The following is a 143227-nucleotide window of genomic DNA, read 5'->3' as shown; positions in this document are numbered from 1 at the left end:
AGTGCTTTCTCAAAGATGGTGCAGAGTACTGGTGCCAGCAATGCTGAATATTTAAGGGTATTCCCCCTTTTGCTTCTAAAAACTTTTTATTACCTTTTTAAAAGACATTCACATAAAAGCAAATTAACCCTTAGTAAACAAAAAAAAAAAATCAGGGGCTAGTATTTGGCAGTGAAGAGGAGAGATCGAAAAGGGAGGAAACAAAGCGATAAGACGGGCAGAGGCGATGGCTGGCAACCACAAGGTGGGCCGCAGCAGCCTAGTACGCACTTGCCATGAGTCTCACTTCTTTGCAAAATGACCTTCAAAAGTTGGAAATCATTGATGATGCCAACATTCTCAACAAAAAAAAGGATGCTGTGATTACTCTTCAGAATGTTCTACAAGGAAAGCATGATAGCGAGATAGAGGATACTTTGAATCAGAATCAGGTCCCAGCTGAGAGGTGGTGGTCATCTCTCTATAAAGTTGTGGAAGGTATTTTTTCTCTTCGTTCTATCGTACTTTGAACAATATCAAATCTTAAAACATTTTTTTAGGATCATCTGTTGGATTCGGAATAAATTTATGCATGTCAGTCCTTCTGAACTTGTTATCATCACGGTTATTTAATGCAAAAGAGTAGCATTTCAATTGCCCCCTCTTTTCTTATTTTTGTGAGGATTGGCCACAAATACAATTCTCCCAATATTTGTGTGGGGTATCCTTGACATATTTTCATTTGCAGGATTTTGTGTAAAATTTTAGCCATTTAAAAACAGACATGAAATTTCCAAAATTTTTGAAAACCATTCAGGGGAATTCTTTTGTGGTAGATAAATTATTATTTGGTTTATGGGCGACAGTAAAGGTTGTTTCAGACATAGTACCTCCAAAAGTACAAATTATGTTTGAATCAAAAGTACAAAATTATGTTTGAATTGATTTGTCATGTATAGCTTGTAAGATATGCTTTAGAGTAATCTTTTATGTGTGGATACTTTTGTTAATTGATGGTTTGCAGGAATTTTGCTTATTTTAGTTCTGTCTTTCCTTTTTCTTTCTGGTCTCGCAATGATGCGTAGACTGTTAGGTAACAGGATTCCGTCACAATCTAGTATTGCCTTTGAGGAAAAAACAATCGATTGGGACTCAAGTGGAGATGTAGACTATTCATTACTTGTAGGAATCTAATTAAACATTTTAATTTACTGCGTTACCAGCTTTGACTGATAATTTGTATTAGGGGATTTTACTTTTGAATATGGTGTGCCTAAATTTGATATATATATGTTCCTCAATCAATATAGTTGAGAATAGGGCAAAAAATTGCTGGCCTCCTACAAGGCTTTTATTCGAGTAAGAAATTTTGCTAGTACTTCACGTTGTTACAAAGATAATGATGAAAAGTTTGAACATTTTGCATGTCGAGCTGTGGGATCCTTTTGCTTCTTTCCATTCTGAATTCTATTTTTAGTAAATACTAACAGACGAGAAAATTCACAACTTCAAAGACAACAATTGGGTTGCTTTTCATAATAATGTCATGTTAGGAGGTGAATCATTGGAAGGATGGCTAAAACCTATTATTTGAATGAGGGGTTTCATTGCCTCTTGTCTTTCATATCTCATTGCACCGCATATTTTACTAGTATCATATCTGTGCGTTGCAACGGAGACATGCTATAAAATTGAATAGAATATGAAGAGACTTTTTTATTTGATATTCACACAATATTTAAAAAAATATTTAAATGAAAACAAAAAACAAATTGAAAAAACAGAAATTCAAATAATAAATAACAATAAAAGAAACAACAACCAATGAAAAAATGATCAAATATAACATTATTTTTTTTTTGAAATATCATTGCGATTTAATATCTAATTTTCTCCACAAGCGGTCATTAAACAATTTAGAGGAGATGATATGTAAAGAAACAAATTTGAAAAAAATATAATTAAATGATTCGAATAAGTATTTTCTCTACATATATATTGTTGATAAAAATTATTTTAACAATAATTTTCTCAGCATATCATTTCTCTACACCAAAGTTCTAGATATTCTTCATTTTCTCTTCAGGTCAGAAATAATTATTCCTTTTGTTAGCACAAGATTTGTTATTCATCTATTCACAAAAATACAATAGCCCTAAACAAAATACGGAAATATATGATTGTTTCTATTTTCATTGTCGAAACTACAGAGGAAGAGGAGAAATGAATGAATCAAATCCTCTGCCCACTGACTGGCAGAATTTTTCTGCCATCTATGAAAACTAACCAATCCTTATCTGCAACGTTTTGGACATCTCAATAGTGGTTTTTCACAATAATTAAATACTTGGTCCGTCATTAATATTTCTAAGCATAGAAAAATTGACTCACGTGGTCAACAAAAATAGAAAAAAAAATTCAGTTTGTCTTTATGAATTTCTAAGTAAAATAAATTTATAACAAATTGCCACAAGATATTTTTTATGAAAAAAAAAGTAAGTCAAATATAAGAGAGTTCCAATACAATAAATTATATGTGCAATTTGAATTACAAATTTTCAAATATAAATGAAGAAGTAAAATTTGAACATTTTATAGCACAAAAATTTTGCCAAAGAATTTTGGGTTTTAAATATTATTATTAAATAATATAGGAAAATAGATTGAGTACGTTAGATTTTCAATGGTCTAGAAGGCTATGAGTTAGTAGTTTGAATTAAAACTTTTGAACCAAGTTAGTAGTTCAGATTCAAACTTTGAAGCCAAATTAGTGGTTCGAACTTAAACTTTGGACCCAGACTACTAACTCAATTCCAAAATTTAAATCCGAGTTACCCACTCAGTCCCTTCTAAGCCATAAAAAAATTCACGTACTGAATCTATATTCTTATATTATTTAATAATAATTTCTAAAAATAAAAAATTCTCTATAATGCTACGACATTTTGTAGAAAATCTTATTTTTTGTTTATATTTGAAAATTTATAACCCAAATTGCATATTATATTTGTTATATTAAAACTCTCATCTGGATTACTTCATATAAAGAATACCTTGTGATATTTTTATTATTAATTTTTTTATGTTCATTTATATTCATTATAATGATTATTCTCTAGATAAATTATAGTATTATTAATTATTTCATAAAAGACATTGGATTGTATTTTTCTATCTTTGTTCATTATGTGAGTTAATTTTTCGGTATTTAAAAAACTTTCTATATAAGTTAGTCTACCCATATTAATGACAATTGATTATTGTAAAAAACCTAAAACTTTCTATATAAGTTAGTCTACATATATTAATGACAATTGATTATTGTAAAAACCTTCATTGAGAGTTAACAAAAAGTGGCATCGCAGATTAATTAGTTTTTATAGATGGCAGGGAAATAAAGAAATAATTTAATTTGAATAATAGAAGATAGCTGTAAGGAAAAATAAGGAAACAAATTGCTAATGATTTATTCAATTTTAATGTGATAAATCATGTAACAGTCTGTATGGCAAGCATGTTTTTAACTAAACATAAACTTCTACACATAAAATAGATGTATATAATCAAAAGAAGATGGATTATGTGATTGGAGAGTTGATATTCAATTCGAAAATTTATTTTTCAATCTCAACCGTTGGCTGATCAGGACAACTACATGCATAATATAAGAATGGAGATATCTTCATTTTCAAAGTCTAAATTGTTGATCCGAACCATTCAACATGATATATATACTAAAATATGGTTAAGGATGAAATTTTATAATTTTTGAAATTTTTTTACTATTTTTTAAGATGGGTAGAAAATCACTATTTTTTTAATGGTTAAAAAAATAATTTTGTACCTGTTCGCTTCTCAGAGTGTGCTTACAAAGTTCCAAATACAACTAATTGTACTTGTTTTAAACCTTGAATCCACTCACGTCTAGGATTGCAAGTGTACAATCCTATCCGTGTAGTAAAATAAGGTATCGATCCTCAGGGACGGTTAAACTCAATTCTAGACTTTCACAAATCCAAGTTAGGTACTAGAAGTTTGAAGAATTGGGTTTGATTTGTTTCAATTTCTAAATTTCAAAAGACAATTCAATTAAAGGTAAATGAAAGCGATTAAAAGATTTGGTTTTGAATCAATTATAAAATGTGTTCTTAGGGTTTCAGACTTCATCTCCAAACTTTTCCTTCTCTGGACCTATCATACAACTCGCATCATCTCTGATGCGACCTGTGTGATGCGACTCGCATCATCTCTGATGCGGGTCGCATGGCCCTCGAGCAGAGCTGACATGAGTTCGTATCTAAGTTGATTTCTTGTGCGAGGCTTCGACCTGTGGCTCTCGCCTACTGGTATCTAACCTAGATTGATTGTCTGGTTAACTAGAAGTATCTATAACCTCTCGATAATAGAAATTTCACCTCTCGGTTACTATTGATCTTAGATCTACTTCAAGTGCTCAATTACAATTGCAAGATACATCAAGGCCTAATTACTAGAAGAGATGCTATAGACATCTAACAGTAGACAATCAAGAATCAATCAAGAAATCACAATCAAGCAAACAATGAATACTCAAACAACAATCACACAAGTTCAACATTAGATCAAAACATCATTCAACTCAAAGAAAAGGTTTGGAGATTACATCTTAACCCTAAGAAACAGGGATCTACTCAAGCATAACAAAAGTAAACATGAAAGAGAGAGAGAATAGGCAGATCATAATGGAGCTCGAAGATCCAAGGTGGATTGGAGAGGATCTTGCAATCTTCTCTTCTTCTCCTCTTCTTCAAGCAAGCTCCAATCTCCTTCTTCTCTCTTGATCTTCGCTCTTTTTGTGTTCTGGAATGTAGAGGGGGAAAAAACCTTCTCAATTCTGGCATAGGACCTCCTTATATAGGCAACAGAGTTGACTTTGGGCTTGTCAGATTTAATTTGAACTGGGCGGCAACAGTTGATGCGACTCGCATCAAGTGGATGCGACTCGCATCAGATGGTCTTCAAGAGAGAGCAGTGAGGGTCGCATCGCAGGTCGCTTTGGGCTTGGATGCGACTCGCACCAGGTGAATGCGAGTCGCATCAGAGCTTCCTGAAGTCTACCAATTGCCTGATTTTGCCCAATTTCGCCTGATTCCTGCAAAGTAAGAACCAAAACTTAGCAGTACCACATTCTATGGATATTCAATGTAAAAGGTACCCTTTGTTGGTTCAAAATATAGATTTTTCGTATGGAAACAAGTCGAAATGATAGGTCTAATAATGTGATAACAAATTCCCCCAAGCTTAACCTTTGCTTGTCCTCAAGCAGAAATCTAAAAATTGGTACCGGTTTGGACTCTAAATGCAAATTTCCTAAATGCAAGAATTTATATGAGTTGTTTCAATTGGGAACTTTAAAAAAATCATGTTGGTATAACTTGGACTTTCCTAATTAACCTTGATTCTCCACACAAATCGACCAACCAAACTTCAAATTCTGAAATATTTGAATACTTGTAAAGTTGAGCACTTGAATCAATCAAGTTATCATTTATCTATTTAACTATTGTCCTCATTTGTGGAGATTTTCCCTTTTTAACCCCCCCAAGCTTGGAACAAGCTTAGGTCAGAAAGTTGCAGACTTCGCGTGTTGATATGTGCAAAATTTTCTTCTCTTTTTTTTTTTTTTAAGTGGGAGACGAGCTCAAAGGCGCCCTAAAAGGACTTATTGCCAGTACTCTTATGTTCTCCGTCTTTTCGTTTCTTCTCTCTTTTTTTTTTTTTATATATTTTTTTTTTTTTTTTTTGTTTTATTTAGGAGATGAGCTCAAAGGCGCCCTAAAAAGGACTTATTGCCAGTACTCTTGGTTTCTCCATCTATTATTATATTTTTATTCTTTTGCACATATCATGAATACACACATCCTTTGATATTCATTCATACCAAATGATATCCCAAACTTTCTTTATCAATAACCCCCATTTCCCTATTTGAGAAGGCACAAGTCAATTTCTAAATGAGTTTCTCAATACATTTCAAGTTTTCATCATTACAAATGGTCAAAACATTCGTCCTCATCAGTTTGTTGGTCAATTATGGGATAGTTCGAATCTCCTAGGGTCATCCTGATCAACACCAACAATTATTCAAAAAGTTTCCAATTTACACAATCACACAAATTCCTACCTAAAAATGCAATAAACAAGTAAACATGATCTAAGTAAGAACGAATAAATCCTAAAAATCCTAAAGTCACCCCCCCAAGCTTAGTCTGAGCATTGTCCTCAATGCTTCAAGACTCTAGGATAAAGCAAAAGGAAGGGGAGAAGAAAAACAAACCTGCTCAGTCATCGGAGGGGTCGAACCTCCAATCGCGCAAAACATCCTCAATGTCACCCACTCTGCGTTGTAAGTCGTAGAGAATGGCACCCTGCTCAGACCTCATGTCATAGACGAGGCTGTAGATATCCTGGATAGTGGGTGAGGGAACTGGTGGTGGATAGGAAGGACCAGCATATGAAGTGGAGGGGCCAGCATGATAGGTAGATGTGCCTGCCTGGAAGGGAGATGTGGCTGCCTGGAATGTGGAATCATGGAAGTGCATAGGAGAAGTGTAAGGGTGGGCAGGAGAGAGAGGGACATCTGGCATGGCGACGTCATCATGGACTGGAGAAGTGGGCTGGATAGGAGGAGAAGGTGGCGCCGGCTCGTCTGGCAGGGGCTCGGTGAAAAACCAGGTGCTCTCATCATCGAAAGACAAGGGTGCAAGGCGGAGAGGCATCAGATGCAAGCCATGACCCTTCAGAGCCCAGAAGTACCGAGAACTGTGGCCAGCAGGACCGCGCTCAATCTTTAGAAAAGTCGCCCGCTCGTATGCCCTGGCATCCAGGGTGAGATGGCCAGTAGAGAGAGTGAGGCCTGCGGTCGAGACGCCAAGCCTGTCAGCGATCAGGGTGACATAGGCGCCAATGCGAACAGCGCCACCCACCTTCGTGTTGCGCTGGAGATCCACCCAGTGACGGACCATGAACAACATCAGGTCCGGTCGCACCAACTCAGCCTCAGGACGGAGCATGTGGTCCATAAGGCAAAGGTCCTCCTCATTGACTCGGGCTGCAGTCTCCCCGCGTGCGAAGATAGAGCAGCCGATGGTGCGCTGGATGCACCGCAGTACCGGGTGAGAGATGGCAATGCTGCGGTACTGGGCACTGGTGGCACTCATCATCCCAGAGATCAGACGCCAGAAATGAGCCTTGTCGAACCCCACGCGATGGTCAAGGAAATCGGTATCGGGGTCGCTGTCAAATCCGAACCACTCACGGAGTCGGACCAGAGTGAGCCGGTGCGTCTGGTTGAGCATCTGGAACTTGATGTAGTAGTAGCCATGCACATCCTGACGCAGCTTGAGAGAGGAGAGGAACTCGAGGGTAAGCTCGGTGTAGCAGTTACGCTCGATTGCCCAGAAGGCGGGAGTGAACCCGATCCTTCCAGTGAGACGAAGGAATTCCTCGCGAACCCCAAAGGCATCCAAAGTGTCGAAATCGACTCGGCGCGTGTTCTCATAAGTGCGCTGCCTGAGGTAGAGAAAGCGTTCCAGCATACCATGGCTTGAGAGAGTGAAGTGAGGGGCTGGGTAGTCTGCTGCTCGGGGGGTTTCCCTACCCGAGATGGGGTCAGAGTCATCAGAGTTGTACTCTATAGTGCCCAACCCAGCCCCTGCTTGTGCGGGAGAAGGGTGATAGGAAGACTGAGAAGAATGAGAAGAAGAAGAGTGAGAGGAGTTACCACTGGTGCGAGCTGAACTGGCGCCTAGCTGAGACCAGTCGTGGTCCTCAGACTCTGAAGGAGAGGGAGTAGGGTCCGGTATCCCCTGTTGGATACGGAGATCCCTCTGTCGGCGGAGCTCGGCTTGACGTCGCTCAAAGTTATGCTTGGTGCGACGCTCGTTGAATGTGGGAAAATCTGGTGCATCTGACATGGCTGTGATGCGAGTCGCACTGTTGTTGATGCGAGTCGCCTTGAGATGATGCGAGTCGCACTGGGAGTGATGCGAGTCGCACTGACTGGTATCTGGCGGCAGAGGCGATCTAGCAGAGGCGGAAGAAGAGAGAATGAGAGGGTTGTGATCGTGGCAATGGAGAAAAGGGAAGTGAGAAGGAGGTTTCGGCAGGGAGAGATGGAGATGGGTGTGATCGATGGAGAGGAGGTGAAGGCCGGCGGATGGAGAAGGGAGAGGCTAGGGTTTTGGGTTGAGGGGTCGGTTGAGGCTCGCACGGAGTTGATTCGAGTCGCAACGAAGAAGAACGAGGAACAGGAGAGGTGGGGTTCGCTGGGCAGAGGAAGAAGAAAGGAACAGGAAAGGTGCGGGTGAGGGTTATATGGTGAGACTCGCGTCGTTTGGGCGCACCCCTTCTGATGCTGCGTCTGTTCGCATTGATGCGAGTCGCATCATGTGGGATGCGAGTCGCATCGAGTGATGCAAGTCGCATCGGAGATGATGTGAGTCGCATCAAGTGGAAGTTGGTAATTCTTTTCGGTAGAAAGGAAAAATAGCTAACTAATCTAACTAAAAGTAAACTGAAAAGGCTTGGGTTGCCTCCCAAGAAGCGCTTGTTTCAGGTCTCAAGCTCGACCTTCTTTGTGCTAATCCTCCGGTGAGACGGGATCAGAGAGGTCTTGAACAACCCGCTCCTGATAATCATGATCTGCCACATAGTGCTTGAGACGCTGACCGTTCACTTTGAAATCCCCACATGTGTCATTCCCAATTTCAATTGCGCCGAAATGGTGCACCCTTCGTACCACAAACGGACCTGACCATCTGGTTTTCAATTTCCCAGGAAAGAGTCGTAACCTGGAATTGAACAAGAGGACCAGATCGCCTTCCTTGAAGTCGCGAGACATGATGCGCTTGTCATGAATTCGTTTGGTTTTGTCTTTGTAGATCCTCGCATTCTCGTATGAGTGCTGACGCATCTCTTCCAATTCGTGCAAATCGAGGATACGCTTCTCTCCAGCTGCTAACAAGTCCATGTTGATAGCACGAGTGGCCCAGAACGCTTTGTGCTCAATCTCAACTGGCAGATGACACGGCTTTCCATACACCAGCTTGAAAGGGCTCATCCCAATCGGTGTTTTGAATGCTGTACGGTAGGCCCAGAGCGCGTCACTCAATTTCAAAGACCAATCCTTCCTTGTTCTTGCCACGGTCTTCTCCAAGATAGATTTGATTTCCCTGTTGGAGATTTCAGCTTGGCCGTTCGACTGAGGATGGTAAGAGGTGGAGACCTTGTGCGTCACTCCATGTCGCTGCAGGAGATTGTTGAATTGACGGTTTATGAAATGCTTCCCTCCATCGCTGATGACAGCTCTTGGCACTCCAAAACGAGGAAAGATGACATCATTGAATAATCGCTTCACCGCGCTTGAGTCAGCTCTTCGACAGGCCACTGCCTCGACCCATTTTGAAACGTAGTCAACCGCAACTAGAATGTACTCATTTCCACATGAAGCTGGAAATGGTCCCATGAAATCTATGCCCCACACGTCGAAGACTTCGACCTCAAGAATGGAGTTGAGAGGCATCTCATTGCGATTAGTGATGTTCCCAGTGCGTTGACACTTGTCACATGACATCACCAAGGTTTTCGCGTCCTTAAAGATAGATGGCCAGAAGAAACCACATTGTAAAACCTTGGCGGCCGTTTTGGAGAACGAGGCATGTCCGCCATAGGCGGATGAATGGCAGTGCTCGAGAATGGAACGTGTCTCTTCATGTGGTACACAGCGTCGGAGGAGGCTGTCGATCCCTAACTTGAAAAGAAAGGGATCGTCCCAGAAATAGAATTTTGCGTCAGATTTTAGCTTTTTCCTCTGCTGGTAAGTCATGGCGTTTGGGAGGATCCCAGAGGCAAGGTAATTGGCCATGTCTGCATACCAAGGGTCTGGATACCTGCTCAAGCGGGTCGCATTGACTCCCATGCGAGTCTCATCATGAAGGATGCGAGTCGCAAGACACTCCATGCGAGTCGCATCAAGGTGAGCCAGAGTTGAAGCGGAGAAAAGCTGCTCGTCGGGAAAGGAATCATCGATTGGCAAGTCGGCAGAACTCTCGTCATCCAAACGGAGTCTGGAGAGATGGTCGGCTACGGTGTTTTCGACCCCTTTCTTGTCTCTGATTTCAAGATCGAATTCTTGCAGGAGAAGAATCCATCTTATCAGTCGAGGCTTTGCGTCCTGCTTTTTCAACAAGTACCTGAGCGCGGCATGGTCGGTGTAGATGATGATCTTCGAACCAACCAGATACGACCGGAACTTGTCAAGAGCAAACACAACAGCAAGAAGTTCTTTCTCGGTAGTCGTGTAATTCATCTGGGCAGGGTCTAGCACCTTGCTAGCGTAGTAGATGGCACATGGCATCGATCCCTTCCTCTGCCCAAGAACAGCTCCTACTGCGTAGTCGCTCGCATCGCACATGATCTCAAAGGGAAGAGACCAGTCAGGTGGTTGCAGGATAGGTGCTGAGATGAGAGACTCCTTCAAGCTGTGAAAAGATTTGACGCATTCTTCAGTGAAGACAAAGTCAGACTCCTTGATGAGCAGATTGGTCAATGGCTTAGCAATCTTGGAAAAATCCTTGATGAACCGACGGTAGAATCCAGCATGTCCAAGAAAGCTTCGAACTCCTTTGACGCTCGTCGGAATCTCTAGTTTCTCGATCACTTCGATCTTGGCCTTGTCGACTTCGATGCCTTTTGAGGTCACGACATGTCCAAGGACGACTCCTGACTGGACCATGAAGTGGCATTTCTCCCAGTTCAGAATGAGATGGACTTCCTCACATCTCTGCAAGATCTTGCACAGGTTGGTCAGACAAGTGTCGAAGCATGTTCCATACACCGAGAAGTCATCCATAAAAATTTCAACCTTTTTCTCAATGAAGTCTGAAAAGATGGCCATCATGGCTCTTTGAAAGGTTGCTGGTGCATTGCACAGACCAAATGGCATCCTACGGTACGCGTACGTACCGTAGGGACAGGTAAAAGTGGTCATTTCTTGGTCTTGTGGGTGAATCGGTATCTGGAAGAAACCAGAGTAACCATCCAGATAGCAGAAATAGGAGTGATCTGCAAGTCGTTCGAGGAGTTGGTCAACGAATGGCAGAGGGAAATGGTCCTTGCGTGTGGCTGCGTTCAGCTTCCTGTAGTCGATGCACATGCGATGTCCCGTCACCACACGGGTTTGGACCAGTTCATTCTTCGCATTTCTCACCACCGTTGCCCCTCCTTTCTTTGGCACCACGTGGACTGGGCTCACCCATCTACTGTCAGAGATAGGGTATATAATACCGGCGTCTAGAAGCTTGAGAATTTCTTTCTTGACTACCTCTTTCAGGTTCGGATTGAGCCGTCTTTGGTGCTCAACAGATGGCTTGTGATCATCCTCCAAGAAGATTCGGTGTGAGCAGATGGACGGGCTGATCCCCTTCAAGTCGTTGATCGAATACCCAATCGCCCCTCGATGAAGTGTCAATTTCTCCAAAAGCTTGGCGGTTTGTTCGGGATTCAATTCGGCGTTTACTATAACGGGGAGAGATTGATCTGGTCCAAGGTACTCGTACCTGAGGTTGGCTGGTAGAGGCTTGAGCTCAAGAGTGGGTTTCTCTGTCTGGGCTTTGATGCAAGTCGTATCATGCTCCTTGCGAGTCGCATCACACTCCTTGCGAGTCGCATCAGGTGTACTTGAGTCGCCTCCATTAGCTCCAAATTCTCCAGACCTTGGGATGCGACTCGCATGGGGTTGATGCGGGTCGCATCCAGTCTCCCCAAAGTCAGCTGCTTTCACATCCGCTCCACATACTTCCGAATTCGTTATTTCAACTTGCATTTCAGACAGAAATTCGAAATGCTCGTTCATACTCTCATTGGTCCGCTCAAGAAGGTAGTCTTCTACCAAATCCGTTAAACATTCTTCGATCACATCTACTCGGAAACAAGATTCGGTTGAAGGATACTTCATGGCGCGGTCGATTTGAAAACACACTTTCTCTCCTCCAAAGTTCATGGTCAGCGTTCCCTGAGAGACGTCGATGATTGCACCTGCCGTTCTGAGGAAAGGTCGTCCCAAGATGATGGGGACTTCCTTATCCTCTTCCATCTCCATGACAACAAAATCGACAGGTACGAAATACTTACCGACTTGAACTGGTACGTCTTCCACAATGCCAAGTGGTAGTCGTACCGAGGAGTCTGCTAGTTGTAATGACATTCGCGTTGGTCTGAGCTCACCTACCCCCATTCGCTCGTAGATCGTGCGTGGCATGAGACTCACGCTTGCTCCTAGATCGCAGAGAGCTTTCCTGATTGTCGCCTTTCCTATGATGCAAGGAATGGAGAACTTACCTGGATCGTCCAATTTGGGAGGTAGGTCATTCTTCAGAATGGCACTGCATTGTTCTGTCAACTTCACCGTTTCATTTCCCCCCAAGCTTCGCTTATTGGATAGAATATCTTTCAGGAACTTGGCATAGGAGGGCATTTGAGTCAAGGCATCGGTGAACGGGATCGTGATTTGCAGGCCTTTGATCACCTCAGTGAATTTCGCGAATTGTGCGTTCAACTTGTTCTCAGCTAATCGTCGGGGAAAGGGTACAGGTGGTCTGTAAGGTTTTTCAACTCCTTTCCCTTTCTCTTTGTCAGACTTGTCAGATTCCTTTGATGCGGGTCGCACTGTAACAATGCGAGTCGCATCTAGAGGTTCTTCTGGAGTCGATGCGAGTCGCACTGTGGTGGTGCAGGTCGCATCAGAGTTGATGCCAGGCGCATCAGGGGTGGTGCCAGTTGCATCAATGGTGGTGCCAGTCGCATCGGTTAGAATCTGATCAGTTGGGAAAGCTGGTTCATCGTACTGAGTCCCACTCCTCAGTGTGATCGCCTTAGCTTCTCCTCTGGGGTTTGGTTCTGGCTGCGCTGGCAGTTTGCCAGGTTGAGGTTGGCTGGAAGTGACGATATGACTCAGTTGCTCCAACAATTTGCTTTGGGTGGCCATTTGAGTTGCCATTGATTGCATTTGCTCCCACATCATCTGGTTCATCTTCCCTTGCTCGTGTGTGAAGTTCGTCGCATAGGGAGGCACATATGGTTTGGAAGGGCCAGCTTGAGGTGCTCGGTTGTTCTGATTGGGGAAGGAGGCGTTCTGGTAGAAGTTTCTGTTGTTGCCTCCCCCAGAAGAATTGTTCCAGTTGCTGCCGGATGATGGATTGATGAAGGAGTTATTGTTGTTGGTGAAAGGGGGCCTGGGAGCATTGTTGAAAGGCGCAGGGTTGTTTTGATTCCTATTCCAATTCTGTTGTTCCATTGGATCCTTGGAGTAGGATCGGTTGAAGGGAGGTTTTGGAAAAAAGGAAGGTTCATTGTTGATGGAATTGACCTGCTCGCTCTCCTCATCAGCTTGCACCAATGGACATTGCTCGTAAGCATGTCTCTCATCACCACACATGACGCATGCTTGGGGTTGCTGTTCAACTGCTTTGACGCTGAGCTTGTCCATCGCTCTCTGCATGGCGTCCATCTTAGCGGTGAGAGCCGTGATGTGATCCACCTCGTACTTGCCACCTCCTTGGCTACCTCCTTGGCCTCCTCGTCGTCGTGAGTTGTCACGGCCGGACCATTGCTGGTTCTGCGCCATGCTGTCTATCAAGTTCATAGCCTCTAAAGGCTCCCTTGACATCAGCGCACCTCCAGCAACAGCGTCGACGTAAGCACGAGTGCTTTCGTTCAAGCCGTCATAAAACGTTTGGATCAAGAGCCAGTCCGGTATACCGTGGTGTGGACAAGAGTATTGCAATTCTCTAAACCTTTCCCATGCCTCATTCAGGGGTTCATCAAAAATTTGACTAAAGCTGGTCAGGTCATGTCTTACCTTGGCAGTTCGTTTATGAGGGAAAAATCTGGTCAGAAACAATTTGGACAATTCCCTCCAAGTCAAAACTGAGTCCCTAGGTAAAGATCCTAACCATTTCTTTGCTTTGTCCCTAAGAGTGAAAGGAAATAGAGCAAGCTTGGTGTAATCAGCATTCTCACCGTTGGTTTTGATGGTCGTGATGCACTCGAGGAATGTTTGGAGATGAGAGTGCGGGTCTTCGTGGTCGAGTCCATGAAAGGTGTTCTGCTGCACCATGTTGACAACTCCCGGATTGAAGTTGGGTTGTTGTCCTGGAATGCGCGGCAGCCGGATTGCACCTCTCACATCTCCAGCCCTTGGTACATTGAACTCTCGCAAGGTCCTTGGCATGAAGACATCCATGTCGTCGTCAGACTGGTCAGTCAAGTCTTCTCGCTCTCTATTTCTTTCTGCATCCCTGTCCTCCCTGCTCGGATGTTCTGACATTGTCTCTGTGATGCGAGTCGCTTCGGTTGTGATGCGAGTCGCTTCGGTTGTGATGCGAGTCGCGTCAACCTCTGTGCGGGTCGCTTCAGTCGATGTCTGAGCAGGGACTGTGTCTTCTGGAGGTGTTTCGTCGAAGAGTGGTCCTCTGCTCCTCAGTTGGTAAGTCAGCTTGTATTTACCTGCAGTAGGGGGGATGAGAGCCAGTTTTTTTTTTTTTTTTTTTTTTTTTTTTTTTTTTTTTTTTTTTTTTTTAGTGATAAAGAAGTAAAGCAAAAGAAAAGATACAAACTAAAATCTAGATTAACTAAGAAAAGTGTAAATCTAGAAAGGAATTGATAGCCGTCCCCGGCAACGGCGCCAAAACTTGTTCGCTTCTCAGAGTGTGCTTACAAAGTTCCAAATACAACTAATTGTACTTGTTTTAAACCTTGAATCCACTCACGTCTAGGATTGCAAGTGTACAATCCTATCCGTGTAGTAAAATAAGGTATCGATCCTCAGGGACGGTTAAACTCAATTCTAGACTTTCACAAATCCAAGTTAGGTACTAGAAGTTTGAAGAATTGGGTTTGATTTGTTTCAATTTCTAAATTTCAAAAGACAATTCAATTAAAGGTAAATGAAAGCGATTAAAAGATTTGGTTTTGAATCAATTATAAAATGTGTTCTTAGGGTTTCAGACTTCATCTCCAAACTTTTCCTTCTCTGGACCTATCATACAACTCGCATCATCTCTGATGCGACCTGTGTGATGCGACTCGCATCATCTCTGATGCGGGTCGCATGGCCCTCGAGCAGAGCTGACATGAGTTCGTATCTAAGTTGATTTCTTGTGCGAGGCTTCGACCTGTGGCTCTCGCCTACTGGTATCTAACCTAGATTGATTGTCTGGTTAACTAGAAGTATCTATAACCTCTCGATAATAGAAATTTCACCTCTCGGTTACTATTGATCTTAGATCTACTTCAAGTGCTCAATTACAATTGCAAGATACATCAAGGCCTAATTACTAGAAGAGATGCTATAGACATCTAACAGTAGACAATCAAGAATCAATCAAGAAATCACAATCAAGCAAACAATGAATACTCAAACAACAATCACACAAGTTCAACATTAGATCAAAACATCATTCAACTCAAAGAAAAGGTTTGGAGATTACATCTTAACCCTAAGAAACAGGGATCTACTCAAGCATAACAAAAGTAAACATGAAAGAGAGAGAGAATAGGCAGATCATAATGGAGCTCGAAGATCCAAGGTGGATTGGAGAGGATCTTGCAATCTTCTCTTCTTCTCCTCTTCTTCAAGCAAGCTCCAATCTCCTTCTTCTCTCTTGATCTTCGCTCTTTTTGTGTTCTGGAATGTAGAGGGGGAAAAAACCTTCTCAATTCTGGCATAGGACCTCCTTATATAGGCAACAGAGTTGACTTTGGGCTTGTCAGATTTAATTTGAACTGGGCGGCAACAGTTGATGCGACTCGCATCAAGTGGATGCGACTCGCATCAGATGGTCTTCAAGAGAGAGCAGTGAGGGTCGCATCGCAGGTCGCTTTGGGCTTGGATGCGACTCGCACCAGGTGAATGCGAGTCGCATCAGAGCTTCCTGAAGTCTACCAATTGCCTGATTTTGCCCAATTTCGCCTGATTCCTGCAAAGTAAGAACCAAAACTTAGCAGTACCACATTCTATGGATATTCAATGTAAAAGGTACCCTTTGTTGGTTCAAAATATAGATTTTTCGTATGGAAACAAGTCGAAATGATAGGTCTAATAATGTGATAACAGTACCTATCTTTAAAAATAATAAAAAAATTCAAAAAATATAAAATTTCATCTCCATGCATATTTTAGTATAAATATTATGTTGAACGGTTCGGATCAATAATTTAGATTTTGAAAATGAAGATATAAAATATGAGATATGATGAGATATGAAAAAGACGAGGCATGGAACCCTCCTCTATTTGAATTAGATATGGCGTGGATCCACGAACAAAGGGTGTTGTTGACATGGTGTAATCGGGTAAACTTAACCAACACAGTATATTCAGTATAAGCGGAAAAGTAATAGTATATAACTTGTTAAAGATAAATAATCAAGAGAAAATGTTTCTGTCCACTGGGTTTTGTCCACCATTTGTCCACAACCTTATCCACTTCCGTCTAACTGTCTTTTAACGGAAATCTATTTCTCTTATCCAATTCGACAAATTATAAAATCACAACAAAATGTTTTTCTCCAAAATTAGCTTTCCCTGGTTTGCTGCCTCTCGCCTCTCATCTCTCATCTCTCATCTCTCTCACCTCTCTACCGAATCTCTCCCTTCTTCTCCAATTTTATCGTAATTGTTCATTTGGCTGCCTCTCGCCTCTCATCTCTCCTCTCTCTCACCTCTCTACCGACGGCCGCAATGGCAACGAGAGTGGATAAGAAAGAGATGATCGGATCGGATCGGATCAGAAGAATAATCTGGATCGGCCGCAACGGCAACAAAATCGTAATTGTTGTTTTTTTGTATTTACCTTCTCTGATTCATTTTTCCTTTGCAATGTCGATTTTAATTGAGATTACTGATTCGATCTTGTTTTTTATACATGATCACAATGAAACCTTCAATCGTGGAGCGCGATCGAATAGAAGTTGTTTTTGTTGAAGAGCATGACAAAATTCAAATCTAGTAAGTTATTTCTGTTGAATTTGTTGTTTTCGTTGTATGCAATAATAGATCTAGCATTTCAAATGAATTCTAGAGGAAAGAGATGATAGAGAGGCGATATGGAGTATTGATCTGTTAATTTTACTGTATTGCCCTGTTAATTTTACAGTATTCATATGTTAATTTTACAGTATTCATCTTGTGGAAATCTGGAGGAAATAGATGATAGAGAGGTGATATGGAGTATTAATCTATTAATTTTACAGTATTGCCTTGTTAATTTTACAGTATTCATCTTGTCATTTTACAGTATTCATCTTGTGGAAATCTGGAGGAAAGAGATTTTACAGTATTTATCTTGTAATTTACAGTATTTATCTTATCAAAATCTGGAGGAAAGAGATGATAGAGAGGCTTCTTACTCATCCGAACAAGATTCAATTGAAAATTCTACTGTATACAAGATTCAATTTTACAGTTCTACTGATTCAATTTTACAGTATACAAGATTCAATTGTAAATTTTACTGGAGTATTGATTTGTTAATTTTATAGTTTTTATCTTGTAATTTTACAGTATTCATCTTGTAATTTTACAGTATTCATTTTGTGAAAATCTGGAGGAAAGAGATGATAGAGAGGCTTCTTACTCATCCGAACAAGATTCAATTTTACAGTTCTGCTGATTCAATTTTACATTATACAAGATTCAATTGTAAATTTTACTGTGTAGAAGATTCAATTTTATAGTATACAAGATTCAATTAAAATTTTTATTGTATACAAGATTCAAATTTACAGTATACAAGATTCAACCCAGTGCGGACGCTAATAATTAACTCTAACTGCCAATAACCGCTAATAACTAACTCTAACTGCCAATAACTTTCTATAACTGTAATTTCCGAAAGTACAGTTTGAAAGTACATTTATTTTGTCCTGTTGTGCAAGTTGAAATCTTTTTCTAACTATCATGGGACCACTTCAAATAGTTGCTGGATGTTTTGTGATTAACTGATATATTTTATGTGATATATTGTATAATTATACAGCATGTAGAAGTAATTTTACAGTATTCGCGCAAGTCAAAGCTGTGGACAAATGGTGGACAATTAGACGCTTCCAATAATCAATTAGAAACTAATTACATTCATAATATATCATTTAGAGATCAATTAGCATTAATTAGCAGATATATTTATATCAATTAGCATTAATTAGCAGATATAAATAAATATGTAATTAGAAAATATTTTAATGGCTTTTTATATTATGCAGTCCATAAATAGAGACCGTATAAGAAGAGATTGAAATAATATCATAAATCATAAAATTAATTATTTTCCTCTCAAAATTCAATATGATATTAGAGTAGGATTCAATCGAACTAAAAATAAAAAATAATAGAAAGAAAAAGAAAGAAAAGAAAAAGAAGTTCAAATTACACAAACCAACTTTAGAGATAGTAGGATACATGCACTACTACATAATAAGAGATTACACACGGACATAAATGGAGAAGCTACATGGATTTTCTGTCGTGTACGATGTGAGGGTGTAGAAATCCTTGAATAAATACACACGGATATTTTGCCCGTGTGCGATTATAAGAGAGCTACACGGATTATTACATAAACAGCCATGTACGATTACTATTTCTACACGGATTTTTATCTAAATATCTGTGTACGATTACTATTTCTACACGGACTTCTTATATAAACAGCCGTGTACAATTCCTTACCGAGCTACACAGATATTTAGCTAAAAGTCTGTGTACGATTACTATTTCTACATGAACATTTAGCTAAAGTCCGTGTACGATTACTATTTCTACACGGACTTTTAGCTAAATATCCGTGTAACTCTCTTATATTATTTTTTTATGTTTAAATACTTTTCTACATAGACTTTAGTTAAATGTCCGTGTAGAATTGTCTTTTTTTTGTGCCTAGCCTCCAGTTTTGCTAGCCATTTAAAATCAGAATTCCAAAATAGAGAAACATTAAACAGAGGAAGCCATTTAAACACAAAATTTCAAAACTATACAACTGTATAAATAATTCATGTACACTAAATTATACAAAATTAGACAAATCCACAGTTAGCATTACAAAATTCAAATTGAAACCACCTTGCCCACATACATCTGACATCATCGATCTGCTCCTTGGTGTAACACTTTTGCTTTGGTCCTTACTACAAATATAATTTGGTATTAGTTAGTAACAAGAAAAGGTAGATGCAAGACACTCGCAAATATCAATTGCTATTAATAAAATAAAAAGTATAAGTAAGCACAATATGAAGATATCTGATATCACTTTATTAGACCTATTATTTCGACTTGTTTCCATACAAAAATCTATGTTTTGAACCAACAAATGGTGTCTTTTACATTGAATATCCATAGAATGTGGTACTGCTATGTTTTGGTTCTTACTTTGCAGGAATCAGGCGAAAACGGGCAAAATCAGGGAAGTTACTGAATTCTGAGACATCTGATGCGACCCTCATCACATCTGACGCGACCCTCATCACATCTGACGCGACCCTCATCACATCTGACGCGACCCTCATCAGAGTCGATGCGACCCTCATCAGAGCCGATACGACCCTCATCAGACCTGATGCAGGTCGCATCGCGAGCTTCCAGAGCAGACAGCAAAGGCCCAATTAAGGCCCAGAATTGAAGCACTCGTTTTGAAATGTCTATAAATAGACCACCCCTGCTACCAGGGAGGGAGTTCCGAATTTGAAGATTCAAAAGCTCAAGAATTGGAGTGTTGATCAAGAAAGAAGAGAGAGATTGGAGGTCGCTTGGAGAAGAAGGGAAGATTGCAAGATCCTCTCCAATCTACCTTGGATCTTCGAGCTTCATCATGATCTCTTCTCTTCTCCTCTCTTTTATGCTTTCTTTTACCATGCTTGAGTAGATCTTTAGTTCCTAGGGTTAGGATGTAGTCTCTAAGCTTTGTCTTTGAGTTGCATGTTGTTTTGATCTAAGTTTGAACTTGTGTGATTCTTTGTTTGAGTATTCATTGATTGCTTGATTGATTCTTGATTGTCTACTGTTAGATGTCTATAGCATCTCTTCTAGTAATTTGACCTTGATGTTTCTTGCAATTGTGATTGAGTATTTGAAGTAGATTTATGATCAATAGTAGCCGAGAGGTGAACTTTCCATTATCGAAAGGTTGTGGATACTTCTAGCAAACCAGACAATCAATTTAGGTTAGATACCAGTAGGTGAGAGCTACAGGTTGAAGCCTCGCACAAGAAATCAACTTAGATACGAACACATGTCAACTCTGCTCGAGGGCCATGCGACCCGCATCAGAGATGATGCGAGTCGCATCATACGGGTCGCATCAGAGATGATGCGAGTCGCATGATAGGTCCAGAGAAGGCAAAGTTTGGGATGAAACCTGAAACCCTGGGAGCTTCTTTTATCATTGTTCAAAACCAAAATCTTTAATTGCTTTCATTTACTGTTAATTGAATTGTCACTTGAAATTAGGAAATATAAACAAACCAAACCCAACTTTTCACACTTCTAGTACCTAGCTCGGATTTGTAGGAATTTAGAATAGAAAAGAACCGTCCCTGTGGATCGATACCTGATTTTACTATACGAGCAGGACTGTGCACTTGCAGTCTTAATCGAGAGTAACTCAAGGTTTTAAAAGGTACAATTAATCATTGTACTGAAACTTTGTAGCATACTTTTGTAAGCGAACAATATCAATTGCTATGGTTTGCTGTGGGAGGAGAAGAATTATAGTTATTTAGCATATAATAGTGATACAAGTGTTTGCTATGGTTCATGGTGTGATTTCATTTTTTTATACAATAAACTTTCGTTGAGCCGATTATTATATATGAATTCATATAAAACCATAGAGAATACTAACAAATTTCAATTCGTGCAACATATATATATATATTTCCCTTTGTACACATGCAATCCCATGTGATCCACATAATATATACTCCTCAAGATCCAATACAATGTTTGTATAGAAGTTATATCCTTACCACTTAACAGTCATGTGATCAAGCTCATGTTGCCAAAACGCTTGGTTATGATCTAGTTTGGACCGAAATTTCATACAAACCAAGACGTATTAGATTCAACATATCAAAAAATGAGTTCCCATGTGATGCATGACATGATGCTTCTTGGTTAAAGGTCTCCAACATATTGCATCTCCAATAAGAATCCATTGATCAACATATATGTGCATACATAATAGGGAATAAAAATTCTCCTTTAAAATTTTCATCCAAAATTATAAGAAAATATTTATATATAAAATTGAGTGAGTCTATGGTACTATGCATATTATGATTTGTTACTGTGCTACGGCTCTATATTTGAGTTTTCAAATCCTAACGGTCGATCCGTTCATCTTATTCTCCATATTAATATGTGTTTGGAAACCAAATTTTACATTTTTTGAAATTTTTTTACTATTTTTTTAGATTTATTGAAAATCACTGTTTTTGGATGGTCCAGAATTTTCAGATCAAGTGATTTTCTAAATATCTAAAAAAATAGTAAATTTTTTTCAAAAAATGAAAAATTTGGTCTCCAAATACATATTAATATGGAGAACAAGATGAACGGTTCGGATCGACCGTTAGGATTTGAAAACTTGAATATAGAGCCGTAGCATGGTAACAACCCGTGATATGCATAGTACCATAGACTCACTCTATAAAATTAGTTGAATCTGTATATCTTTTATACAAACCATTGAAAATTAATTTCGTAAAAAAAATGCATCTTATATGAATTTACGATGGCTCTAATACCAAATGAAAGTCTTAATAATTCATGACGTGTTTTGCAATTAAAAAACACAAGCAATCCAAAATTCATAAATCCAAAATAAAATAGCAAAGTAATTTAAATCTTACAGTTCTGAAGTGCAGACATCTTTAGGCGGAAGCGTTAGCACTGATCTTCAACGATTTTCCTCAGATCTGATGATGGAGACCTTAGACGTTTTCTTTTACTTCTCACTTTCAAAAAATGGTCCACAATACACTAATTATTTACATTATCTTAACAAATCAAGCATGCATGCATTAATTAATAATTGACCTAAATAAGCAATAATGAGTAACAGAAAATTAGAGGAAGAAAAGAGAAATATATATATATATATATATATATATATATATATATATACACACACACACATGACTAACCTTAGCAAGATAGAGAGGAGAAATACAAATTAACTTCAAATATCTTAGATCTGGCCTCCTTGTGCGCAGAAATCAGACCAACATTCAATACAAAGAGAGAGATTATTAATTGATCAAAACGACGGCGTTGGAAGGAGAAGACATTTTATATAACCAAAACTCTACAATAACCTTTCTACAAGGATTTTTAAGTATAAATCCGTGTAGCTCTCTCAAGGCTTTCTACACTGTTATTTAAACAATGTGCAGTGTACAATTTCTACCTTTCTACACGGTTTTTTAATAAATATCCGTGTAGCTCTCTTAGGCTTTCTACACTGTTATTTAAACAACAATCCGTGTACAATTCCTATCTTTCTACACGGTTCTTTAATAAATATACGTGTAGCTCTCTCAAGGCTTTCTACACTATTATTTAAACAACAATCCGTGTACAATTCCTAATAAACGTCCGTGTAGCTCTCTCAAGACTTTCTACACTGATTCTTTAATAAATACCCGTGTAGAAATTCCACAGATATTTCGGGCTTCCAAAAATACCTATTTGGTACACGGTTTTTATATAAAATTGTCAAATCCGTGTACAATGTGCAGTATACAATGACCATTTATGTAGTAGTATGTCACATGTTAGTTTGAAAAGAAGTTGAAGATCTAAGCGGTATGCAAAAATGCTAGCGAACTTGAGAAAAGAGTTGGCCAAAAAAAAATTAAACACAAGTTGGATTTTATGATTCCAACTCGAGAGACAGCGTTTGTTTTACCCTAAAAATGTGACGCTTAAATAACCTAACATCATACAACTCTAGTGTTACATGACATGTATGAAATGACATCCATCGTAAAAATGGGGGGGAGAACCGGTACAATGCATCAAAAAAAAATATCGAAGATAAAAATAAATTAATAAAAAAAAAGAAATATGTGAGACCAATGATTACATATAAAAAATAAGCCACTTCTTGATCAACCTTGACAGCGATTATCATTCTAGAAGAAAATATAAAGAGCACTAAGTCGCTGTTGGATCAAAGTTTACAAATCCAATTTCTTTACTCAGTCAGAATTTACTTATGTTGTGATAATACAGTTTCTTAAAGGGCCTCGGATAACATTATTTTGAGTATAGATCACATATAAGCCTTTCATGCATTATGTGCCACCTCATAATTTGATTTGAGCCGCTTTCTTAGCCCATCACTGAAAATTATAAAATCATTAAAACAATAACAAGATTATTTACGTTATGGAACTACTTAATAACAAACCATTAGCATGGATCTTTCATCAGCTGACATTGCTTCTCTAGCGAATCCCAAGCAAATTGCTTTTATAACATAAAGCGACAATTTACACTTATCACCATTGTGATGACTTTAAAATATTCTAAATTAAGCCACCGTTAACACATAATAGTCATGAATATGATTCAAATGAAAATGAAAATATACATGTGCCATTGTGATTAAAAAAAAATCAAAATTGTTTTTTTTTAAAACTTGGTAGTAGCTACCAAGGTTCGTGAGGGGGAATCGAACTCTCGATCTTTGGGTATAACAACTCTAGGACATTTTCCTAGCCAATTGTGCTACCTCCCCTTTCAAAAAAAAAATTGTTAACGGTGAAAATTAGCAAACCAAATATGATGCAATATAAATTGAGACTCTCATGTAGGGGTGTCAATGGGTACGATACGGGGAGGGTGGACCCATTTTCATACCCATACCCACTAAGAATTGACTTTACCCATATCCTATCCATACCCGTTAAGAATTTGCCTTACCCTACCCTACCCATACCCGTTAAGATTAGCGGGTAACAAAACAGTAGTGAGCGAATAATGGATAATACAATTATAATATTTTTATTATTTTCACAAATAAACCACCAAAACTTATCATGTCATACATATGCAATCATAATTACTAATATAAAATTAAAAAATAAATATGCAATTAATTCTAAGTAATAGTTTTTTATTAAGCAAAAAAAATCAAAATCACAAATATCTCTTCTAACAAATTCAATTCCTTAACTAAATAATAAAACATTCAAATAAAAAAGTAAAATGTTTAGCATAATATTTTTCTTATGATATAATTTATTTTATATAATTACCCGTTACTCAACGGGTACGAAATAACATTTACCCGTACCCATACCCGTTTATCTAACGAAATAAAATCCTTATCCATACCCATACCTAATAAGTTAACGAAAAAAAATCTTAGCCATACCCGTCTTATCGAATACGATACGGGTAAATGGGTGTCATTGACACCCCTACTCTCATGATCAATAAAATGAAAGGAATTATAACAACGCTCCAGAAATAATACATATGTTAAATGCTCCAAAAATAATATATATGTCATAATGGGTGTAAATTCCCCAATTGCTGAAACCGCTCTGATATTAAATCTAATTAATGACCTTAATGGTGCTTATCATCGTCAATAAAATAATTTGATGACCTTTAGCAATATATCCTGCTAGAATCACTCGTAAAATTTGATAACCGGATTCACACTTTAACAATATATTGTACAAAACTACAAATTGATACCGTCAACCACACAACAAAAACGGGGTGCACATAGGTGTAAATACATATCTAAATCATAAAATATAAATCTATGTCATAAAAGCATGATGCTCGTTAAATTAAACATTAACAAGGTCGACTGTACACGTGGTCTAACGACAGACAGTCCCCAGCTATGGCAAGGTTAGACCGATTTCTCATCTCAAATGAATGGAATATAAAGTTTCCAAACTCAAAACAGGTGTCTCTACCGAACACCTCATCGGATCATTGTCCCATCATGTATACAGCTAACACGGGCTTTAGAAAATCAAACTTTTTTAGGTTTGAGAATTGTTGGCTGCGCTTTCCAGAGTTAGAGGAAATAGTCACTACGGCATGGCAATCACAACAGAGAGCAGAAAACCCCGCAGAATTACACCAAAAACTTCAGCATTTGAGGAAATCAATAAAGGTCTGGGCAAATGAAAGAGTTGGCACGATAAAGTCACAGATTGCCATCTGTAGACAATATCTAGGATGGATAGACAAGGTCAAGGAAACCCGAACCACTACAGACCTAGAGCAACTGGTGCAATGTCTCGTCAAGAAAAGGTTCACGGATTTATCAATCTTGGAAGAGGATATATGGAGGCAACGAGCAAAAACCAAATGGGAAATGCAAGGAGACCGCAACACCAGTTACTTTCATGCAATTGCTTCGGGGCACAAGAGAAGGAACAACATCTCACAAATAGAATATCAAGGCCAGATGTACTCGGATCAGAAAACAAAGCACCAGGCTTTCTTTGACTTCTACAAAGGCCTAATGGGTGAGGATTCTAATCAGATGCCGCACATCCATTGGGATAATCTATACCCAAAAAATAGAGACCTATCTCAATTAGACAATCCCATCTCCCTTGCCGAAATAAAAGAAGTTATAGAAGCATGGCCAAACAACAAGAGCCCGGGAACCGACGGGTTTACGGGAGAGTTCTACAAGAAATTTGTAGACACAGTAGCGCCTGATATACACTCCGTATTAACAACAGTGACCTTACAAAACATACCGCTCGAACCACTTAACACCTTGCTCATAATCCTAATTCCCAAAAAAGAAAACCCGCAGACGCCATCCGACTACAGACCCATCAGCTTAGTGCATGTAATTCAGAGAATCTTCTCCAAAATCTTGTCGAATAGGCTACAAGACCAGATCCAACACTTGGTGGATAGTGCACAGACGGGCTTCGTCAAAAATAGACAAATAACTGAGGGTTATGTCTATGCACAACACATCCTGCACCATGCGAAACAAACAAATTTACAGCTTGCAATCTTTAAAGCGGATATAAGAAAAGCTTTCGACACGGTAAGTTGGGAATTCATACTCGCGGTGCTTCACCACTTAAACTTCTCAAACAGATGGTGCAATTGGATTAAGAATTCGGTCTTAAAAGGGTCTTCACAACTTGTCATAAATGGCCTAGCCGGAAAGAAACTCATCCTTAAGCGAGGGGTCAGACAGGGGGACCCACTCTCACCATTCCTCTTCATCATAGCCATGGATTTCATCAACAGATGGCTAATCAAACTCACGGCAATCGGGGCAATACGCCTACCTTTTGAGGGCATGAGACCGTGCTTGCTATATGCGGATGACGCGCTATTCTTTCTAAAACCCGACATACAACAGATCCAAATGCTAAAGATTGTCTTCGTGGCATTTCAGAACATTTCTGGACTCGAGGTTTGTTTTCACAAGTTAGAATTAGTTTTATCAATACCACAACAGGAGCTAGGCCAACAACTGACCTTAGCCATGGGATGCAAATTGGGCACGCTTCCATTCACATACCTAGGCCTGCCTCTCTCAAACAAAAAGCTACCAAAATCAGCCTACATACCCCTCCTAAAAAAATTCAGCAACCACTTGGCAGGCTGGGCAGCCACAAACCTGTCCATAGCAGGTAGGCTTGTTCTCATAAATGCAGTACTCTCCTCTCTGCCAACATACTACATGTCATGCCTTAGAATTTCGGAAGGAATTATAAACAAAATTGATAAAATAAGAAGGCATTTCCTTTGGCATGGAGTCACTCCACAGCGGAAAAAATTAAACTTAGCCAATTGGGAACTGGTTTGCACTCCGAAGAAACTAGGGGGATGGGAGTCATAGACCTTCGAACATTCAACACTGCCATGCTTATCAAATGGTATTGGCAATGGATTTCACCACAACAGAGCCTATGGAAGACAATCTTCATAGCCACAAACCTGACAATACAGCCGATCCCGAGATCACAACTCTTCACCAACACACTCAAAGGTACGTATCATTTTGCTAACATGTCAGTTCACAGGTTAATCGGAAATGGAGCAACCATCCAGCTTTGGGAGCACAATTGGGGCCAAGGCATCCTCAAGAACAACCTACAAACACTATACACCTTCACTCTCAAGGAGAACATCACATTGGCTGAGGCGTTACAAGCCCCAACAGTTAGCGATTTGTTCAGATCAGAGCTGTCAGAGGACGCGACAGAAGAACTTCAGGTATTGCAACACAACCTGTCACAGGTACACATAACACAGAACACGGATGGGGCACAATGGAAATGGCATGGCTCAGTTCAGTTCTCGGTCAAAACTGCATACCTTGCGCTTAAACATGGACCTATGATAAAAAGCAAAATGGGGCAGATTTGGAGGTTACCGGTACCACCAAGAATGAAAACATTTGCATGGCTCATGAATCTCAATAAAATCCTCACGATTGATAATCTGGTGAAAAGGGGTTGGAACATGGTGAGCTGGTGTGTCATGTGTAGATGAAATACCGAATCAGTGAGACACCTCTTTGATGAATGCCCTGTTACAAGCCGAATACATGTACAAGTGGCAATCAAAATGCAAATGGCAGGAAGGTCGAGGCATAGAAGGGATATATTCAAAGGAAGAGGATCAACAAAAGAAAGGGCCATAACACTGATAACTCAATTTGTAGTGTGGCGTGAACGGTGCAACCGTATTTTCAGAGATTCAGATAAATCGGACGAAATACTGGTAGATGAGATAGCGGAACAGTGGCAATACAGTGCAAGAACAGAGGCGCGATGAGAATCAGTTTTAGAACTATAGTTAACTCTTAGTTTCCATCTCTTAATATCTTCACTTCTCTTATTTTCTTTGGCTCAGATGTTTGAGCTTGTATCTCTTTTCCTTATTTAGTTACAAACCACTTGTAACTTTACCGATCAATCAAATTGGGGCTTGACCCCTGTTTCTTGCTCAAAAAAAAAAAAAAAAGTCCATATCGAAGCCTCAAACCAAAAGATTGCTCCAATTCAAACCAAACCTATATTAAATATGAAGCTCAAACCAAACCCAAAGATCTACATAAATCCGAAGTCAAATCCAAGACCCGAAACCTACACTAAACTCAAAAAACGCGAAACCCAAACCAAATAAACCAAACATACTAAAAAAACCAAATAAATTAAATAAGCCAAACAAACTCCAAGTGAGCCGAAACTAACCAAATAAACCCAAACCACAAATAAACTCAAATCATAATCAAGACCAAGCAAACCAAACATAAATCTAAAGGCTTCCACGCCAACCAAACTCAAAGACTTCCATACCACTCTAAACCAAAGGCTTCCACGCCAACCAAATCCAATGGCTTCCACGCCAATCCAAGTCAAAGGCTTCCACGCCAATCCAAATAAAGGCTTCCACGCCACTCAAATACAAAGGCTTCAACGCCAATCCAAATACAAAGGCTTCACGCCAACTGATAAGCCGAAATTGTATCTATTGAAACCTAGGGTTTGTTATGTAAATTAAGCCAAGTTTTGTTGAAATTAGGTTTAATTAGGTTAGAAATGTCCAAAAGTTCAAGTTACTGCCCTAGTTATGTTTGTTCTACAGGTAATCAAGTGTTTGGAGCTTAACGAAGCAAAACGGGTGAGTTAGCATGAAGATTGGAGCTTCTGCCACCATGCATTGCGGCCCGGAATGGATCCTTTGCGGTCCGCAACCAAGCAAGTCAGAGCATTTCAGCACATCCATTATGGCCCGTAATGGGTATGATTTCGGTCCGCAATAACCTCCAGAATTCTTCTGCGCAGTCTGATTAACTGTCTCCATGCATTGCGGCCCGCAATAAGGCGGTTCAGAGCCCGAATTTGCTATTTTTGGTTGGTTATTTCTAGGTTTTGGAGGGGTTATAAAAGGGGGACCTATAGAACAGATGGATGACGTTTTTTAGGCAGAATTTCTGATTTTAAACAAGGAAAAGAAAAGGGAAAGCAAGAAGAGAGAAGAAGGAAGAAGAGATCATTGATCAATCGGTTTTATTATTTTCTTTCCTTTGGAACTCTTTTATTCTTTTGATTTGATTTGTATCTTAGCCATGGCTGGCTAAGGGATTTTTTAGGGTTGATTAGGGTTGTACTTGAAACTTTTGTTATGATTTAGTTGGTTTTATTTTATATATTCTTGTTCTTTGTTATGATCTATTCTTTATTTTAATTGATTGTGAGGACTTAATCGAAATCACATGAAACCCTAGGATTTGGTATTTGCAATTGAGAAATTGAATATTAGGTCCAGACCATAAGGAATAGAGTATTTGATAGGCTAAGTACTGAGAGGTGACGCTTGTCTTATACGGGCTTCACCTAATAGTTTAGAAAATTGTGCCAAGTACCGAGAGGTGAAAGATAGTTTTCTAGATCAATTGGGACAGTAAGAACTTAATGACTTTAGATTAGAGTAGCCAAGTACCGAGAGGTGACGTTTATTCTAATTGAAAGATGGTATTAATATAGAGATATCACTTTGTACCTACAACACCCAACTGTTCCTTCATAAATATAAGAACAAAATTTACAAACCAATTAGTCGTAACACTAGTGGATAGGAACCCTAAGAAACCCTAATTTCTCATACTTGTTAAAAATCAGATTTTGCTTTAAGACTTTAGTTTAATTCATTTTAATTGAAACCAAACCAACCTTTGAACAAACAAAAACATTTTTATTTCACTTTTACTAAATTAAATTGTTAGGTTAGAGTTAATATTCCAACATGTCCCTGTGGAGACTATCCCTAAGTACTACTCGACAAGGTTGTACACTTGCAACTGAATTGAGCGTAAATTAGGATTTATTACTTGTATTGTAATAATCACATCACCAACCCAAAACCAAAGGCTCTCACGCCAACCCAAAATAACGGCTTCCACGCCACCCAAACCAAAGGCTTCCACGCCAATTCAAATAAAGGCTTCCACGTCATTCAAATACAAAGGCTTTCACGCCAACCCAAACCAAAGGCTTCCATGCCAACCCAAACCAAAGGCTTCCACGCCATCCAAACCAAAGACTTCCACGCCACCTAAATTCAAAAGCTTCCACGCCACCTTAACAATACATAAATTCAGCTAAAGCCATTGCATGTAACAGACACCTAAGGGAAGGAAAACCCTATAGATGCCACTGGCATATGATACGCCCTGGTCTAAACCCTCTGCGCCAGTCTCACCCGTAGGCTGTCGAAGTGTTCAAGATACCCACTCAAGTAGTCCGATGTCGTCTATGACATATATGTCCAGCTAAAGCCCTTGCATGAAACATGTACCCCAAACAAAAGCCCTAAAAAATCCTAAGCACCCTCAAATTAGCTAAAGTCCTTGCATGAAACAGGCACCCCAAACAAAAGCCCTAGAAAATCCTAGGCACCCTCAAATCAGCTAAAGTCCCTGCATGAAACAGGCACCTCAAACAAAAGCCCTAGAAAATCCTAGGCATCCTCAAATCAGCTAAAGCCCTTGTATGAAATAGTCACTTCCAAACAAAAGCCCTAGAAAATCCTAGGCAAACCCAAATCAAATAAAAGTTCCAGAAATCCTAGGCATACACCATTAGTATGCTCCTCGAGGGTTGAATCAGTACTACCCCTCTGATTCAGTATCATCCTCTCTTCTTAATTGTACTTTCGATACCCTACCCTAATCATGTCATTTCGTCTAGCCCCTTAATTGGAGGTTCCTTAGTACTTTCCAGGGTAATTAACGGCAAGGGCTTGCGCCTGCTGGAAGGAAAAGAATCCCTACAATCAAATAATAAGCTTTCTCCCCTTTACCCACTCAAGGGAGGGAGTGTATCTGCAGAGACGTTCATGCCGGTCTACACCAAAATAATAGGTCGACAAAAATGCCTCAACATCGTTGAAGATAAATAATTAAGAATAATTATATGAATCTCCTATTTCAGTCCCTCTCTCTATTCTCACAACAATGTTCGCACAGAATATATGCTACAAAGTTTCAGTATAGCAAGCTATACCTTTTAAACCTTTGTTATACTCTGTCAAATCAGATAGTAAGTGCACTATCCTATCGATGAGTATGCTCAGGTATCGATCCACGGGGACGGAAGAAAATAACCGGACTCGTCTTAAAATTACTTGAGATTCTAGAAGTGAGAGAAATTGGTTTGATTTAATCCTAACAATTCTACTGATTTATGACAAGTTTAAAAGACAATAAAAAGAATTAAAGTTGTTTTCAAATGATAAAAAGGCGTTTCCAGGGTTCAGATTTCATTTCTGTTCAGCCCCGAGGCATACGGCCCGTATGGGAATCCATACGGCCTGTAGGGGACCCCGAGTTAATGCTGCAGCTACTGTTTTCTGCGTTGATGCTAATGTTTAGGGTTTCTATCGACCAGATCTAGATACCTAACCTCAACTTTCGCATTTTGGCCTAGTACCCGATTACCGGACTCAAATACTTCCCTCTTAGATGCGTTAAACCTCAACTTTCGCATTTTGGCCTAATTTATCTAAGTTACTTGTTGATTTACTAAAAGTATCCAAGGACTTTCGCCTCAAGGAAAGTTTCACCTTTCGGGTACTCCTTGGTTTCACCCTACTTCATATACTTTATTCGGTTGGATTAAATGTCATAGACTTGGCTCCTAACACTTAGATGTGCGCATTCATCTAACGGGATGACTAATCAATTCAAGCAAGCACAAATAAAGCAATCAAAATACTACTCAACAAGGTAAAAACCAAGCATTCAACACAAAATCCAAGTAGCATGCAAACAAAACCAAACTAGAAACTACATCTGAACCCTAGAAACAAAGTAAATTAGCTACTCATGTTCACAAGATAACACAAATGACAGAAAATAAAAGAGTTCATGACAAAACAGTGGAGAAATCCGAAGATCCGTTGCAAACTCGCGTTTTTCACTTCTCTTCCTCTTCTCCTCCTCTTGTCTTTTTCTCCAAGAAAGCTTGTCCAAGTTCCAGTTGTGAATCTCTCTTTTTTTGGTGAGGAAATATCTCATTTAATGCCCTGGATCGCGTGTGCAGAGGCTTCCTTTCCGGCCTCCTTGATTTCAGCTGATTTCAGATCCTGCGGGATTTTTCCGATTTAGCACCCTACGGCCCGTAGGGGACCCCATACGGCCCGTAGGGCTGTGTTTTGTCTTGGAGACTATGTGCCTCTGTTGTGGAACCTTCTGTGTGGTTGGGCAGATCCTGTACGGCCCGTAGGGTATGTCATACAGGCCGTATGAAAAATTGTCAGATCCAGTTTTTTCACCCTTTTTCCTGCAAAATACCAAACAAAACATAGCAGTACCACATTTCTTCGAAATATAAGTAAAAAGTCCACATTTATAGGCTTTAAAACACAGGTTTAAGTACAAATTAGGGCTGTAAATTAGACATAATATGGAGATATCAAACAACAATAGAGAAAGGTTGCACTATGGTCTCAACTAATTTTATGGTTCTTCTTTTTCGATTCCTCACTTGTCCCCGTGTCAACCTTCATAGGTTACAAATATTTGGAAGATAAGATATTAATACTTAGATGTGTAACTTGTTGTGATCATCCCTTTTCTAGTCTCCCAATGGTTCATGCGTCAATCTTCCTCTAATGAAGTAGTGGGGACCCTGTATCCACACATCAACCTTTCTCAATCATCTCCTCATCAACATTTCTCTAACAAAAACAGTTACCCTCATAAGAATAAATGCTTCAGGGCGTATACATAAATATTTGCAAAATAAGATATTAATATTTGAAAAATAAGATATTGATACTTGATGTGTAACTTTATATGATCGAATACCTAAAGATTAAAATTTGTACAGTATTTATACATATATATACTTCAATGCATAGGTATAAATATTTTTAATAATTTATATCAATATTTTCATACGTATTTGTAATAATTTATATCAATATTTTCATACGTCATCCCGTGTTATATGTAAAAACCATCATGTTTTATGGTCCCCACAAATAGTTATGACAATATTAATATTTTTAGAAACATATATGGTCCCTTCTATTTAGTTTGAGTGGCCTCCCACTGATAAGCCAAAATTATATCTATTGAAACCTAGGGTTGGGTATGAAAATTAAGCCGAGTTTTGATTAGATTAGGTTTAATTAGGTTAGAAATGTCCAAAAGTTCAAGTTACTGCCCTAGTTATGTTTGTTCTACAGGTAATCAAGTGTTTGGAGCTAAACGAAGCAAAACGGGTGAGTTAGCACGAAGAATGGAGCTTCTGCCACATGCATTGCGGCCCGGAAGAGAACCTTTTGCGGTCCGCAACCAAGCAAGCCAGAAGATTTCAGCACATGCATTGTGGCCCGTAATGGGGTGGTTGCGGCACGCAATGACCTTCAGAATTCTTCACTGCAATCTATTAACTTCCTCCATGCACTGCGGTCCGCAATTAAGTCGGTTCAGAGCCCGAATTTGCTAATTTTGGTTGGTTATTTCTAGGTTTTTGAGTTGGGTATAAATAGGGACCTGTAGAACAGATTGAGTACGTTTTTAGAGAGTTAATTTCTGATTTTGAACAAGGAAGAGCAAGGAAAAGCTAGAAGAGAGAAGAAGGAAGAAGAGATCATCATTGATCAACCGGTTTTATTAATTTCTTTCCTTTGGAACTCTTTTATTCTTTTGAATTGATTTGTATCTTAGCCATGGCTGGCTAAGGACTTTTCTAGGGTTGATTAGGGTTGTACTTGAAACTTTTGTTACGATTTAGTTGGTTTTATTTTATATGTTCTTGTTCTTTGTTGTGATCTATTCTTTATTTTAATTGATTGTGAAGACTTAATCGAAATTGCATGAAACCCTAGGATTTGGTATTTGCAATTGAGAAATTGGATATTAGGTCCAGACCATAAGGAATAGGGTATTTGATAGGCTAAGTACTGAGAGGTGATGCTTGTCTTATACGGGCTTTACCTAATAGTTTAGAAAATTGTGCCAAGTACCGAGAGGTGAAAGATAGTTTTCTAGATCAATTGGGACAGTAAAAACTTAATGACTTTAGATTAGAGTAGCCAAGTACTGAGAGGTGACGTTTATTCTAATTTAAATATGGTATTAATATAGAAATATCACCTTATACCTACAACACCAAACTGTGCCTTCATAAACATAAGAACAGAAATTTATAAACCAATTAGTCGTGACATTAGTGGATAAGAACCCTAAGAAACCCTAATTTCTCGTACTTGATAAAAATTAGATTTTGCTTTAAAGACTTAGTTTAATTCAACTTAATCACAATCAAACCAACCTTTGAACAAACAAATTCCTTTTTACTTTCTTTTACTAAATTAAATTGTTAAGTTAGATTTTGATATTCCAACTTGTCCCTGTGGAGACGATCCCTAAGTACTACTTGACAAGGTTGTACACTTGCAACCGAATTGAGTATCAACTAGGATTTATTACTTGTATTGTAATAATTCACATCAAGAAAATCTACATCACCCACATATATTTATGGTGCGGAGACGGAGGTGTTTGAGAGATGTAGTTGGGGAGATAATTATTTACGTAAAAGTTGTTCACCTTATAGGTATAAATATTTCCGTGCAGAAATATAAATACTTTCGTTCATATGTATTAATACTTTAGAAAAAAAAAATAGCGTTGGAGTTTTTGTGGTCGCCCCATATAGTTATGGTAGTTATAATGCAAGAACAATGCTGAGACTGTTATCGGGGTCCAATAATTAATTATAATAAATTATATTAATAGCATATCAATTATTATTACTTAGCAAATATAATAAATTATATAATAAGAAAATATTTTATTGGATCTTATATTTTGTAGTCTATAAATAGATACCGTATAGTAAATTAAAATAATAATAATTAATAAAATTGGTTCTTTTTGTCGCATATGCCAACAAAATTCGAATTCAACTCATCATGTTTTCTTTTCTTTTTTTTTGTTTTACTAATTTTTGTTGATTATATTTTCATACCGGTTTTTGTCAGTGGAACTCGTAAAACTCTTCCAACCTGACTTTATGAAAACAGCGGGTGTTGGCTGGTTTCAAGTATTGATTACTAATCTTTACTTCACATTTTTTTTTTATTTGATTAACTCAGAGTGGGTTAAGGTTTCATTTCTCCTTCACTTGTTAATCTTAGCATTCGGATATCTTTGTATCGTTAAAAAAACAGCTTTTATTGTTATTAGTTTACTTTTTGTTCAGTTAAAAAGGATTAAGTTCCTCATTTTTATTAATTTTTAATAAATTCCAAGCGGTACTAATTTAGTAATTTTTAAACCTAAGTTCTACGTGTTCTCTATATACAATTACTATTACTAACTTCATTATTATTATTACTTTGCAAAGCTCTTGAACCGAACCGATTACAATTCGGTCATTTTTTTAAAACGACTTAGCACAGCTTAGGTTGCAATGTAATGTCATGTCATGGATCACTATGTACAGTAGTACATTGCAGGCTTATATATATCAAATATAAGTTCAGCATATATCAAATATACCGAAAACTCAAACTAATTATATTTAATCTTTTCAAAACATAATTGATTAAAGATTATATATTAATTTAGCATCCTCTTTCTCGAGAACTGTTCTCCTTGTACATTCTCTTGGTTTGATGGAAAGAGTAAGTTTTGTTAATGGTAGGGGCAAATAAAGAACTGATAGTGGGATCCATATATCTCTCCCCATTCATTGCTTAATTAGACAAGGTGTCACTGATTTGCAAGGGTCTGTCAATGTGTTTGAATTTACATTTTTTTCACTTTAGTGGTTTATTCTATTTTTTTGAATAAATGGTGGTTTATTCTATTATACTAATCTTTTTGCCGAATCACATGGTTGCTCCAAATCCTTGAAAAAAATATTATTCTCATTGAATTATTATCCATGGCGCTGATTGCCACTGATTAGTGATTACATTCCAGTGAATTATCGTAAAAAATCAAAATTGAGAGACTTACTCGATCGAGGATGATTATATTCCGAACTTCCATCTAAAGTTTCTCTTTCTTCTATGATGCGAGCTCCCATCTTTTATCTCAAGACTCCTTTCTTCTCAGATAGCATCTCCAACAAGCACTAAGAGCATCTACATCCCTGAAACTATTAGAGTTTATAATCTGATGTGGCAGTTTCTAATCCAGTTTTAGGAATGTGGGAGAGTTTCTTATTTAGAAACTATGCTAGAAAGTTTCTTATTAAGAAACTGTTTATAAACTCTATGTTGGCTAAATGATTGGCTCAAATTGTTTCTCCTTTTTAATTTGTTGCTGACGTGGCTTAATAGAAACTCTAAAATGAGTTTCAGGGATGTGAGAGTTAGAAACTTTAGAGATCATAATTTCTAAAAAATAATTAACAGTTATTTAGAAACCCTGTTGAGTTTTAGGGATGTATTCCCCCATATATTGTTCAATAAAGTCCATTAGTACAAAGTTTCATTGTACTTATATAATTACTTCAAGTTCTTTCACATTTATGTTAAAAAGTGCGCACGGGTTTGAAATTCAGTTAAGATATTTTTTCTTAATATTTAAAATTAGAAAACTTTGATCTCATTCTTATTCTAATTTTTTTTTATATAAATAGTTTAAACTAACGTACTAATGTTAGCATATTGGCTGATATGCGCTAACATGTTAAACCTTGTATTTTTATGTTCGAATCAGTTGTTCAATATAAAAATTAAATTATATCTTTTTAGAAATTTACTCTCTTTGCAAAATATTTTTTTATAATAACTTGAACATTTTAACACGGTATGATATACAAATCCGAATTTGCCTTTTAAAATAATTTTATAGTAAGAATATTATAAGGACCGATTTTTTTATTTATATCCAAAAAATAAATTAAATTTTAAAAATTAACCGAACCGGCTCCTAAATTTGAAATCTACCCAAACCGGTTAACCGTTAACCGGACCAAATTTCCGGTTAACGGTTAACCGGACCCTTTAAAAGAGTCCGGTTAACCGTTAACCGGAAATTTGGTCCGGTTAACGGTTAACCGGTTTGGGTAGATTTCAAATTTAGGAGCCGGTTCGGTTAATTTTTAAAATTTAATTTATTTTTTGAATATAAATAAAAAAATCGGTTATAAGGATAATCTACTCATGCATGCATAATAAATTTTTCAATTAAACTAAATTTAACTCTTTTCTCAATCAAGCATTTATTTTAGCTAAAATACGGCAGACACGTTCGTTAAGGTAGCTTTTCGCGTTCAACAATATCTTCGGTCTGTTAATGAATTTCATTTTTTTTTTTTTTTTTTTTTGCAGAGTATCTTAATTAGACGTATTAATTTACAATCCGTAGTGATTGTTTAATTGATATTTTGTTTGGTTCAACTATCAATTATTTTTTGAGTAAAAGTTAAGTCCATCTAACTATTTAATATCTAATTTTATTTGAGTTTCAAACTTGCAACTTTTACACTAAGATATTATTTTTATCACTAAATCAACAGCTGATTCTCAACTATCAATCATTTTAGAAGGTATTGTTGGATATATAGAATATATAGAATATAGTTATGTATTGTATATTTATTAATATTATTAATTTAATGTCTATTATTGATCAATATGGTTAAGGTAAGGGTTTTTTATTTGTAAAATTTAATGGATAATAAATATTATTAATGGGTTGAAATAAATAATCACCAAATAAGACAATCAAGAATTTATTTTGGCTTATTTAAGGATTTAATCTTCGTGAGACAAGATGGACTGAACTCTCGAATATACTTCCATTAGATTAAAGAATGAGAGATCAAGAAAAGAAAAAAAAAAATCAAAAGAATATTTGAACCCTACTCATTCAATATACTGTTTTGCTTCGAATTCGAAAACAGTCTTAATCAGTTAGTAAATTTTGAAAGGTATATAAACGTGAAACTATGAGGTTAGTCAAATTAGAGATCAAATTTAACGGGAGGGAGGGGAGAAGAAGACTTGTATAATTAAGCGCCTTGGCAGGATAATTAATTCGGCATTTGTGCAAATTTGTCCTTATAATTTTGTATTTCAAATTTCAGGCCACTTGTATAGTTGTATTTCCTATATATGTTTCCCTTTTCAACTAACAGAATAAATTGTTATAGAATTTTTTTTTAGAAATAATAAGCGATGAATCTCACTGGAAAGATATAACAGAACTATCATATTAAAACATGTATTGTAAATAAACAGTATGTGCTTGTTTGATGAATAAGGTACCGCCAAACGATTAATCGAGAATAATTGAATATAATCAGCCATAATAAGAAATAATCAGTCGATTAATCAGAAAAATCTATGACGGTTTGATCACCGTCAACAACTAATTGGTTGATTAATCAGTCTAAACGACCGTTTTTCACAACACTAGTTAAAAGTCAAAAGTATTAAATCAATTGACTCATTTTTTGGATTAAACTCACAAGTAAACAAAAATGGAGAATACCTTTTATTTTACTAACATTATTCAACAGATAATAAATGTCATCTATATCTTATATATATTTTGGTTTGAGAAATATCTATATCTTATATCTTGTATCATGTTCACGGTTCACCCATTCACCAAAATAAGATCTTAAAGTCACAACTAACAAAAATCCAGTCATATAGGATTGACTTTTTGACATCTTATTTAGACATAAAATTATGAGTGAGTCTATGGTACTATGCATATCACGGATTGTTACCGTGCTACGGCTCTATATTTGAGTTTTCAAATCCTAACGGTCGATCCGAGCCGTTCATCTTGTTCTCCATATTAATATGTGTTTGGAGACCAAATTTTACATTTTTTGAAATTTTTTTACTATTTTTTTAGATATTTAGAAAATCACTTGATTTGAAAATTCTGGACCATCCAAAAACAGTGATTTTCAATAAATCTAAAAAATAGTAAAAAAATTTCAAAAAATGTAAAATTTGGTCTCCAAACACATATTAATATGGAGAACAAGATGAACGGTTCGGATGGACCGTTAGAATTTAAAAACTCGAAAATAGAGTCGTAGCACGATAACAAATCGTAATATACATAATACCATAGACTCACTCTAAAATTATTTTAACAAATCCAGTCAAGACAAACAATGATTACTGAAAATAATTCCGTACTTCTAAAAGTGTGTGCGTATACAATTATACATATGAGGAGTGTTCAAATGCACTCAAATTTGTGCACCCAAATGCACTCTATCATTTTTCTCCGTTTTCAAAGTCCGAATAGTCAATCCGAACAGTTAGATGCGATCTATATATTAAGATGTGCTTGGAGACCAAATTTTACATTTTTTAAAATTTTTTTACTATTTATTAAGCCACTTTGAAAATCGCTAATCCAATAGTTCAGAAAATGTAAAATCAGCGACTTTCAAAGTGACTTAATAAATAGTAAAAAAATTTCAAAAAATGTAAAATTTGGTCTCCAAGCACATCTTAATATATAGATCGCAACTAACGGTTCGGATTGATTATTTGAACTTTGAAAACAGAGAAAAAAAATTTGAAAGATAAGGTGCATTTGGGTGCACAAAAATTTGAGTGCATTTGACCCCTCCTCTATACATATATATCTACTTGTATATATATTTGACGAGTTCGTAAAAACTATATAATACTTAATGGAATTTTAACAGTGCACGTTTTGTACAAGAGCCATTGTATTTTTGTATTATTGTACTTCTTTACAGCTGCGACAGCGCCTCATGTTGCATTAGCAACAATTGATTATTCCACCATCCGGAAAAGTCCCTTTTCACATCTCTCCCTTTCGCGATTCTCTCCATTTCACGATTTCCCCAAATCTCTTATTATCCTCGAGCCCTACTCAATTTCAATCTCTCCGTTCGATTACAGTCTTTGATTTTCGCCTTCAATATCTATCTATCCATCTATCTCTGTAGTAATCTTCGTTTTTGGCGTCTGAATTCTAGGGTTTTTCATTTGGATGTTTTGGGAATTATCTTAGGATATTTGTTTAAGTGTAGAAAGCCTAGATCTGGGTTGCAAGGGCTCTTCCTGGACCACTTGTCAAGATGTTCTGGCGCATGACCGGGCTCTCGGCCTCCTCTCCGGTTAGTGCTCTAATTTCGTCATTTTTGTAAAAAAACATACTTTATGTTTGTTTCAATTATTGAAACCTCAAGTGTTGAGCTTGAAGCTGACAGCGAGAGATATTCAAAATATTATACCAGTCATTTAGAAGAGTTGTTGATTGTTATACAATTTGAGCTTCAATTCTTAGTGCTACAGTGGTATCTCACTAATCTAATTTCATGAATTTGTATTGGCGTGGTGTCTGTAAATTTTACTTTTACACAATGAACATATTTCATTAGTAGTACAGTGCAATTGTGCAAATGTTATATGTGGTTTGGCCTACTCATATGATTACATCATCAGGGGGGGGGGGGGGGGGGGGGGGGGGGGATAATGTTGAAGTTCATGGCATTTGGGCATATATTAATAAATAATAACATTAGGTTCGTTTCTGCCAATGAAACAGCTGGTAAGGAATTTACTAGACTATTTTCCAAAATAAAAATATATTAATAAGATAATAGTTAGATAATTATTTTGTTTGCCGTGTAGAAAACAGTGACATAATCAGGGGCGGAGCCAGACTTTCAAACTATGGGGGTCAATCATATAAAATTTTCATATTGAGTATGGGGTTCAATTTTACAGTATTTAAAGCTTTTTACTCTAAACTATGTAGAAAATCACATATGAACCTATAAGTTTTGAAAATTAATGGGGGTCAATTGACCCCCATTCAACTGGAGTGGATCCACCCCTGGACATAACATTTGTTATATAGCACCTTTTATTCACTTGTCTTCAGTTGCTGAGGAACATTTGTTGAATATATTTTCCATCTAGTCTGGTATTATTTACTTCCTATTATTCAAATTTGATTTTGCTTTTATTAATTTGACTCTACAAACAAGGAGGATACTGCCAGCTAATTTATCTTTAGGGTTAGTGAGAAAATACACATTAAGTGTCATTTACTTTCACTGACTACACAAATAGTGAGAAACTACCCAACTTCCATTAAAATTTAAAAGAAACCTCTTTTTGTTGAGAGAAGCATTTTGTAGGATTTAATTGGCTTTTAATTAGGTTTGACATTTGACTCAAAATTGTAATTTCAATTTGCTTGATGAAGTTCACGTGATTTTAATGTGCTTGAAGAAGGTCAGTTGATGCATATATTAATATATGAATACAATTAGGCCTGGCGTAACATAAAATCAAGCCAGGCCAGAGAGAGAATATAAAGGTGCCTCATGTGAGGCACCTTTTGGGTTTAAGATGAAAGTTTACTCCCTCTCCCTCTCACTTCGAAGATGTTGTTTCACTATTAGCATGCATAAACTAGTTACTATTATTGAATTTTTTTTTTAAAAAAGATTCTGCTTTTTGAGTTCCTGAAATTTAGCCTTTCTATTTTTAATTGTACACATGCTTTTAACTTCTAAAAGAGAACGCAAGAAACTAACATATACAGTATTAGGTAATTTATTAGATCTTTTTGTCTCTTTTAAAAATTGATTTGGTTTCTTTTGTTCATATGGTCTAGAAACTTTTGGTTATGTTTGACTGATTTTGAAATTATAATCGAATAACAAATAGATAGTCTAAACTGTTTAGTATTTTTAGATATTATATTGATTGGCTCTGCTACCATTTAGGTTGATGCTATTTTGGACAAGGACAATTATACCCTTGATGACTTACTTGATGAGGATGACATAATTCAAGAGTGCAAAGCACTGAATACTCGCCTAATCAACTTGTAATCTCTCTCTCACACACATTCTCCCTCCCTCCCTCCCTCCTTCCTTCCCTCTCGATCTGTCTGTCATTGTTTTGTTTAAATTTCCCATGAAATACTATGCTTGATCGAACTATTTACATTGGTATCTTTTTCAACATATTAAATACTAGCTTGCGGGATAAGACCCAGGTAGAACAGCTGCTTCGATTAGTTGTTGAAGAAGTTCCCGAAGAAGCTGAGAAGAAACGAATTTTCAAGTAGGTTTTCTTTCATTTTTTGGTATTTGAAATTGAACATAATCAGGTATTAGGGATTTCAAATTTATCACTTTAATGTGAAATATATTTGACATAATCCCTGATTTCAGGGATATGTTTTCTTTTTGAAGGGGTAAATATGACATCTACCACCTTTGTTTATTGTACTTTTTATTTACAGTTTTTTCCCCTCTTGATTTGATTTGATTTTTGATGTAGGTTTCCATTTATTGCATGTGAGATATTCACATGTGAAGTTGACATTATATTGAGGACCTTGGTCGAAGATGAAGAGGCAAGTGCTATATGCCATATATTCACATGTGAAGTTGACATTATATACTGCAAAAAACTATTAGCTCATTTGCTTTATGCATATATTTTTTTTTACCATTTTTAAGTTGTAATTTTCCTATGCAGCTCATGAATTTGCTCTTCTCCTTTCTGAAACCGGATAGACCACACAGCCCATTACTGGCAGGCTACTTTAGCAAGGTGACACACTTTACATTTCACTTGTCAATATACTTTCTTAAAATGAAGAACTGTATAATTTGGGATCTGATAATCAAGAATGAACTTTGTTGAATATTAGGTTGTCTTATGCTTGATGATCCGAAAGACCCTTCCTCTCATTAATTATGTTCAAGTATCTCTTCTTCCCTGCGTTACTGCTCTATGAATTTCAAATTTTGATTTTTATATAATTTTAAATGTAAATTCAATTAATAACTTAAGTTTTTTTTTGTTTTTATGCAGAAACGTCCTGAACTTGTTAACCAACTTGTTGATCTCATTGGCATTACTTCTATCATGGAGGTGAGCAGCTTACTAACTACTGTATAGAAATGTGCGTATGTTCTTTAAATGAATAAACCTAACTAGTATCAAAACACTTGAATTTATACCAGGTACTGATCCGACTGATAGGTGCTGACGAAACAATGTATGCTAACTATGCTGATGCGATGCAATGGCTAGATGATACAAATGTTCTAGAGATGATTGTGGAGAAGTTCAGCTCTTCAGTATGTATCTTTTTTTTCCCTCTGACAGCAATGTAACAGCTACAAAATTAATACCGGTCATTGTTAGTATTATTATATATTTTTCTGGTATAGCATCATACGAGTTATATTGAGTAGTTCATATAACTGCAGCAATGCAAAAATGGGTGGAGCTTCTTGTAAGAATTGAGTATTCATAGAATTTCGTTGTTGGTAATTTTTCCGTCTACTTATTTTGTTATATATTTGTCAGGATTCACCTGAAGTACATGCCAATGCAGCTGAGGTTTTGTGTGCCATTACTCGATATGCACCTCCTGCTCTTGCTTCAAAGATTTGTAGTCCCAGGTATACTATTTTTGAATACATTGTTTTACCTTTCTTGTATAGCTGTTAGTGAAGAACTTTAATTGCAGATAATGCCAGCTTGAGGCGTTGAATTGTCTCTTATGGTTGTTTTTTCTTCCGTATACCATAGGATGGCATTAGCTTCTGTTTCATGTTTCTTTTTCCTAATATCATTTTATGTCATAGGCTGTGGCTGTTTAATTTGCTACAGGTTTATGTATGGGCTATGATAAAGTACCAATGCTAGTAGGTGTCATACTAAATATTTTAATGAAAATGTGCTTTGAAAATCTTGCAGTTTTGTGGGGAGGTTGTTCCACATTGCCTTTGAACCCTCGAGGCCAAGATCAGTACTGGTGCACTCATTATCCGTTTGCATATCTCTGTTGGATCCAAAGAGGTTGGTATCATCTTCATACCAGGTTTTCAGAAGCCAGCTCAGTCATGGTACGCTTGTCACAGCCAGTCCTGAGACAGTCAATGGCATGCTAGAAAGCCTCGGTCAGTTCTTCTAATTTTGTAATTTAATACTTCTCTATTTTAGATACTCGGGCACTGATCTCAAGGAATGTAGATGTTTTGAGTGGTGGTATATTTACACGCTTGTGAAAAATGTATATATGCGCTTCTTATGTTGTGACATGACATGACAGGTGATTTGCTGAAGCTGTTGGATATTTCTTCAGCTGAGACTTCTTTAGCAACCACCTACGGTACCTTACAACCACCTCTTGGTAAACACCGTTTGAAGGTAGTACTTGCATGTGGTTATATGTTACTTCTTCAGAAAATAAAATAGTTTTTCATTGTTTTAGAATACTTGAATTTATTAATATTCACTAGATGTCTTTTGCAGATTGTAGAGTTCATCTCTGTTTTGTTATCGATTGGTAGTGAGACAGCCGAAGCAAAATTAGTCAATCTGGGGGCAATAAAACGTGTCATTGATTTATTCTTTGAGTAGGTTTCTGTATCTCATTTAGCCATTTTCCTTTTTAATGTCAGTACTATCTCAATTTCCTTTGTATGGTGACAGGAACCCGTATCCTGTGTAAACCTATAAATTATTTGGAAATAGGGATTAGAAGGTGAGAATATTAGCTTTCCTTCTCTTATAAGCCCAAACCACCCCCTCCATGACTCATCACTTTTACGCTGAGATTGATGGGCTTTTTGGGTATTTTAAAACATACCACATGTAACTCTTGTTAAGTATAAGTATCTTTTTTCGGCACTTACCCTTGAGATTCATCCTGTATACCTTTCTTTTCCCCATCATTTTAGTTAAATATCTCTATAATGTTACTAAAAGTGAAGATGCCAAATTACCTCTCACATGCTTGTCAGTGAGTGACACAGGAGAGTGCGTTGGAAGTTTGTAGACTACGGAATGCTTTACCTCTTCTGGTGGATGTATACTGGAAATTTTTCCTTGTTTAGAAACTTACAATGAACTAATTATAATGTATTCTTCTGTAGGTATCCTTACAATAACTTCTTGCACCATTTTGTTGAAAACATCATCACCTCTTGCTTAGAGAGCAAGCAAGCCTTGCTTATAGAACACTTGCTAAATGAATGCGACCTTGTTGGAAGAATTCTGGAAATAGAAAATAACCCTACTTTATTGGCTGACTCATCTAAGGTATAATCATCTCAATTGGGTGAGAAAATCTTGGGGTTTATGTATGTATGTATGTGAATATTTAAGTTTGCTTATTTGATCCTAGCCGACAAGGCCGACAGAGGGGCGAGCACCACCAAAAGTAGGAAATGGTGGTCACATCACACGCATAGCAAACAAGCTTATCCAGCTAGCTAATAACAACCCTACCATCCAGTCCCACTTACAGGTGGCTTTATTTAACTTCTTGTTTATTATTATGTTCTCTCTTTTTGTTTGTTAAACTGGACCATGATTTGTTTTCTTTCAGGATAATAACAATTGGGTGGAGTGGCAAAAAGATGTCCTGGGGAAACGAAATGCTTTGGAAAATGTCTACCAGTGGGCTTGCGGGTATGTTTTGTCAACATTGCAGTTGCTGGCTAGTATGTCGTTTAGACAATTATTATGATGCAATGTATACCTGTTCTCTGTTGCTATAGGTTTACTTTGCAAAATCTCACATCTATTATGCAATGTATACCTATTCTTTGGTCCAATGGGTGCTGTTCAGCAACCCATCTTTAAGACTCCTTAAGCCTCCTTTAGACTCCTTAGAAACTTAATCCGTCCGAACAACATCTCCTTAGTGAGGATTAAGTTTTGCATCTTTTTCCCGGATTCCTAAGCTTAAGCCCCTCTTGCACGAATTCTGAAGGCACCATTTCTATTGGATTAAGCCTCCTTAAGACTTTCTTGCCTCCGGTCTCATGCATTGTGCCATTTGGAGACTAATCTATTCTTTTGGTCTCATGCATGGTGCCGTTCAGCATCCTCTCCTTAAGACTCCTTTACGCTCCTTAGAAGCTTAATCTGTCCGAACAACATCTTAGTGAGGATTAAGTTTTGCATCTTTTTACCAGATTCCTAAGCTTAAGCCCCTCTTGCCCGAATTCTTAAGGCACCATTTCTATGGGATTAAGCCTCCTTAAGACTTTCCTGCCTTCTTTAGTCTTCAAAGGAGCTTCCTTTCTTAATCTGTTCTACCGAACACGAGCTCCTTAGTACGGATTAAAATTTAATCTTGTATTGGTTGCTGAACACCGCCATGTAGATCTGAGATAGGGAATTAATTTGAGTATTCTTTGAATTGATGGGGAATGAATGCGTCACCTAAATTTGTAGGTTCATACAAGATGTTCCATATTTTTTGAAGTTTCATCTCGTTTTGCATGAACTTGTGCAATATATGATATTACCCCTCATCATTTTTGTTTTGACAGTTGCCATTGTTATTTTTAGTAAGAATCATCATTATTTGAGATAAATTACAGTGGAATCACTTGAACACAGGAGGCCAACTTCACTACAGGATAGGGGAAGAGACAGTGATGAAGAGGATTTCCGTGACAGAGATTATGATGTAGCAGCTCTTGCTAGTAACCTCAGCCAGGCATTTCGCTATGGCATCTATTCTGACAATGACATTGATGAGGTCTCTGTCTTTTCTTTTATCCTTCAGAAAGTGTGTTGTACCTCTTTAAATACCCCCAAAATCATTGACACAAAAGATTACTTTAAACTAATGGGTATATTGTTTTTGCAAAACTCAAAATCTGAAGGAGCCTGGTCCATCAATACTATCAAAATGTCAAAATGATATTTTAAGCATTTTTTTTTTCAAATGTTTAGTATTTATGATAATTTGCTGACGTCAAACAATGCTTTTGAGGGTGTTTTAGGAGCTACAATAATTTTTTTTCTCCTTTCTTTGTTTTTGTTGCTTTACTTATTGAAGAATGTGCATGGAACTACTAAAATAATTTAAAAGGCTAATTGACTTTTTTCTTACTAGGAAGCTCAAGCATCTGCTGAAAGAGACGATGAGGTTAGTGCTTTCTTAACGTTTCTTTTTTGAAAAGTTAATTTCTTTTAAATGTTACCAGTCCTTTGAGAAGGGTCCAAATTTTATGCCTCCACTTTTTAAATCTTTAATAAAAATTTAGAACTCAAATAATAAAATAAAACTGTTAGATATGTTCTATATTACTTTATCTACATGCACATAATAAATCACGGTATTTTTTGAAATTGTTTCGATGGAAAACAATAACTTGAAAAATCAATGTTAAAAAACTGGCCACATATTGTTAGATTTTTACAAGCTCAAGATACTAGTCTTGATGAAACTGAAATGCTGTAATATTTTATGTGCGAGTAGAAAAATTGCACAGATCATGTCTAATGGTTGTAATTTGAAATTTTAGTTTTAGATTTGTTGTTATTAAAGTTTAAAAGATTAAGGCCTAGTGGAGGCACAAAAAAAATGGAGGCCCTAGTGGAGGCACAAAAAAATCGAGGCATTTAAATACTCTTCCCTTTGAAATTTTACGATCTGCCCTTTTACATTAAATATCAATTTAATAATATAAGAGGATCTACAAAGATATATGAAGATACTGTTTAGTACATTTTAAGGTGTTGGAACTTGATTATCTATTTATAGGATGTATATTTTGATGATGAGTCTGCTGAAGTTGTAATCTCTTCTCTCCGTTTAGGGGGCGAAAACCAAGACAGGTATCCTCTCTCGACTTTAAACGGAACTTGTACAAATCACCATGAGACAATACCCTACTTGCTAAAATTAACTGCTTTTTTTTACTGTAATATATCAGTGGTTCTCTCTTCACAAATTCAAACTGGTTTGCATTTGAAGACAGCGCAGCTGTTACTGACAGTTCCATTAGTTCCACCCCTTCTCCGTCCCCAAACTCTGATGACTTGACCGAAGAAAAGGCCATGATCGGTGAAACTTCTGAAAGAACTAATGAAACTAACCCTAACAGTAATTTAGAAACGTCCCTTGAAGGAGATGAGGAAGAAGATGACGATGACGGCCCCACCATCGTCTTAGGAAATGGGTCTGTTGAGCCACCAAGTGTCGGTGCAGGTGATAAGCTGGAATTGGGTGACTCACCAGTGAACAAAACCTCTCCAGTTGAAACAGATGCCGGAAAAGCTGGAGAGGATGTGTTGCCTGTAAAAGATGAGAAAGATGATGTGGAAATTGTGGAGAAAGAAGTAATTATGGAGACTCCAGTTACTGAAACTGGAATTGCTGAACCTAAAATGGAGATGGAGATGCTAGTTGCTGAAACCAAAATTTCTGAACCTAGAAAAGAGGTGGAGATTCCAGTTGCTGAAACTGTAGTCCCTGAGGTGAAAACAGAGGTGGATATTCCAGTTGCTGAAACCGGTGTTGCCGAGTTGAAAACAGAGGAAAGTGAGAATGTGCAAAATTGAAAAGGTATTGGGGCAGGGGTGATTTCTGGGCATCTAGTTGTGTGACTGGATGGCATATTGAATAGAATGGAAGTTTTGTTAAATTGGGGCTAATAAGGATATTGGTTCTCCATCCTGAATAAGGTGCCAAAATGAGTGCTCAAGCAGGTGTCCTGAAAAGGGAAGTTCTATGTCATCATCCTTTACGTATTTGTATGGCTATTTTTGTTTTTCTTTTCATTCTTTTCTTCTGGGTTTTATATGTTTACCTTTTTATTTTTGGAATGGGTTGGTGTCAGTGTTGGGCATGTTCATTATTAGTGTTATTTTCTCATTCCATCTCTGTAATTTCTGTATGTAACTGTTGTTACAAAGGTGTAAACTAGGGGTAAAATCTGTATCAGTGCAGGTAGGCTAATGCATAATATACTCTTGAACCTTACAGGGGCTGGTGGTATTGGTAGAATTATTTTATCTTTTCAAATTTTGATTAAAAAATGTCTATTGTTCAGAATTTAATAGTTGTTACATTACGTATAAGACGTTTTTGTAAAATGTTTTTTTTTTTTAGATGTTTAATCCTTTATATGGTGGTTTGATTCGGCCAAAAGGAAACAAAATTATAGAACTGAAGACTGTTAATCACCTGGTACTGTTTTGTTAATGTAGTACAGCGTTTTGCTAGGTCCTGTATGCTACGTATTTGCAAACTCTTTTTCAAAATTTGAATGTGTGATTTGTGTTATCTGGTCCAAATACAGAAATCTGTCAGTGAAGCTCGAAAAAATGTTCAATTTAGTTTTCATTATGATTGGATTTGTTCTACAGGTCCAACAGAAATATTGTTCTTTGGAAAACATTTTGAAGGGTAGTAACGATTTTTATGGTTAGATGTTGATCAACAGCTTTGGTAGGCCATTTAGAGATTAAGTTTCGATCTAGAGCATTCATTTTCTTTGGAGTAAATAATCTTAGAGCGTTACTAATGGTCGTATTAGTTACTCTTGGACCTTCTACAATTTCATGACTATCCATTTAAATTCGCATAGAAATGTGCCAAATACCATATACGATAAAAAATAGATAGAATTTAATTAACAAAAAAAGAACAAATATCACGAGTCCATGACTAATGAGGAAGTGTTCAGAAAATATTATATACGAGAAGTATCTCAAATATCGTATCTCAAATATCAAATCTATGTTCCAAAATATGAGGGCATAGCAGTTAAAGTCTCTCTAATTACCAGCAGTTAATCCGACCAGGATACAAACGAGTACGCATGAGAGTAGATGCTATATTTTATTGACAAACCCTTGACAGCCTCTGCCAAGTTTCTTTTTAAAAAAAGTTAGCATCCTCTTCATCCATCCATGCCTCGTTAGATTCACTATCTTCAATATGTTCCGTTTCACTTGAAATCCCTAGCCAAAAATACAGTAGGCCTAGCATAGTATTATATAGTCCTTTGCAGAAAGTTGGTCACGTCCTAATTTTTTTGTCAATTTAGTTCATCCCACCTCCAACAGAAGGCAGCCAAAATTGTTTAAAACAATACGTCAATTTGGATGACTTAATCAAGAAAAAAAATCCCAAAAACTTTGATACCAGAATGTATCATCCTTGAGCATTTAAATTAAATTTCTCTTTGGTATTCTGAAAGTAAAAAAATATCTTCAAATTCAACAACATTTCTTCCTTGGTCACGTTTGAAGCGGTATATTTCTTTTCTTGAGTAAAGGAGGGATCGAAGTCTTCCGTCTTTCATAAATCTAAGTTTTTTGACAAAGAAAATAGGGTCTAGCCCTTTTTCATTAATCATTTTGTAGTTACAATAGTGTAACCAAAGTAGGAAAAACAATTATGCTCAAAACATTTGAGCATAAATAAAATACTGAAATAAAGAAAAAAGAAAAGGAAAGGAAATAGCAATAAAATAAAACAACTAAAAATAACAACAAATTAAAAAGTAATTATGTATAATGTAGACTATCTTTTCAAACGCTTGTTGTTGAGCTATATTTCCATTGCATCTCCACCTGTTCCGCCAGTTGCATCAAGTTACAATTTCTTCTCTGAAAGTTCTGACACATCTCTCTTTCCAAATGATAAATTATGTGATTAGCAAAACTGATCTTTCCTTTTTGCTAAACCTGAGTTCCTTCAAATTTGTTATAGTGTCTTCATCTTCGTTTGATAAACCCCCCGGTAATTTTATCTTCATCCTGATTTCTATCAATCTATATAGAAGCCTGGACTGTATGCACTCATTGAATAAGTGAAATATGGATTCTGATTGCGTCTTTCATAAATCTAAGTTGATCTTCCACATTGAGAGCATTGACTTAGCCATTTGTGCTCGGCGTGATTACGTAAGTTGTATTAATGATTGAATTTAAAACAAACCAATTATTAATAACTTCTTTAGATGGAAATTACATCGTTAATGTCCTACTCTTATTAAACCCGTTTGATTCCACGATGTCATCTTTTCAAGGGTAGAACTAACTTTATCTATATAAAAAATATATCTCTAAACTCCGAGTAATGTTAATTTTTAATATTTTCCAAGATCAAAATTCAATTACTTCTGCTATGCCTCCTTAATTATTTTGTTTTATAAAAGCAGGGGGTTACGGTGATAATAAATGTTGTTCTACAGGGGATATACATTAATTATCATGTAAATGGATAACTTGTGATATACTTGTTCAGAGAATTAAATATTTTCATTTAATCATAATTTGACGTCCGTTCAAATTAAGTTACCAAAGATACACTGGGCATATTTCCACTACTTTATACATCACTCCACGCATATACATAATTTAAATTTGTGGTGGGTTTATACGTACGTAATAGAACATTTCGAGTCCTTTCTAATTGCCATATTCCTGTCAAAATTTTGCTTGTTTAAATTAGTAGAACTAGTCTATTTGATGTTTTTCTAGGTCATCCTTCATGCTGCAGAGAAAACGTTACAATGCACATACTTTAGATTTTTTTTCACCTGATCCTCTCAAGTCTCACGAGTACTGGAGGAAGACTAGAGTTTCACTTCTTTTTCTTCATGTACTTCCGTGGTTACCATCCACCAACAAATGAACATACACCATTGCAATACAAGTAATTATATTTTAGCCAATACGCAAGCAACATTATGGACATACTTAACAGACATCAGGTTGAATTGATAACAATTGATATATATGATGTTAAGTTAAATTACGCAAAATGAATTCGAAAAGCTAGTTTATTGCATGATTATATTGTATGCAGACAGAACGGTCATCTAAATGAATTTCAGATGTTCTGTACAGATACAGAACGGCCGATACAAATCTACTAGTTCCGCAAAATTAGTTCCCTAGAGGCTTTGTACTCGAGAAAGGAGAAAAAAAATATATTGTACAACTAGTGGTCAGTTGTCTCTCCATTTCGCTGAAACTGGAGAAGAGAAAACATGAAGAGTGAGGAGTTAATTATCATTAGCAAGAAATGATGGAAAAGCTTTGCTTCCTTGTTTTTACTCTCTCTCTCTCTCTCTCTCTCTCTGATCCCCCCTCCAATCCACACCCTTCCACCACCCCCTCCCCAATTGACCTCTTTACCAAATCTCTCTCTCACACACACAAATTTCAAATTTTCACCAATTTTAACAATGGAGGAGGCACAACAGCTTCTAAGTGATGTTTTAGATACACAAAAGAGAGAAGAAGCACTGCTCCATCTCTCCAGGGCTTGCACTCTCTCTTACAACCATTAATTAATTTTTATTTTTGATCTTTTTTCCCTTCCTCCTGTAATAAATAGAGATATTTAGGGAGTTGTAGAGTTTTTGCAATTTTCTGTGCTTATATAAATATTTAGACTTGTGGGATTATCAGACAATCTTAGGAAAGAAAAGAGATCAAGGTGTCTTTTTTCATAAAATTTCCTTTTGAAGACAACATCCAACTAGAAGGAAATTTTAGTATCGGAATTCACAAACTACAAAAAAAAGGCTCAGTAGTTCATGATCAAGAGCTTAGCTTCAAGCACTGAGTGAAGTATGATAATCCAGACTGATCATCTCAGTTCCAACGGTAAAAGTACCAACGGTCGAAAAAAAAGGTGAAGAATAGATCTCGACTGTTAAGAGATATGAATAGATGTCGACCGTTGAGAGATATGAATAGATGTCAACCGTTAAGAGATATTAGAATATTGTAAACTTCAAAACAAATCCCTTTATTTTCAAGATAGAAAATTATATACTTCAAAACAGAAAGCGATATCTATGCACAACAATTTTTATTTATCAAAAAATGATCCCTTTATTGAACTATTTCTGTTGCAGAAGAAGGAGACCGTCCCTAATTTGGCAATATTGTTGTGGCAAACACCATGCATTGTAACTTTGCTCATTCAGGTAAACAACAAAACCTATTTTTATTATTGTTTTCATCTTTTATTATCAGTATTGTCGGCACGTGCACATAAAAAATATTAATGGGACATGCAAAGCATTCACTAGCTCCTTTTCTCAGTATTTCCAGAATCCTGATTTCATCTTTTCTTAATATTTTAAGTACGTGCGCACTATTTAATATCATGGGTATCGGTATGCATCTTTTAAACGTATAATATTTGCCCTCTATATAACCTATGGATGGTAGATGAGCACAAGTCAACTGCATAAGGTTCTTCTGAAGTACTATATATATATATAACCACATCGAAAGAGATTGATGTGATGAGAAAAAGAGAAGTTACTTCTATTTTTCTCTCTTTTTCAGGAAATAATTAGAGTTTATCCTTACCTATCACCTCCAACACTATCATCAGGGGATTCAACTCGAGTATGCAATGCGCTTTCCCTCTTCCAGGTTCTTTCCCATGTTAATTTCCCCTATTTGTCATTATTTTGCCTCTTTCTTATTGGTGTTTAAGTTTGACATAGTAGTACATAGGTTTTACAAGGGGTAACATATAGTAAGATACTATACTACATCTGAGCACTGAGCACCAATAATGAACTCGGCTGAGTCAATTTGGTGCAAGAAACGATTGGAATCAATCGAAATTTGATATGTTTCCTTGGCAATTCTTTGTTTGCTTAATTGTATGGCATCTAACTACTACGAAATGGACTACTGGTGAGGACAACTATTGCAACCTCTGATTTTTGTAGTGATCAATAATCAATAGCACTCGTCATATAAAATAAATTGAAGCCTTAGTTTTTTTTTTTTTTTGTTATACAAGATCTTCAACGCTAACACTTTTTTTTATAATATATACAGTGCATAGCTTCTGAGACTTCTCTAAGATCCAAGCTTCTTGATGGTATAGGAGAGTGCTTGCCTTTTTCTTTTTCTTTTTTTTTTCTGTTTCTTTTCTAAGTAACTGGAGGAGTTTCCTTCCATTTTCAATTTCTTAAATTTATATGTCAATGGATCACCTAATTTTCGGATTTTTTTTTTTCAGCACAAATTCTCTACTATATTTACCCCCTTTTAAGCACCGATCGAAGCTTAGCCTTTGAGCATTTGAGGGTAACCAGCTTGGGTGTTATTGGAGCTGTATTGAAGGTGATATCTTAAGTAACAAGTAACATTTTTTTTTTTTTATCATTTCTTATTTCTGTTCGCCAGTAAAGTTAAAATTCTATAAACTGAACAAAATGATTCTGTGTTCTCATTTCTCATTTTCTTGTTTGTTTTCATCACAGGGAGGTTCAGACTTGGAAGTTATTGTGTATCTTCTACAAACTGAATTCGTGCCTCTCTGCCTCTGCTCCATTGAGAAAGGAAGCCCAACTTCAAAAACGGTACGTAATCTGGTCTTTATTGTTTGATATTTTGCTACTTTATTTTGGTGACCATGGAGTTCTTAGCATTCTGCCATGTCTATACAATCAAATTAAAACAACCAAATGAATATTTCTAAGTTTTGTCCTAAAATAATTCTTTGTTCTGTATCCTAAATTTGCTATCTAGAACTCTTAAATATTTCTCTTCTCTTCCATTATTTATCTAGTTGGCGACATTCATACTTGAGAAAATCTTGGTTACTGATATTGGGCTCAGATATGCTTGTGCCACTGCGGAGCGCTTTTTTTGCCTCCATATGATATTGTCTTCGATGGTTGCTTCTTCTACTGAACAACCTTCAGCACGGTTATTGAGGCACATAATTCGCTGTTATCTGCGTCTGTCCCTTCATCCTAGGTATCTTCAAGTAGAGTACTCTTCTAATGAAATTCATATTTATACAAGAGGAACTTATATTTGGAAATTTTTATAGGAATTATTTTCTCAAATAACTAACTTATATAATAATTGCTGTAACTTGACAACATGAGGAATAGGACCCTTGTGCTGATCTTTATCATGAATGCATTCTATAAACTTGCCTTTGTTTTTTTTACTTTTTATTTATTTGGTACTATTAATTAATTATTTGAAGGGCAAGAGAATGTCTGCGCCGCGAGTTGCCTAGTGCATTGAGAGATGGCACATTTAATCAATTGATTCAGGCAAGTATTTTTCTCAAACTTATGTTTTAGCATTGTTATGAAGTGTTCATGGAGATACTGATAATATAACTAAGCATGAAAAGTTAGAGATAAATGACTTAGGTACCTGGAAAACCATAGTCTTTGGAAATGAAATGAGATAGGAAAATATTCTTGTGTAAAACAGCAACCTTCAAACTTACAAAAATTATAGTTTAATTAAACTTTTAAGAACTTTGATTTAAAATGTGTTCAGTTCAGCTGCATTTCTTTCTCAAAGAACTGGCAAAGTAGTTTGGCAGGAGCAGCTGACAAAATATTTGCTTTTACAATACAAAAATTTTACTATTTCATTTTTGTATCCTTCAACATGCACCAAGTTGAAATTGGCTTCATGCTTAAGGACCTGTTTCCTTAAACTTCATATCTGCATACGCAAATCTAGTGTATATTTGCTTAAATTAATGAATTTGGGACCTGTGAACCTTCTCTGCAACCACAACAGCAACCACCACCAAGCCTTTAATCCCAAACAAGTTGGGGTAGACATGTGAACCTTCTCTGTTTAGTAAAAAATAATAACAAAAAATAAATAAATAATACAAACCCTCCTAATTAAGGTTTCCAGAAAGTGAATAATTTTAACATTTGATTCTCCAACAATTTGCAGGATGAAGATGTAACCAGGGTGGCCCTTACACAACTTCTCGATAATACAACAAATAATCAGTGTTTGTGCTGCGAGCTAGCCAGTGACAAGAAGTAGATTGGCGCAAAATATCATGTACTTGTAGGGGACACATATATTAATTAATTATGTAATTGATAAATGTGCCCCCGGTTAAAATAAAATGAAGACTTTAATTAAGCTCTTTATCTCATGAAAACTTTTTTCTTAGAAGTTTATGGGGGCAATACTTCAATTAATACTTTGATTGATGCCCTTCTATCATGTCATTAAAGCTTTCCGTTTATTTGGAGCCAGGAACTTTCAGTAAGTCTTAAGAATATTTGAAAAGATTCAGTAATTAATTAAATTGTTATTTATGTAAGTTTGGGTCTCAATTTTATCGCTTCCATTTAATTCTTCTCTAGGTTCTCCATTTTGAGAAAATGGAGGCTATCGAACTTCAGATAATACAAGGGTTCATTGTAAATAGCCTATCTTTTCCGCCCGTCTAAACATAACCGAAAAATTAATAGTAGTAACGGCTCCTGCTTCTTGAAGTGAAAATGTCACCCACAGAGATTACGACTTACTACGCTCAAACCTTCTAACCAATAGAATCCTCCCACTTCATCCGTAAGCAACCAAGTAGCGCTGGCAACTTGTGTCGTGATGTTTACGAAAGAAGGCATAAATTACTTCACACACGCAAATATTCTGAAGAGGAGTTGAATGGATAAGTTGCTCCGTGCACCCGGAATATATATGTTTATACAACGAATTCACAAATTTACTAAATCACTTTATTCACTTGATTCACTTCCCATTATTTTTAGCGAGTTTTGTTTGGACCATGATCTAGACCGAGTGCGCCAAAAAAATCCAAGAACAAATTAAGCGAGGCTCCATTTTTTTTTCTCTCGTTCATACAATTCTTTACGGAAATCCACCTAACCTACGTGTTACAACATCAACCAATAAACCAGGCATTCGTGCTGCATTAACAAGAATTTGTAAATCATTTAGGTGAACTAAAACGAATGATCAACAGTTGTATATATACAGGCAGATTTGACGAATGCCACGACAGAAACAGCACTAGTGTCAAGCCACTCATCTTCTCTTCTCTGTAGCTCTCTGTGAAATCCAAATGTTGCCTGGAGTGGGGAGGTTTGTTCCACCGGAGAGTAGAGAGGGCCGAGCCAGCAACTTACGTGTGACAGCGCCGCTATATCGCCGAATTTCGCAGCCCAGAGAAGTGCCTCTGAATCAGCTCCTAGAGGACGTGCTAGATCAACAAAAAAGGGGACCAGCGCTGATTCACCTTGCCACGGTACTTTCTCCGGTGATATCGCTATAACCTATTCTTTTATTTCTCCTCTTCTTTCTAATTAGAAAATGTAGAGTAACTGAGAGATCAGGTTCTAAAATTTACATGATTTTTATGTATGAGAGTTGTAATTATATTAGACATGCGTCAGTGCTTGTGAGTGCGTGCGCTTTTCTACTGTATTAATTTGCTGAAATTTAGTAAGGCTGTGCTCTAGTTGAAAGGAAATATGACTCATTAAAGGGAAGGAACGGGAGAAGAGGAAAAAGGCCAGCAGACTGAATCTGCCCGAGCTCGTTACCTTGCTCCAGAAGAACAAAATAGGAAAGGGAAAGGAGTGAAAACGCTACTGTAGCGAGGGTAATGTTCTATACAAATCTTCCAAATTTGTACCTCCCAAATTGGGGTGTAGAAATCACTGTAGTGAGGGGAACCACGGCTGCCTCCTTCCTTCCTCTTCCTTCACATTCCTCTCCGTGTCGATTTTGTGGAGCACAGCCTAAAGTTCGCATGCCAACAAACAGGGAGAGCGTAAGGTTATTTTTCATGCTTGTGTACAGAATAAGGTTTTGTTGGATCTCGTGTTCTTGTTTTGGTTACTTACATTAAGGATTTATGGTATTAATTGGGTTAGCAAATGGATCGGTAATGTGTCTATCTAAAATATAGATATGCAAATAAGCCAGTAAAAATATTTTCTTAATTTAGCATAGTCAAAAGCACACTAATTGATGCAGGTGCCCACTTTTGTACTGGAACACCCACCCACACACACACACACACACACAAATCTGTTTGTCTTGGCTTCATCTTGGTTCTTGCATTGTGTTAATGAAAAATATGGCAAACTTAATTAGTATGTGCAAATTTTAAAACCAGGTTGGTGCTCTATACTCTATATATAGTTCTCAAAGAGTAAAAGTTTATAGTGTGAAACAGAAGTACTTACGCATGTTTTAATTTAGACCATGCACCCAAATGCACTCTATATTTCAAATCCTTTTTCTCCGTTTTCAAAGTCTGAATAGTCAATCCGAACCGTTAGATGCGATCTATATATTAAGATGTACTTGGAGATCAAGTTTTACATTTTTTGGAATTTTTTTACTATTTATTAAGCCACTTTGAAAATCGCTGATCCAATGGTCCAGAAAATGTAAAATCAGCGATTTTCAAAGTGGCTTAATAAATAGTAAAAAAAGTTCCAAAAAATGTAAAATTTGGTCTCCAAGTACTTCTTAATATATAGATCGCATCTAACGATTCGGATTGACTATTCGGACTTTGAAAACAGAGAAAAAGAATTTGAAAGATAGGGTGCATTTGGGTGCACAAAAATTTGGGTGTATTTGAACCCTCCTCTATATATATATATATATTTTAAGAGTGTAAATAAGTAGGATTAGATGATGAAAGTAGTTTAGATGAATTAATGAAAATAATTGAGTTTAAATCTAGTAATTATAGAGTCATTTGACTCGTTGTAAATACATTTTTTTATCAATTAAATTGTTAGTTGGCATTTAAAGTTATTAACCTTAAAAAAAAAAATTATTAAAGGGTCCGGTACATCCCGCATTATTTTTAGATACTATTTTTGAGAATTGAACTTGCGTCTCTTTGTAGATAGATGGGACTCGCGCCACTGCGCTAAGCCCGTGGTTCACTAGAACATGCATATTGAAGAACTTAATTATATTTCTCTTCATGTTTGTGATTCTAGAAGACAGTGCTTGATTTGTATTGTTGACTTGACGTTCTTAATTTTTTGACCTTCTCATACCTTTATAATATTTGGTTTTAAACTCTGAAATTCGACTATATGCTCTGTTTATGAATTTTCCTAACATTAAAGACAACATTTTTCTTTGTTCTTTTCTGCGGGCAGAGGAGGAAAACTGTGCCAGATTTTTCTCTGATAGTATGGCGCACTCCTGTTATCGTCACTTTGATTCTACAGGTACCATACATATATTAAAACCTTATCTTACTAAGTTGAATTCATATTTTAAAGCCTTGTCTTACTAAGTTGAATTACCAAGTTAGGTTGACATGTCTCATCACACTTTGCAATGTAAACTAAAGGGAGGGAGTTATTAAATAGTGCTCATCTGTGTTACCTCCAAGTATCATACCAGTACCAAAGAACCCTATTAACCTGGGACTGCAATAGGAGCTTACTAGCCTAATTGGTACCGGCTGTGGTTTATGATACTAAGGAAGGACTTGGTATTTGTGGAGGCTCGACTAGGCACTGTTATAATATATTAAAAGAAAGCACAAACTTAACCAAAACATAAAATATTAAATGTATTATTTTCAGGAGATACTGAGAATATATCCATACATTCATCATCAAGAACAGATGACAGAGGATGTTTGTCATCGAGTTTCCTGTGCTCTCTCTCTATTTCAGGTAATTAATCTTCTTTTCTTGATTTCTTCTTTACTTTTACAGTTTAATCTTAGCTTATTTGAACCTTTTTTTACTTGCCCCTGTACCACTGCGATTTTTTCTGTTTGTACACTGTAACACATTTTCATTATAATCACAATTTATTTATATAATTTAAATTTGTTTTTAATTATTTTGGTTGCTTGTTGTTTACAGCCAATAGCCTTAGATGGTCGTGTAAGAGATGATTTCCTTAGAGGTACACTTTTTTGCATTATAAATTTAATTTATTTTCAACCTTTTTTTTTTTACTTTGTGCTTGTTCTTTACCCAATCAGCATGATACTAAATATTTGTAATTTTCTTATTAGAAGGAACGACCTTCATTTTATCTACTGTCTAGTCCAAGCCAGCTGGTTTATTAATTCAATCTCATAGCATTTCTATTAGTAACCTAACTTGAACTACATTTGCACAGCTGAGATACCTCAATATTTATATCCCCTGGTGACTAATCCAAGACAATCAGCAAGCTTTGAAAAATTGAGAATTACTTCTTTGGGGATTATTGGTTTTCTCGTTAAGGAGGTGTGTCCCTTTAATTCAAAATTTTACTTCCTTGCTCCTTGATTTGCCAATTGCCATCAAATGAATAAAAATGAAAAAAAAAGACTTACTGCATTTAATTCAAGTACATAATTCGAGATGGTTGAAATGATGTTTTGATCTTTTATCTATTATTTCATTCTTTTCTTCATTTTCCTAAGTACACATACAATGTCCTGAGTTAGGGAGTGCCATACAATCAATCAGTGACATCTAGGTATAGTTGCCTTCTCATAATTTAGAACAATATAAGTCCTTACATCTTTGCCTTGATTAAGGATTTACTCTGGAGTGTCCTTTTGATGAATTTGTTAAAATTTCAAGATACCCAACAATGTGACCTTCTTATACCAATACTGGTATGGGAACAGATCATTTAAAAATTATAAAGAAGCTACCATATTCAAAAGACACAGGTAATTATCTAAAGGTTTCGGTATTTAGAAACTGCGGTATTTTTCATTGAACAATAGTCTGTCTACATATACAAACTGCATCTTACACTTTAGTCCCTACAAATATTATATTCACACTTTTACCTAACTACCCTTATATTCACACTACAATATTCAACACTCCCCCTCAAGATGATGCATAGATATTGATCATGCTCATCTTGCCTATTACATTGGAGAAGTCCGTGACACTCAACCCTTTTGTGAAAATATCAGCGATTTGCTCCTTGGTCCGAACAAAAGGCATACATATAATGCTCTCGTCAAGTTTATCTTTGATAAAGTGTCGATCAATCTCCACATGTTTAGTTCTATCATGTTGTACTGGGTTGTTTGCTATGTTTATAGCCGCCTTGTTGTCACAATACAACATTATGGGTTTGTTCTCCAACAGCCCCAATTCCGATAGCAATCTTCGTAACCACAACCCTTCACTCACACCTTGGGCCATGGCTCTATACTCAGCCTCTGCAGTGGACCTTGCTACTACATTTTGTTTCTTGCTTCGCCAGGAAACCAGATTACCCCCAACAAATGAACAGTAGCCTGACGTTGACTTTCTATCGTCAAGACACCCTGCCCAATCGGCATCTGTATATACTTCGATCCTAGTGTGCCCATTCTTACTGAATAGCACACCTTTTCCTGGACAGCTCTTGAGATACCTCAGGATCTGATACACGGCCTCATGGTGTGGAACTCTAGGGTCATGCATATATCTGCTCACTACGCTCACAGCGTATGCAATGTCAGGTCGAGTATGTGCCAAGTAGATTAGTCTGCCTACTAGGCGCTGATATTGTCCTCTATCCACTTGATCACCTATTCCTCCCTTCAGCTTATTATTAGGGTCTATGGGTGTATTGACAGGTCGACACCCAAGCATCCCCGTGTCTCTCAACAGATCTAAAACATACTTTTGTTGTGAGAGAACTACCCCTTTTGTTGACCGAGCAACCTCAATGCCTAGAAAGTAGCGCAATTCACCCAGGTCTTTCATCTCAAACTCTGTGGCTAAGCTGGCCTTAAGCCTCTTCATCTCAACAGGATCATCACCTGTTAACACTATATCATCCACATACACAACCAGAATACAAATCTTCCCTCCTTTTCTTTGGATGAACATAGTGTGATCGGCACTACTTTGCTGATAGCCTAGTTTTTTCATTGCCATAGAAAACCTGTCAAACCAGGCTCGGGGTGACTGTTTCAACCCGTACAGGGAGCGCTTCAAACGACACACTTTACCCTTCAGTTGTTCATTTTCAAACCCAGGTGGGATCTCCATATATACCTATTCCTTTAGGTCACCATGAAGAAAGGCATTTTTAACATCCAGCTGGCACAAATCCCACCCAAAGTTTACCGCACATGAGATGAGGGTTCTAACAGTATTCATTTTAGCCACCGGAGCAAAGGTCTCCTCATAATCCACACCATATGTCTGTGTGTAGCCCTTCGCCACCAATCTGGCCTTGAATCTGTCCACCTTTCCCTCTGGAGTATATTTTGTCGAGTATACCCACTTGCATCCTACAGTGTTCTTGTTGGACGGTCTAGGGACCATATCCCAGGTGTCATTCTTGACTAATGCTCTCATCTCCTCGAACATTGCCTTCTTCCACTTTGGGTCCTGCATTGCTTTCCTCCAATCACATGGAACAGAGTTAGAGTGTAAGGAGGTTACAAATGCTTTGTAAGTCGGGGAAAGTGTCTCAAATGAGACATAGTGAGAGATAGGATGTGATGTTGAGGCATCTTCCCCTTTCTTTAGGACAGTTGACCGAGCTCCTTTGCGCAATGCAATAGGAAGATCGAGATCAGAGAAAAGAGGAGTACCTGAGGGTAACTCTGAGTTACCTGAAGGTTGTGGTGTGGGCGAGCCGTCGACAGGAGCAAGTAATTGGTATTGACCTTGGACAGGAGGTTGCTCAACGTTCTCATGACGAGGTTTTCGAGTGTAAACCTTGTTGATCTGCCTATTAGGAGGTGGTAGGCTTTGGTTCATGCTTGAGTCCAGATCTGTCTCTGTTGGACTCAGGCCGATCGTAGTATCATCGGCTATACTGTTGTCAGATTCCTTACTCTCCCCCTCTCGACCAACTCGGTCTGAGGAATGGGTGACGACCACCTCAAGAAGATCATGAAATGGGACTGAAGATGTATTGGATTGTGCATTGGAGAGAGTAAAATAGGGTTCTGTTTCTCGGAATGTCACATCCATGCTTTCCAGCATCCTCCTTTTCACAGGGTCATAACATTTATACCCTTTTTTCCACTGGAATACCCAACAAACACACATTTATGAGCCTTCACATCCAGTTTACTAATGCCTGGAGTTGTGTTATGAACAAAACACACACAACCAAACTTTTTGGGAGGTACCTTAAATGAGGTGGTCCCTGTGAGCATTTCAAGTGGTGTACTGAAGTCCACCGCTCTCAAAGGCATTCTGTTGATCAAATATGTAGCAGTCTGCGCTGCTTCTCCCCAAAGGTACCTCGGAACATTCATGGCAAAGAGAAGGCACCTTGTCACTTCCAAGATGTGCCTGTTCTTCCTTTCTGCAACACCATTTTGTTCAGGTGTATTCACACATGTAGTTTGATGTATAATACCATTACCTCGCAAGAAGTCTTGCATTGCCCTGTTGGTGTATTCTGTGCCATTATCTGAGCGTAACACCTTTACTTTCTTCTCAAATTGGGTTTCCACCATCTTGTGAAAAGTCTTGAAACACTCCAAAACTCCCTCTTTACTCTTCAACAGGTACAACCAAGTCATTCGGCTATAACAATCAATAAAGGTGACAAACCACCTTGAACCAGATAAAGTAGTAACTCTCGAGGGCCCCCAAACATCATAATGAACAATATCAAAGCAAGAAAAACTTCTATTACCAAAAGAGGGATACATTGTTCTGGTGTGCTTAGCAAACTCGCACGCATCACATACTAGTTTAGTCTTACTACACTTAGAGTACAACTTGGGATACAGCCTTCCAAGCACAGTAAAAGATATATGCCCTAAACGGCTATGTAACAAAACCATCTCCAACTCTGGAGTCTCTGCCAAACAGGCTCGTGGATCCAAAAACTCCCCTCCTTGCTTGAGTCGGTACAAGCCTTCACTCCTCTTGCCAATACCAATCACTTTTCCTGTCTTCAGGTCCTGCAACACAACATGGGTAGGAGACAGAGAAACAACACAGTTAAGATCATCCACCAGTTGACTAACTGATAGGAGGTTATTGGTGAAGTTAGGAACATGAAGGACCGACGATAGCTGGAGGTCTGGAGTACATGTTACATCCCCAACTCCTGCTATCGAACAAAGTGAGCCATCGGCTGTTTGTACCTTTTCTCTCCCAGACATGGGCTTATAGGTTTTGAACATTGTAGGGTCAGGGGTCATATGCTTAGATGCCCCAGAGTCTACGATCCAGGATCGATCAGGACCAGACTCGGCTATTAGGGCTTTTATAACAGTGCCAACAGGTCTAATTACAGTGGTAAGAAGAGAGGAAAGAGTGTAACCGTCAGCCCCAGATAGAGCAGCAGTAGATGGGGCATTGCTAGCTGGGGTAGTGGACAAGAATCAAGCTGCAAGCTGAGTCACCAGTTGAGTCACCATATCATCAGTGCCTGAACCTGGTGTACTAGTGCTGTCAGCCATATGCGCCTTTTGGTATCCTCCACCACGTCCTGGTCCACGACTTCTACCTTGTCCTCTGCCACGGCCACCATCACGACCTCGACCTCTAGCTGGTCTTCCGTGTAAATCCCAGCAAGTCTCCCGAGTGTGATTCTTCCTATGACAGTGATCACAGACTTTATCACCCTGAGAGGATACTGTGTGTGGTAGGCTGAACATAGCCGAACCCTCCTGCACTGGCAAAGATACCATTGCCTTCCTCCTGCTTTCCTCTTGAACTGCTACTGCAAAGGCATCACGAAGAGCAGGTAGAGGATTCCTCTGCCAAAGACTCTGTCGGATCTGCTCGAACTCAATGTTGAGGCCAGCAAGGAAGCGAAAGGTCCTTCTTTTCTCCAACCAATTTGTGAAGGCTAGTGCATCTGCTGAGCATTTCATTGCCAAGGGATCAAAGAAATCCATTTGTTCCCACATGTTGTTCAACTCTGAGAAATACTCAGTCACACTCATTTCTCCCTGTATCAGACTGTCTGACTTAGACTGGAGGTGATAGATCTGCCCATGGTTACCCTTCTGAGAATACATCTCTGCTGCCCGATCCCATACTTGTCGAGCAGTGTTCAACATCATAAACTGATTTTGCAGTCTCACCTCCATCGAATTCACCAGCCACGACATAACTTGCCCATCATCTGCCTCCCACTTCTGAAACTCAGGTTTTTCCTCTATTTTTTCCCCTCCCACAGCTACGGGTTTCTTTGCTGTACCGGTAACATACCCTGTTAGTCTCTGACCCTTCAAATGCATAAGCATTTGTCTTGACCACAACAGATAATTCTCAGCCCCATTCAATCTCACTGAGATGACTTGAGACGACTTAGAGAAGCTTCTCTCTTCTGCCATTTTTTTTAATTTAATTTTTTTTTTTTTTTTTTTTTTTTTTTTTTAAAACACAGCAACGATCAGTTACGAATCCAGATAGAGAGAGAGGGTCCGATAACACCAAGTGAGAAAGTGAGAAGAGAAAGACGGAGACACAGGGATTTAGGGTTTAGACACACGGCGCGTGACCTGGTGCGAGATCTGGCGCGAGAGAGAGGGTCCGATAACACGTCTCTGGCGCGTGATCTGGCGGAGGCGGCGCGTGACCTGGTGGCAGCGGCGCGAGATCTGGCGACAGCGTGCTCGACTCACTGGCGACGGTGCTGCGACTACACGCTGGCGACTACGGTGGATGGGGCGCCGGACTTGCTCTGGGCGAACGCACGCAGAGGCGGACGGCAGCGGCGAGCTCAGGCGATACTCTCCCGCTCTGATACCATAAAGGTTTCGGTATTTAGAAACTGCGGTTTTTTTCATTGAACAATAGTCTGTCTACATATACAAACTGCATCTTACACTTTAGTCCCTACAAATATTATATTCACACTTTTACCTAACTACCCTTATATTCACACTACAATATTCAACATTATCCAAAATGAAATAACACCTTTCTTGCTTGCTAAAACTGAGATGTTTATTTTCTTTTATTCTTTTTTCCTTTTCTCAAAATATTTTTAATTTGTTCAGTTAGATCTTGAAGCTGTACAGTTCCTTTTAAGGTCGGAAGTAGTTCCACTATGTCTTCGCTGCATGGAAGTTGGCACTGTATTATCCAAAACTGTAAGATATAAGATTTATACCTCTCCTTGTGGAATTTGACATTCTCAGTTCTGACTGCTTCAACCAAGGGTCACCTTGTGCGTACCAGTCAGGTAAAAAGAGCTAATCTTGTTACAGCGTGTCTCAACATTTCAAACTTTGTACCAACTGGTTCATACGCACATATCTGACTTGTATGAAATACAAATTAATGTGCATATGCAAAAAAATGAAAATGGAAAAGAAAGGGAGTTGCAGAGTGCCCAGAATTATGAAGTTGGAAGAACAAGGTGGGCAGTGTTATACCAGTTTTATGGCAACTGGACCAAAACTGATAACATTTTTCACCACTAAAATTTTTGGACTGTGATATCGACAGACTATGATTTATTTTTGGTATTCTTATATAATTTACATGGCTTTTTGATAGGTTGCAGTTTTTATATTGGAAAAGCTTCTAAGCACTGAAATTGGGCTGGAGTACATATGTGAAAACCAAGAGCGATTTCTTGCGACCAATCAAATGTTGGCTTCTATGTTCACGACACTTCCCCATGTGAGATCATCTTTAAGACTCTTAAGGCGCGTAATCATTTGTTTCTATTTGTTCTCCAGCAATCCAAGGTTTTTTTTTTCCTCATTCTATTTGTCTTTCTTTTTTTTCTCATATATTCCTTTGAATCAGCAGCCTATTAGAGAATCCTGATGGGTCTCATGAAGTTATTTTCTCTTTGAATCAGTTGTTTTTTGTAGGTCAATTTGAGTTTGAATTATTTGGGTAGGGTTAGATTCAAAATAGGACGTCATTTGGGTTCAATTTTGGTTGGATTCAGATTTTGGGTGATCCAGATTTGGTACTTAATTAGGTCATGCCGGGTTATAATTTGTTCAAACTATTTGGATCTTACATTGAAATTCTTCCAGCCAGTTGAGTTATTATAATCTAGTTGGTTTCAAGTGATGAGCTAGCTGAGTTTCGGGTCCATCGTAATATAGATTGCTTAACGTGAGATAGACCTATTTGCGTTTTGTTTGGTAACTGGTTCTTAATTCAAATTCATATTATATTATGTTTGATATATCATCGGGTTGAGTTCGGTTCTCATGGGTTAGGTGTTTCAGTTTTGGTTGTATGCTCATATTTCCAGCTCGTCTCTAGCGATCGACTAGCAAAAGCTCCTTTTACTTTTTTTTCTATTTAATCTACAGGTAATGTATGAGTTCTTTGGGTGAAAACGGAGCGGATATGGAACGGATAGTGGTAAAACCACATCCATATCCTTTTTTTTCATTTTCCGGATACGGATACAAAGTGGATATCAGACATATCAGATGGATATGGATACAAATCCGGATCAGATCAGATATATGTTACAATAATATTAAAAAATATTAAAAATCATAATATTTATATAATTATAATGGTGAATAACATAATTTTTTCATCATATATATCAAAATATATGGTATAAATCTACTATTTGGATACGGATAATTGAAACATAAAACCATATCAGTATCCTTATCCACACGGATATTCAGATATCGGATATCCACATCTAAGTTTTCGAATACTGATCGGATATTATCCATACCGTTTTCACCCCTATGTATGACACTACCTGTTTAGATGTTTAGATGTAAGCTCCAACTTCTTCCTACTATTTCTCATCTTCTAAAGGAAAGAAGATTCTCTTACTTTCTACAACTCAACTTACAAAAACCCATTTGTTTTCTGACAGCGTGTCTGAGATCACCCTATATAATTTATTGCCTGATGGAATTAGAGATGGAAGTTGCATTTACATGTTTCAGGTAAGCATAAGTTCATTATATTAGTCTAAGAGAGCTCGTCTAATCTTTCCTTATCTTTCTTACAAGTTTGCATTTTTTCAGGATGATACAGAAATAAAAAATTGCGTTTATCAACTACTATGGAACTTAGGATGCATCTATAACAACAACAACAACAACAACAATGGTATTAACAGCTACTATGGAACACAAGAGGAAACAGCAGGATACTACTAAGAAGCAATGAGAACAAGTGAAAAAGAGAGGAAGTAAATGAATATTTAGTTTTAATGCAGTTAACCTTATATCTGCTCTTTCTAAGCAGGTGAGGCAATGAGATGTAGGCCTCGAAGTTTTGCTTTTATAGGTTTGCATGTACTTGTAGAATTGTGTAGACTTACATGTAGTTTTCCTTGCTTTATTATATGTAATTCTGATTCTCACATTCATAAATGAAAAAAGACTTAACAATAACAACAAGAGAGCTCACACACTTATGAAACATAGTTAAAAACTTAAAATGGGTATGCTTGATCTATATTTTGATCAAGGATAACACATATATATTCAAGTCCTTAGACAAAGGGGATTTAGTCCTTTGTGGATACCTTCAGGGACGAAGCTAGACTTCTGAACTAAGGGGGTTAAATTTGAATGGGGTCAATCATATAGAATTTTCATGCTAAAAATGGGTGTCAATTGTACAAAAATTTGACATTTTACTCTAGATTGTATAAAAAATAATATATAAATACAAAAAAAATTAAAAAAAAATGGGGGTCAATTGACTCCCATTCAATTAACATCCCTCCGCCTCTGGATACCTTAGATGGAAGGGGCCGGCCTTGAAGGATGGAACGGTATGCATCAATATAAATGGCACATGTACTGAGCATTTTGAAAGTTTTAGTGAGTTAAGGTAAGGGGACTGTCATCATTGCTCTTTGTATGGGCTGTTGAGGGTTTAGATAAAATTTTGATTCAAGGGGTAAAGGCAGGGTTGATACAGGGATAACTGGATAAGGTCTAGTTTTAGAGAATGAGCATAGAGTGATCAATCTACAATATGCGGAATGATACTCTGTTGTTCATTAATCCTAATAACTTTGATTTGGAAGTTATCAAGTCGGCTCTCAAGGGTTTTGAAGGGGTTTCAGGGCTCAATGCTGTTCTTTTCCCCATTTCTACAATATTGTTATCAATGTTTCATTTTACATTTTTGGTGCCTAAGGAAATTGATCGCATCAGAGCTCGTTTTGTTTTGTCATGGGGTTGATAGTTCTCAGAAAAAGCTAACATTGGTTAGCTGGGAAACAAATATGCTTGAGAAAAGAGCATGGGGAACGGGCATTCTTAACATATTATATATGATCGATTAAGGCACTCATAAGGAAATGTTGGTGAAAATATCAAAATCCTAATATGTAAAAGTCTTTAGAAATCTATCACCGTAGTAAAATATGACTTCAACAGATGTCCTACCAGAGTATATATATCTCTTTTTTGGAGTATGGAAAGAGGCTGGCTTGATCAATCTAAGCATTTGTAAATAGATTGGTGATGGTCAGCACATTTTCTTTTGGAAGGACTTGTCTGTTGGAGAATGACTCTAGCTCATCTTTATCCTGCTTTGTTTGCTCTCTGTTGTGCTCCAGACACTAGTGTTCAGAGAGCTTGGATAACTGGTACATGCTTTGTACCATTTACTCAGACTCCATCTGGACCTTACAGATTGGCAGGAGGTCAGTAGTCTAGGTGGGGGCTTGTACTTCTATACAAGGAGATATTGATATCTTCAAATTTTGAGTTCGACCGAACTGTCCGTTATAAATTAATATGAATTTTAGAACTGTCTGCTCCTTATTAACTTGCTCCGTAAATTTTGATCATGTCTAAATTCTTCAATTGGTCCTATTTTGAACAAACAAAACGAGTTACTACATAGGATATGCACTCAAAATCTGATAGCAGTTTGGCCATAAATTTTGGCTGGAAAAAGAGCAAGAGCAAGAACATACCAGGACTTAACCATTTATGCAAATGTTGGTTCGATCTTGCATGTCTAGATGATGGGTACCATGGATATGGGGAACATAAATTATGTGTTCATCTGAACTTAAATTTAAGATTTGAAAAACTCTTTCCATCATTTAATTAGTCCAATGTTTTCGTGTTTGCGAGGCCGAATCTTTCGCAAACAGTATAGTTTGCTATGTCGAAGCTAATTATAGGTCGCACAAAAATCTTATTAACCAGCTACAGATAGTAATCGCATCTGAATACATATTCTTCCAGACACGGCAAGGAACATAATAACGACTTCAAATACTGCCTTAAAAGAATCTTTATGATAGAAGCTCTTACAATATTTTTTAAAAATTTAATACTGATTGATGGTTTGTTGTGAAAATTACTGGTACGTAATTTTATTTTCTGAAGTTTTCTAGCAGTGTGTATACGAATAATTGTGTATTTTGTAGATTTTTTTTTTTTTCTAAAAAAGAAGAATCAGTTGTTTCTTCAAAAAGAAGGAAAAAAGAAAGGTTCTGGGTTGCTTTTTCTTTTTTGAATCTGATAAGCCTGGCCCAAATAATATGGGCCTAGTAAATGGTGGCTGAGTTTGGTCGCTTAATTAGTTGAGCCCGAGCATCCCATAGAATTCTAGTTGTGTCCCACTTGCAGTGACAATACTCTACCTTGAGTAGTGGACCATGTCCATATAGACATACTGGTCAAAACATGTTTCTATATAAACCCTAACACAGTCTATTAGGGTTTCACTCTCGCGCCGCACAACCTCATCCCTCTTCTCCATTCGAATCCAGTGATTCTCCATCAAATCAGCCATGGCGAGGGCTAAAAAGGGAATGTCCAAACAAGAGAAGAAGGTTGTTTATGATCATAAGCTCGTAGCGTTGCTCGAGGGTTACTCCAAGGTGCTGATCGCCATAGCCGACAATGTCGGGTCGCAACAGATGCAAAACATCAGGAAGGGATTGAGAGGCGATTCAGTGCTGCTCATGGGGAAGAATACGCTCATTCGTCGATGTATCAAGCAGTATTCCCAGCAATCTGGCAATACCGATTATCTCAACATCCTTCCCTTGCTTGTTGTATGTTATTTCTTCCGTCATTTTTTTTGTATTTTTTGTTCTTTTTGTAGCAGGAATTCAAATGACCAGTGTTTGTTATGGTGGTCTGGTTAGTATAGATGGGAAAATTACCCGTATTTTTGTTTTATATATTACACTAAATTTAGTTTGAAGTATGTTATGTTATAGAGGCATGGTTCATTGGTAATTTTAGGAGATTTGAGATTGCACTGTTTTGAATGATGACTGATGGAACACAATACTTTTATAGGTCATTACTTTTATTATAGATTAATGATTTAAAGCCTTTTGCTGCAGGGAAATGTTGGGTTGATCTTCACCAAGGGTGATTTGAAGGAGGTCAGCGAAGAAGTTGGAAAATACAAGGTCAAGTTCATTTAATTTCATTCTGTAGGTCTTTCAATATTTGGTATAACCATGGCATTGATGATCTGATATCCATTTGATGGTTTTCTACTGTTGTCAATGGTGAAAAATAAAAACAGGTAGGAGCTCCTGCTCGTGTTGGTCTCGTTGCTCCAATTGATGTGGTTGTTCCACCTGGAAACACTGGTCTCGATCCATCACAGACTTCCTTCTTCCAGGTTGGTTGTCCTTGCTGATTAAATTTACAGACTCTTTAGTGTACATGTAAACTTTTCAGCACAAGTAACTAGGGTAGATTATTATGCGACTTTTTGTATTGGTGCTGTTGTAGGTACTTAACATTCCAACCAAGATTAACAAGGGAACTGTCGAAATTATAACCCCAGTGGAACTGATTAAGAAGGGAGACAAGGTTGGATCCTCTGAGGCTGCACTCCTTGCAAAGCTTGGCATCAGACCCTTCTCGTATGGTCTTGTGATCTGCAATGTGTATGACAGTGGGTCTGTGTTCAGCCCAGAGGTGCTTGACCTAACAGACGATGACCTCATGGCGAAGTTTGCTGCTGGTATCTCCATGGTTACCTCCCTCTCACTGGCAATATCATATCCTACTCTCGCAGCTGCGCCCCACATGTTTGTTAATGCGTACAAGAACGTTCTTGCAATTGCTCTCGAGACTGAGTACTCTTATCCTCAGGCCGAGGAAGTCAAAGAGTACCTCAAGGTACTTTTATTTATTATGTAACATGTTGAAGGGAAATCTTTTGGAGCCATATTTTTGGTGTACTATCATTTAGTGAGGGCTCTGAAGAAAAGGAAAATGGTTGCTCTTGAACCTATGAAACCTTAAAAAAACTGGCAAATACCCCTAAAGAGTTTTATCAAAGTCACCTGTATTCTCCTGTTTTCGTGTATAACAAAATTTATTCATCACCCCATTTTATAATCTATATAATTTTCTAGATATTAATCTGTACTTGGAACTATTAAACAGGATCCCAGCAAGTTTGCTGTTTTGGCACCAGTTGCAGCTGCTGCAGATACAGGAAGTGCAGCACCAGCAGCTGCTGAGGAAGAGAAGAAAGAGGAGCCAGCAGAGGAGTCTGATGACGATATGGGCTTCAGTTTGTTTGATTAGACAGCTCCTAGGTTTTAGTTTCTTCTTACCTCTCTGCCACTGGTAAAAACTTAGTCGTAAGTTCAAATATTTTGTTTCATGTTGTTTTTTGGTCTTGTGCGGAGATATATTTATGGATTTGTTAGCTGTTGTAAAATTTTGACAATTGCTGAGTTTGCTATTCTGTTTTGTTTTTATGATAATATTGTTTGAATTGCTCGTCAGATTGTTTTTACTGTTGAACAAAGTTATCACAATCTTGAGATACTGAAAAGGGTGAATATCTTTGTATGCTTTAAAAGCTATAGAAATGATTTATTGACGCAGAATATCTTGCCAAATAATGGGTGAAGTTCGATTCGTTTTATTTATTTCCAGGGAAAGTTATTGCCAAATAATGTGCACTTTATTAACAGGGAAGTTCACCAAATTTCATCTCCGATTCTCCGAGCCATAATATCTGTTTTTAGGTGTACTAAAACCGCAGGTACCTATTACAAAACAAATCTACAATGCTATTAAAGTTTTGGCGTTGTAATACTAAAGAAACATGAGCTTTTGCAAGCAGTTAATATAGCTAAACAACTAATCTTCCAGCTCAGAGTCATCATCGGTTCATGGCATCCATGTCTAGTTCATGCTCAAAGGACTAGTTTCAATAACGGATCCATCTCTGATGAATTTGTTTGGACTTTTGCTGGACCATTTAAAAGAAGAATCATCTGCTTTAGGTGGAGTAAAAATATTTTAGCTAATGCTTTCAAGGATTTGACTGGACCTCTCTGAAAATAGATCAAATTTCGTTTAGTTCAAATCACAATTCTCTTGTTAATGCAATCAAAAAATGTTTTTAAGAATAATCCAAGCATCTAAACACCGTATGCCTTAATATATTGACAATCAAACACTAAATCATTATGAGCAGCTAATCACCCTATTTTGAGAGATTGAATTTTGTTTATATTCCGTCTTCATACCAAACCTATGGAATATTTTGATTTTCAATGAATTTTTTTTATTTCCCCGTAATTGAATACTCGTCACTGGATATCCCGCAGAAAACATGATCAAGAATATATGGACATTAATGTAAAATAATCATGAGAAGTCCATTTGATAATATCATCTTTATCAATGTTCAAAGAAAAAGAGGGAAATTGGTCTGACAGGTTATTCCATTCGAGAAAATATATACCAATTAAATATAATATATCTACAAAATATGAATATTAGTAAGCTGAAAAACCTTGGTATATTGGGGCTTATAAACTATCAGAAATATGTGGATAAACACATCTCAGTGCACAATTCCCCACCCATATATTATACATCTAACCAAAAATGTGTTGTTGTCGTATCTATTCAATTTATCTCTATATTGACTAATTATTTATCCTTTAAGGTCCTATTTGGCGTAAATCAAGATGTTATTGTTCACGTGGAAAAAAAAAATTCACTCAGACTGAATTTTTTTTTTCCCACGTGAACAGTAAAAATCAATTCAAATTTTCACCAATTCTATTTCTACACCCCATTTCCTTTAGTGGACAGAACAGGGCCTAAAAAAGTTCTCAGAAGGAAGAGAAATTGACCTTAAACTATTTGTCATATTCATAAATCTGTCTTTCTATATTCCTTTCATAGTGAAATCTCAGAATCCGACCCACCATTTGGTTAGTAAAGATTTGTTCATTAACTCTTTGTACGTGTTCAGCATCTCAGCTTTAGCTTCCTTAGCTCATTAAGTCAACCGAACAATGCTTTCTTTGGCAGGCTTAAGGCCTCTCCTTAGCATAGTAACAAGGTTCAGGTTTAATTCGCAAATTATTCGCAAATTAAACGTTTTGGAGCTACCAACAAATCAATTCGCGTTTAATACGACGATTCGCATATTAAATGGTCAATTCGCGAATTAATCGCGTATTTGACGAATTTTACGTTTTATTCGCGTTAAATTCGCAAAAACTCATCTGCGCCTTCATCTTGAAATTTGGAGAAATTTTGAATTCCTTTGCTTTTTCACGTTTTTCTAAGAGTTTAGGCCTTTAGGGCTGCTGGACCACGTGAAGGTGTACACGTATCCTTGAGATATCTCAACTTTTGCGTGACTTGATCTTCTGTGATCGTTTTTGTATATAAGAGTTTGTATTTAAGTTGTTATTTAATGTCAAAATTAAAAAATTCTCAGATTTAGAGTTTAGTTCGTTCCGAATCATTTCCAAATTATACTCAAATCACGAATTTTTGACCTCGCTGAACTGAACCCGAATAATTCATTTGTCACTGTGCTCCTTAGATCAAAATCTTAAGGCGGGTATCTGGGCTCCTTAGACAATTGGCTTCCTTAAGCTCAAAAAGGTCCTTTTATTTACCGATCTATCCTCAGCCGAGGAGTTCCTTAAGCTTTTTTTATTATTCTATTATATTTAATCATTCATTCTCTCTCCTGCTGGAACGTTTTCCTAGACATAAAAAGAGAAATATTCATCTTCTTCCCAATCTCTTTAGCAATTTCGTCAGCAATTGCAGTTATAAATTCGTTCATCCAATGCCATAGGGGAGTTCGTGACGAGACACTCTATCTATCAAGATCTCATTAACGGATTTTCGTTGCCACAACGACAAACTCCTTCCTCTCTCCCACCTCCGCAGCTCCATCACCAGATTCGAGCGCCACCACCAACTACTACCACTGAGCCCGACAATGATGTGGACCTAAGAAGTTGAATCATTTTCCATTTTTTTTTCTTTTTGATTTCTTTGTTTTTTTACTGGTTTTCTTTTGGTGAATAATTTCACTGGTTTTCCTTTAGTTACCAGTAAGTTTTCTTTTTAAGATATCAAATTTGAAGCTTATGCCTCTTTCTATTAATTTCCTTTTTTAATTTCTCTTAATTTGTTTTTGTAAACCAGGCCTTATCAACTAGTGGTACACTGTACCAGTTCCAATTTATGAAAGTCATTAGTACCACCAGTCAGTCACTGGTAAAACCATTGCAAATCAGCCATTCATTGATAAATATAAATTTGCTGATATTGTCTCTTGAACTGTACTGATCATTTTTTTTTAAACAAAGACTGAATATGAATAGCCAATACAGGTACTCCTCATGGGGAGAGGGGGGTTTCCGATGGGCATCGGACCAAATCCGGTTCGATGGGGGGTTTAAACCGTCAGATCTGCTTTAGGATTCGTGTGTACGGATTTTAAAGCAGACGCGAAATTGCGAGTGCGAATCCTAAAGCAGATCTGACGGTTTAAACCCCCATCGAACCGGATTTGGTCCGATGCCCATCGGACACCCCCCTCTCCCCTCCTCATGTACCACTAAAATACCTGAATTTTTTATTAATAGAAATAAAATAAAATAAATATCGAAAAACAGGGTTACTTTTGAATATTTGCGAAAAGTAGGTAGATTGGGTTGTCACAACCCGTCCCACCGGACGGGTCTAATTAACCCGTCCGTTAATCTGTGATTACACCAACCTAATCAACATTCACGGAAATTAAAAAAAAAAAACAAAAAGCCGGACGGGTTAAGGCATCCCGTCCCGACCAAAAAAAAAAAAAATCCTGGACGGGTTAAGAGGTCCCGTCCCGGATCAAAAAAAAAAAAAAAAAAAGAATAACCGGACGGGTTAAGTAACCCCGTCCAGGATATGATATTATATTAGGATTAAATATTATAATATAATATAATATTATGTTGTATATTATAATATAATTAGGATTAAATCTTATAATATAATATAATATTATGTTGTAAATCCGGATGGGTTAAATATTATATTATATTATATTATATTAGGATTTTATATATATTATATTATTTTTTGTTTTTTATATTATATTATATTATGATTTTATATATATTATATTTTTTGTTTTTATACTATATTATTATATTAATATACTTATATATATTATATTATGAATAGAACTAGTTTTGTTGTGCTTAAGCTCACCAAAGTGTTTGGTGAGCTTAACTCCAAAACTTATTAAATCGGTTTCAAATGACGAATTCAAACCGTTAGAACCTGCCTATCTTGCGAGTGATGCGTCTACCTGTGAAAATTGTAAACATTGGAATTAATTTAGTATAAAGTCAATCGGTCAAAATTAAAAGGTTAATAAATTAATTTTAGTGCATTTATTTTTTGAACGTTTTTTTACCGCTTGACTTTATACTAAATTAATTCAAACGTTTAAAATTTTCACATGTAGATGCATCACTCATAAGATAGGCGGATTTCAACGGTTCGAATTCGTCATTTGAAACCGATTTGATGGATTTTGAAGTTAAGCCCACCAAACACTTTGGTAAGCTTAAGCACAACTAAACTAGTTCTATTCATAATATAATATATATATAAGTATATTAATATAATAATATAGTATAAAAAACAAAAAATATAATATATATATAAAATCATAATATAATATAATATAAAAAACAAAAAATAATATAATATATATAAAATCCTAATATAATATAATATAATATTTAACCCGTCGGATTTACAACATAATATTATATTATATTATAAGATTTAATCCTAATTATATTATATTATATTATAATATACAACATAATATACAACATAATATTATATTATATTATAATATTTAATCCTAATATAATATCATATTCTGGACGGGGTTACTTAACCCGTCCGGTTATTCTTTTTTTTTTTTTTTTTTTGATCCGGGACGGGACCTCTTAACCTGTCCAGGATTTATTTATTTATTTTATTTTTTTCGGTCAGGACGGGACGCCTTAACCCGTCCGGCTTTTTATTTTTTTTTTAATTTCCGTGAAGGTTGATTAGGTTGGTGTAATCACAGATTAACGGACGGGTTAATTAGACCCGTCCGGTGGGACGGGTTGTGACAACCCGATCTACCTACTTTTCGCAAATATTCAAAAGTAACCCCGTTTTTCGATATTTATTTTATTTTATTTCTATTAATAAAAAATTCGGACTAAAATACCATATCACATTATTAGTATAGAAGTCAGACATTCTCAAAATGAATAGAGCAATGCATTAACAAGTTTATATTTGATAATTTGAATGAATTGAAAATGAATGAAAAGAAGTTTTCTTTATAAATAATATTTTCTGATTTTTGTCAAAACCTTATTGTTTTTTTGAGTGAAAAAACCTTATTGTTTTAGTTCCGGATGTGAGAAGGATTGTCAATGTACAACTTTATTAAAGAAGAAAAATATGCATGGGTATTTAGGTCTTTACACACTACAATCTATATTTTATTTATATTAATTGTTTGTTCTTAATCTCACAGTCAAATGAACTAGTTCCTTAGTAGAGATTAACTTTTTAATCCTAATAAGAGAATAGAATTATTAAATGTATGGAAAGAAAAGGTAAAGGAGAGGGAACATAAGGTTACTGTTTTAAAATTAAAAAATGTTGTTTACAAGACATTGTTCTAAGAAGAAGGCTTATTTGCAAAGGAACACTTTTTTTTTATTCGTAAGATTGATCTATTGGTACTATGCACAATATCGTTGATTTAGAAAAATTATGGGTGAAAATCAATTGACAACAGATTAATTTGATAAAATATGAAACAATATTTAGATTGCATGAAAATCGATACACCATCAATTTATGAGGACAGCATCATGGCTATAATTTTATTTTAAACTTCTTTAAGCCCGGTTTGAGAAATTTTTGTCAAGATAAGCTATTGTCAAGGAATCCTAACCCAATTACTATTAAGATGTAATCATTTTCTTTATTAACAACAACGCAATATAGCTGATTGAAGAGATTAAATTTAAATATATATATTTCAAGTTACGTTTGATAATTAGTGCTGCTGATAACATTGTTCTAAGAATTTTTATTTATTGTAACCATTCAAATATTATAATATCATATTTCTTTCACTAGTTATAATCTAATAAAATAAAATGAATATGAAAGGAACAACATTCTCCGCCGCATCAGGCCAGCCCATAATTAGTATATTAAGAAAGTTCTTTGTAAGCTTTCAAAAAGAAAAAAAGTTCTTTGTAGTCTAGGCTTGTCATATTGTATTATTGTAATAAGAAACTAAAGCACCAATATTTTATGGTTTATTGGGCTTTTAATGGGCTTTAACAGAAGAAGGGTGTATCGCTTTGTATAATCTTTACATTGTGCAAGTAAACAATAATTTTGGAATATAATAAGAAATCATCAAAGTGAAATATAATGGTCAGATATGCCTTCTTTGTGATAAAGGAATATAAACGTGTCACAAACTATATTCTTTTAAAAAGGCTCAAAATGTCTTCTCTCAAGCAAACGAGACACACACAAAAAAGGCTGGGAGTAAATTATTTGAGAGCTGAAGCACAATTCTACATTAATTAACAACCTGTATTTTCTGTGTAAGCTAAGACTGTGCTCTAGATGAGGAGAATAAAGAGAAAGAGTTATAGATAGAGGACGGAGGGGAACGAGGGTGAACCATATATAGAAAAATGATGAATTTGTTCACCTCAAAATCAGTGTGTAAAAGAAGTGAACTATTTCCTTCCCTTGCTTTCCCTTTTTCATTACACAAGTCGTTTATGGGGCACACCCTAAAAATGCTAATGAAGGTTAAGATCTTTTTGTGGCTTATGTTGGACAACAAGATCTTGACGCAGGAGATCCTCATAGTTCATTTATTAGGATCGGTTGTTTATAAAAATCGATCTGAATAGTTTTTAGGATCGGTTTTTTTAAGAAAACCGATCTAGATAGTTATTAGGATCAGTTGTTTCATACAGCCGATCCTGATTCTAGTTTTTCCACTAGTGAGATCCTCATAGTTAGATGTTGTCCAATAAAAACTGGCTGCAAATTGTGCACTAATCCAGAAGTTAAACTCGCGATTAATTACATTATGTGATCTTGCTCTTTATGAGCATTTTTTGAATAGGGCTATACATACAATTTAATGTGACTAGGCGTATTGAGAGTAACGTTGCAGACGCCTAGTGAAAGGAAGGAAAGAAATCTCATCAACAATCAGTGCTAGATATATAAGATATAGTATGGACAGCTGGCGCATGAACACTAGCTCTGAAAAAAAAAAAAAAAAAAAAAAAAGACTTTCTCAAGAAGAAAGAAAACAGTGAACAAACTTACAGATGAAATCACAACGATATTCATAACTGACAATTATTTGCTTAGAAATAGTACGGGACAAGGAACGTTAGATCATGCGAGCACATATTGTGTCTGGTATGTATCCTTCTTGCGAATTTATTTAACAAATAATTTAATTGTAAGCTAAGGATATTTAATTTTTTTTTTATTAATATACTCATTGCCGACAATTGCCTCAACTATTACAAAATAAAAATACAAAAAAACATATAGGCACTGTCCTTTCCTGAATTTTCTCAGAATAAATAGAGAATATAAAAATAAATTAAGACGAAAATACTAATTATATATGTTTGTATCAGGAAGTAGATCTTTGGTGATTGTTATCATATCTCGAGAATTTAGAATTCATTAAGCTATATTTAGCAGAAAAATATAAAGAATAATGAGATGATTGTTATCTAATTGTGCATTTGTGCTTTGATGTTTTTTTACAAGAAAAGTGTGTTTGTATTTTGAATTTATTTTTAAATTTAAATAATTGATCTAAACCACCCTATATATTTTATTAGAGATGGGCTAAGTTGTTTTACAAAACATATATTCTCTTATACTTTATAAATCATAAGCTTTTCTCTCTGCCTTCAAATTTCAAGCAGTCAAATTCGAACTATTTAACATGATCTTCATATTATGATTGGCGACCAAATTTTACATTTTATTTTTGAAAAATTTACTATTTTTTTTTACATGTACAAGAATATTATTTTTTAGAAATTAATGGATCATTGAAAAATAACAATTTTGTATCTATCTAAAAAAATATAAAATTTGATCAACAAACACATTTTAATATAGATATCATGTTGATCAGTTCAGATTAACTTTTGAACTTTATAAATAGTACAAAATGGCTTGAAAGCACAAGAGTGTCTATACCTTATATAGCATATTAGCCCTACTTAATTTTTTTTTTTTTTCTAATTTCATGGTAGAAGCTATCAAGAGTATTTGTATTGAGAAGTGCAACACAGGCACACAGCAAATCAATTAGTATTTATAATTAGAGTAGAACTAGAGTGTTCTTAAGCTAACCAAAGTGTTTGGTGAACTTAACTTCAAAACTCATCAAATCGGTTTCAAATGACGAATTTGAACCGTTGGAACCTGCCTATTTTACGTGTGATGCGTCTACATGTGAAATTTTTAAACATTCGAATTAATTTAGTATAAAGTCAATCGGTCAAAATTAGAATGTTAATAAATTAATTTTAGTGCATTCATTTTTTGAATGTTTTTTGACTACTTGACTTTATACTAAATTAATTCGAATGTTTAAAATTTTCACATGTAGACTTGTCACTCATAAGGTAGACGGGTTTTTCAACGGTTCGGATTCGTCATTTGAAACAGATTTGATGAGTTTTAGAGTTAAACTCACCAAACACTTCGGTGAGCTTAGGAACACCCTAGTTCTACTCTTATAATTACATCAAACATAGGACTAAAAAACAGCCAAACTCAAATTATTGTTGAAACCTTTTCGTGTCTTGAAATAATCAGGGAGGAATGAGATGGAATTTAAGGTACTTTAAGATGAAAATTCTCGTTTTTAAGGTCTTGTTCGGTGGCTTGTTAAGGAATAGAAATCAAAAATTTTGAATTAATTTTTACTGTTCATCGTGGAAAAAAAAAATTCAGTCTGAGTGAATTTTTTTTTTCTCACGTGAACCGAACAGGGTCTAAATCTTTTTATTCTATTGACTTCAACCTCTTATCATGGATAGATTTTTATTTGTTAGGTAGAAGGAGATGCCTCGCTGGAGATACGCAAGAAATCAACTAATAAAATTGTGCAGAAACATGATCCCGTCGAACATGTGGACGTCTAAATTTCTTATGTCCAACTCGAAATAATATGCGTTCTTTTGAAGAATTCTTAGTAGAAAACAAAAACCGAGTCAGAAAATAAAATAGAATTAAAATTTTAAAATAGAGTATAATTATTTTAAACACAAATATTTTATATAACTTTTTTTAATAAAGAATGACAGAAAGAAGTATATTTTGAAAATAATTTTGAGTCTGAGGTTCTCAATACATGACATGATCACGTGATGTGCTGTGATCGAATTTAAAAGGTTGGTCATGGCACGTTAGTCACGTCGTGACTACACGTAATGTGTTCAAACATAACTGGTCATGTTTAATTATTTTTTCGTAATTTAAGTTAGTTTATTCAATATTCATCATTTGATAAGATTTAATTGTTTTAATTACATGTAACTCGCGCAACCACATACGTGCCGGTCATGATTGGATCTTTTGTATACCGTGTCATGCTAACACTAGTGAAAAAATTGGAATTAGGATTGGTTATTTACGCACATTAGGATCGGAATTTAACCGATCCTGATCCGGGCGATACCAATACGAAACTAATCTAGATCGGTTAAACAACCGATCCTAAAAGTTTGAATTAGGATCAGTTGTTTCAAATAACCGATCCTAATTAGTAGTATTAGGATCGGTTATTTTAAACAACCGATCCTAATGGGTGTTAAAAAAAAGGAATTAGGATCGGTTGTTTCAAATAACTGATCCTAATACTACTAATTATGATCGGTTATTTGAAACAACTGATCCTAATTTTTTTTTTTTTTGCAGAACCAATATTTTATAAATCCTGATATAATGCATTACATATTATAACAAGAAATTTAAATCCAAAAAATTTAATATTACATATTAGGATAAAAAGATATTACTCAGGATCATTATCAAAGAAACCACCAATATTTCATAGCACAACCATAAAAAATCGCTTAGCAACGAAATTTATATTAGGCAATAAAAGATCTATTGTTGACCTCAATTTATCACCAATATTTCTAATGGAACAAAGACTCAAGTTTGTTCAAACAAAACCGGGAAAAAAAAAATCCTAACCAGCCTCACAATCTATTGTTGACCTCACTTTATCGCCTCCCTCCTCTCTTGTTCAGTGCTGTCTCTGGATCTCAAATCAGTAACTACAGGAGCTATAACATTACCTTCCTAAACAAATGAAAAAATAAGGTGAAATTGCAAAGAAGCACTGATTTCCTATATACTTTGATTAGTGCTATGAAAAGAATAACAAGAAGAAAAATAACCTGAACTAGCAAAATCAATGAATCCTTCTCGGATCGTGACAACAGAAGCATCATGTATCCATATGCCTCAGTCATTGGGAGCATCATGTATGCACAAGTGTGTATGCGTCCGGATATTGCGTTCATCACTGGCATGTTAGGCAGATACTTATCAAATCCAGGTCTAGATCATTGGAAAGCAACCAAACAGGTCTTGAGGTACCTGAAGCGAACAAAAGACCACATGCTCACGTATCGGAGATCGGACAGGTTAGAGGTCATTGGGTATATTGATTCTGATTTTGGAGGATGTCAAGATAGCATGAAATCTACATCCGGCTACATTTATATGTTAGCTGGAGGGGCTGTTTCATGGAAGAGTGCTAAACAGTCACTTATAGCATCTTCCACAATGGCCGCAAAATTTGTAGCATGTCATGAGGCATCGAATCATGGTGTATGGCTACGCAATTTTGTCACTAGGCTGCGTATAGTGGAGTCTATTGAGAGACCACTAAAATTGTATTGTGACAATAATTCGGCTGTGCTATACGCAAACAACAACCGAAGTTCGTCAAAGTCAAAGTACATTGACATTAAGTTCTTGGTTGTAAAAGAAAGAGTACATAATGGTCAGTTGACAATAGAACATACAGGGACGGACTCCATGTTAGCGGATCCACTTACGAAAGGATTACCACCCAATAAGTTTGAAGAGCATGTTGCTCATATGGGAGTAATTGCTATTGAGAAAATTCAATTTTAGTGGGAGTCCAATTTTTTGGTTATTTTGATGTTCTATTTTATAATTTTGGATAATGAAACGAGTTATTTTTGTTATATGCATGGCATTACAAAAGAATTGTTATATACATTATGTCTCTAATTTAGTTTTTTGGACCTTACATTTGAGTATGTGATTTGCGAATTGTTTATTTGAATTTTGCATTTTACAACAAGTTTATGAAATTTGGTTTCAAGATTTTAGTGAGAGACCTAGTTAGAAATTGGCACATAAGATCACAATTGCGTGTAATTTCTATGCTACACATCCACATCATGATTCATGTCATTTGGTTATGTTAGTACTGTGATTATTGATGGTTTAGTCATGACTAAAATAAATGTGACGAAAGCTGCTTTAGTCCTTTGCTAATATAATTGATGGACGGAATTGGTTTGGGAATACATAAGAATGACAGAAAAGTATCTGCACACATAAGGTTGACAATACATAATTAAAAGAGTATAACATATTGCTCAAGTGGGAGATTGTTGGATCTTAATCCAACGTTGAGCATATATGTGATATAATTATGAATTGTTTACTGTCATATATGATTGTCACAATTAAAGTGATATAATATGGAATTAAGATATTAGACAATCTATGTATTCAATAGGATGTGGTCCATAAGTGTGTAGAACAATTTGGGCAAAGACCAAATCATTGATGGACTAATTTTGAAATTTGCAATCAAGAAAATTGCCTTTTTTGAACCCAGTGCGGGTGGCCCACCCGCACTCAGAACTTAGCCAATTTTTGGGAGCCTTTTGGGATCCCAGTGCGGGTGGCTCACCTGCACTGGATCTGAGTGCGGACGTACTCAGTACTTAGCCAATTTTTTGGAACTTCAGAACAACACAGTAAAAAGTCCGAGCGCAGTGCGGACGCACTGAGCTCCAGTGCGGGTGAACCACCCGCACTAAGGACTTGGTCGATTTTCTGGAAGTTCAATGCAGAAAAAAGTCCGAGCGCAGTGCGGACGCACTGAGCTCCAGTGCGGGTGAATCACCCACACTAAGGACTTGGTCAATTTCAGAAGTTATGTTTTGAGCCCAGTGCAGGTGGCTCACCTGCACTGAACCTGAGTGCGGACGAACTCATGATACAGACTATTTTTGGGCTGAATTTTAAGGCGGTTACTTAGACACGTTTTGACCCAGTGCGGACGCACTGAATCCAGTGCGGGTGAACCACCTGCACTCGTGTCGCCAGAAGTGTATAATTATATATAGATAGGTCCCCAAGGCACAAGATGAACCAACTCTTTTCCATAAGTTATTTTTGGAATAGAGAGCCTTCTTTCTTCTTCTTCCATCTAAGAGAGAGAGGAGAATTTCATTTTAGAAAATTGGAGAGGAATTCTCAAGAGGCGATCTTGTTGTTTTGAAAGACCTAATCTAAGATTTAACCAAAAGGGCGTGAAAGGAAAAGCTTGCAAGAGTCTTGTTTCGCACTCACGGAGACGGTTACTTCTCCAACCTAGGGTTTGATATTCCATGGCAAACGACATGGAATCAGGTATTGTATTCCGCACTAAAGATTATGTTTTGTGTCTCTTTGGCATAGGACGATCTTAGGTTAAGGTGGAGATTGTTTCTTCTTTCCCGGGGTGTACTAGATAAGGTGTAATTGTTTGATCTCTAGATAAGATGTAATTGTTTGGTTTTATGATTCCCAACAGATGCCATTTCCTATATATTAAGATATGGTGATGCCGAGAAACTCAAATTCATTCATGCAATTTGTTTACATGTCCATAATCTATCACTTTTCTGTCAACTTTACCTTTAAAACTATTTTGTACCGTAATTTGAAAGGTAGGATGATTTGTCACTTTCCGTAAATAAAATATTGATTTGAGACATTTCCGGTATCTTATTTCTATTGTGGACCATAAATTTACAATTCTGTAATTTTTTAAGAGATGTTCGTTTATTTGATTGTTCTTTTAAGAGATTCTAAAGAGTATTTAAAAGAAATAATAGAATTTCAAACTTTCAATTTCATATACGAAAAATATTATCTTCATTTCTAGACAATTTAATTTCCGATCAGGTCAGATAATCAAATTGTCCAATTTCAAATCGTCCCAAGTAAGATCGAATTGAATCAGATTACGGTGAATTTAAATTTTAAATTATCGAATCAAATTAAATTCAGATCTGAACCAACTAAACAACAGAACCTTTGAATCGAATCAGGAATTTGCCACTCTACTAATGTAGCACAAGGAACGGCACAATAGGGATTTGAAATAGCAAATTCAAGTGGTTCTACAAGATGTCTCTTCTGAACATAGTAACCAGATACGCGTTTTATTCGCGTTTAATTCGCGAATAAAACGTTTTTATGAGGTTACCGCACCGAATAAATAACTATTCGGTTGACCGAACGTTTAACCGAATAAAACGCGAATTTTACGAATAAAACGCGGATTTTACGAATAAAACGCGGATTTCACGAATCATTCGGGATTTACATAATACTTTAAAAAAATTATTTTTTGGGCCACTGCCAGGCTGCCAGCAGGCCACGAGTCTCCTTGAAAAGATGACTCTTTGACCAAGTTCAAGTGGTATCTATTCCTCATGCACTCAACCTTGTTTTATAGGAACCTTAGCGCCCTCTTTACTTTATTTCTTGCATGTGGGATTAAGGGGGCGGCAGGAAGTAGAAACCGGACAAGGTTTTTGCTCCCAGTTTTTATGGGCTTGTTTATTTGATGGGCCTAATTCTATATAAACGGAAATTCAAAAGTCCAAAATTTTAATATCATATATTAATAGGTCTAATTTCTGATATAAACTCAATTTATAATTCCGAATTATTCTCGAATTATACCCGAATTATACCCGAATTATACTGATTTGGTGTTTACAAAAACGAATTATTTCCGAATTATTTCCGAATTATACCCGAATTATATCCGAATCACAAATTTTTGACTCTGCCGAACCTTTCCCGAACTATTAAATTGTCACTATGCTTCTGAAAGCCAACATAGTACCCAGCGAACTTCCTGCACAGTGAGATTGATCAGAAAATCTCGTCATAAAAAATTGCAGAGATTCCATCGTCTCAACGCCAAACACAGTAAAACAATTGTAGGGCTTTCACATGCTTACTTAACCCCACTTCCTCAACGATTGCATACAGCAATTTAAACTTTACAACCCTGTAACGAGTAACTTCCCCATAATGTTATGCCTCCTTGCCTAGTTACCTACTCGCCTACAAGTCTACAACTACAAAAGTATCCAGATTGACAGTAACATAGGATCTTAAATTCTCGTAAATTGTGCAGAGAGTTGGTAGACGCGCGAATAAAGGGCAATTCTTTAGAAAAAGAAAGGTTAAAGTGCAATTCCTAAACCTTACCCACTGGCCCTAGTCCTTTGGCCCATTGCAAAGGAGACAAAGATCCAACCAAGAATAGTTGCACAAAAATTTGTAGACTTGTGCAACGAGAATTTCGGACCATTTATTAGCGCGACAAGAGCAATAATAAGAATAACCACTATTGATGCATGTGAACCATCTTGATAAGGGACGAACATCCTAATTTCACCATGGCGCTTCAAATGTAACACTTCGTGTGGCATGTTGTCGTGCTGTAATATTACGTAGCAATTTTTATATGTATAGAATTAGTGGCATTTAATTTGATTGAGCTAGTCATTCTTAAAAAATAATATTTAATTTACTATGATTGATAGATTAATAAACTGTGTTTCACCACGTTGTGTTCATATATAGTAAATGCAATATTTCAATTTTAAAAACAAGAAATTACAAATACAAGTAATAAATATAAAAAAAAAATTGATAACGCAATTGTAATTACGTTTCACATTCATTGTACAATGATTTTTCTAGTGAATATTCATATAGAAGCTCGTTTGGTTCCATCATACTTATTTTAACATGATAACAAAAGAAGCATAACCTTTTTTTAATTGAATCAAAGACCGGACATATTGCTCCAATTAAAAACTAAGAGAATATTAAAGAGAACAATTGAATTGCTAAAGTAGTCAAGCCAGTGATGAGATTGATTTGAGATTTACAACTAATGAAAGACTATAGTGGAAAAAACGTGCTGTGTTGTGACTAACATACTGTGATTTGAGTAAAGCTAGCGTGTGACATGCTCACCAAGAAAGTTTGGTGAGCATAACTCCAAAAGTATATTGAATCGACGTCAAATGCCAAATCCAAACCGTTGAAATCCATGTACTTCATGAGTGATGTATATACATGCAAAATTTTGAAAGTTTCAAGTTTATTTGCTACACGGTCAAGTGGTCAAAGAAATAATAAAAATTGAATATAGAAAATAACTTATAATAAAATGTTCATTTCTTTGACCACTTGACCGTGTAGCAAATAAACTCGAAACTTTCAAAATTTTGCATATATATGCATCACTCATGAAGTACATGGATTTCAACGGTTTGGATTTGACATTTGACGTCGATCCGATATACTTTTGGAGTTATGCTCACCAAACTTTCTTGGTGAGCATGTCACACGCTAGCTTTACTCCTGTGATTTTGATCTCGTGTTGTGTTGTGATAAAAATGTCAAGATAGAGTCACGGCACGCGAATGGAGAATTTTCCGTGACTATTGACTTAAATAATGAATTTTGCATGACATTTGACTATAATTTAAGTTAATTTATTCAAAATTCACTATTTAATTAATATTTAATAGTCTTAATTACACGTGACTCGCGAGACCACGTACCGTGTCATGTCGTAACTAGATCTTTCACGTGATGTGACGTGCCATTCTGTGACGGAGCTAGCTCTGTCGTGCTATTTTTCCCACTCTAATTGAAGACCATAGAAAAAAAAAAATTATCCGTGCCGTAGGAATTGAGGTAGATGCTTAGTAGATATAAGATAATTTTCACCGCTAGGTACATTGATTATAATACCAAAAACGCCACAGATAATTAAGCCAAACTTATCACATGCAAGAAGTGCACACCTCCCTCCTGTACTAAATATATAATGCTTCCAGTCCCACTTCTCTTCACCATCCATCTCATTTCATACCTAATCTCCTCCGACAACCAAGAGGAAAAAAAGTTGAAGAACATTGTCGGTAGAAGCAGAAAAACAGGAAGAAGAGAAGAGATTATGGCTCTTGAAGTACTGTAAGATTTTCTCGAGCCAACCAACAGTAAACAAAGGTACACATTATTAAGTGAATTATTTACCGTGTTTTGTGAATATTGTTAACAATAATTACTTTTGGTTAATTGGTACTTGTACAAATAATTAGGAGTCAAGTTCTAATTATTATTATTATTATTGTACGAAAGTTAGGGACAATGAAAATGTATTACGCATTTGTCTGTCAAAATTGGTAATTTGTGCTTTTGTAGTGTTCAAAATTAAGATGGACATATAGATACTGAATTCAACCACTCTGTAAGAGATAGTTAAAAAAAATCAATTATTACTAGTTATTTTTCAAATTTACATATTGAGATCAATGAATCATAATGTAATGTAGTGAATGCTATAATGCTAACATTTTTTTTTCCCAAAACCCAGCAAAGGAACCGACAGTAACAGAGAACTACCAATGGCAGACTACAACGTGGCAATGGTTTCAATCTCCCTTCTCCTCCTAATCTCCAGCGTCAGTTCAGTACCCGTCGAGCTCATAGAGCCATCGGATCACGGTTTGGCTAACCAGCGGGCCCCAGTGGCAGTGTCTCCAGCGATGCTAACCTTTTTCAAGGGCACGCAGACCAACGTAGAATTACCAGAGGCGATCGACTCGGCAGCGATTGCTCGTGCCTCACACGTGACGCCCGAAACACGTGAGGAGAGCGTGAGCGGAGGTGGGAGAGGAAAGGGAAATAGTGCGGTGGTCGCTGGTGTTGTCGCTGGTGTGGTTTCGTTGGTTGTGGTGGTTGGAGCAATTGTAGGGTTCATGGTGTATAAAAGACGAAATGAACCGGGAGTAGAAGAGACTGATACGAAGGCACTGAGCTTGGTTCGGTGGAACCGGGGTTCGGAGGTTAGACTGGGTTCTTCCGGCCCATGAATGTTGTTATATATGCTCTCAATTTATTTAAAAAGGGAGATATCCCATTTGTGTAGGATTTCTTATTCGAGTGATGCAACTTATTTGCCGTCGTTTTTCTGTGACACCTTGAAACCTTGTTATTGTGGATATCTGTTATTTTTCAGGGACAAAAAGTAAGACATCGTATAGAGAGCAAGCATTTTGTATGTTGTACGTAGAATGTAGTATTTGTTTGTGTTTTGATGACAATTTTTTGTGGTCGCTCTAGTTTATCATATTTAAACAAGCTACTCCGCTACTCCTTGAGCATTGAAGCTTAATTAGGACACTTTTTTTAATCGGAGTTAATGTTTAGGGTTTGGATCTTTCGCTTTTAATGCCTGATCGAAACCATTCAGCCGGTTCGAATCTATGTTTTCTCCATAGAGAGAGCATTGGTGCCATGTGTGATTTGTTAATGATTACTGTTGTTTTGCTCATAACTTTGTATGCTTCTAAAAGCATGTATGAGTTATCGGCATTTCCCTGCATTTTGTTTATATGTTTTTAACAGCAGCTACATTTTATTTTATGAAAATACCAAATTATTTCTCTATTTAATGGATCGATGGAAAATTTTAGATTCTAAAAATCTCAGTCCTGCAAAAAAGTATATTTTGAGAACCATGGAAAATAAAAATAAAAATCTATGAGATAATGGTTTAAATTTTATGGATATGATTGACAGCCAGCTAGCTATCAATCTTGATTGTTAATTTAATACGTTGATCGAATAATTGTGACGTTCACCGGATCAATTTTTGGATATGATATTTCTACGGACTAAACATTCCGAAGCCATTTCTACCGTGTTGATGTTGAGGATAAAATCAAGCATGTAATCCAAAATTAAAATGGAATTGCTTTTATAAAGGTGAAACTTATGATAGCCAATCAAAACAGATTGAAACAAACCGAAATGGATATCCAAAATATGGTTGGTTTCTTCCCGCTCTATATCGGGTTTTGTAGGCATACAGTCATACATACGGGTAACCAGATGAACAGCAGCATCGGAGGGTGCGCTAGCCTGTTAAGCCCAATTAAGCCCATATACCTTGGGTTTATTTCAACAGGAGATCTCCGTTGCGTTAAACCTCCCCTCCAACTTCCCTGAGCTTCACTTTCCCAAAAGAGATACTTTTTCTTCATTACAGTTCGTATTCAAGCCCCAGGCCTCGATCGCCAGCCATTACAGTTGACCATAGTCCATATAAGGTGGGTAATTAAATTAACCTCTCCCCCTCTCCCTCTCCCTCTCCCTCTCCCTCTGATTGATAGGCTGCTCTAGCGAGTTATTTTTTTAGTGTCAAATTTATTTTCTTGAGGAGTGAGAGTTCAATTAGATTGCTCAGTTATTGTTGCACTGTTCTTCCTATCACCTCCTGCATGTCATTCACTTTTTGACAAATCCCTTGTGAGGTTTTCCCTTTTTGCACTTAGATATCGATCATTCTTTTGATCTAGGTCAATCTGTGTCTGTTATTTATTTTTCACTGTTTATTCTTTTATCAGATAGTAAGAATGAAAGGAAATCAATCTACGAGAACCTTGGTTAACAAATAGAATGCATACCTTAAATTTTAATTGCCATTTTACCAGGATCATAATGTAACTTTGAGAAACAAGGGCCCTTACATAAATCCTAGGAAATGTCCCTTGTACTCTACAAACTTGTGACATATCCTCATTTTCTGAAGTAATTGTGATTCTTTGAAGGTGTACAAAGGAAAAGTTACTTGTAATAAATTAATGGCATTTCATGACTGACTTGGCTCACTGTTCTGAGTCAATTTCAAAACTTTTGTAGGCTCTCAAAAGATGGATTCCCTAATGGATGAGCCATTATCTCAGTCCAATTTTGATTCAGAGAGCTCAGTTTTGGAAAACTCTTCTGATACTCGCTTCCAATTCCTGATTGATGATTTGGACTCCACTTTTGACGAGTTCAATTCTGGCCTTATCATCTCCCGAATGGTTGCTGATTCGATATTTAAAGGTGCTATGACTGCAATTTCTGATGAATATGATGAGAAGTTAGCATCCAAAGAGAAAGAGATAAAGGATCTGTCCGAAGAATTGCAGAACAATAAAATGGAGGTTAATAATCTGACCCAGAAAATGCAGAATGACAAGAAGGTGCAGTTGAGTTTTGCAGGTTTAGAGTTTCAGGAAGTAGAATTACAGAAGAAATGGTGTGATGAGTTAACAGTGATTAAAGATCAGTTGGGGGTTATATTGGAGCTTTTCCCTTCTTCGGAGCTGGGTGCTCACATTGCGAATACAGGGACAAATTTGAAGGTAACTGTGCCAAATTCGGAGGATCGCATAGAAGAGATTTTTAGTCACTTGTTGAATTTGGATGAAATGAAAAGGGAGGATCTGATGAATTATTTTAAAGAGGAGATAAAAAAAATGAAACGAGAACATGATTCGTTGTTGCAACAGAAAACTGAGGAGGTTTTTGTTTTAAAAAGAGAGCTCTTGAAGGAAAAGGGTTCCTCAAATCCTTTACAATCTGAAATTTTGAGAAAAAAAATATCTAAACTCGTCACAAAGTTGGAGGGGATTTTGTCAGAAAAAGAGTCAAGTGCAGCTCGTCTCAGTGAAAACCATAATAATTTGAGCTTAATCAATGAGCAAGAAGTGAAAATCTTAGCTTTAGAAGAAGAAAATCAACAGTTGAGAAATATGGTTGCTGAGAAGGAGAAGCAATGGAACGCAAATACTTTGTTTCATTTGAATATTGAAGAGGATATTTTAATTGAATCTGAAATTAGAGAAGAGGTTAAAAAAACTGTTTTCAAAAAGATGCTTGACGAGTTTGGAAGCAAAATGCAGGGAGATATATCTCGTTTTGAATCTAAAAAAGACAAGGAATTGTGCATAGAAAAAGAGGAAAAAGAAAAACTGAAGCAAATGGTAGATTCCCTCTGTAAACATGCTGAAGGAAAGGATAAATTTACATCAGAAGTTCAACAGAAGTTTATGCTTCTGAGCTCAAAATTCAACTTTTTTAAAGAACAATTCAACAATATGGAAGAGAAAATTAAGGAGCAAGATTTGCACTTCTCAAATAGCAACAGGAACCTCGATGCTCTATCATCGAAAGTGGAGCAGATTTTGGTGACAGTGCACGAAAATGAAGAAGATTTTAAGAGACTAAAGCATGATTTGAAGAATATATCAGGTAATTTTGAAAAGGAGAAACAGAAAGAGGTTATGGAAACAGTTATGGTTTCTGTTGAAAAAATGTTAGAGATGGTAGAGTGGAGGCTTATTAACAATGTCGACTGTTGTGCATCAAGGTAATTTTTCTTTTTGAATTTTCTGATTTTCTTGGGTTTATTTATGTTTCTGCAAACTAAATGTACAACCTTGCAACATGTCCAATATGTGGTACAACCTTGCAAAAAGGGTTACATTACATTACAAACTTATGGTTGCATAATAAAAGAAATGTCACTATGCACCTTCAAGTATGGAAATTATCCCATATTCCTCTTAATTTTTACACCACAAGATGCCCAAACTGCCCCTCCATCCTTATTAATTGCCTCAACAGGTGAGCGAGAAGGGAAGGATTGCTTCCATACCTAAGATAATTTATTTTTTATCTGTCTTCTTTAACTTTATTGTTTGAGGGGGGCATATCTATTTGTGTCCATAATATAAGTCAAGCTACCAGAACTAGCACCAGTACATGGGGTTTGGTACTTAAATTTATATTTATGTTATAATTTGATCTGTGCCAACAGGATATTATTTATGAAGAGCCAATTTGACCAGCTAGTGAGAGGAGCAAAAATTTTGAAACAAGAAAAAGAGTGGTACAAGAAGGCTTCTGAAACAAAAAGTGATAACCTTCGCATGGCTGAGAAAGAGGTAGCATGCATCCCAAATTCAAAATGCAAATTAATTTGTTCCTACCTCCGATGTGACCATGAGAACAAGTACTGTGAGCATTTCAGAAAAAGTTGGAAAAAAACCATGAGAACAAGTATAGTGAGAATTTCAGTAAAGTTGGAAAAAAAAAGGGGGGGTCCTTGGGGTATTTTCAGTTTTGTCAGGGCAAATTTTTCCATTCCTTTAAAGGCATAACTTTTTTACTTGTTCTTGTGTTTGTTTTAATAGGTTGATTTGCTGGGTGATGAGGTGGATGCGTTGACATATCTTTTGGAGAAAGTATTTGGAGTTTTGAATCATTACTCCTATGTGTTTCAGCACTACCCTGGGGTAACTTCTTTTATTTTTTATGGCAATTCAGATAATATTCTTTTATACAAGTCTGCAAAATATATAAATTTCACATGATATTTTGAATACTCTGGAATATTTTATAATGTTTCAATTGCAATATATATTCAAATGAATCCTGTTATCATTTCTCAGTTATGCCAACTGCCATATTGCAAACACCAAAATTTTTGTTGGAGGCGGAGAGGAGAGCAAGGTACGGCAGGGGTGGGGGATTGTGATATTTTGTGGTGCTTTGTAATGGTGCTCATGAGCCTATTGTTTCTTAAGCTAATTGAATTCATCAAATAATGTTACTAAATTCTTCTTTCTTTCGTTTGGTGCAATAGGTTATAGAAGTGTTGAAGCTGATCGATAACTACATGAAAGGAGAGCCTATTAAAATAGTAAGACCCCAAGCCCAATCAAATGGTCTTTTAACCCTCAAGTAATTTTATTTTTATAGTTATACCTGGTTTTATACCTATCCGTCATGTCAGCAACTGGGACTGAAATTAGAACAGGAAAGCCCTTTCTTTTCAGTTTGCATTTTTTTTTAGTTTTTGTGTTAGTTTAAGGCTAGTGGAGAGGTTTTTATGTAACACCTATCATTTTGGTAAATGATAATGATTGGATTTATTACTCCATGTAAATTTTGGTGTTGCTTGCTGACAAGCATATGAATTTCAGAGTGCAGGAGGGAAATATATTTGCGTGCTTTTTTCTGAAACCACTGGGGAGATTACAATTGTTGGAAATGTAACATAAATAAGACATTTTATTCTTAGTTATATCAAAATTTGATACTTCTGTAATCTGTTGCATTCGCCCCCAACCTCTTTGCCGTGTCAGATTATCAGGTTTTGTTTGGCTTCTATGTACAAGGCAAGGCTGGCACGTTTGCGGCCGAAATTTTTATTAATAGCATAAAAAAATAAAAATAAATAAACCAAACCACTCCCAAAAGCCAAAATGGAGGAATTTTACATTTATCTAGGCTGCTATGTCAATATACGGTTCATTTATGGGGGGTCATAGATTGGCTTGACGGTCTTCCAAAAGTTCAAAAAATGCACTGTAATATTGAATATATTTATGTTTTGAGGGACTTTCAAGTCAATTGCAGTCTTCATAAATTGATTGTAGATTAGTTTAGCAGTCTGGATAAATGTGAAATTTTCAAAATATTTTTTCATTTTGGAGGTATTTTGGTTTATTTTTATTTTATTATAAGGGCATCGATAAAATTTCGGCGTTTACGGTGAGCAGTCATTTACCTCTCAATTGCGTACTTTATAATTTGAACTGCATTGCTATCTGCCCTTATTAAATTTACAATGGCAACTTTTATGCATTGATAGTTGAAAGATTCGAATTGTACGCTACAAATAAAAACAGCTATATTTGAACTGTTCTATGAGCGATGCATCAAATTTGTAAAATTTATAATTCACAAATTGTTTGGTAGAAAAGCAGGAGATGATATAAATTATTACAGTGAAGTTGATAGTTTGGCAGACATACGACTTTCTAATGAAATAAAATTATTAGTTGAAATTTTTAATCTCAAAATTTGAATATAAAACAACAACAACAACATTAATAATAAATTGAATACATATACACAACTTTTTTTATTTGATGATTCCGCACCTATAAAATTTTTATGTCCTTCATTTTTAAGTCACAGCTAGTTTGGATGTTCTGAGCAAATAATAAGAATTAGTCTCAGCCGTTAATATTTTATTCCAGAAAGCGGCGGGGCAGTCTAATAGCTCGGTTTTGTGGCCGAAAATTCCACCCAATATGCGAACCGATTAAACGCTAGAATTGAAAAGAAAGCGAATATAAAAATATGCCCTTCTGAGAACTAAAAATTATAAATTTTCCTCTGTAAAATTTTAAATATCATATTGTGTTAATTTAATCAAAAAAAAATATTAACACATCGAACATACCTAATTATTGGAAAATGTTAGAATTAATCAAGTAAATCATGAATAAAATTCCATAATTTCATGTTATAATTTTTTAATAATAATGGAATAATGTATCATTCTCCTAGTATCTTAATGAAGATTTTTGCCAGAAAATTGGCATAGTCAAATAATTTCAACTCAAAACATTTGACTTCCGTTCTTTCTCTCACATTAGTTTTTCCCGTATTCTCCTTCTTCAGAAATATAGATAGTATAATTAAAGAGGAGGACATCTTATAGAAATCGGTTTATATCAGTAAAAAGTAAGGAATGCAATTTAAAGAATAAGCTAGGCAGATAAATCATTTGACAACAAATTATATTAATGATTGTCATCACAATAAAAAAGTTAATTTTTTTATATTCAATATGGTGCATGTATGATGCTAAAAAATGATACATATTTTACAATTTCGTAATTGATTTAAAATTTTCAACATTTAAAATTAATGACATTGATGCATTACTAAATAATGAACGAGTCGTGTGAAAGTTGATCCTAAGATATTTTCATATCCAACAACATATCTATTGACTTAATTTTTATTTTCAAATTATAAAAACAAGTTATTGACTTATTGTCAAGTGATCCTTCAATATTCCTTGAGGACAAATGTGATAATTGGAACTCCAAATATATAATTATAAGATTCTTAAGGGGCGGCATACTAAATTTCCAAAAATAAAAAACCAAATTGATCAAAGAGTTTGATAATATTGCAAATATCCGGTCATTCCCCAACTGACTGAATCTGAATCAGTAATTTCTAATTTCTTACTCTCCGCTTCCCCTTCTCGCGTCAGGTGCGAAGTATTAGGGTTAGGTTTTCGATTTATCGATTAGAATCTCCGTTGCTGAGGTACTTATCCAAATAATTCTTTCTTAGGTCAGTTGTTCTTATTCGTGCAATTTGCCTTTTCTTTTTCTATTAGAAGCTGGTTTTAATTGATCCTTGTAGTCGATTTTCTTCCTGAACAAGGTCGAACCTTTCCTGTTCAAAGCTAACTTCTATAAAAAAAAAATTTCCCTTTCTTTTAGTCTTATTTATTTCCCTAGTAGTAACATTTTTCCCCATTAAAGATTAATTCTTTGTAGGTAATTTTTTGGAGTTGCCCCTTTGAGTGAATTCTCTTGTGGGTAGACTTTTTCCGTCTATTTTAAATTTTTTATGGCCTTTGAATCCCACAAAGAAATTGGAGACTTGCCAAAAAATCACAATTCCTGTGACTTCAATTCTCAAAGTCAGCTTGACATTTACCGAACAAATATTAACTCATTTCCTATATTAAAGTCCAGTTCTCATTGGAAAAACCATTTTAAACAACCCTCGAATCAAAGCCAAAAATTACCCCCATCCAAATCCATTCTGAAGAGTGAAGAGCCAGGATTAAGTTCACAAAACACAAATAATACCAGTCCAAATTCAACTGAACAATCCTTTACTGACCTCCCAAGTTCAGTAATTTGTGAAATTTTAAAATGCCTTGACCCAAAAGAGCTCGGCATTGTTTCATGCGTGTCTAACCAGTTAAACAATCTCGTATCAGACCACCATGGATGGAAGAAATTTTACTTTGATAGGTGGGGCCCGCCTCCATCTCCAGTCGACCCTCAAATGGAGAAGGCTAGTTGGAAGGAGATGTTTGTGGAGAGAGAGTTTCGTGCCAAATGCTTCATGGGCCGTTTTACAATGGATACCTTACACGGACACACAGAAGCGGTACGATCCGTTTTCGTTCTAGTACCAGCAAATCTTATATTTACTGGTGGGTACGATTATGCGGTACGCGTGTGGGATTTAGAAGAGGGGTTCGCAATAGGAGCTTCTACAAGTCTTGGTTGCACAATTAGGGCTATTTCTGCTGATTCTGACCTCTTAGTAGCTGGTGGTACTGATGCCTTTATTCAATGTTGGAAGGCCATTGACGGAAATCCTCATTTGTTTGATCTGACTGGTTCAAATTCAAACTCAAATTTCGAATTTCGTTTGTGGGGCCATGAGGGACCCATCACCTGTCTTGATTTAGACTCAACGAGGATTTATAGTGGATCATGGGACATGACTGTTAGGGTTTGGGATAGGAGTTCAATGAAGTGTGTCATGAAATTGAGGCACAGGGACTGGGTGTGGGCCCTGTCGCCACGTGGCACAACTGTTGCTGTGACTGCCGGCAAGAATCTGTACATTTGGGAGATCTCTACCGGGGAACCTATAGGATTAGTGCTAAATCCACACAAAGGCAATGCCTATGCACTGGCACGGTCTCACACTGGTGATTTGGTATTTTCTGGTGGTGAAGATGGGACAATCCACATGTATGACCTTAACACAAGAAGTGATTTGGTAATATCCTCCATGTGGGCCCCACACACGGGGGTGGTGAACTCCCTCTCCTTTGAGTACCCATGGCTTGTTTCATGCTCTACTGATGGTAGAATTGCATTAATTGATGTGAGAAGGCTTGTAGTGAATAGGAAGAACAATTGTGCATCTAGAGCAAGGACAGTGGTGGTGGGGACAGGTGAGGTTGAACCACCACAGAGAATGCTACACGGGTTTGGGTGCAACCTTTTCTCAGTGGATGTCAGGTGGGACCGGATTGTTTGTGCTGGGGAGGAGGGGGTGGTTAGGGTGTGGAATTTCTCACAGGCAATTGAGATGGAAAGGAGGGCTCGTGCTTTGAGGCGTGTACGGCTGGAGAACAGGATGAGGAGGAAGAAGGCACAAATGGAGATGATGGGTGGTGGGGCTGGAGGTGGGTCCCACTGTTCAGCAGCAGCGAAAAAGAATGCTTTGAATGGAGAAAGGAATGGTGTATGGCATAGTAAGAGAGGGGTTGGAGGCAAATTGAAGGCTTAGTAATTTTCTCCTCTTTTTCTTTATTTCTATTTCCTCATTTTTTTTTCTCCTTTTTTGTGAAATTTGTTTGGTATGAGTGTTCAGTTAAGGAATCCTTGTAGTTTGTTGTAACTTTGGCAATAGTTTGATCTAGAAGTGTTTTTCGTTGATCTGATATAAAATAAATTTTTACCTTTTTTTTCATTCAATTGTTGATTTGGGTTTTCTGTAAAATGGATTTTTGAAAGGAAAAAATAAATGATATTTTCTGTTTGCATCTTATCCTCTCTGATTTGTTCGTACAGTTTTTATTAATGATAATGCAGGTGTTGCTGATTGTTATATAGATAGATTGATTGGTTGATTACTAGCTGGACAATAACATTAAAGACATTGTTGATAATTAGCCAATGCCATCTATACGACTGTGAACAGCGTTGTTCCTTTCTTCTTCTTTTTTTTTTGAGCTTTTTAGGAGCAGAACTAGCCGCTACATCATTTATCTATGCACATATGCTTACGGAAGAGTCGATTATATTCGCTGTTAGTCTCCATGTGAGAATTCATCTCCTCCCCGGTACCGGAGAAAGTAAATAATTCTAACTTTAGAATAAGTGGATCCGGACCGTCCTTTTTAACTTTTGCACGAATATCAAAGCACAAATAATACTGCCCGGCCCCTGTGCTATCCCCCAATAGGCACTGGATTGAGTTGATCTGGACCATAAAGTTGTGGGCTTCATTGTCCAACACGTGAGAGGATACTTGTCCACGTGGTGAAGTGAAAGGATATAAATTTGCTGTGATCGAAAGGAATTGCAGAAACATGTTATTTCAAATTCAACTTTTTATTCGTTTTAAAATTTGTATATAAAAATAATAAACAATAACATGATTCTGCAATTCCTTTCGATCACAGACAGTAGATTTATTTCGGAGAAGTGAACTGCCAATCTTTCCTTATACATGCGCACAGATGGTGTTGTCCAGTTCAGCAAAGATTGAACGTAAATTCGAAGGGATCGAATCTCCTGTCTTCAGAGTCACTGTTAGTGGGCCTCCTAAACTCTAAACCCTAAATCCGGTCCCACCCACCTTAAATCTGACCCCACCCCACAGTGACTGAGGGGGCAGGAAAATCCTGCACTCGGGGGGTAGAAAAATCCTGCACCCCGGGGGGCAGGTAATCTGCTCCCAAATTCGAATCATTAAGTTGGGAATTTTGTTATAAATAATTACGACTTATATAAAATTTGCACTAATGATCAAAATGCCAATTTTTTTTTTATCGATGACTAACAAGGACGTCGATTTTCTTCCTATTTTTGTCATTTCCGTTGCAATTTTTTGTTGAGTTAGATCCCACATTTCAACGTAATGAAATAATGATTTACTTCACTAAAAAGCAGAGCATGTTCAGAACGTCAAGATTAAATTTTAAACTTCATGAAGACGTGAAGATTAAATTTTAAGCCGCACTAAGAAAAATCCGTTCGACAATAAAATTAATTCTTTTAAAAAATGTTTTAAGCTAAACAAAATACTCAATCCATATAAAACCATAGCTTAAGAATTGGAACAAACTTAAAATAAGTGGGCAAAAAAAAAAAAGACTAAAAGGGTGGTCTTCAGCTTTATAAAGAAGCACTGGTTTAACAAATTTAAGATTTTTTGGAAAACTAAGGAGCTCTAAGAAGAACTAATCCAAATGGCACAAAATAAAAACTTGCTTCACCAAAGAGCAAGAAAAGGAGTTGTTGGAAACAACCACGGAAGGTCCCTTTTTTCTTCCTTTTTTTTTTTTCTGCCAATCTCGTTGTATTATATTTCTTCTCTTCAAAATGTGTAAATAAAAATGCAAATTTTTAAAATTCATTGTGCTAGTAAATTAGACGTAATTGATCTCCGAATTTTACTTTTTTTTTTAGTATGTAGTATTTGCTATTAGAATTTTAAATTTTATTTTAAATTGGGTAATTGAAAATGCTGGAAAATTTATGTTACGTAAAAGTAAACTATAGATAAAAATGAGTTTAGTGCATAAAATTCTAGCACAATGATTTTGGCTTTAAAGATGAGAGAGATATTTTGTAATTTAGGTGATTTTGAGGTATATTCTCGCTGAAATGTAAGATTTCAAGGGGGAAAAAGACTAATGAAATTGGCTGAAAATAAGGAGAAAGAGTTTGAAGGAGTGCATTTATTTTCTCATCTTTGTTAAAGGAAGTAACTATTTTGTTACGCTGAAATGTTGAGCTTTTTTTTAAATGTGGGATCTAACAAAAAAAAAAAACAGTTGCAAAAATATTAGCAAAAAAAAGTAAAAAAAGATTTAAGAGCTGTTTTGTTACACTAAAAAGTGGAACCCGACAAAAAAAATGCAACGAAATTGACATGAAAAGAAAAGAAAGAAGAGATATAAGCAAGGACAAAAAAAAGTTGTCCCCCATGTCAAACTATAGAGAAAAATAAGTTAAGACTGTTAGTCATTAATGCATATTATTAATTGGCCATGATTGTTTATAAAAAAAACTCCCCTAGTTGCGATCTTGTAGATCAGATCTCACACCACACCTAGCATAGCTCAGAAAATCCATCTACATCTGGAATCTGGTACATTGTTCGACGCAAGAAAAATATGGTCTAACCTATTATTAATTACTTAATTAGAGGATTTAAATGCTTTCATTTTTTATACCTTGTCTTTATTTTTTAAAATTTCAATAATTCAAAATTTAAAACTTAAAAATAAAAATAAAACCGTTAAATATGATCTACATCATTTTATCTATGCACGTGTAAAAAAAAATATAACATTTCAACTTTATTTTGATTATCATCAAGAGTTTGTAAAAACGTACTAATGTAGATAATTTTTAGATATTGATTTTTTAGTTGTTTGATAATTTTTTAAATATTAGAGTGATTATGGAGTACATTCGTTTGATATTTTGAGAAAAAAAAATGTTTGAATTTTTTGATGAAATGGTAAATATCTTTCAAATAAATCATTATGGCGTACACTCGCTTTAATATATTATGGCGTACATTCGCTTTAAATATTAAAATGATTATGGCGTACATTCGTTTGATATTTTGAGAAAAAAGATGTTTGAAATGAAACGGTAAGTATCTTTCAAATAAGTCATTATAGAAGAGAGATGATAATAATATTCGCACTATTAAGGGTAAGTTTATTCTTGATAATGTTGTCGTTGCACATGAAGTATTGCATCATGTAAAGATTAAAAAACAGAAGGGGTTTTGTTCAAACTAGATTTTGAGAAGGCTTTTGATCATGTTAATTGGGATTTTCTATTTGAAGTGATGCATGCTAGGGGTTTTGGTCATAGATTTATTACATGGATTAGATTAATTTTAGAAGGCAGTAGAACATGTGTTAATTTAAATGGTACATTAGGCCCTTATTTTTCTTGTAAGAGGGGGGTTAGACAGGGTGACCCACTATCACCTTTCCTTTCTATTCTAGTTACTGATGTTTTAAATAAGATTCTACAAAGGGCAAAGGTAGGAGGATATATCGAGGGCTTAGGAAACTTTCCGAATTTTGGAAATATTTTGAATTTACATTTTGCGGATGATACTTTGTTGTTCCTTAAAGCTGACAAGGCCATCTTGAATTATATTAAATGGCTTTTATTAGTTTTTGAGAATGTTTCAGGTCTTAAGATCAATTTTGAGAAAAGTGAGATGTATCCTCTCAATTTATCTATATCGGAATGTGATGATTTATCTTCTGTGTTAGGATGTAAAGTAGTTAATCTTCCGCTTACCTATTTAGGTGTTCCAATCAATAATAAGTCTCTTACGGATATAGATTGGCAACTTTTAATTGATAAAATTGAAAAAAGACTTCAAAGTTGGAAGGGCTCTTTATTATCTTTAGGAGGTCGAGTTACTCTTTTAAATTCAGTTTTGTCAGCAATTCCTTTATATTGGATGTCTATCTATAGATTACCCGCAAAAATTAGGCATAAAATAGATAAGATTAGAAGGAAATTTTTATGGCATTGTGGTAATTCTACTAGGAAAAAATATTCTTTGGTTGCATGGAATGTAGTATGTAAGAGTAAAGACCAAGGTGGACTTTGTATCTTAGATCTGAAAATTATGAATAAGGCTCTTCTAGCCAAGTGGTGGATAAGATTCCATGACAATTCCATTACTGGTATATGGAAATATATTCTTCACTGTAAATATGGTTTTAGAACTACCCCTTTTGTATGTTCTCCTTTTTGGAGATCTATTCTCAAAGATCATGCGGTAATTAATTTAGGCCTTAATAAAGAAATAGGTAATGGTAGAACAACTGCGTTTTGGTTAGACAGATGGTTTACTGAACATGCTTTGCAACATTTATATCCTAATTTGTTTTCAATTGTTTATAATAGGTTTATTTCTGTGGCAGATGCTTTTGCTAACTCCTTCTTACAATTGTCTTTCAAGAGACAACTTACGGGTATTTACTTAGTAGAATGGAATGCTTTGCAATTTCTTTTTCAACATTTTACTTTATCTGATCAGCTAGAGGATAAGCTTATATGGCGTTGGTCTAAGGACGATAATTTTACTGTTCATTCTTTTTATAAGTGGTTGGAATATGGGGGAATACCAAATAAAGAGTATTCAACCATTTGGAAATCTCATATACCTTTGAAAATAAATTTTTTTTTATGGTTGGTTCGAAGGGACAAAATACTTACCAAACTCAATTTAGCCGCTAAAGGGTGGCAAGGGGATACTACGTGTGTTTTTTGTGATCAACAAGAGAGCACTGATCATTTGTTCACTCAATGCTCTTTTATTAGATTAATTTGGATTTGGATTGCAAATCATAATAATTTTATTTATAATTGTCATACTTTAGATGAATTATGGTTGATTGATGCTTCTATCCCTTTAAAAGATAGACTATTAGTTGAATTATTGAGAGGGGCTGTTTTATGGATCATTTGGTTGGAACGAAATAGATTATGCTTTAATGATAGTTCTCCATGTTCTATTAGGGTTATTGGTACTAAGATTATTTCTCTTACTCAATTTTGGTGTAAATCTAGAGAGGACAATTCTTTCTTTAAATTAAATCTCATAATGTCTTTTGATGTTAAGGATCTCCCAGATCTCGTTCTGTTGGAGGAAGAAAGACGTCCCGATACGACCCAAGTGATGGACCTTCTGTTGTCCCTGTCCCAGGAAACACCAGTGGGAGATATGCAGGGTTTTGGCAATGGCAACCCTCCATCTCCAATGTTTGGAGAAGAGGAGGAGGATGAAGACCTTTTAGATATGTAGTACTTAGTTTTTTGTGTGCATGTTATGTTGTTTAGATATTTTCTTAGGTTGTTGCCTTATGTTTTGTGCATGTTATTATGTTTTTGCTACTTTCTCATGTTGCTACTTTTGTTTTGACCTGTTGTAAAGACTTGCCACATTTGATTTTGGTACCAATTTTAGGTACCAGATCGATTGTGCTAAGGATTCTGATTTCAATGAAATCGGTGGTATATACCACTATTTTTCAAAAAAAATAATATTCGCACTACAGTGTCATAATTATATCTGCACTATAATTATTATAACTATTTGGAGAACTGTAAAAACTCCAGTTCTAAATTTCTTTCCTAAAGCATTAATACTTATGCAATAAAGTATTTATATATACGCATGAAAATATTTAAATCATTAAATCTATGAAGTGAACAATTTTTACGTAAATAATTGTCTCAATCAAATCTCCCAAACGTACCGCACCGTAAATACCTGTAGGGGACCACTCTAATTATATAGGGATTAGGATAGGGATCCATTCACGTTTTTAGATGTGATTTTTATTCTCCGTTGAATCTCGTCTATATTTCTAATGTTCTATCAGGAATTTTGTTAATTTAAAATCAGAAACGTCTTCTACACAATTTTTTCTTTCAAATAAGATCCATGATAATGTACTTTTGAACTTAGTCACACAAGTATTTATACCTCGTCGTGCAAATATTTTATACCTATACCTGTAAGTGTTTTTGCATATGATACTAAATTACGTTTGAAAGTATTAATATCAAGTACTGCAAGTATTTATACCTATGCACTGAAGTATTTATACCTATGTGATCAACATATTTTGTTAGAATAAGGTTGATAGGGGGACGATTGGGGAAAGTTGATGTGGTGATACGAGGTCCCCATCACTTCATTAGAGTAAGATTGACGTGGTGACGATTAGTGGACTATAAAAGAGATGATCATAACAAATTATGCATCAAAGTATTAATATCTTATTTTTCAAGTGTTAATATCTTATCTTCCAAATATTTATATCTATGAAGGTTGACACAGGATTTAGTGCGGAGACTGGAAAATGGGAACCATATAATTAGGGGACACCATAAAGGAAGAGCGTTGCAGGGATTTTAGAATAATAATTAGTGGGGACCATATAATATCTTTTAAAAATAATAATTAGTGGGGCCCTAGTACATAATTTTTCTAAAAAAGATGCAGAGAAGATACCGAAGTGAGGGTACTCAAATAATTATTCCATTATATAATGCATCAGATATTTATGAAGTGAAAAAAATATCTATAAATTTACTTTTCTAATTTAAATAGTGTTTGATATTTTTCAAAATATCAATTAGATGTATTTTTCTAAAGGACCCTAATAACAGTCTCCGTACTTAACTACCATAACGCTTTGGGGGACCACAAAAACTCCAGTGTTAATTTTTTTTTTCTAAATTATTAATATCTATAAACGAAAGTATTTATACTTATGATGTGAACAACTTTTATGTACATAATGGTCCCCCAAATGTCCCCGTATTGTTCCCACACCATAACTACCATAACTGCCTAGGGGGACCTCAAAAACTCCAGCGCTGAATTTGTTTCTAAAGTATTAATACCTATGCACGAAAGTATTTATACTTATTCATGGAAGTATTTATACTTATGAGGTGAACAATTTTTACATAAATAATTGTTTTTCCAACCAAATCGTCCAAACTTTCTGGGAGGACCACTCAAACTAAATAGGGAGGGGACCATACACGTTTCTAAAAATATTAATATTGCCATAACTATCTGGATGGGCCGCAAAACTTGATATTTTTTTGACATATGGCACTAGAGGATGTCTGAAAGTATTAATATAAAATATTGCAAGTATTATACATATACACTGAAGTATTTATATGTATATATATTGTACAACGTTTAATCTTAAGGCTTTCGATCATATCAAGTTACATATCAAGTATTGATATCTTATTTTTCAAGTAATAATATCTAATTTTGCAAGTATATATATATCTATACATTGAAGTATTTATTTATATGAGGGTAACTATTTATATTAGAAAAAAATTAATGTGGGGATATAGGGTCCCCACTATTTCATTAGATGAAGGTTAATGCGGGAACCATTCGGAGACTGAAAAAAATAATAATCATAACAAGTTACACATCAAATTATTAATATCTTATCTTCCAAATATTTATACCTATGAGAGTTGATGCAGGAATAAGTGAGAGGCTAAAAAAGGGGAATCATATAAATAGAGAGCATAGTACAACTTTTCTCTATTGTTGCTGCGGAGACGAAAATGAAAATGGGACTGTTGAAGTAGGATGATTCATATAATTATTTTTTTCTAAAATATTAGTGCTCAAGTGTTAGCTAAATAGGTTGTGTACTTCAATTTAGATTTCACTTTATTGATGTGGTTCATCTAAACTTTTAATTTGTTAACCTGATGTATTACAATTTATTTGTTATTAAGATTTCTGATTTATTTGATATTAGTATATTAGTATATTAGTTATCATGATAAATTATAGTCAACACCATATGAATGTAACTCTTTGAAAATCAAATTTGTCCTTAACAATTTATTTATTTTAGGTCGCTTGTGAAAATTTTGTAACTTGTCCTTTCTTCTAAAATTTTCAAATAAAATATCTCTCTTCTAAAATTATTAACAAAATATTTTTGTGGAACCTCTCATTTTCCTTTCCTCCTTCCACCTTCTGTTAACATTTAATTACTTTTAATTCTGCGCGATTTTTTTTTCTAAATTTTTTGTAGATGAATCACTATGATGAATTATGACAAACATCACATGTCGGCCTTCAGATATATTAAGATAGCAATGAGATTATATTCATATATATGAGCCAAATCTCTCTCAATCAAATTACTAGTGCCTTACATAGTACGGATTGAGTAATTTAATTTTTTTTATAGAAATTAAAAAATTAAAAAAATATTTTATAAATTTTTATTAAGTTTCATAAGATTTGAGCTAATAATATTCATTTTTAAATCGTGTAATTTATATTATTTGAATTATTAATTAATAATGTAGATGTATATATCTTTTAGAGGCTTTCCAAGCAAAAATTTCTTATGAAATCAATTATGTGTAAATGTGTTGTTTGAAATTTAAAATTATTATGTTTGCCCAAGATGCAGTAACTTATTTACAAGCTACTTATGATTGAAATCTTAAGCCTTCATTCATCATCGTTTCTATGGATTCAACTTTAATATTTAATTAGTAAGAATCTAATGTAAAAACATTAAATTCTAACTTGTAGGAGAAATAATAATAAGGTAACAAAATTCTATGGTCAATAAGACTAAAATCATAGCATGCGTCAATGTGAAAGCTATACAAATTCTCAAAATTTAATAACTATAACAACATCTTATCAAGCACTTGGGGTACGAAAAAAATTGTTATTCAAATATACATAATTACCATAAATAAATAAAAAGTTAGTTATTTGAGTTTTAAATGAGGTAGGGGGAGGGAGAGAGAAATAAGAGTCTCACAACAATATTTTTGTTAATAATTTTAAAAGAGAAATAAGTACATGTAAAATTTCTTACAATAATAATATTAACATGTTTTTTTTTTCCTGTGCTCGCTAAACAACCAGGAGAAAAAAAAAAAAATACCCTGATGAAATATCAACCGAGACAATGAAATGTTAGCCTACTAGGGGTGAAAACGGAGCGGATACGGAATGGATAATGCTGATACCATATCCGCATCCGTCGGATAATGAGCGGATACGAATACGGATACGGATACGGATAGTAAACGGATATCAAAATTCAATACCAAATCCGCCTTAAACGGATACGGATACGGAACGGATAGTTCACGGATTCGGATTCGAATACGGATATAAAACGAATAATGATCTGATAATTGAATTATTTAAACTTTAAGATACAAATACTAATTAATAAAATTCAAATATGAAAATGAATGAATAATTTAAGTTAATTTATTTAAATTTGTAATTAAAATTTATGAAAAAATCAAATCAAAACCAAAGATGTAATAGAAAGATATGGCAACCACTGCCTTTTTGAAGTACGAGCCTCATAAAGGAGTAAAGATTTTAACAGAGTTGTTTTTACTTCAGGCAGCGCACTTACCATATACAATGCTATTTTATTCTACAGTTCGTTCGCTGCGTGAAGCTAAAACTGCTTTGTTAAAATCGTTACCTCATAAAGCAGAGAAAAAGGCGCTAGCTAGCTAGGTCTGTCCGGATGGTTCGAAATAGCTTTAGTCCCACAACCAAAAAGGAAAATAAATATGGTTAATATATAACCCTTTCCGAACTCCACTGGTTGCGTAGTAAGATAGAGGAATATAATGGGTTAGAATATGTGATCCGGATACATGCGGATATCCGATCCGTTTAAGCACCCCTATTCGAATCCGTATCCGGATACTGTTCCTCTTATTAAAGAATTATCCGGATCCGTATCTGGTAATATCCGAATCCGTTTTATCCGAATTCGGATCAAACGCGGATACGGAGCGGATAATTCGACTCCGTTTTCACCCCTATAGCCTAGTGTACAACACGCATTCTAAATTTTGGATTAAAAGAAATAAATGTCTACAATTATACGTAGCAAAGCGTTTGTTTTTAGTGAAAATCGGATGCTGGCAACGATGGGACAATGGACTTGGCATTTCAAAACAGTTACCTTTTTTTTTTTTTTCTTTAATATTTTCTTTAGAGAATCCTCTGTAGATAATAGATGTAAACGAGATTTTGCAAAGCGGAAATAGTTATGTGTGCAGCTGGGGAAAGGTGTAGGTCCGATGGACAGATCTACCGTCTAATTTGCTTCAGGATTTGTGCACACGAATATTAAAGCAGATGTGAAAATTCTGATGCGAATCCTAAAGCCAATCTGACGATGAATGAAACCATTGAAACCAAAGTAGGTCCGATGCCCATCGGACCTACTTTGTTTCCGTGCAGCTGATCTGACATGTCAATTCAGATCAAAATGGACAGCCAATCAGTTAGTAGTTTTGGCCCAGTTACCTAAGAATTCGTATCCTCTGCATTTGCAATAACAATAACTCAATTTTGAGTTTAGATCTGGACCGTCTAATTTAAAACCGCACTGATATTAAAGGACCCCTAACGTTACGGTCATGGACCAAATTAGTCCGAATTCTGATCGTTCAGAAAAAATTTAAACGGTACATTAATGCAAAAAGATGCAGATTCAGTAACCTAAACTCTCCTTTGCTGACTTAAAGTTCTTTTTATTATGGCGCAATTTTACAGAGTACAGCAATTTAAAAGGTTAAAATAAAACGTCTCCTAGTTTATTTTTTAGAGTGATGAGGCTGCCATGGTATATAGATATTACACATCAGTCTATGTTATAAACTCATATTTATTTTTTAAAGTTTATATAGTCTATCTGAGTTGTTCAATACAGTGTTGTAAATAACGGTATACGGTTGTCGGATGGATAGGGTACCGCCAAGTAATTAATCGGGAATAATCAGCTGATTAGTTGGAAAAATTCATGACGGTTTAGTCACCGCCAACGACTAAACGGTCGATTAATCGGCCTAAACGGACGTTTTTTACAACACTGGTTTGGATCGACGGTTTAAACTATAAAAAATATCCTTAAAAAAATATAAAATTTGGTCTGCAAGTACATTTTTATTTGAAGATTATGTTTAACCGTTTGGATCAACGGTTTAAACTATAAAAATTAAAAACATTAATTTATATGCATATCACCATAGCCTCACTTTTTTATTTTCATTGACTTTAAATTAATGTAGAACGTAAAACCGCAAAAAAAAAAAAAAGTCCTTTTATTTCAGTTAGCAAAATGGCACATCAGAAAAGAAATACAAACGAAGTGTATCTATTTTTGTTATATGAAAAATATGAGTACACTACAACAAAGTAGATACTTTTTATGAGAGAAAAAATGCCTTTATGACGGTCAGCCGTTGCAAAAAAAAAAAAAACTGAAAAATGAGAATAATCTGTCGCAAAAAGTCATTTTGTTATCCTCATAAAAAGTGTCTCATTCTTGTTGTGGTAGCAATTGCAAAGGGTAGGGACTAGGGATGGGCAATGAAAGGAGGGCAGGCGGCTGAACTCGAACAAGCGGTGGGTCGGCAGCGTGAAGCATGTGACCATGTGGATTCAAGGCCTACGTAAACGAACTGTTTATCTGACCAGAGACAGTTCCATGTGCCCCCACTATTCCACTATGCATGTTGTACTGTCCCTCTCAAGTCTCATCTCTTTCCGGTTTATTTATGTGAGAACAGATCGGAGGAATGGACCCCACACATAAAAATAAGGAAAATTATTTAACGGTACCTGAGTAATAACCTACAAGCTAGAAACTAAACAATAAGAATTATATTTGGTTCAGTGATACAAGGATGAAAGTCGTCGACTATGAATATTCAAATTTGAAAGATCAGACCTTTATTTTTTATATTTTTTTCTAAAAAGGTACTCAGAAATTATTATTCAAAATTTGCATATAAAGTTTGTTGATTGCTTGATTAAAACATTACATAAATTTGAATGACATTTACTAATACTAGGATTGTCTTACTGAAAAAAATTTGAACATTAGAATTTAAAAAAAAAAAAAAATCTAAAAAAACTATATAATAAAGAAGAATGCGATTAATCACACATGAAAATGTCTATAAAAAAATACGAACATATACTAGAGAAATAACATACAAAAATATGATATCTTCGATCATAATAAATAAAGAAAGAGAAAAAATATATGATGAAGATACTGACAATATTTGATGACAGATAATTATTAATGTATGGCACCGTATCTTTTGAACTTCCAACTTGGAAGGTCTGATGCTTTTTGAAGGTTAAATACTGGGATAGGGAAAGGAGAATCCATATCCCCTGAGATAACAAAATATTTATGTTTAAATCAGGACCGTTCGATTAGAATCAAAGTCAATAACCTCGCATGAACTACTATTATAAAAAGACAAGCAAAATCCCTTTCAATATTATCTTGTTCGTTTGATCTTAAATGCATAGAATAAATCAACGAGAAAAAAAAAATAAGATTCATTTATGTACAACTAGGAAAGGGTGGAACCCAAATTATTACAGTTCAGGAGCAACACTCAATACTATGCTGAAGGACATGTACCGGGAAGCTTCTCACAAAATGGTTACTATATAATATCATTATTTTGCTCTATCCTGAAACAGGACAATTTAATTCGCACAGACATCCATGCACAGAACACAGCAGCACAGAACTGAGCTACAAGGATTTTGGATACTTGAACTTGACCTCTCTCTCTCTCTCTCTCTCTCTCTCACTCTACCATGTTTCTGTTCGGTATTCCACGCATTGTCTACGCTATTTCTATCCAAACTTTTCTGTAACTCCACAAAACCAGCGTTTTCACTTTTCATTCTCTCCACTCCTTCGTCTCTAAAAATAGAAATCCTTCTGTCAGGAATTACCCACATTTGGTTGGTTCTCCCCTTCGGCTTCACTAAACTAATTCCCAATTTCATGAGCTAAAAAGGATCCAATCTTATAAACCAAATTTTCTACTTTTGACCCTCTTTTTTCTCCAATTTTTGTTATTTTTCCGACTGATAAACGCTAAAAAATTTAATAGATCCATTCAGATTTGCTTCAAAGCTCTTACATTTTTTTATTTTTTTTTCCCTCACACTGATACAAAGGAGAAGGGTTTCTTGATAAAATAAAATATTCATATCGCATCCTTCATAACTTACGTGGCAGATGAAGTAATTATTTCCTTCTCTTCTCTTCTTCACTCATGCTCGCATCTAGATGCAGCAAGAGAAAAAGCCCTCTCATTTTCCAGCTTAATATCGAGCCAATCACCGACTATCATCACCACCACTGATCGCTTCTTCGGTTTCTCATATCCTAATTGAGGTCCATTTGGCATAGGTCTCCATTGCTAGAAGCTTCACGAAAAATTGTACATTTGTCGAAGCTCTGCGCGATACTCATCTCCTTGTCTAGCAGAAAGGTAAGGCCTTTCATTTCAGCGAAATGTGCTTCTCCTATTTTTAATTGGCGTGTCTTGTAGCCCTTTAATTGAATTATTATTTTTGAGTTTTACAGATTATATCTAGCAATTAAAACCACATATATGCTGTAAAAAAAATATTACTCTTGCAGTTTTGCCGAACAAAATTGGAATAGAACGAAGTATATGTCTAATTCTCTATTATAGAATTTCTTATTCCACCTTTTGCCGAACAGGCTTCAAAAGCATTAAGTTTGTTTTTCAAAAGATTTTAAAAAATTCCCTAAATTCATTCTTCATTTGAATCTCTTTTGGTACAGGTTCTGTTATTTGCTTTCATTTGGATCTACATTAGTTTGCAAGAATGAAATAATGTCAGGTACTTCTCTCTCTCTCTCTCTCTCTGAAAAATAGGCAGAGGCTGGCAATCTTTATTACTCAAACAAAAGAAAACACAGTACAAGCATCAATTCAATGTCAGGACCATGCAACACCTAAATCCACTATCAATAAAACAAAAGGCTACTAACCAGTATCCAACAAAACCAGAAGTACACAAAAAAAAGTGGTGCCTCTCTCTCTCTCTCTGAATCCGAGATTTGAATTTAAGTATTCAGTAATTTGGTTCCTTAAATTTTAGTTTAATTTTGCTTCTTTCTCTTTGAATCTTCTAAAGGTATGAACAAATTCTTCAAAAACGTGGAACAAGCATCTCAATTTGGCCCGACTAGGATATGAAGTCACTCTTACTATTGCTATTTGTATGGTTTTCGTTCCTCATTGTCATACCAAAACAAACTCAAGGAATTAAGTTTCTTGTTAGTTGCGGATCCAATTCGACTTCATATGCTGATAACCGAAAATGGGCCAGTGATTCAATCCCGAATGACAATTTCACCCTGAGTAATCCAGGAATTCCAGCATTCAATTCAACTTCAGTTGAAGATACAGGTTATACAGGTTTCGGGTCCCTGTACCGATCTGCCCGGTTATTTAATACATCCGCATCTTACAATTTTACCTTAGACCCAGGAAATTACTGTGTCAGACTTCATTTCTACCCATTTCAGTTTGGAATTTTCAACTCAAATGATTCAGCATTTGATGTCAGTACCAATGACCTGAAATTGGTTACGAAGTTTAACATCTCAGAGGAGATTTCATGGAGAGCTGAAAAAACCAATTCAAATATAACCTCTGTTGTGAAGGAGTATTACATTAACGTAGACCTTAACGGATTGCAAATCAAGTTTGTACCAAACCCAAGTTCCTTTGCATTTATAAATGCAATAGAAATACTCCCCTCACCCAACAATTTATTCAATTCCAACATAACCAAAGTAGGTAGCAATGGATTCGCAACAATAACTGATAGAGCTATCGAGACAATGTATAGGCTGAATATCGGTGGGCCCAACTTGGAGTCAACTACCGATCAATTTCTGTACAGAAATTGGGACTCTGACGAGAATTTTATGTTTTCTATCAATGCCGCAACCGAAGTACATAACACCTCTGCAATCAGCTATGTAACTCAAAACTACTCATCAATTGCACCTCTTTTGGTTTATGAAACGGCACGTGTAATGGGAAACACAGAGGTGGTAGAGAAACGGTTTAACGTTTCATGGAGATTTTTTGTTGACCCAAATTTTGATTATTTGATTCGGTTGCATTTTTGTGAGTTGACTTACAACAGACCAAACCAACGAATCTTTAAAATTTTTATTAACAATAAAACTGCAGCTGAAAACTATGATGTATATGTGAGAGCAGGTGGCAAAAATAAGGCATATTTTGAGGACTATTTTGATATTTTGCCTCAGCAGACAGATACCCTCTGGCTCCAGCTGGGACCTGATTCCCTGTTGAGTGGGCCTGGTACAGATGCGTTGCTTAATGGATTGGAGATTTTTAAGCTAAGTAAGAATGGAAACCTTGCTCATGTGTTAGACTGGACTAGTTTAAATGGAAAGCTCCATTCTCACGACAATTCAAAGACTAGATTATTGATAGAGCAGATTTGTATTGGCATGGCTTGTCTTCTAATGCTTATGTTGCTTTCTGGTGGGTATTGTTTGTATGTTAAGGGAAAGAAGAAGAAGAGTAAAATGGCAGAAGATGCCCCACCAGGCTGGCATCCACTTGTCCTCCATGAAGCCATGAAAAGCACCACAAATGCCCGTCCTCATAACCAGGTGGTGAAAAATTTCATTTCTACCCCTAGTATTAATAATCGTATGGGCCGCAAGTTCACCCTCTCCGAGATCAAGGGAGCTACGAAAAACTTTGATGAGTTGACAGTCATTGGTACTGGTGGTTTCGGTAAGGTGTACCGAGGTGAGATTGATGGTGGGTCAAACATTGTGGCGGTCAAACGGGCAGACCCATTGTGCGGCCAGGGTCTTAAAGAGTTTGAAACTGAAATTGAGATGTTATCCAAGCTTCGGCATAGGCACTTGGTGTCTCTAATTGGGTATTGCGAAGAACAAGGCGAGATGATTTTGGTGTATGAATTCATGACAAATGGAACCCTGAGGAACCACCTTTATGGAAGTCCACCTCCCACAAATGTGCTTTCATACAAACAACGTGTTGAGGTGTGTGTAGGGGCAGCCCGTGGGCTCCACTATCTCCATACTGGGTCTGAAGTTGGTATCATTCATAGAGATGTGAAAACTACTAATATTTTATTGGATGAAGAATTCGTGGCCAAAATGTCAGACTTTGGGTTGTCACGGGCAGGACCTACATTGGATCAGACCCATGTTAGCACAGCGGTCAAGGGTAGTTTCGGGTATCTAGACCCGGAATACTTTAGAAGGCAACAATTAACCCAAAAATCTGATGTCTACTCATTTGGTGTGGTTTTGTTCGAGGTGTTGTGTGGCCGACCTGTTATTGATCCAAGCTTGCCGAAAGACCAAATTAACCTTGCTGAGTGGGCACTCAGGTGGCAACGTCAGAGATCAATTGAGACAATTGTTGACCCGAGATTGGAGGGAGATTATTCCATCGAGTCAATAAAAAAGTTTGCTGAAATTGCAGAGAAATGCTTAATGGATGATGGAAAAAATAGGCCAAGTATGGGAGAAGTGTTGTGGCAATTAGAGTATGCACTGCAATTAAATGATGCCTATATAAGAGAGAGAGAGTCTTTTCGAAGCACTGGAGAACTTCCTTTTGGTGATGGGGCGCTTAGTTTGACTCGTATTAGAGAGGATGAGTAGGGTTTGTAGAGTCATATTAATTTGTTTTTTTACCTGTTGTTTTTTTTTCCTCTTCTGGTTCTAATTGATAGCTTTATTGGAAGTATGAAATGCATTTGTGTGTTAATTGTTGTTTTTATTTTTATTTTGTTTATAATTGGGAAGCGGTGTAATTTTTTGGAACTAGCCCTCATGATAAATTGGGAATGGGGTTAGATAATTAGTCAAGAAAAATAGTTATGAAGTGCATTTGTTTTCTGTTGGTAGTATTAATTGATCAATGTTCCCTTGTTGAACACTGGATGCTTATGGTGTTTGTTTAGAAATTCTTGAATGTCTTGTCTTTTCTTCTCCTATTTCTTTGGGGAAATAATCTGGTTAACATTAGAATCTTTGGTGATGTGAAATTGTACTATATTTTGTGTTTTTTTTTAACTCTTTGTATGCTTGTGTTGAGGTTGCTGTGTGATTAGGGATTTTGCTGTTTTCAACTATGACAACAGACAAATTAAAAAATTCTAGGTCTGTGGTGGTTGCTGTTCATCTGCAATGATATCTTTCCTTCTGCAGCTACATTATATGAGGGTCCGTGCTAGCAGATCTTTTTTTTTTTTTTTTTTTTTTTTTTTTTTTTTTTTTAATTTAGCAGTATTACCTGCCTGTTTCCATTTACATCCATTACACACAAAAGAAACTCAATGCAAACTTGTTAAAATCTCATAAACCCCCCTGCAGCACATGGACTGAACATCTCAAGTGAAAGTAACATTAACTTAGCACATACTACAGAGTATCATCAATGTATCCTCTAGTCCATGTCCAGCAAACTCAAACCCTTTTTATTAGACCAGCTAAGACCATTACCAGTTTCTCCGTATCTGTACCAATACACAGGCCTCTTTAATATTGATGCGTATTTTGATCAGACGGTCTGGATCTAAACAGATGTATTCTGTTACCTTAGGTAATATGAATTCTGATCTTTTAGCCTCTGTTTCACATTCTGTGTCCAATAAGAGGTCTTGCAGAATTTTATGTAAAGTGTTCCGTAGTCCCTACATATGGTTTTTTTCCTTTCTCTAGCTCTTTTTTCTTAAAATTTGCACAAGTTCCCTCTCCTCCTTTATCCGGATTTGAGACAGGTTATGTTAGACGGAGTTATAAAATTGGTAAAACTGCCACACATAACCATGCTATGCCACATTAAGTCAGGTTTGTTAATTTTTAACAAACCGGTAAAGATATTGACAGAGTGTTTACTTCATGCAGCGAAAGAGAGGGAAAGAGAAATTTCCCATCAAAACGTAGTTTCTCAAAGTGAATATTTTAAATAGGTTAAATCAAGAAATGGGTATATTAATAAAATCAAGGAGTTTGAATGGAGAAATAACTAATTTTAAAGTTTTGATGGGTAAATATCTAATTGATGAAGTTATGATGGGTATATATCCAAATTTCTCTTTTTAATATTCGTGCAGAATAAGATTCTGATCGGACAGTCCAGATCAAACTCAAAACTTTCAGTTGCTTCTAATTTACGGCCCTTCCCAGTTCCCACCCCATTCGAGAATCAACCCTTCCTTGATCGAGCGAAGCTGGTTTTCTCGATCGAGATTCTCGAGTGGGAGAGATTTAGCAATAAATTCGTTTAAATTGGGTACAGAGCGAACGCGGTGTTGACCTTTGGGTAACCATGCTAGCAGTGATGTGCACCTTGGCCTCTCTCTCCGACAACTTCAACCTCCCCTACCCCTCCGTCGACGCCAAGGTAATCTTACCATGATACCATCCACCCCGTCCTCCCTCTTCTTCTCTCAGAATTTCACCTGTTGTTCAATTGATTTATGTGGCAAGGGTTAAGTTGCTGTCATTTGCAAATCTGGTGGAGAGCCAGAGAGGCAAAGTTTGGGGCACAGGCTGGCTGTGTACCGCATTTCCTATTGAATTAGAGTTTAGACGCACACCTCCGGAATTTAGTTCAGTTTGACACTTTCATAAATAAACTCTGATTGAACCCGTGAATTCAGCTCCTAAAACGTTTGATATTTAGATAGTGGTCTGATAATTAATAGGATTTTTCACAGAGGTAACCCAATTAATCCATCCAAAGCCAAAAAGGCAGAATAAATAACTTAGATTAATTGTGTCACTTTGTGTAGCAACCATTATAGAAGTGCCAGTCAAGCATTAGCGTCATCCATTGAAGTTAATATGTAACAACTTAATGTAAGATCATTATCAAATAAAATGATAACTTATATAATATTTGGCCCAAATAAGTAGTATTCTAGTAAATATAATATGTTAGCATACTAGTAAATAACATTCTAGTTACTGATAAATGTTTAAGAAGGGAGTCCTTTTGCAAATTATGTTTAAGAAAGAAGTCCTTGACCAAAATGTTTGGTGGAATTGCAAAAGATCTACTCCTGTCTACCCAGCTTCTCCTTTCTATGTTTTCAATCCACATAAGAATTTTGCATCTCTATCCATGTTGAATTTCAGATCGTTTCAAATCTGGCAGGAGATGGAGGTGGATTTTATGAGCACCATCTCCTACATATTCGCTTTGATTGTTTCTCTCCTCATGATTCGTGTCTGCTATGTGCTGTATTGGACTGGACGACCCCTCAAATGCTCTCCAACGATCAGCCTTCGCACCTTGATCGTCCTTGGTTCAGGTTGATTTATAGATAATAGATCCATTTCTCAATTCTTTCATTTCTAAATTTTCTGTGCTTATAATTGTCCCATCTGAAAACGTGATACCTTCTCTAATGCCATTCCCAAATTGAAACTGAATTGATACGGAACTGGAAGTACCAGACCTCCACTTTGTCAGGATAGTTTGGGTCTTTGTTGCCGGCAACCTGATCTATGGACAGTTATACTGCTAGTGCCTTTGGAGAAGTGGACTCGCTGAACTATGAAGTACATAGAAAGAAACATTTTAGTTTTCTGTAGGTTTAATCAATGATCATTGTAGAATTTCTGACAACTGTCCTTCTTTGTTTGATTGAAGTCAAAACAATGTATGACAACTTGAGTTGGTAGTGTATTGCTTTATATGCTTCATTCATCAGGTCCATACCAGAATGTACTGGTACCAGGCTCTGTTAATTTTTTGTTTGAAGAATGATGGCAAATTAGATAGGGACTGCTCTTAAAATTTTGCATTGATTCATCATTAATGGGGTGATTCTTTTCTGGATTTAATAGGAGGACACACAGCAGAGATGCTTAGCATTGTAAGCGTCCTTCGAAAGGACAAATTTGTGCCTAGGTCTTATGTGGCTGCTTTAACTGATAACATGAGCCTTCAAAAAGCTCAAGTGTATGAGGATTCTTTGCTAAATTTTGAGGTTAGCTATTAGCTCTCATTCAATACCTCACTGATCTGGATTGTTACCCCTGGAAGCTGTGCTGCACAGTACAATTTATGAACTGCATCAGTTTTAAGATTTACCCTTATATTTTTTTTCAATTTTCTGACAATTTCTCCTGTAATGAACCTGAGTTGAATAGATTTTTGCAGTGTATGGATGTTCTGACAGCACCACTCTCTCTTAGAAAAGAATCATAATAATTTATGTTGCTTGGTTTTTCATATTTTCAAATTTTAATTTTGTGGCAGAACAATGTAGTCTATGTAGAGAACAAAAGAGGCGCCCAATTTATGCAAATATACCGTAGCCGAGAGGTTGGGCAATCTTATGTAACTTCCACTGGCACCACTATAGTAGCTATCATGCATGCTATGTGGATTGTGCTCAAACTCAGACCTCAAGTGGTACTGCTGTTTTCTTTGCAAACAAATTATTTTATATTTCAGTATCTTCACAAAATGTATTTCTGGACTTACTTTATCCTTTGTTTTCCAGATTTTGTGCAATGGGCCTGGCACCTGCATTCCTGTATGTGCTTGTGCATACTTATTGAAGGTCATTCTCTACTTTTGTGTTATTTCTACCAATCATTTATCAGTACTGTACCAGTTGAGGTTTATACATCAAATTACTGGCTGATTTTATACAATATCTAAATGTGTTGTCAATATGTATTATATGCTGTTGCCTGTATGATGCAGCTACTTGGATGGCGATGGTGTACTATAATATACATTGAAAGCATAGCTAGAGTGAAAAAGCTGTCATTAAGCGGCCTTTTGTTATACAAATTGCGATTGGCCGACCAATTTTTTGTGCAGTGGCCTCTTTTGCAACAGCAGTACCCCCGGTCTCAATATGCAGGCCGTGTTATGTAGAGATTAAATGAGGACCTGTGGATATGACTTCGAACAAGGTTAATCAGTGTTGTTTTTTTGTTTATTGTAGTTTCTTCCTTCTTGAACCTAGTACAGAGTACAGGACATTTCTATAACAATGTAACCAGAAAGTTGTAGTATGTTAAGGATATATGTCAGAATTTTCCATTGTATATTTGGAAACTCTTGATCTGGTTTAAATTTTCAGCTAGTGCATGTTTCCATTTTTTTCGCTTTTTATTTCACGTGTTGGGTTGAGGTTTAATCTAAAGAACCAAACCAAACAAACAGCTGATTAAGAACGTAAATTCTAAAATTTAGTATGTTAAGCGACGTTAATTGCAAACCATTTTGGGTCGTTGTGTTTTCTTAAGATCACAAATGGTGTTTATCGGTTCGGTTCAGTTGAAACCAAAATAAAATATAAAATAAACTTTTAAAAATAGAATTGAAATGAACCGAATTAAATCAATGAACCGAGAAAACCGAATCAAAACAAATTTCAGTTTATTCAGTTGAACCGAAATAACCGATCAAATCGCAATTCACGTAGGTTTTGTTGGATTTGGGGAAAAAATTCAGATCATTTTCTGCACGAGATTTTACAGCACGAATAAACAAGAAATGGATAGATCACCCTCCAGTGGCAAATTCATCCGAGGCCTGAGGTCTTGTTACTCTCTTGTATCAGCGAGAGAGAAAAAGATAGTAGGAAATAAAAAAAATAAAAAAAAGAATCAAAGAGAAAGATAAAAGAGAAATCAGATCTCTTTTTGAATCAAATCCAAAGAAAAAACAAAACGTGGAAGAGAAAGATGCAGGTGCGGACCCAGCATAGACTAGGGGGAGCAGTTGCCCCCCTACTATTTTGGATTTCGAATTTAATGATACCGAACGATTTTGTTTTTCTCTGGAAATTTTTTTGTCTTCCCTCTGAATGTTTGATTTCTATTTCGGGTTAAATTTATTGTTAAAATAAAAATAAATTTCTTGATTTATAATTGATAATTAGAATTATAAATTAAAACATTAGAAATTACAAGTCAGAGCATTGAAAAATATGAGTCAAAGCATTGTTTTTTTATCGAGTAACCAATTAGTTAATGAGTTTTAATCCAATAAGCTATTTAAACCCGATTTGATATTTTTTTGCCCCTTCAGACGAAAATCCTAACTCCACTCCTAGAAATACAAATAGAGTAGGTAAGAGAGAAAGAGAGAGAGTAGGAGGGAGAGAGAACAAGAAGAGATCTGTCAAGCTTGGTAGCCTACCAAGTCATTTTCAAAACAAAAAAGAATAAGAGATCTGTCAAGCTTTTTACAAATGAAAAAAGAGATTGAAGAAAGAGGGAGAAACGGAGTAGGAGAGAGAGACCCACCTAAAAAAAGAATGAATCAGAACTAAGTTCGGTCGGTTTGGTTGTATTGATTTTGAAAATTTTAAATAGAACTAAATCAAAACAAATAAAAAATTAAGAGCATTTACATCTTTGTTATTGTTATTATGAGAGTTTCTAATTCAATTTCAGAGATGTGAGAGAATTCTTTATTTAAAAACTATGCAAGAAAATTTCTTATTAAGAAACTGTTTATAAACTCCACATTGGTCAAATGATTGGCTCAAATTATTTATTCTTTTTAATTTATTGTTGACATGGATTAATAAAAACTCTAAAATTAATTTCAGAAATGTGAGAGTTAGAAACTTTAAAGTCCTAATTTCTAAAAAAATAGTTAACAGTTATTTAGAAACTCATTTGAGTTGCTGGGATGTAGATGCTCTAAGGTTCGATCCATTTTAATAAAAAAACAAATCATTTAGTCCAAAGTTTTTCGATTCGGTTAAAAATCAAATAAACACCCCATGCACAATATATTGGGACCTACATATTATGGATGTCCTAATTATACTTACTATATTTCTCAATGTTCTAATTATGGTGTTTGGTTCGCGCTAGAGATTATTCTATGGAATATTAGGAGTCTAGGTACCAAGGAATAACACTAATGGTAACGTGTTATTATTATGTTTGGTTTTGAATAGCTATTACTTTCAGCATTTCAAGAAGAGAAAATGTTTCTATCCACTGGGTTTTGTCCACCATTTGTCCACAACCTTATCCACTCCCATCTAACTGTCTTTTTACAGTATACAAGATTCAATTGAAAATTTACAGTATTATTTGAAAATTTTACATTATACGAGATTCAATTTTACAGTATGCAAGATTCAATTGAAAATTCTACTGTATACAAGATTTAACTTTTACAGTATACAAGATTCAATTGAAAATTCTACTGTATACAAGATTCAATTTTACAGTTCTGCTGATTCAATTTTACAGTATACAAGATTCAATTGTAAATTTTACTGTGTAGAAGATTCAATTTTACAGTATACAAGATTCAATTGAAAATTTTACTGTATACAATATTCAATTTTACAGTATACAAGATTCAACCCAGTGCGGACGCTAATAATTAATTCTAACTGCCAATAACCGCTAATAACTAACTCTAACTGCCAATAACTTCCTATAACTGTAATTTCCGAAAGTACAGTTTGAAAGTACATTTATTTTGTCATGTTGTGCAAGTTGCAATCTTTTTCTAACTATCATGAGACCACTTCAAATAGTTGCTGGATGTTTTGTGATTAACTGATATATTTTATGTGATATATTGTATAATTATATAGCATGTAGAAGTAATTTTACAGTATTCGCGCAAGTCAAAACTGTGGACAAATGGTGGACAAAAAGCTGTGGACAATTAGACGCTTCCTAAGAAAATCAATAGTAGCTTTTATTTATGAAAAGAAAATTATTTTCAAAATAAGTGATTCCCGTCGAGTGAGAATAGACAAAATCCATATTTATCATAGGCAATACAATAGCTATAAATTACGGAATTGTATTGGCAAGATAATCACACATTACAATATCTATTCCCTTGCCATATTCACCAAACATAGTAATGAAAAAATAACACTGAGATGGCAGGGTTTCATAATGACAACCTGTTACAATATACAACGCCACAACATATCTAATCCCACAGTGTTTGTTATGGTTCCAATTATTTTGATGTGATCTCTACTGAGTTTACATTGTAGAATCTCAAGTAGCCCGTTACGTCTTCTACAACGTTACCAACTTGCATTACTAGAACAAAAGTGAAGAATGTAAAAATTCTCCGTAATGTTACTTAGAATAATATTTTACAAATAATTGAACTCCATAATATTACTTAAAATTCTCTTAAAATTCTCCGTAAACAACATTGTATAAGAAAAGAATAATATTTCGAAAATAATTTAAAAAAGTATGTCAAATTACAACTGTAAATTGCTTAAAAATAGATCTCTAATAAACGTAGTCAATAAAAACTGGAAATATTTTATTAATTAAGTGAAAAAATTATTTTAGTAATTGAAATGCAAATTTTAAAAAACATAAACATCAACTGTTGTTGCAAGCAATATATTGTTCTATTTGACTAATTTGTAAAACATATAAGCATTGAATTTTATAATTTCTTTGTTTGAGATGTTTACAGATTTAAATTGCTATATCAATTTGATTGTCAAAGAAAAGCAAAGAAAAACATCAAGACATGATTCATAATGAACACAAGCTATATAGACTGATTGGATGCTGAATCATGAAGAGCATGAAATTTACTTTACCATTTTAATTTTATCAATTTTTATTTGAGGAGGGATCGAATGACACCGTTTTTTGGTGACATCGGATGACATCGTGCATTTTCAAAGTTTCAAAGTCCAAATAGTCGATCCAAACTGTTCAACGTAATGGATATGTTAAAATGTGCTTGCAGATCAAATTTTACATTTTTTGGAATTTTTTTACTATTTATTAAGTAATTAACAAAATCGCTATATCCAGACCATTGAATTTTTGTACCCATCTTAATAAATAGTAAAAAAACTCAGAAAAATATAAAATTTGATCTGCAAGCACATTTGAACATATCCATCAAGTTGAACAGTTTGGATCGACTATTTGGACTTTGAAAATGCACGGTGTCATCCGATATCACCAAAAAACAGTGTCATCCGATCCCTCCTCTTTTTATATATATCTAAAAATATGATAAAGTAGGTTTAAGGTTGTCACTGCTTGGGTCTAGTCGCTACGACAATTGATCTGACATTGTCACAGTAGAAATCCAAAACTTTAAAATTCAAATATATCCAGGCAATCCATAACGGAAACAAAGCACAAGTAAAAAAAAATGCAAGCCCTAATTCTGCGGATCTAGAGATCTACTCAAGCCGTTTATGACAGATTGACAGTTGAGAATGAAACTTATATTTGTTTCCTTTTTATGAAATTCTTTGATATCTTCTTATAAAAAGAGGGCTTGATTGTTTCCCTTTAGACAATCAACACAACATTCTTTGAGTCACCACTTTTGAATCATTTGAGAGGTTTAGCCTTGTATGTTGTTGCTTGTGCTTATACTTCAATATCCTTTCAATAAGTTCAAATCCACTTCACCTAAATTAATCAGTGTTGAGATCAGAGTGAAAGTTAGAGAGTGTTTGTTTAACTCAAAGCTTTGTGTGCTCGTCTATTTGAGCTGTGTGTGCTCCTTTCTACTTGAGCTGTTTGAACTCTTTTTTCTTTGGGCTTAGTTGACTACCCCCGTGTTGTAAGGTCTCGACGGTTCTACCTTGTATTTCTTTCTTTTGGATAATAGAAAGGTGCACCAAGAGTCGATCGCGGTACTCTTGAGACACAGGCATTTAGTTGATGAATTCTGTTATCATCTCTTGTGTCAACTCTCTTAACTCTATTACTTTACTTGCACTTTATATTTTCAATTTTTAATTCTGTCAAAAACTACATACTTAGATATATTTAAACTTGAATATCCAACCAAAAATTTCTTAATATGAAAACTTTTAGTTATATATTACACTGCAAAATTTGAAATTAATTTAATAAACTCCTTTAACAAACTTTAGAAAATATAAGAAGCAATTAAATATCACAATCAAATATAAATAAAAGTTTTCTATATATTAGAAAGTTCCATGGTTTTAAAAAATAGCACATTAAACAACTTGTTTTTGTTATAGTAGCAAAGACACATGACTTCTACATAAAAAGTGATGGGTTCGATATTCAGAAAGTGGATAAATTTTTTGTAATATACGCAGGAGTTTGAAAGTGTATTGAATAATTTGACATCCAACTCAATAATTTTTAAAAAAAATAGTACATTAAAATTATGGTTTTTTTTTTTTTTTTTTTGTGTCAGTTCATACTTCAGATGAGAATGTGCCCCTAACCGTACGTTTAGATAAGATTTGAGAGAAACCCTATTTTTTTTAGGAGGGTTCAAATGCCTCCATTTTTTGTGCCTCCACCATATCTCCATTTTTTAAAACTTTAATAATTCAAAATTTAAAACTTAAAAATCAAAATAAAACCGTTAGATATGATCTACATTATTTTATCTATGCACATGTAAAAAATTATGACATTTCAATTTTATTTTGATTGTCATCAAGAGCTTGTAAAAAATGCACTAATTTGGATGATTTCTAGACGTTGATTTTTGAACTTATTGATTTACATAAAAACAAAATTGAAATGTGATAATTTTTTATGAGCACATAGAGAAAATAATATAGATCACATCTAACAGTTTTATTTTGATTTTTAAGTTTTAAATCTTGAGTTATTAAAGTTTTAAAAAATGGAGGCATGATGGAGGCACAAAAAATGGAGGCATTTGAACCCTCCTCTTTTTTTTTTTTTTGTCTATATGAACTTATATAAATCAACTTATGTTACTCAAACTATAGAGCTGTGGGCTGTGGCCTAACCGTACACTTATAAATCAACTTATTTTACTCAAATTATGTTTCTCTGTGTCAAAGATATATTTCGTTTTTCTGGACAGATTTGACAAAATATTTTTTGTCTATTCCATATTTATGTGTTAACAATTTAACATACTACCATGTACTTTTAATTAAATAATAAAATGAAGATTTTCTTAATGTATGTCCTTCGCTTTAAAATTAAAGCAAAAATGATAACATTTAATGGATGGGAAGACTAGTTAAGCAGGAAGTGGAGGTATTCCCTTTCGAAATAAAAAAAAAAAACAATATTTAAAAAAAATGCATACGTTTAGATGTTTTATACATCATGCATTCAGAAAGTAAAATTTGATCCCAGTCGTAAAAAAAGAAAAGAAAACGAACATATCATTTGACATGCATTAAAAATCAGGATAGACAGAACGAAAATGGACTTGAGACGCGATTCCTCGTGTTTCAAGGGATAAACATGTAAATTTTTAAAGGGTTCTTTTAATAAAATCCTCATCAAGTGCCACATTCCACAAGTTTCTCTTCTTCAAGTCGATAATTTGGCGTGGAATCTAAACCCTAAAAGCGAGTGCAAGATCTTTGCGCTCTAAACCCTAGAAATTTACTAATCCAGTAACTGGTACCAATCCTTGATAAGATATGCCACCCAAGGCCTCCAAATCCAAGGAAGCGCCGACCGAGCGCCCCATCCTCGGTCGTTTCTCGTCTCATCTTAAGATTGGAATCGTGAGCTTATAGTCTTAATTTCCGGCTCGTATATATTTCCGATTTGGTTTTATTTGCATTGGTTTGATGCTAAATTTTCTGCTTTATAGCATATACACGCGCCTTTCAAAATAAAGTTGTTTTTAGTGAGATTTTTGTTGTTGTTAAGCTCATTACAAACCCTAAGTAAATTTATTAGGAGAAAGGATCTTTAGCAATTAGTATGTTCTATATAGTTGAGAGAATCGAGTTTTAGGAAAACTGTAGCTAATTGTGCATTATTTATTCAGATAATTTCAGATTATTACTTTATCTATGCATTTCAGTTGAGGACAATATGCAATCTTGTTGTAGTAATTGGCTAATGTATTGACATCCTAGTGCTCTATTCTAAATGTTGGAATGATGAGGAATTGAATTTTGCAATGTTTGTTGCCACTCTCATGTACTATTTTATGAGAACAGGAACATCTCAGTTAATTTTTCATTTGTTACTAATCTATAGATCTTGAATTATCAAATCAGTTGTTTATTCATCAAAGAAATTGACTATGAATTTGTTTATGTGACTATTTTGTAGGTTGGGCTACCAAATGTGGGAAAATCAACATTGTTTAACACACTAACAAAGCTAGCTATTCCAGCTGAGAACTTCCCATTTTGTACCATTGAACCAAATGAAGCACGGATTAATGTGCCAGATGAAAGGTTTGATTGGCTTTGTCAACTCTACAAGCCCAAGAGTGAGGTTGGTACTGCTAATCTTAATCTTTTATGTTTTACTTTTTGTGTGTTAAAATTGACATTTTATTGGAGCAATGCTCCTTCATACGAGTTTTTTTTTTTTTTTTTATCTTCATATACTATCTTTTGTTTGATTCATTTTTATGGTCCCTTTTTTATTGGGTTTTGTACGAGTGTTTTGATTCCATCCTTCTGGGCTACAGACATTATATTGTTCCAGAAACAGCAGAATCCAGTAATTGTACAAATATATACAAGTCAGGTAGAATGCCCGGATGTACTTCATACCACTTGTTGTTTAACTTTAAATACTAGATTGTTGCAGCACATATTAAGATCTCATTATTGTTGCTAAATAAATTTCTTTAGGTATCTGCATTTCTTGAAATACATGACATTGCGGGACTGGTGCGCGGGGCCCACGAGGGGCAAGGCTTAGGCAACAGCTTCCTCTCTCACATTAGGGCTGTCGATGGAATCTTTCATGTGCTGAGTAAGTTTTTCTTTTTATTTTATACCTGTGAATCTGAATATGCTGAGTTGTCGACACTCGATTATTTTCCTAACTTGTGCTAATATTCTTTTTTGTTGTTAATTCAGGGGCATTTGAAGATCCAGAGATTATCCATGTGGATGATATAGTGGACCCTGTTAGGGATTTAGAGACCATCACTGAAGAGCTAAGACTCAAGGTTTTTTATGTTGTTAATTTTTGAACTTTGATCCTGGTACCACAAGTAGTAGTTTTTCTGCAAAATATCAATGTGAAAGAAATCTGCAAACCACCGCTTGGACATGCAATTAACACTGTCATTTTACTTATTTGAGATTGTGTTAAATGAATTATGATGTTTGACTTCTCTGTCTAATATCACCCTACTTTTATCACTTCTTTTAATTCACCTTTCACAAGGATTTGGAGTATATGCAAAATAAGGTAGAGGATTTAGAGAAGGCTATGAAGAGGAGCAATGACAAACAACTCAAAATTGAGCACGACTTGTGCCTTCGGGTAAAAACATGGTTACAAGATGGGAAAGATGTAAGGCTTGGAGAGTGGAAGGCAGCAGATGTTGAAATACTTAATACATTACAACTACTCTCAGCCAAACCTGTGGTCTACCTTGTATGTTTGTCAATAGTTGATTTTTATCAAAAACTTGTAGTTTAATTTTTGTGAAACTTCTCTATAATGTTGTATTATTTGTCTCTTTCAGGTTAACATGACTGAGAAAGATTACCAAAGAAAGAAAAACAAGTTCTTGCCCAAAATCCACGCTTGGTATCAATCTCTTTGTTCATTGTTATTTTTTTGTTTCTCGTTATCTCATATTTGCAACTGGATCCGAAATTCACAGGTTAATTGAACCCTGCCTAAGATGAAGTTGTAATAAACGACTAAATTGCTACTGGCATTTCTTCCTTACTAGTTATTTTAGAACCAAGTCATAACTTCATAAAATTAAGTCTTTAAAATCCTTCTGCTAAATTTTTCTTAATTTGAACTTATGGAAGAATTGACTATTTGAAATAGGAGCTAAGTTGTTGACATCTCACTATTTAAGGGTTTGGTTGAGAAACAAGAATGCGCAAGCATGTATATAATATGAGTAATCTGTATAATATGTACAATAGGCATTTAAGTGAGGTTGTTTACAAGGTTCGGTATAATTATTTGAGAAATCTGTATTAATGTTAATATTAATAATGAAAAGGGTTCAAGAACATGGAGGGGATACAATTATACCTTTTAGTTGTGCATTGGAAAAAATGCTTGTTGATATGCCAGAGGATGAAGCTGCCAAATACTGTCAGCAGAACAATATACAAAGGTGCTATGCTTATTTATTTGTTTTATGTTTTTACCACATGGTCACATTTCATAAAAAAATATATATATTGTTTCCCATCTTAATAATAATTTGAAATTTATGGTGCATTTTTTAATTGATATATGTCTTATTTAGTGCTATAACAAAGATTGTTAAGACTGGATTCGCCACAATTAATCTTATATATTTCTTCACTGCTGGCCCTGATGAGGTACTACGTTTGTTCTTGTGTTTACTGCTTACATAATTTTGTTATAGATATAGGTGCTAATGCATTATATTTGTTTGTTGAATTAAAACTAGGTCAAATGCTGGCAGATAAGGAAGCAAACAAAGGCACCTCAAGCGGCTGGTGCAATTCACACAGATTTTGAAAGAGGCTTTATTTGTGCTGAGGTAATGTTCTCTCTCTCCATCCATCCATCTCTCCCTCCCTCCTTCCTACTTTTGCAGTACCCTTTAGTGCCATTTTGCAACCTTTTGTTCTTAATTTTGTTAACAGTTAGTTTTGAACCTCAATGTATCAGGTTATGAAATTTGATGATTTGAAGGAACTGGGTAGTGAATCAGCAGTGAAGGTATTCTGCTACTATGTAGTCGTTTTTATTCACTAGTAACACACTATGTTAAGACCCATCATGTTTTGATGTTTTGCCAATAGTACGAGCTTTCTAGCTTGTTTGATGGCACCTTTTTGTGTTAAATACGCCACAACTCAATTGGAAAATATTTTGTTGATATGATATAAAAAGCAGGGGGTAATAACTGCGGTCTACTTATGGTAATTAGTAATTCCAAATAAATTAAACAAATGTTGGATGCTAGTTGCTAATCTAAGTTGTGCTCGGTATGATTTTTGTAATTCAGTGAAATGCTGATTTTATGTGAAAAGTTTATTCTTCTTTTGTACCCAAGTTATTGGTGAAAAAAAGCTTTATGCCACCTACTAGATCCAGGCATTGTATGAATTATTTCTTTATATTGGTTATCTAATTATAGGCGGCTGGGAAATACAGACAGGAAGGGAAGACGTATGTTGTACAGGATGGAGACATTATCTTCTTCAAGTTTAATGTTTCCGGCGGCGGCAAGAAATGATCCTTGAAGATCAAATCAGTTGATTTTAGTACAACAGATTTTGAAATTACAAATCCTTCTTCTTTCTTAAGGATTTTCTGACTTTAAAACGTAGGTGTTATATTAATGAGGCATGAAATGTTCAACGACTTGTATTACATGCTAAAATTACTCGTTGTGTGGTTTTGTTATGTGTGGACTTGTATTACATGCTCATTGTTTTAGTAATCGGTGATTTTTTTTTGTCATCGATCTGGTGTTTTGTTATTTTAATGTGCTGTGCTCTTTTGCTTGAAATAATAAAAAATATAAAGTTTAATCAAACTGTCTTTTTAGTTTCCTTATATCTTGTCATGCAAGTTCGTTACTGAGGGTTCAGATGATTTGAGACACCGCATATTATGCTTTGGTTTCAATGTATATAAACATGGAATTTGTCAATATTGAAATGCAAGGCCCTTTATCATTGACGTGTGTCATGGATTTCAATCTAGATGATAAAAGATATGCTGATACGAATTAATCTCGTAGCCGGATAAGTCGATTTAATTAATCATCTATTTTCCGAACCGAATGTACTTTGATTCTTTATTAGTGTTTCCTTATCGAAATTTATGAAATTAATAAAATGCTAAAAGTTAATTTATGAAATTAATAAAATACTAAAAGTTGATATGATTGCAAGAAGGCCTAGGGATGTAAACGGAACAGATTCGGAGCGGAAAATGCTAATACCATATCAGTATCCGTCTTTCAATGAACGGATATGGATGGTAAACGGATATCAAAATTTAAAATCAAATTCGTCTAAAATGAATACAAATACGGAGCGAATAATCTATGAATACGGATTTAAATGTGGATACGAAACGAATAATTGAGTTCTACATTTTAAGGATACAAAATAGTGCATTGTTATTGTCTTGAAACAATGACAATTATATAACCAGATCGTATTATCATTTATTTCACAACCAAGACTGAAATGAATATGAGATAATTATATAACAATTTATATCTAGAGCAGTAAAGTCGGAGCCGGTTTGGAGCATTTTCGGATCCGGATAATTGCGGATACAAATACGGATATTCACCTTCATGAAACTATCCGTATCTGTATTCACAATTATCCTTATCCGTTTAATCCAGATTCTGATAATCTTTGAATACGGAGCGGATTATCCGTATCCGTTTACGCCCCTAAAGAAGGGCCTAAATCTCATATGTTTTTTCTGAGAGCCATTAAAAGTTTCAAAATGCTTCAACTTTAACATATATTATAAAAATTAGACAACTTTATTGAGATTGATAAAAATGTATAAATTAGAAAAGAAACATCTAATAATTCAAAAATATTTTAATTATATTCAGATTCGACAAATTTCCAGAACAAGTACAAAAACTGAATAATCACGTATATTACTTTTCTAATAAATTGACCAACATTAACTTCTTGTAGAGTAACTTGAAAAAAGGATATTAACTTTAAAAATCTATTTAGACACTCTTGGAATAAATTGCTTGGAATAATACGCCAAGGGGTGACTGTCACAAAATAGAAAACTATGTGATGAATATCTACATACTGTTATGTTACACATTTTCATAATTAATCAAAGATCAAAGTTTAAGTTGCTGCATGACATACAGGCAATATATTATCCTGCTATTGGAAGTACATAATAATTTCCATTTTGTCCGACGAAAAGAAGTACACATGACTAAGTACATTAATTGGATCTACAAAATATTTATATCTGTCCATGAATATTATTATTTACTGAGCCAAAGCACTGGTGCTGTACACCAGGAGAGCACCTCCGCCTAACAGACCAGCCAGAGTCACTGCCCAGATCAACAGACCAGTTGTTCCTGCACCCATGAAACCCCAAGCAATATTTGTTAAACAATTAAGTTTTTTGTTTTTCCAAATTGGCTAATTGAATAATTTTTGACATACTTTATTACTATTAATTTTTATGATGTTAATTAATTTTGAAAAAGTGACCTTAAAGTAATTTTGATATGAAAAAGTGCATAATGTGAAATGCTGAGGAAAAAATGTATAGTCCATTTTACTGTGTTCTATTTGGACCAAAACCTTATTTTCCCATAAGAAGTAATAATACAACAACCTTAAAAAAAACTAATAATACAAAAAGAGAGAGCTGTACCTCCAACATAGGTATCACCACTTTCGGACCAGGTGTCTGGGGTGTAAATTGGGCTGCAAGGGTAAATTATAAATTTTAGGATTCTTTAATCTTAAAACAGAAAGTGTTTGCAATACCTTATGGTTAGAATAAGTAACATTCTGAAGTAAAAATTACCTGTAGCCATCGACGTTAGCACCATATTTGTCAACAAACTGATAAACACCCTTTCCCTGTATCCATTTATTGTTTCATTTAGCAAATAGTCAAAACTCAAAACTCAAAATAAAAAAAATACAATAATATTTTTAATTTTTGAAATTTTCGTTGTAGGGGTGTTGGGAGACCTTAGCCTTCCTTCCAGAGGCATCCTCCTGATAGGTCGCACCACCTCCAGTCCCTGTAATAATGTTTATTTTATATATGAGTCTTCAAGTTTTGTTTAGAGTATTTGAAAATTATTGGAGATGATCCGTAGTGCAGATTTAAAGAATTATATTTGTTAAAAGTCTAACAACCAGGCCATATACAATAAGAGAATTCCCAACCATATCCATGAGTCATTAAAAGTCTTCTCATATAAATTGGATGGCTCAGATTAAAATCTCCATTTTTCTAATTCTAGGTCGTTGATCCACTATTTTTTTTAGTAAAAGTTGGAGGTCAAGCCACCCAACTATTCAATACTCTTGTAATACAACAAATGATTTTCTTTATCCGGATTTCGAACCATGGTCTCCCACATAGAGACCATATGCTTTTACCACTAGACCAAATACTAGTTCTTTTGATCCACTACTAATTGATTGTCTCATATCAGGTAGTGAGCGGTTGTTTGAAGCAGACAGCAGTGTACTTTAATATCATGAGATTCCAGTTTGTGTTATCTCCGGAACTCTTTTTTTTTTTTCCTTTTTTGTGACTTGACAATTGATATCGAGGATACAAGGGTGGCAAATCTTAAAAGAGAGTAAAGTATTTGTAGTCTGAGATTGCCAATTTCAAAGAGGGTTCGATGAACAAATTGAACATTTTCAAAAGAATTACAAGAAAAAGAAAACATGTGTGATGAAATTAGCATCATCATGGGCTGATAACATCACTAAATCATTGGCTTGTTTGAAGACAGATCCAAAACGTGACAGGACACCTATTGCTGATAGAAGGATTACGTTAGATATCCTGCTGAGTTACCTCAAAAAACCTAATCTGACATGATATATAAACGGCAAGGATGATTTTAATAATACTTTTATCACATCACAATTATATTTTTGATAAATTTTATCTCTTCACATTATCAACAGAATAATACGATGACTGCAGTAGACAAAAAGGTACCGACCGTAGGGTGTGGCAGTCTTGATCTTCTTGACACCACTGGCACGAACGACAAAGAAGGAGCGGCGGGACAAGGCCGGCAGTCCCCGGGCTTTAACTGGAGGTGATGTGCTCAAAGAGAGAGAAGAAACCATGGTGCTTGCCATTCCAACACTTTCTCTCACTAACCACAAATTACACAACACTCCTCTCTTTTGTATGAACTTGTTCTGGTTCTTGCTTGGCCTGTTTATTCAAGCCACTAGAGATTAAAGACTTTGGGTGATATGAGGTGGATAATGGTTGCTAATTTGACACGTGGCAAGGTTTGTGTGGTGGGATCAGGATATGGTGGTGAAGGCTTTATCCTTTAGAGATGTGGAGATATTGGTTTGGAAAAATGCAATGCAGTGATTATTTCTGGACAGTGGTGAAGCTTATTTTGTTTTTTGTACTCTAATTGGATTTTCACTCTGCTTGTCTATTATATTTATTTAATCCTTGGGCCTTTGTTGCTGTTCAAGGGAAGAACGCTTAAACAAAAATTTATTAGGAGAATATTTTAAAGAGCCTGGTGAGGTAACACACTAGCCCAAGTCTAAACTGGGCCGATACCATAATTTTAAGGGGGAATTTCAGTATACCCCTCAAAAACTTCAAAATTATGTTTTCTCCCTCTAAAACTTCAAAATTATGTATTCCCCCCCTCAAAACTTCCAAAACCCAATTTTTTATTAATACCCTAAAAAATAAAAAATAAAGAAAATATCAAATCTGTTCTCTAATTTGTTTTTTTTAAATGCTATGACCGCCCAAACGTGGGGCGGTCAGCTTTTTCTACCAAATTGCCCCGCGTTGGGGCAGTCAACTCTTTTTTTGGACCAAACTGTCCAAGGGCGGGACGGTCAACTACATATATATATATACACACACACATTTTTATTTTTATTTTTTAAGAGATCTTAATATTTTCAGCTAAATAATTTTGTTGAGTTTTAGTTTTCTTGTTTATGGTGTATGCCAAAAAATAAGGTATTTGATATCATCTTGAATGTAAAGAGAATAATATACGAAAGAATTATTTGTATTAATTTCTTCACTGTTTACATGCATGTACATGGAAGCATCTTCATAATCTTGCAAGATACTCTAACAAACTCCTAACAGAAATGTTAACAATCTTTGACCGTATAGTCTTAACATGTGTTGTCTCTAACAAACATGATTTTTAGTTTCTAAAAAAAAAAAATGTATGCAAAACTTTTTTAAAGTTAGATCTACAAAATAAAAAATAATTGCTTTACTTTTTTTTTTTTTTATGTATTTGTGAACGAACTCTTTGATATCAAAAGGCTCTAATTGACCATGGTTCAAATGGTTATTAAATTCTGGACATGATCGATTATTATTTTTTCCATGAATAAAATCTAAACTTATAAAAAGATTTGTCATAAACACTTCCTAAATAATATGCCATGAATTACTTTAAAATAAAATCCATTTACCTTTCACATAAATAAACGGAGAATATATGGCGATGCTTTTGTATATGAAAATATTAAAAATCTTATCTTCATTGATATGAGAAACGAGAAATGAGATTAGTAAAAAGATTGTATAATCTTTAGTTTTGACTTCTCATAATCTAATTTATGACCATGACTTTGTATATGATGCGGCTTATGGGGTGGGAAAAAAGAGTTACTTTCATATATTTGTTAAATGTTTAAAGGTTTTTTTATTCAAATAAATAATTTGATATGTTATATTTTATTTATTATTGTTAAAATTGAATTCTTTTGCTATTATGGTCTCATACATATTAAGTTATTTTTCTTGTATAGTTGATCTAATATGTGTGCACTTGAAATTTAACAAATAATCTTCATTAAAAGTTGATATAATCTTCATTTCTCATTTCTCATTTTAGATGTTGACGGCCCCACATTTGGACGGTCAGGGCATTTTAAAAATAATTTCAATGCGAGGACAGATTTGATACTTTCTTTATTTTTATAGTATTAATAAAAAATCGATAAAACTCACAAATTTACTCATTTTAGTCTTTTATATTAAAAAAATAATTTTAAATTTATAAAATATCCATTTTATCCTTTATAAAAAGCATAACAAATTTGTTGTTTGTTTAAGAAAAATGCCCGTCTTATTATTTGATAGCTTTTCGAGGGCAAAATGGATATTTAGTAAAGGGTAAAGGATATAATGGATATTCGGTTTTTAAGGGCAAAATGAGTATTTTATATAGGATAAAGAGTATAATTGATATCTTATAAGATCAATATTTTTCTTAAACAAACTACAAATTTTTTTATGTTTTTAATAAATGATAAAATGAATATTTTATAAATTTAAAATGAAGTTAGTAGGAGGATACAAAATTTTGATGTTTTTGAGGGGTATATATGAAATTCCCCCTAATTTTAACTGAGAGCAGAACCAGATCGGTCAAATCAGCACTTGCTCATTTTCCTTCATATAAAAGAGGAATAGAGGTGGTTCAATTGACCCGCTACAGGGGTCGCTACAAAAAGTACACGTGTCTATGGAACTTGAGCTCCAGGTACTTACGCCGTTACGCGTGACTGCGTTGAGTGAAGAGAACTAGTTCACGCGCAATAGCCAGCAGAATGACGTCTTCATGATGACGTTACTACTGATGTCATTGCGAGAAGCCCGGATTATATTTTCTAATGGATTCAAATTCACCGAATATTTTTTCTCTAAAACCAAACCGAAAAACTAGTTAAAAGAACCTCAGATCATAAATTTTTAACTTATTGCCCTCTGATCCTATCTAGTATGCTGAATGCATCATTGATATCTTTACCAGAATTTTTTTTTATGAAATATCGGAAGGAGTCAATTTTGAGCAAATACCCACATGAAACATAAGAAATCTTCTTTCGTATTTCCAGGAATTGGCTTTACAATTTCGCTGAAATTTGGTCATCATTTACAGTAACAAAAGAAAACCAGTAATCAAACAAACATCAATTATAGTGATGTAATGCAACTCCTTAATTACTTCTCTAACTTTAATTTAGCCTAATAATATGCCTTCTACAAATACTAAGTTAGAATGAAAACTAGAGGAAAATTAACTTTTTATTACTTGGTTATGATATATATATATATATGCGCTCAATTATGTATTACAACCATATGATTTTTTTATTTTATTTATTTATTTTTGCTTTTCTGATTAGTTTGCTCATGTCTAAAATAGTCTCTGAAAAAAACCTTCCTATCTAACAGTAGGATCGTCATTTCCGTCACCAAGAAAATGACAGCTTTTTTTATGCTTTTAACGTAGAAGAAATTTAAATTAATTTGAATTAAGAACATATTACTTGTTGACTCACTTTGGCTTGACTCCAAGTCAATAGAACTGTCTATTTCTCTTTCGTTTTTATTCATCATTAAACTTTATATTTATGCCGCGGAATGATTATGCCTAATATAGCGGAAGGATCAATTAATGTTGCACACATTTCATGCCTATCTCGAAACCATTGGCTCATTTTTTTTCTTTTTCTGTTGGAACCCTTCTTTTTGCTTGAAATTCTGTTCTTATCTTTCGTTAATTTCATCATTTACCATCAATGTACTGTTCACCATAGTTAAAAACTTCCATGCTTTGAAGCTCCAATTACTATACTTGGAAGTGAGATATGTTGTCTAACACTTATTTTCTTTAATTTAAGTAACATCTTTGTAGTCTTGAACACAAAATGTTAAGGTCGAAAGACGAATTAATATAAAACGTAGACATCAACAATACATATGACAATGCAAAGAACAAAAATATATATATCATTTTCCTTTTTTTTGTGTACATCAGAACATTAAGCATGTAAATCAAAATGTATCAATAAAGATAGAAGCCGTGTTGAGTTGGGAAGCCCCAAAAAAAGGTAATTAAGGGAGAGGAGTGGGTTCCCCAAGTCTTATAGAGGAAATTTGTCATTGCTCCTTTCTGTATTATCTTTTCCTCACTTACTGTTCAATTTATACTGGTAAACGGTAAACCTATAATTAGATCATCAGTTGTATTCTATTGCATTAGTCTATTTTAGTGTTATCTTTTTTTAGTTACCTGCTAACAATAGAGATAAAATAAGACACCCACCATTCTTTTTCAGTCAATGAGGGTTACTATCACACCAATCTATTATTAGCAATTGTATTGGAAATGATTCACACGCAAAAAAAAAAATTATTCGTGTAATAATTTCGTATGTAAGGTTGGATGCTATATTTATTTAATTAATTAAATGACTGGTAACTAATACGATCTAAAAGGTATTTAAGGAGGCCTAAAGTACTTCCTTCCACAAAGTTCCTAACATTTGTCTCTAGGCGCTCTTTAATTAATCCAGCTTGCTTATTTTCATTGCAATACAGCAAGCGAGAAAGAGAGAGAGAGAGAGAGAGCTGCCAAGGTCTTCCAAAAAGAGAAATAGATCAGAGATACAGAGAGATTGCCATTTATAAACAAGAAGGACAAGCCCTGCCAATTTTTCAGAGGGAGGTCATGACATTTCTCTAACTACTAATTAGTGGAAGAGAAGAAATTAAGGGCTAAGGTTTTCTATTAAGGTATATGACGTGTTCTTTTGTTGTAGATATATTCCTCTTTGTTTGATGTTCTGCAACAAGACAAAGGAGAATTTAAGATGGAACATCTATAGTAGAGGTCTCTTTGAATTGTACAGTTGTGGATATTATTAGAGAGGCTTTTTTAGCAGAGAGAATAGTAATCTTGCTGTTCTATCAATTCTGCTCAAAATAAATTAAGGAATATAAGAGAGTATTCTTCAGTGCCATATACATACAACCGCAAGGTACGTCTCATCTCGTATTTATTTCTACTTCAGAAGCTCCATGTAGTGCATGCACTCAAGTTTATAGTTAGTTCTGTTGTTTTTCTTCGTTTGAGCAAATATGATGCTAGATGTCACTTCCAGATTAGCATGGTTGAATATCAGTGTCAAACTGCCAATTAATTAACAATTCTACTTTTATCTTTGAAAGAAGCTAATTCTTTTCGCAGTTTCAAAATTACAGGATGTATGTTTCTCAAAAAAATAAAAGTAAAAATAATAAAAAAGAGATTTTGAGATGCTACTCCAGATTTCAGTGCTCAGATCATATCTTTGGTGTATCAGTAGTTCAGTACCATCATGCTGTACCAGAAACCAGCTCACGCTGTCAAAATACCTATTTAGATTATCACCTTTTTATATTCTACATTTTCTAATTCAACAGATGGAAAAGGAAAGAGTGGCCGAAGTCGAATCAAGCCCGAAAGTTACACCACCTGAATTAAAAGAGTTCTCAGAATTACTTGAACGGGAGGCCTATAGAAAACAATTAGTCCGGAAAAACGGTTCGTTGGAAAAACTTGAGAAAGTCAATCCCTCCTTTTGGAACCCTAAATTTGAGCTTGAGGATTTCGTTATACAACCAAAAGAGGAGCAACTTCCTAGAGTTCGTAGCGAGCCGCTAATGGAGGAGGGGATGTACATGATGGTAGAAGAAAAAGAGAGGTTAATGAGAGGCACAAAAAGGGTTAGAGGAGCAACTCCGAGCACATCTGAGGTTGCTGAAGAGAGAAGGTCAGAGAACATCAGTGGTAGAGGGTTTGATTTGGATTTAAATAAAGTAGTTGAAGATTCTTTTAGCAGTAACTAAAGTTATAGTTTATGTTGACATGAACATGAAATACAAATAGCCAGTTTATAGAATGCATGTTCGTATGGATTTCAGAAAAAACCTAGAACACAATTGGTTTTAGGTAGTATGACTATGAAGATTATTTGTCTGATCTTGTATTAAGCCTCTTTGGCATTTACTATGTAAATTATCTTAATGTGTGAACTAAAACATTATTCTTATCTATCTGATGCAGAACAAGTTTTAACTTATCTATGTTGTAACCAAATTGCTGCTTTTACTAGTACTACATCTGTTTTTTCAATTCAATAGGTTGGAGCAATAGGAACGATAGGAGCATTCACATGCAAAATTCTTCCTAAACCCAAACAGGAATTCTTAATAATACCATCTGAAAATAACCGTAGCATAGAAGAAAGAAAGAAAATTGATTGTTTCTAATTTCTCTCCAACAAAAATTTCATGTACCAATTTAATAACAGAACATAAATTTTACTAAATTCATCATAGCAAAACCCAAAAAGAGCCCACTAAAGGGTACTCAGTAACAAGTGTGAACAAATTTCTGACAAAATAGTGTTGTAGAAATGCCCATTTTGCACCTTTATTCGACGATTGATACAACTGAGTTGTAATGCTCACCAAGCCCATAAGCATGCTTGTGGTACGATAATAACACACTTGGATTATGCTTCACATCTCCTGATTTGTACTCCTTCCCCATCTCTACCTCAGGAAAACTACCCGAATAAACAACTATATGCTTTTTCAACACATGGGTCAAAGCTCCCAATTCAAGTTGACCACCCCAAATGGCGGTCGACCCCACCTCATCACAATATTTATCAAAATCTGATTCAGCTTTGCCTTCTGAGAGAAAAAATGGGAGAAAATCGGCTGCATTCTCTTTCATGTATTTTGCGACCATCTCCCGTAATTCCTGATAATTGTATGGTGCAATGCCATTATTGTAGAGAGACAATTGATTCTCTACAGCTCGGTACAAACAATGACCATCAGGTTTGATTTCATTTATCATTAACCCTAGTGGCTCGAGCTTCTTCACCAGATTTTCATTCTCTACCATTCGGTCACTGATTAAATTATTTTGCTCCTCTTGGATCCTCTGCTCTCTTGCTAGTTCCTCTTGTGCCCTTTTACCTCTTCTCTTTGCACCTTTTGACTGTTTTGAGGATTCAGACTGGGGAGCAGAGCAGGAAACACCAGCAATAGCTTTAACCAGATTGTCGAGGCTTGATTTTTTATCTTCAGAGGTGGTGCTACTTGTGTAGCCTAATGAGGCAAGTTCTTGAGATTGTTTTGCTTCTAATTCAGAGGATAGGCGAGAAATTTCTTCTTCAACTTGCTTTTTCTTCAATTTTTGTTCGGCTTTGCTCCCCTTGGCAGCGCCTTTTTTTAGGATTAATTCTTTTTCCTGGAGCTTTGCTTTCTCTTTCCTGTCAGACAGCAATAATGTTGCAAATAATCTTAAGTGGGTACTGCAGTAATTTTAACCTATGTATGTGAAACATAATCTGTGCCTTTTCTTAACTTTGTGTTGTGTTTTGGGATTAGACAAAAACCAGGATTAGAGAAAATAAGAAAGAACCATGTAACATCTATCAGAATTAGAGTACTTGTTCATACCTGGACAGAACCTGCTTATCAACGTCTTAAAGAGCAGTTGAAACTAATTTGTTAAAACTACTTTATCAAAATAACGTTCCCTTTTTTCAGTTGTATTTCACTACTTCATTTCAGGTACTTCAATTTTTGTTTTACAGTCCCACCTTGATAAGAGAACTAGATCATAAGTTCATAACAGAAACAAAAGTACTGAAATCATGGACAAAAAACTGGCTGATACCAAAATCGGAATTTGGTGAAACTCATAAATAAACCATCTCAATAAATCTACAATGAATAAAAGGTTCACCTATACAGAGGACGAGAATGATACATAGGATAGAGATTTTGATTTAATTTTCTAACGGGTCGTTAACTAATTACTATAAGGCTTGAAATCAGAGCTGCTTACTCCAGATAAGCCATACAGTGAATAGTTTAGAAAATAACCTGTGCCGCGAAAGCATCTCCTCGCGAGATTCTTCCTGCTGCGCCGGAGGATCGGCTTCGCGCTCTATTGCGGATATCACTTCCTTCGATTCTAGGGTTTCTGCCATTGGAGGCGCCTGTAAGAGACACAGAGAGAGAGAGAGAACAGCACAGAGGGACTATTGTCGCATTTATTCGCTCAAAATTGTAAAATATACCAGTTTTCTCGAATTGTCGACCACTTCGCTAAACCGAGTCCAGATTCTCTGAAGTAACTCAAATTGAATTGGGATCTGAACCGTCCGATCAAAATCCGGATTGGCGGACCTCTTTCACATTCGTGCCAAGGCAGATCGGACAATCCGGATTCAAATTCAAAATTTGAGTTACCTTAGGTGTGCACTGCATTTTTAAGTAATATTACAATTTTAACAATATTGCTGAAATTAGTTTTCATATCATAAATATTATACGCATTTCACAAGTTGAAACTAAGTTAAATTTAAAGGATAAAGATGAGTTTATATTATTTAAAGATAATTGTGAAATTCGCTGATATGATAGAATTTTTCTTTAGCAATTGCATGAACAAAAATTCTTTGATCAGCTACGGTTAAATTGCTGGTTTGTCAGAGAGGCGCAAAAGAACTATTCGAGGCTCCGAGCTCAAAGCTGAGCTAAAGCCTAAAATACATGATTTATAGATAACTCTTTGCTTTTTTGTTCGAGAAGGAATATGCTTTATAAAGTCACAGTCAATATTAACCGATTTTTTTATTTATATCCAAAAAATAAAATAAATTTTAAAAAATAACCGAACCGGTCACCAAATTTGAAAACTAGCCAAACCGGTTAACCGTTAACCGGACCCAAACCAAATTTCCGGTTAACGGTTAACCGGACCCTTTGAAATAATCCGGTTAACCATTAACCGGAAATTTGGTTTGGGTCCGGTTAATGGTTAACCGGTTCCTAGGTCCAGTTAGTCGTGTACCGGAAAGTTTGTTTTTGTTTTTGTTTTTGTTTTTTTTTTTATAATATATGTATATGTATATGTATATGTATATGTAATATATGTATATGTATATGTATATGTATGTATATGTATGTATATGTATGTATATGTATGTATATGTATGTATATGTATATATATGTATATATGTATAGATATGTATATATATATGTATATTTATATGTATATATATGTATATGTATATATATGTATATGTACAATATTTGTACATATACATATATTATATATACATATACATATATTAGTTATATTAGTTTATAAAAAAATAAAAAAAAATCAGTTATCATATATTATACATGTATTATATTATATTATATATACATATACATCTACATATACATATTACATATACATATACATATATTACATATACATATACATATACATATTTACAAGAAAAAGTAGAAGATTACAATTCATGCAACATATATATATACAAAACCTTTTGTACACTCAAAATCAATTTCGTAAAAAAAAATTAATTATGAGAAAATATTTATACTAATCACTCAAAATCAATTTCGTAAAAAAAAATAATTGTAAGAAAATATTTATACTAACCACTCAAAATCAATTTCGTAAAAAAAATTATTGCATATTATATGAATTTACAATTGCTCTGATATCAAATGACAGTCTTAATAATTCATGACGTGTTTTGCAATTAAAATTAAAATACTAAGATATCTAAAAAAAAAAAAAGCGAACCGCCCGTGGGAATAACCGGACACTCTCCATATATTATATTATATTATATATTACATATACATATACATATATTATTAAAAAAAATGAGTTTATAAAAAAAAAAAAAACAAACTTTCCGGTACACGGCTAACCGGACCTAGGAACCGGTTAACCATTAACCGGACCCAAACCAAATTTCCGATTAATGGTTAACCGGACTCTTTTAAAGGGTCCGGTTAACGGTTAACCGGTTTGGGTAGATTTCAAATTCCACAGCCGGTTCGGTTATTTTTTTAAATTTAATTTTTTTTTTGATATAAATAAAAAAATCGGCAATATTAAAGTTCGTCAAAATTAAATAGATATTTCGTATGTTTTACTTTATTTACACAAACTACGTATCAGTTTTATTTTATACAATTTAATAATTTTAGATAGATTGTGTCATTTTTTTCTAATCGCTCGATTAATTAATATATTTTCAAATTTGCACCAATTTTATACATGACCCTAGGGGCGGAGTAAAGAAGAGATAATAGGGTTAATTGACTTTTTTTTTTATTTATATATGAATTTTTATATAATTTAGAGTAAAATCATAGTATTTTAAAATTAAATCTCTTTTCTCTTTAAAAAAATATATATATATGATTGATCTCTATATTTATTTGATTCTCATAGTTCGAAAATCTTGCTCTTTCCAGCGTAGTCCTATCTAAAATGAGAATATTTTTTAGCTTAAACAAAGATAATTCTAGCGTATATACATTGTATATACATTTTATAGTGCATTCACTTAATATCTTATATAGGGATGGGCTAAGGTGTTTTGTAAAGCACGGATCATTTGGTGCTTTATGCCCTTCGGTGTTGTTGTTAAGGTCTAAATAACTGATTTAAACTGCTCAATATGATAGGTATATTGAAATGTCCTTGGAGATCAAAATTTTCATTTTTTTTATTTTTTTTACCATTTTCTTA

The 143227-nt window shown here is 35.3% G+C and overlaps 12 protein-coding genes, 2 long non-coding RNA genes and 1 pseudogene across 19 annotated transcripts in view; 12 read left to right on the top strand and 3 right to left on the bottom strand.

The window, feature by feature from the left end:
- Window positions 1-1400, top strand: part of LOC144569499 (ABC transporter C family member 2-like) — a 13817-nt gene extending 12417 nt beyond the window's left edge. Inside the window, exons 27-29 of the mRNA XM_078319873.1 lie at window positions 1-57; window positions 156-477; window positions 1065-1400. The exon at window positions 1-57 is cut by the window's left edge and continues 45 nt beyond it. Of these exons, the coding sequence (XP_078175999.1) occupies window positions 1-57; window positions 156-212 (114 nt within the window). The 3' untranslated portion in view covers window positions 213-477; window positions 1065-1400. The remainder of the gene's footprint in view (window positions 58-155; window positions 478-1064) is intronic.
- Window positions 1401-39818: 38418 nt separating this feature from the next.
- On the top strand, window positions 39819-48951 carry LOC144569376 (uncharacterized). 2 transcript variants are annotated; one of them, XM_078319691.1, is made up of 19 exons: window positions 39819-40187; window positions 41811-41914; window positions 42067-42153; window positions 42373-42448; window positions 42574-42648; window positions 42749-42802; window positions 42913-42972; window positions 43065-43181; window positions 43414-43508; window positions 43807-44009; window positions 44162-44259; window positions 44365-44468; window positions 44988-45153; window positions 45239-45361; window positions 45443-45525; window positions 46465-46606; window positions 46967-46999; window positions 47618-47691; window positions 47790-48951. In XM_078319691.1, the coding sequence occupies exons 1-19, from the start codon at window positions 40149-40151 to the stop codon at window positions 48415-48417; spliced, it is 2361 nt and encodes a 786-aa protein (XP_078175817.1). In that variant the 5' UTR covers window positions 39819-40148; the 3' UTR covers window positions 48418-48951. The 2 variants fall into 2 exon arrangements, with proteins under 2 accessions (XP_078175817.1, XP_078175818.1); XM_078319692.1 differs by having other exon boundaries at window positions 39960-40187; window positions 42373-42476.
- A 4877-nt stretch (window positions 48952-53828) lies between these two features.
- LOC144569087 (uncharacterized) lies at window positions 53829-54917 on the top strand. The gene is made up of 3 exons (XR_013515971.1): window positions 53829-54209; window positions 54419-54609; window positions 54848-54917. It is a non-coding gene; the product is annotated as an uncharacterized LOC144569087 (long non-coding RNA).
- A 1754-nt stretch (window positions 54918-56671) lies between these two features.
- LOC144569550 (uncharacterized) lies at window positions 56672-67785 on the top strand. Of its 3 annotated transcripts, XR_013516084.1 has the most exons (9): window positions 56672-56896; window positions 58782-58853; window positions 59217-59309; window positions 59505-59547; window positions 59767-59876; window positions 65576-65760; window positions 66078-66271; window positions 67390-67462; window positions 67544-67785. XR_013516084.1 is itself a non-coding variant. In XM_078319945.1 (6 exons), exons 1-6 carry the CDS (start codon window positions 56714-56716, stop codon window positions 65705-65707), a joined length of 633 nt encoding a protein of 210 aa, XP_078176071.1. In that variant the 5' UTR covers window positions 56672-56713; the 3' UTR covers window positions 65708-66861. The 3 variants fall into 3 exon arrangements, 1 of the variants encoding a protein (XP_078176071.1); XR_013516083.1 differs by having other exon boundaries at window positions 65576-66271; XM_078319945.1 differs by lacking the exons at window positions 67390-67462; window positions 67544-67785 and having other exon boundaries at window positions 65576-66861.
- LOC144569064 (uncharacterized) lies at window positions 62940-65177 on the bottom strand. Its single transcript, XM_078319238.1, has 2 exons — window positions 63886-65177; window positions 62940-63520 (listed from the first exon to the last, which is right to left on the bottom strand). The coding sequence occupies exon 1, from the start codon at window positions 64904-64906 to the stop codon at window positions 63947-63949; it is 960 nt and encodes a 319-aa protein (XP_078175364.1). The 5' UTR covers window positions 64907-65177; the 3' UTR covers window positions 62940-63520; window positions 63886-63946.
- A 2385-nt stretch (window positions 67786-70170) lies between the features above and the next one.
- On the top strand, window positions 70171-72261 carry LOC144569375 (large ribosomal subunit protein uL10-like). Its single transcript, XM_078319690.1, has 5 exons — window positions 70171-70554; window positions 70852-70920; window positions 71040-71138; window positions 71252-71644; window positions 71915-72261. Exons 1-5 carry the CDS (start codon window positions 70288-70290, stop codon window positions 72056-72058), a joined length of 972 nt encoding a protein of 323 aa, XP_078175816.1. The 5' UTR covers window positions 70171-70287; the 3' UTR covers window positions 72059-72261.
- Window positions 72262-82438: 10177 nt separating this feature from the next.
- Window positions 82439-83050, top strand: LOC144569768 (secreted RxLR effector protein 161 pseudogene; annotated as a pseudogene).
- Window positions 83051-88112: 5062 nt separating this feature from the next.
- LOC144569808 (uncharacterized) lies at window positions 88113-89367 on the top strand. Its single transcript, XR_013516153.1, has 2 exons — window positions 88113-88270; window positions 88638-89367. It is a non-coding gene; the product is annotated as an uncharacterized LOC144569808 (long non-coding RNA).
- An 895-nt stretch (window positions 89368-90262) lies between these two features.
- LOC144569516 (WPP domain-associated protein-like) lies at window positions 90263-94192 on the top strand. 2 transcript variants are annotated; one of them, XM_078319897.1, is made up of 5 exons: window positions 90263-90375; window positions 90968-92465; window positions 92916-93042; window positions 93292-93393; window positions 93744-94192. In XM_078319897.1, exons 2-5 carry the CDS (start codon window positions 90979-90981, stop codon window positions 93843-93845), a joined length of 1818 nt encoding a protein of 605 aa, XP_078176023.1. In that variant the 5' UTR covers window positions 90263-90375; window positions 90968-90978; the 3' UTR covers window positions 93846-94192. The 2 variants fall into 2 exon arrangements, with proteins under 2 accessions (XP_078176023.1, XP_078176024.1); XM_078319898.1 differs by lacking the exon at window positions 90263-90375 and adding an exon at window positions 90445-90574.
- Window positions 94193-96127: 1935 nt separating this feature from the next.
- Window positions 96128-98491, top strand: FBX2 (F-box protein 2). Its single transcript, XM_078319688.1, has 2 exons — window positions 96128-96232; window positions 96469-98491. The coding sequence occupies exon 2, from the start codon at window positions 96542-96544 to the stop codon at window positions 98231-98233; it is 1692 nt and encodes a 563-aa protein (XP_078175814.1). The 5' UTR covers window positions 96128-96232; window positions 96469-96541; the 3' UTR covers window positions 98234-98491.
- Window positions 98492-111003: 12512 nt separating this feature from the next.
- HERK2 (hercules receptor kinase 2) lies at window positions 111004-115152 on the top strand. Its single transcript, XM_078319687.1, has 3 exons — window positions 111004-111597; window positions 111918-111976; window positions 112274-115152. Exon 3 carries the CDS (start codon window positions 112332-112334, stop codon window positions 114825-114827), a length of 2496 nt encoding a protein of 831 aa, XP_078175813.1. The 5' UTR covers window positions 111004-111597; window positions 111918-111976; window positions 112274-112331; the 3' UTR covers window positions 114828-115152.
- A 1166-nt stretch (window positions 115153-116318) lies between these two features.
- LOC144569086 (uncharacterized) lies at window positions 116319-119277 on the top strand. Of its 2 annotated transcripts, none has more exons than XM_078319270.1 (6): window positions 116319-116574; window positions 117331-117487; window positions 118026-118168; window positions 118441-118596; window positions 118688-118747; window positions 118894-119277. In XM_078319270.1, the coding sequence occupies exons 1-6, from the start codon at window positions 116500-116502 to the stop codon at window positions 119068-119070; spliced, it is 768 nt and encodes a 255-aa protein (XP_078175396.1). In that variant the 5' UTR covers window positions 116319-116499; the 3' UTR covers window positions 119071-119277. The 2 variants fall into 2 exon arrangements, with proteins under 2 accessions (XP_078175396.1, XP_078175395.1); XM_078319269.1 differs by having other exon boundaries at window positions 117312-117487.
- Window positions 119278-125424: 6147 nt separating this feature from the next.
- On the top strand, window positions 125425-129624 carry LOC144569372 (GTP binding protein). Its single transcript, XM_078319686.1, has 11 exons — window positions 125425-125668; window positions 126228-126395; window positions 126761-126884; window positions 126992-127083; window positions 127305-127517; window positions 127609-127673; window positions 128107-128223; window positions 128359-128434; window positions 128527-128619; window positions 128751-128801; window positions 129223-129624. The coding sequence occupies exons 1-11, from the start codon at window positions 125582-125584 to the stop codon at window positions 129319-129321; spliced, it is 1185 nt and encodes a 394-aa protein (XP_078175812.1). The 5' UTR covers window positions 125425-125581; the 3' UTR covers window positions 129322-129624.
- A 1218-nt stretch (window positions 129625-130842) lies between these two features.
- PSBR (photosystem II subunit R) lies at window positions 130843-133217 on the bottom strand. The gene is made up of 5 exons (XM_078319685.1): window positions 132799-133217; window positions 131801-131853; window positions 131631-131686; window positions 131475-131527; window positions 130843-131172 (listed from the first exon to the last, which is right to left on the bottom strand). The coding sequence occupies exons 1-5, from the start codon at window positions 132938-132940 to the stop codon at window positions 131078-131080; spliced, it is 399 nt and encodes a 132-aa protein (XP_078175811.1). The 5' UTR covers window positions 132941-133217; the 3' UTR covers window positions 130843-131077.
- Window positions 133218-138886: 5669 nt separating this feature from the next.
- Window positions 138887-140770, bottom strand: LOC144569370 (Cysteine proteinases superfamily protein). Its single transcript, XM_078319684.1, has 2 exons — window positions 140547-140770; window positions 138887-139927 (listed from the first exon to the last, which is right to left on the bottom strand). Exons 1-2 carry the CDS (start codon window positions 140651-140653, stop codon window positions 139075-139077), a joined length of 960 nt encoding a protein of 319 aa, XP_078175810.1. The 5' UTR covers window positions 140654-140770; the 3' UTR covers window positions 138887-139074.
- Between the last annotated feature and the right edge of the window lie 2457 nt (window positions 140771-143227).

This window comes from Carex rostrata, chromosome 18 (genome assembly GCF_964058835.1).
Source record: "Carex rostrata chromosome 18, lpCarRost1.2, whole genome shotgun sequence".
In the NCBI taxonomy this organism is placed as follows: domain Eukaryota; kingdom Viridiplantae; phylum Streptophyta; class Magnoliopsida; order Poales; family Cyperaceae; genus Carex; species Carex rostrata.
The sequence above is the reverse complement of the archived record's forward strand: the minus strand, read 5'-3'. Positions and strand labels throughout refer to the sequence as shown.

What these genes read in the sequence shown, in the direction of transcription:
- LOC144569376 (XM_078319691.1), top strand. Translation starts at nt 40,149, where the DNA reads ATGTTCTGGCGCATGACCGGGCTCTCGGCCTCCTCTCCG. An exon ending in TGGAGAAGTTCAGCTCTTCA is followed by an intron (nt 43,182 to 43,413) that starts GTATGTATCTTT and finishes TATATTTGTCAG; the next exon opens with GATTCACCTGAAGTACATGC. An exon ending in GGGGGCGAAAACCAAGACAG is followed by an intron (nt 47,692 to 47,789) that starts GTATCCTCTCTC and finishes GTAATATATCAG; the next exon opens with TGGTTCTCTCTTCACAAATT.
- LOC144569550 (XM_078319945.1), top strand. Translation starts at nt 56,714, where the DNA reads ATGTTGCCTGGAGTGGGGAGGTTTGTTCCACCGGAGAGTAGAGAGGGC. An exon ending in CGCTGATTCACCTTGCCACG is followed by an intron (nt 56,897 to 58,781) that starts GTACTTTCTCCG and finishes TTCTGCGGGCAG; the next exon opens with AGGAGGAAAACTGTGCCAGA. An exon ending in TCGTCACTTTGATTCTACAG is followed by an intron (nt 58,854 to 59,216) that starts GTACCATACATA and finishes TATTATTTTCAG; the next exon opens with GAGATACTGAGAATATATCC.
- LOC144569064 (XM_078319238.1), bottom strand. Translation starts at nt 64,906, where the DNA reads ATGGCAGAAGAGAGAAGCTTCTCTAAGTCGTCTCAAGTCATCTCAGTG.
- LOC144569375 (XM_078319690.1), top strand. Translation starts at nt 70,288, where the DNA reads ATGGCGAGGGCTAAAAAGGGAATGTCCAAACAAGAGAAGAAGGTTGTT. An exon ending in AAGAAGTTGGAAAATACAAG is followed by an intron (nt 70,921 to 71,039) that starts GTCAAGTTCATT and finishes AAATAAAAACAG; the next exon opens with GTAGGAGCTCCTGCTCGTGT. An exon ending in AAGTCAAAGAGTACCTCAAG is followed by an intron (nt 71,645 to 71,914) that starts GTACTTTTATTT and finishes ACTATTAAACAG; the next exon opens with GATCCCAGCAAGTTTGCTGT.
- LOC144569516 (XM_078319897.1), top strand. Translation starts at nt 90,979, where the DNA reads ATGGATTCCCTAATGGATGAGCCATTATCTCAGTCCAATTTTGATTCA. An exon ending in GTCGACTGTTGTGCATCAAG is followed by an intron (nt 92,466 to 92,915) that starts GTAATTTTTCTT and finishes CTGTGCCAACAG; the next exon opens with GATATTATTTATGAAGAGCC. An exon ending in TGTTTCAGCACTACCCTGGG is followed by an intron (nt 93,394 to 93,743) that starts GTAACTTCTTTT and finishes TTGGTGCAATAG; the next exon opens with GTTATAGAAGTGTTGAAGCT.
- FBX2 (XM_078319688.1), top strand. Translation starts at nt 96,542, where the DNA reads ATGGCCTTTGAATCCCACAAAGAAATTGGAGACTTGCCAAAAAATCAC.
- HERK2 (XM_078319687.1), top strand. Translation starts at nt 112,332, where the DNA reads ATGAAGTCACTCTTACTATTGCTATTTGTATGGTTTTCGTTCCTCATT.
- LOC144569086 (XM_078319270.1), top strand. Translation starts at nt 116,500, where the DNA reads ATGCTAGCAGTGATGTGCACCTTGGCCTCTCTCTCCGACAACTTCAAC. An exon ending in TCAAACTCAGACCTCAAGTG is followed by an intron (nt 118,597 to 118,687) that starts GTACTGCTGTTT and finishes TTTGTTTTCCAG; the next exon opens with ATTTTGTGCAATGGGCCTGG. An exon ending in CTTGTGCATACTTATTGAAG is followed by an intron (nt 118,748 to 118,893) that starts GTCATTCTCTAC and finishes TGTATGATGCAG; the next exon opens with CTACTTGGATGGCGATGGTG.
- LOC144569372 (XM_078319686.1), top strand. Translation starts at nt 125,582, where the DNA reads ATGCCACCCAAGGCCTCCAAATCCAAGGAAGCGCCGACCGAGCGCCCC. An exon ending in CTGAAGAGCTAAGACTCAAG is followed by an intron (nt 127,084 to 127,304) that starts GTTTTTTATGTT and finishes ACCTTTCACAAG; the next exon opens with GATTTGGAGTATATGCAAAA. An exon ending in GTAGTGAATCAGCAGTGAAG is followed by an intron (nt 128,802 to 129,222) that starts GTATTCTGCTAC and finishes ATCTAATTATAG; the next exon opens with GCGGCTGGGAAATACAGACA.
- PSBR (XM_078319685.1), bottom strand. Translation starts at nt 132,940, where the DNA reads ATGGCAAGCACCATGGTTTCTTCTCTCTCTTTGAGCACATCACCTCCA. An exon ending in CAAGACTGCCACACCCTACG is followed by an intron (nt 131,854 to 132,798) that starts GTCGGTACCTTT and finishes ACATTATTACAG; the next exon opens with GGACTGGAGGTGGTGCGACC. An exon ending in GCTAACGTCGATGGCTACAG is followed by an intron (nt 131,528 to 131,630) that starts GTAATTTTTACT and finishes TTACCCTTGCAG; the next exon opens with CCCAATTTACACCCCAGACA.
- LOC144569370 (XM_078319684.1), bottom strand. Translation starts at nt 140,653, where the DNA reads ATGGCAGAAACCCTAGAATCGAAGGAAGTGATATCCGCAATAGAGCGC. An exon ending in GAGATGCTTTCGCGGCACAG is followed by an intron (nt 139,928 to 140,546) that starts GTTATTTTCTAA and finishes GCTGTCTGACAG; the next exon opens with GAAAGAGAAAGCAAAGCTCC.